This window comes from Sorex fumeus, unplaced genomic scaffold (assembly GCF_029834395.1).
Source record: "Sorex fumeus unplaced genomic scaffold, SorFum_2.1 ptg000086l, whole genome shotgun sequence".
Classification (NCBI taxonomy): Eukaryota; Metazoa; Chordata; class Mammalia; order Eulipotyphla; family Soricidae; genus Sorex; species Sorex fumeus.
In genome coordinates, this window is record NW_026606143.1 from 39,357,329 (window position 1) to 39,501,507 (window position 144,179).

General features: G+C 45.6%; 1 protein-coding gene and 1 pseudogene across 1 annotated transcript; both read right to left on the minus strand.

Moving 5' to 3' along the window:
- Window positions 1-13,786: 13,786 nt before the first annotated feature.
- LOC130039300 (protein ABHD13-like) lies at window positions 13,787-96,050 on the minus strand (annotated as a pseudogene).
- A 3,984-nt stretch (window positions 96,051-100,034) lies between these two features.
- Window positions 100,035-121,589, minus strand: PRPS2 (phosphoribosyl pyrophosphate synthetase 2). The gene is made up of 7 exons (XM_056131245.1): window positions 121,443-121,589; window positions 115,032-115,215; window positions 110,299-110,397; window positions 109,484-109,608; window positions 106,302-106,475; window positions 103,656-103,815; window positions 100,035-102,664 (listed from the first exon to the last, which is right to left on the minus strand). The coding sequence occupies exons 1-7, from the start codon at window positions 121,562-121,564 to the stop codon at window positions 102,572-102,574; spliced, it is 957 nt and encodes a 318-aa protein (XP_055987220.1). The 5' UTR covers window positions 121,565-121,589; the 3' UTR covers window positions 100,035-102,571.
- Between the last annotated feature and the right edge of the window lie 22,590 nt (window positions 121,590-144,179).

The following is a 144,179-nucleotide window of genomic DNA, read 5'->3' on the forward strand; positions in this document are numbered from 1 at the left end:
ACTCATTGGATGGCTAGAGCATTCTTTCTAAACCTGAATCTGATCGAGTGAGACAACTTTCTATTAACTTTGGATGAAATTCAAATATTTAGCATTGCTTGCATGATGAACATTATGACTCAAGTCTACCTCTTTCTGACCTTGAACCCATCTTTCCCCTTCTTAAACCACACAGTAGACATCTGGCCTTTGTTCTATTACGCATTCAAGTCAATCTTGCTCACTTTGCTGTTACTTCTTCTTGAAATTGTCTTTTTTTCCTCTTCACAAATGCAGGCCATTGGCATCATAGTCACAGTCATTGTCATAGATATTTTGGTGCCTTCTTAAGTGACACAATCTTATCCTCAAAGAGGTCTTCTCTGACCAACTTTTCTAAATGCTCTCTAACTTAATGATGGCAAATCCCTGGTCTTGCATAACTTCTTAAGTAATGATGCCTGGCAGTGTTCCATTACACTTGAACAAAAGAGTGAATGTTTTCATACATGAGTAAAATAACCAGTGCATGAAAAAAGAATAAAATAAAGTGTAATCGTTCAAAAGAGCTCTCTCCCTATACTAGGCTTCTTCAAGCTATACCCACAAACTCCCCAAGGATCCTATCTTTGGAATCAGGGTCTGTGCTCAGAAGACCTGAAGATGTGTCATACACAGAAATAACGTCACGGGACGTATTAAGGATATAGAGGGGCTGGAGCAATAGCACAGTGGGTAGAGCGTTTACCTTGCATGCGGCCAACCCAGGTTCGATTCCCAGTATCCCATATGGTTCCCTGAGCACTGCCAGGAGTGATTTCTGAGTGCAGAGCCAGAAGTCAGCCCTGAGCATCACCGGGTGTGACCCAAAAAAAAAGGATATAGAGACCTTTCTGAACCAAGACACTGGGCTAAAGGCAGAAAATTCCCCCAAATTTCCTGATTAGGAATTGTGTCAAGTTGCTGACAAGAGAGGATTTAAAATATACTGGAATTCCATTTATTCATTATTTACTTTGACAAATATTTATTGAATACCTTCTAGAGGCAGCAAACACATGGTGTCTGCCTTCAAGGAGCTAATGGAAGTAAGAAATAATATATATGTTTAAAATCCAATGTGAAAACACCATTGACTTTTTCGGGACAAGATTCAGACAGTGCATATGCGTAGCTTAACTGTGTGTTGTTTTTTTTCCCCCTATGGGGTATTTTCTGATGCTCCCAATACTTTTGACTATCCATAAAGTCTGGAGATTGTTATATATATCTCCCAATATCATTTTTCAATTTGCTCCTCTCATAGAGATAAAATCTCTTTTTGTAGCTGGGCATATGCCACTCTGAGAAAAGATACTTCTCAGTCTTCTTGGTAGCTAAGCCTGGCCGTGCAAATAAGTGTTACATAATGTGATGTGAGAGGAAGTGAGAAGAGCAGTTTCTGGGTCTTGTCCTTAAATGACTGTTTCCCTTCCTCCTATCTACTTCCATCTGGCTTCTAATATGGACGGCATAGTTAGCCATGATGAAAGATACAAATGAGGAGAAATGTTTACTAGGAATGGGGAAGACGCAAGAGTATCCAGGTCCTTGTGTGACCTCAGAGAGCTGAGTGGAAGTAATGGAAATGATAACATTGTCAAGCTAAGTCAGTTTAATTGGATTTTATATTGTACCAATGACAATTTCATCTTGACCAATGTAGAATGCAGAACTTAGGAATAAATTGTTGACCATGAAAGAATCTAAATAACGAGACTGATACTCTCAGGCTACAGGCAAAAAAGACTCAAATGTTGAAGGCGGGAAAGCTTGTGCTCAGGGGACCATATGGGATGCTGGGAATCGAACCTGGGTCAGCTGCATGCAAGGCAAACGCCCTGCCCGCTGTGCTATCGCTCCAGCCCCTGTTCCATTTTTCTTGAAATATTATTGACATATATCATTGAATTCATGTCAGGTGTACAACATTATGATTTGATATTTCTATGCATTGGAAAATAAATTGATCATCATAGAAATCAGCACATAGCTCCAAATTTCCTTCTTGAGATAAGCACTTTTTTTGTTATCAAATACCCATAAGAGCATTTTGTTGGGGCTGGAGTGATAGCACAGCGGGTAGGGCATTTGTCTTGCACGCGGCTGACCCGGGTTCAATTTCCAGCATCCCATATGGTCCCCCGAGCACCGCCAGAAGTTATTCCTGAGTGGATTAGCCAGGAGTAACCCCTGTGCATCACCGGGTGTGACTCAAAAGGCAAAAAAAGAGAATTTTGTTTTTAAAAAATTTATGTACATTAGTTTATAACATTATATTGACCTTAGGTGTAAACATGACACACCATCTGTATATACTGCATCCTGTCAACCACTAAAGTTTAATTTCATCCTTTACCATACAAGTCACTACTTTTACCCAACTCAGCCTCCCCTTTCCCTCTTGCTTTCTGGTAGCCATCACTTTAGTCTTAGTAATGAAAAAATTTGGGGTTTTTTTTCAAGCTTAAAAAATTGTATTATCATGGTTGAGAATATTACGGTGTTCTAAGAGTTTAGCTTCACGCTTCTATGCGTGTAATGATTGTTCTACTGCCCAAAGGGCTCTGTCCTCATTTCTCCCACACCCTTTCCCTCTCATGCAAGAACCACTGTAGTTTTCACTGGCATAGGAATTACTTTTGGTCTTGTTGTTTTTAACCAGTTTATTAACTTTAATTATTTATGGTTCATACATGAGTGAAACTCTCCAATTTCATTATTAAGCCTTTTACTTAATAATGAGAACTTGTAAGATCTTCTCTTAGCAACTTTCAAGTCTGTACAAGAGAGTGTTGTAAACTATATTACATTCCCTGCATGCCAGCCAGCTGTGACTTTACGCTGAAGAGAAATGGTTTGGCAGCGTTTATAATGATGATGGGTGTTGACGGCTTCATACTGTTTTTAGCAGTCTTCTGAGTCAAATGAGCCAGTCGGCAAGCAGGATGGAAGGAAATGTAGCTATGCTAAGTGAGGTTTTTCCTGCCTGTAGCCTGCACTTTAAAGTATATTAAGACTTCTTTCATTTTTGGCCTGTCAGGTTTGACAAGTCAACGGCTGTACCCCAAAGTGAAACAGCTATAATGGAGTCCAAGTAGCAGTCTTCAGAGAAAATAAGCCTATGCTCTCATGTATTCCTCAAGCCTTTTTCTCATGGAAAGAGTCTTTTCTCATAGACGCATTAAGCTGGTCCACTCTTGAAATCAGATCCATAGTGCTGCTTTCCCTTTGACTCATTCAGTTTCTGGGGAGTTGATTAAAACGAGAAAGAACATTGAGAGAATACAGACTCTTTAGACTATCTCATGCAAGTCTAATGTGATAGTCACATGTGGTTATTCAAATTTAAATTAAGTAAAATTAAAAACGATATTTTCATTTCTTAGTCACACTGATCATATTTCAAACACGCAAATACCAGGTGAATTCCCAGCTAATGAACTGTACTGATAGGAGAATTTTCATCTATGTAGAAAATTCTATTAGATATATTGTTCTAGACTAGATTTTGGCAAACTGGTTCTATAAAGGGTCAGATACTGAAGATATTATGTAGGTACTTAAATAAACATTAAGCATAGAAGCATGCTTAATTAGACATTTCAAATGTAACTAAAATGGGATGAACTGTTTTTAGCTGGCATGCCCTACAAAAACAAATGACAAGATAGATTGCCCCACAGGTGAGAGTTTGCAGACCCATGGTCGAGACAGAACCGTGGCTATATTCAACAGATGCATGGAATTAATGCTAAGCAAATTCAGTCCAGCTACCAAACATTACACCATAAACGACCTGCAAAAACTGCGAATCCACTCGCATGGTTCAAATTTCAGTCCAGGCCATTTAACAAGTTCTGTCATCCTCATTTCAGTTCTAAGAATGGAGATTATTGACAAGGAGAAAAGTGAAGATCAGAAGTTTTAGAACTTGCCTACCTACTGTGAGACCTACTACCTACTGTGAGAAATGTTGATGCAGAGCTGGAACTTAGCCTCTATGCTATCCTACATCTTCCGAAGTCTCTATGTCAACTCATCCCTCTCTCCCTTGAGAGAGTGAGCACACTTAGATCCACAACCTTGTCTTTATATGTACTCTATCACTTCCTTTGTTTCTTTGCCACACCCAGAAGCTATTAGGAGTTATTCATGGCTCTGCACTCAGGACCACTTCTGACAGTACTTACTCAGGGGACCATATGTGATGCTGTGGCTTCAGATTGGGGTTTTGCCACAAGCAAGGGAAGTAAGTATCTTACCTCCTTTACTAACCCTTTAGCTCAGCCACATTCTTTTTTAAATTTTATTTATTTTTATTATCAGTGAAACACCATGAGGTACAGTTGTAGACTTACAAGTTCTTGTGCTTGTTTTTTTTTTTTGTTTTTGCTTTTTGGGTCACACCTGGTGATGCACAGGGGTTACTCCTGATTCTGCACTCAGGAGTTACTCCTGGCGGTGCTCAGGGGACCATATGGGATGCTGGGAATCGAACCCGGGTGGGCCGCGTGCAAGGCAAACGCCCTACCCGCTGTGCTATCTCTCCAGCCCCACAAGTTCTTGTGCTTGGGGTTTCAGTTATACAATGATCGAGTACCCATCCCAGCACCAGTGCCCATTCTCCACCCCCACCAATACCAGTATCCCTTTCCCCCTCATCCCCCATCCCACCCTGCCTCTGTGGCAGGGCACTCCCTTTTGTTCTCTCTCTCCTTTTGGGTGCTGTGGTCTGCAGAAAAGACATCGGCAATCATGTTCGGTCTATAGTCTGCTTTCAGCACGCATCTCCCATCCTGGGCGGATCTTCCCAGCATCCTTTGTTTGGTGCTCCCTTCTCTATCTGAGCTGCCTTTACCCCTAGAGTGTGTGGCTGGCCTATAAGCCATGGAGTGAACAACCTGGTATTTATCAAAGCTGTTCTTGGGTGTTAGTCTCTTATTTTGTTACTTTACGTTCCCCAGATGAATGCAATCTTTCTATGTCTGTCCCTCTCTTTCTGACTCATTTCGCTTAGCATGATATTTTCCATGTAGTACCACTTGTATGTAAATTTCATGACTTCATTTTTTTCTAACAGCTACATAGCACTCCATTGTGCAGATGTACCAAAGTTTCTTTAACCAGTCATCTGTTCTCAGGCACTCAGGTTTTTTCCATATTCTAGCTATTGTAAGCAGTTCAGCCACATTCTTTTTAAGGGCACATATGATATTCCACTATTGGTCCTTTCCTGTTTTTAACTATTTCCTCCAAACTGTCATCAACTTCTTCCCATCTTATTACCTCAGAGGGTTAATAAAAGGAATAGTTATCTGGAGACATAGAATGTCTATTATTGTGTGGCAATTGGGCTTTTCCTCCTCTGTGGAATCCTTTAGCAGTTGATGGTTGTTTGCAACTTTGCTTAGGCATTTCTGAAACAACAGCAGCCCAGAAACCAAAAATCAAGGGAAAAACAACCAAACAATAAAGTAAAACCCTGATTTGATGTTTATATATTATTCTATATAATGGATGCCCCATATTCCATGATTAATTACTCCTTCCCTAGCATAGGACATGAGATCTTCTCTGTGCCGTATTGTATGATTATCTTCAATAGTTTTGTACATCCCTGATAATTTCTTGAAGTGTTTCTAGAAATGAAACTTCTAGATTTCCATATGAAAATACCTGACAGAGTTTTTGATGGGGTTAGATTTTTTTCTTGTAGAGTTCTACCAGTGGCTTTAGTATCTTTGATTATTAACCTCTTGCAAATGGGTATTGGGCTAATAATTGAACAGAAACTCCCTCTAAGAAATACAAATGGCCAAAAGGCACATAAAATGCTCTACATCTGTAATTATCAGAAAGATGCAAATCAAAACAACAATGATATATCACCTCACATCACAGAGACTGGCACACATCTTTTAAGAACAAGAACAACAAGTGCTGGTGCAGATGCAGGGAGAAATGCTCACTCATTGTTTTGTTGGGAATGTAGACTGATCCAGCCATTTTGGGAAACAATATGGGCATTTATCCAAAAGCTAGAAATTGAGCTTCTGTACAGCCCAGCAATATCACTTTTGGAAATATATCCTTGTGGCCCAAAAACACACAGCATAAATTCCATCTGCACTTCTATGTTCTATTATAAGTTCTATAAGTTCTATATATAAATAGTGCTCTCTATATATAGTTCTATATATAGTTCTATATATAGTGTTCTATATATATGGTTCTATATATGGTATTATATATATAAATAGTGCTACATCTATTGTAGCACTATTCACAATAGCCAGAATCTGGAAGCATCCCGAGCACCTGAGAACAGACAATTGGATAAAGAACCTATGGTACTTCTATACAACAGAATACTACACAGCCGCCAGGGAAAATGAAGTCATGAAATTCACTTATAAATGAATGGACATAGAGAGTATTATGCTGAGTGAAATGAGTCAGAAGAACAGTGACAAACATGGAATGATTACACTCACTTGTGGGATATGAAAAAAACACAGTATGAGGCCAAAACCCAAGGAAAGTAGAAACAAGGGCTGGAAGGACTGGTCCACTGTTGGAAACTTCCCACAAGTGGGAATGGTGGGGTGGAGAGGGCAGTTAGGATACAGAAGGGATCACTATGACAGTAATAATTGGAAATAATCACTCTGGACAAGAACTGAGTGATGACAGTAGGTAAAGGGATATACATGATAACTTTTCAGTACCTGTAGTACAAACTATAATGCCCGGAAGGAAAGAGAGAGTGAGAGCGAGAGCAAGAGAGAGAATGCGAACGAGTGAGTGAGAAAGAGAGAGAGAAGTGCCCGTCTGCCATGGAGGCAGGATACTGGGGACATTGGTGGTGGGAAATGTGCACTGGTGAAGGGACGGCTGTTGGAACACTGTATGACTGAAACCCAATCATGAAGAACTTTGTAACTGTATCTCAAGGTTTATTTAAGTAAACACCTGACATATCAATAAGCTACCAATAAGATTGCACTATCTCCTTGCACTTTTTTGCCTTTTGTATTTCTTCTTTTGAAATTTATTTTCCTGTCTTATAAAATTCACACCAATGTTCCCCCTTTTCACTAATTAGTGAGATTAGCCTAAGCAAAGCCATGTTCATTGTCTGCCTCTTGGGTAATAGTGTATGCTGGACTAGATCTAGAAAGACCAGAGAGGTCTATAGTATTAAAGGGTTCTATTACTTCTGGTGCCGGGCTGTCCAGCAAGGTAAGATCACTCCAGATCTTTAATCTCTCAAAGTTTCAGCTCCTTATCTGTCCCTCAGTAAACTGTTTTAAAGTTGGAGGACTTATAGACATCAAGCCCTTAGTGTACTACCTGACTTAGGTGTTCAATAGAATTGCACTGTCTTTATTACTCTGAGATCCATTACGCTAACTTTCAAGAGCAAACGCAGGTGTGAAATGGGTTTGCATAAAAATAGACATCTGCATTTCTAGGAAATGAAACTAAAAGCAGGGTGCTCTTTGTGATACAGTGCCCACTCACCCACCCCCATCATGGTTAACTCTTCACTAGAACTTTGACAGTCACATTCAGATCTAGAAATCAGAGTTCATTCATGCTGAATACACTCCATGTGGTATTTAATCTGGCCAACAAAATAATTTCAGGAAAAGACCACTGGTGTCTTCCTCTGATTAGTTTTTGGGCATGCCTAATAACTCATACCACCAACAAAGGACCGGATATGTGAGTTTCACAATATCCCTGCAAGGCAACAGGAGGGGTATTAGAATGCTCAGTTCGGAGTCAGAAGAATTGAGTTTCAGATGGCTTGGGGGTAGACCCCAGATCCACCATCTAGTGACTGGCATAGCTGATGCTGGAAAAGACTCTTCCTGTAATCAAACTTTAGCCAAAGGCCTCTAAGCCACTAGGCTCTGACCTTTGGGCTGGGATGTTCATCTGTCCAGTTTAAGCAAAAGTCCCAAAGATCCAGTTTATTGAATAGCTGATCCAAGAACTCATCTCCAGCATCCCCTAGGTGATAGCTGCTTTCCCTGGCCAGCTTCCAGCCAGCATCCTGTTGAGTCGGTGGGGCCAGAGTCCCCCACACTTCTGTTTCCTCTTAGTAATTTTCCACCCACTGCCACTGCCACTTGGCTCCTTGGCTACAAAGCCCGGCTTAACCATGCTCTGTTTGGAACGGAGCCCAGTTTCACACTGAGGTCTCCTTCTTACTATCCTAACAGTTCTGGAAAAAGATGTTCTTACTGTGCTGACCATTGTCCGGTTCTGCTTTCCTCTGACAGCATGCAAGCCTGAGTTTCCGACAGCCCCGGCTTGATGTGAGCCTCGATAGTCCACACCATGTATGGGACAAAGTACAAAGGAACTTCAATGGTTTACATGGCTTGAAAGCCAGAAATAGAGGATGATAAAGTTAAATCCATAGAAGCTATTTCCCAAGTTCAAACATCCACTCTCGGGTGCTACCACATGCAGAACCTCGGATATGAAATCTGAAATCTGATTTGAATTTGAAATGAATCTGAAATCTGAAATGAATCTGAAATACCCGATGAGTAATTTTGGGTATGAAATACTGTGAAGTCGCCTTTCCCTTTGAATATTAGCAAAGTATTGATTCTTAAACATCTCTATTAGCTGGTTTTGGTTCTTCCCCTAAAGCTTAGAGATTATACTTTTTAAGAGTCCCCCCAAAAAAGTAAAATTTATATAAGTATGCTTAAAATTTATATAAGTATAAAGTAAAATTTATACTTTTTAATTGTTCTTACCATGTTTAGTTTTCTTCCGGAAGGAAACACGAAAGTTTGGTTGAAGAGTCTAAAGTATGAGAAGCATCAAGCTCAGTCTGAGATGAACCCAATAGCATCAACTAAGATAAGAAAAAAGATCTAACTTTACATTTCAAAGATGATAAAGTACTATAGCTTAAAACATATTGGAAACACGGCCTCAAAAGGTACTCTTTAAAAACCCCCATGAGTAAATAGTTAAGTACTATTTACTTCCTCAAAGCAATAAAGACTAGAAGCAGAAAATCATTTCTAGCTAATATTATTACAGCCGGTCTTATTCTTCAAAGAACTGACACCTTAGACTGACATAATTCTTCTTTAGATTCCTAGAAAAAAAAATTTTGCATAACATTTGTATTCTTTATTCTCTCCTCCCCCTTCATTGAGAACTAGTTAATTCCCTTAAATGTTCCCAATTTGACCCAATGTTTGAAATACCTTTCTGGGTTGCATGAACTTATTCAATGTCTGGAGTCTTCTACAATGAAGAGAGGGGTCGGAGGAAGCTGCCTGTCCTGGAGTTTCCAAGTAGAAAGATAAGACTGGGGGTGGGAGTGAGGTATGAGGAGGAGCAAAACTATTTTTCTGCCTAGACATGTGATTTGCAGAGAAGTTCAGGTTCCTCTTATTTCTGTCTTGTCTAAATTCAAACTACGCGGTAGATGCTTTTTTTTTTTTTTTTTTTTTTTTTTTTTTTTTTTGCTTTTTGGGTCACACTCGGCGATGCACAGGGTTTCCTCCTGGCTCTGCACTCAGGAATCACTCCTGGCGGTGCTCAGGGGACCATATGGGATGCTGGGAATCAAACTCGAACCCAGGTCGGCCATGTGCAAGGCAAATACCCTACCCGCTGTGCTATTGCTCCAGCCCTGGTAGATGCATTTTTTTATACACACATAATGTGTAGAAGAATTTCTCAACCTCAGCACTATTGACATTTAAGTTCATATAATCCTCTGTCACATTGCAAGATGTATAATTGTATCCCCAACCTGCACCCACTACATACAACCATACTGCCTCTTCCACTTATGAAAATCAGATGTCTCCAGGCATCTCAAAATAGCTCCTGTGCAGTGACATTTCCTCAGGTTGAGAAACCACTGTTGGATAAATAGCTGAGAGGCAATTGTCATTTTGTCTCCTCTACCTGAGGACCAGCTGAAGGGGACAAGCCAATTTTGGTGTCTTGGTGTGGGCTCTGTGTAGATGCCAAACAGTGGAATCACAAAATAGTTTTCGCCAAAGACAACAGCGGTCTTGAGTCTTGAGCAGAATAGTCATCCATTTGGCTTGTATGAAGTGTCTGTTCTTTACTAGACCCTGCCAAGGCAGCTGCTTTTGGCCCAATTCCTGCTCCTTGGGACCTGCCAGTCCCCAAAGAAACACTTGTAAACTGCCATTATCAATATTGTAAAGCATGATGCCTAAAATAGAGTATATAAACCCAAATACGAGTTATGGAAGCTGGACTCCATTGTGGGGAAGACCCCAGTTCCCCGGGGCATATGTGGGAGGGACGCCCTTCTACCCCGGTTCCGAAGGTGGGCATGGAGAGAAGGAACCAGTAAGGAAGGGGAGCAGGAAGGAGATGGGAAGGAAGGGAGAGAGACAGAGAGAGAGGAAGGGAGGTGCTGAGCCTGGGTGCATGAAGGATTCTTGGCTATAAAAAGGTGCTAGTGGAGCTGTGGCATCTACTGGGACTGAACCAGGGGCAGTGGGAAGAACTTTGGGGGAGAGAAGAGGACTAGGAAAAGACCAGAGTGAGCAGCCAGGCTCAGATGTGCCCCTCAAATAAGGGGGCATCATAAACTTTGAGAATATTGGTGACTGGGGCCGGAGTGATAGTACAGTGTAGTACAGGGTAGGGTATTGGCCTTGCATGCAGCCGACCTGGGTTTCATCCCTGGCATCCTATATGAGCCCTTGACAACTGCCAGGAGTAATTCCTGAGTGCAGAGCCAGGAGTCACCCCTGAGCACTGCCAGGTATGACCCCCAAAGCAAATATATATATATATATATATACATATATATATATTTGCCCCAGCAGCTGAGGACCTCCGAAGCCAGCCACAACCATGCTGGGACCACTCTCCACACATCCGGACGGGCCTCATGCATGAAAGAACTGGCAGAGGAACCCAGGCATGCGGGTCCCGGGGCTGAGGTCTCCAAGCCTACTTGGATTGGGACTGGCCTTCTCCACCTAGACCCTCCATCTTCCAGTAGGTAGGCGTCACACCCACCAGTTGCCGCGAGTGCCAGGTTGGTCCCATCAATGGCCAAGATGCAGAGACTATAAAACCCAGCTCCCGGAAGCTCCCGGCCGCATTCGCGGCTGCGTGACATCTTATTATCTTATTTTTCCTTTGGAGAACCTGGCAGGCTACCAAAAGTATCCTGCCCACATGGCAGAGTCTAGCAAACTTCCCGTGTTGTATTCAATGTGCCAAATACCAGTAACAATGATGGGTCTCATTCTCCTAATCCTGAAAGAGCATTGAAATGGCTCTTTTAAAATCTCAGGGCTAGGAAGAAGGAGACATTACTGGCGCCTGCTCGAGGAAATCGACGAACAACAGGATGATCGTGATTGTGATTGCTTCTACATATATATATATGTATATATATATATATATATATATATATATATCAGAGCCTGATAAGCTACCCATGGCATATTAAATATGCCAAAAACAGTAGCAATACTGGGTCTCATTCCCCTGACCCTGAAAGAGCCTCCAATATGGCAGCATTGGGAAAGAGGAGTAAGGAGAGGCTGCTAAAATCTCAGGGCTGGGACAGATGAAGACATTACTGGCGCCCGCTTGAGTAAATCGATGAACAAGGGGATGAACAATGGGATGAACAACAGGATGACAGTGATACAGTGATGCAGTGATATGTGTGTGTGTGTGTGTGTGTGTGTGTGTGATCTATTTACAAGTGAAGACAGAAATCACATTAAGGATGGGACACCTTTCTGTATCTTGTGCAAAAGTGCCACACAGCGCTGGGAGGCCTGGAAGCTTCTGGAGGGGTTATGCTTTCATATGGTGACTTGATAGTGTCTGGAAGGTACTTTGAGGGATTTCAGCTGGTAAGTGTTATAAATAACACTTTAAAAGATCACTTAAAAATTTTTTTAAAAATACCAAAGTAAAAAAATAAATAAAAATAAAAGATCACTTAAAAATGATTGACAATTTCTTTTATTTTAATACTTTTCAGCTTCCCTCCATGCCTCTCTTTTGCTCTTTCTGTTGCAGTAATAAGGCATCTCATACACACCTGGCTACAGTATATGGGTCCCATGTGTATGCAGTGTTGGAGGACCCCAATAGTAGAATCGTTGAGACTTCCCTTATCTCTTCCTCCCCAGCACTGGGGATAGAATTCATGGCTCAACACCTTCAAGGCAGCTGATTGTGCCACCGAGTCATTCTGGGTCCACAGAAAGCCCACTCCTGACTGAGACTAGAGCAGAACTTCTAAAATATTTCCAACTCGTGATTCCTCTTCACCCAAGAAATACCACAGGGACCCGTGCTGACAGAAACACCTCAGACTCATTACGCAGTTGCTTTTGAACTCAGTTTTGATGGTTGCCCATTCAGGTGTTTTGTGACCCACAGTTTTAGAAACTAGTTTATAGAGAAAGGCAAGCTAGGAAGCAGACAACCTTGTTAGCCTCACAAAAATAAGCAAAGCATGAGGTCCCAAAGGAAAGCTCTGAAACTCTGGAGGGGTAGGAGGATTCCAGAAGCTTTCCTAAAGTATCACCACTAGGATCTGATGATAAGGTGTTGGAAGATGAGGATAAGAAGTGAGGGGCCGGGGCTGGAGCGATAGCACAGCGGGTAGGGCATTTGCTTTGCACGCGGCCAACCCGGGTTTGATTCCCAGCATCCCATATGGTCCCCTGAGCACATCCAGGAGTAATTCCTGAGTGCATGAGCCAGGAATAACCCCTGTGCATCGCCGGTGTGACCCAAAAAGCAAAAAAAAAAAAAACATAGTGAGGGGCCTTTGAGCCCTGTATTCCCGGGAGAATTTGCAAGGTTAAGAGCAATAAAAGATTTAAAATTCAACTTCAGAAACAGACATTTTAATGCAAGGTACTGGCCACTGTATTTATAAATTTAGACTTCAATGACAATGTAAAGTTCAAGTCTCTTCTGAGTTTCACAGCTTGATTTAACACCAAGACCGTTCTTTCCAGCATTTTGTTCCTTGCTGTATCCTCGAACCACAAGGTCATAACATTGGGATCAAATAAAGCATGGCAGGCGATGCCCTGCCACCTGGGTCCCAAATAAATGCGCCATTGGACTCATTCAGTGCCCATTTTGTCAAATTAGGCAAATGTTTTATTTACATAAGGGTAAGGTAGAGATTAGCTAAAGATTGAATTGTTATGATTGACCCTATCCCTTTCTTGATTCTTTTGTTAGAATAAAACCAGTTCTAGGCTGGAGAGATAGTACAGGGTTAAGGTGTTTGCTTTGCACGTAGCTGACCTGGGGTTCAATTTCCAGCATGAGAGAGAGAGAGAGAGAAAGAGAGAGAGAGAGAGAGAGAGAGAGAGAGAGAGAGAGAGAGAGAGAAAGAGAGAGATCCCAGTTTCCACAGCTCCATGATTAACTTGTAATGTCAGAGGTGTAAGTTTAGGGAAAGGGGAAAAGAATAGGCCCTCCCGTTGATCGTCGATTTGCTCGAGCGGGCCCAGTAACGTCTCCATTGGAGACTTTGTTGTTACTGTGTCTGGCATATCGAGTACTCTCAGTAGCTTGCCAGGCTCTCCGAGAGGGGCAGAGGAATCGAACTCGGGTCGGCCATGTTGGCCGCTTGTAAGGCGAACGCCCTACCACTGTGCTATCGCTCCAGCCCATAGTTAACTTATAGAATTATTTGCTTAACCCTTGTAGAAAATTCAAAATGCATGAGAGACTTCCTTCCTTAATAAGTAGGTTCAACGCAGATGAAATTTTCTGGAGCTTGGGCCTGATGCAGGTTTAGAGCTAATGTTACCCAGAGAACTGTGGGGAAGCAAGGGACAGGCTGGGATAAGTAATCTGGTTTCTTAAACTGTGTAACTGACTGAATGTGAGGGTTGTGAAAATTTGGCATCAGTGAAAGGTTCTTGAACACACAGTGACCACAAATTAATTCAGTCAGGTTCCGAGGTTTTTCTGGCACTGTCCGCATTTCTTGAGAGAAACAGGGTCATGAGCAGAAACAGTTTCAGGAATTCTGATATGGGACATGCCTTCCACATGGCCTGTCAATCACGGATCTGTTGTACTCTTAGCACAATAGAAAAAAATTGGGTTTTAGAATCAGGCAGACCTGAATTCAAATCTTTTTAAAAACATTTTTTTAATGCTGGGGGTGGAGTGATAGCATAGCGGGTAGGGCGTTTGCCTTGCACGCAGCTGACCCAGGTTCAATTCCCAGCATCCCATATGGTCCCCCGAGCACCGCCAGGAGTAATTCCTGAGTGCATGAGCCAGGAGTAACCTCTGTGCATTGCCAAAAAGAAAAAAGCAAAAAATAAATAAAATTTGTTACAAAAATTTTTTTAATGAATCACCTTGAGATAGTTACAGATTTACAAACTTTCATGATTATGTTTCAGTCATACAACGATCGAGTACCCATCCCTCCACCAGTGCCCATTCTCCACCACCAGTGTTCCCAGTATCCCTCCCGCCACCCCCCACCTCTGTGGCAGGCACATTCCCTCTTACTCTCTCTCCCTTTAGGTGTTATGGTTCACAATACGGGTACTAAGTGGCCATCATGTTCAGTCTATAGTCTACTTTTAGCACACATCTCCCATCCCGAGCGGGTCCTCCAAGCATCATTTACTTGGTGGTCCCTTCTCTATCTCAGCTGCCTTTTCCCCAGCATGTGAGGATGGCTTCCAAGCCATAGAGTGATCCTCCTGGCCATTATCTCTACTATCCTTGGGTGTTAGTCTTCCATTCTGTTACTTTATATTCCATAAATGAGTGCAGTCCTTCTATGTCTGTCCCTCTCTCTGACTCATTTCACTTAGTATGATACTCTCCGTGTTGATCCACTTATTTCATGACTTCATCTTTTCTAACAGCTGCATAGTATTCCATTATGTAGACATGCCAGAGTTTCATTAACCAGTCATCTGTTATGGGGCATTTGGATTTTTTCCAGGTTCTGACTATTGTAAATAGTGTGGCAATAAACATACAGTGCAGATATCATTTCTACTGTACTTTTTTGCATCTCTGGGATATATTTCCAGAAGTGGTATTGCTGGGTCAAATGGGAGCTCACTGAATTCAAACCTTAACTCTGCTCTGCGTGACCATGGGCAAGCTGACCTCTGAGCTTAATTTTCCTTGACTATAAAGGTCTTGCCTGTATCACAAGGCTCTTACTTGCCTATTCGTTATCCATTCCCAATGAAGCTAAGCACAGGATCTGTATTTTTGAGGGATATTTATTTATTGAGAAAGACCATGTGATAGCAGTGGAGATTGTGGGGTGTGTTCTCTCTAAGTTGACAGGCATGGGTGACTCACTCATAAATTGCCAGTTAATAAATCACCCCAAATTCTCAAAACTCAGTGCCTAGACCAGAGAGATAGTACAGCAGGTGAGGTGCTTGCCTTACATGCATCAGGTCCTGGGTCCTGTCCCTGGCACTGAGTGGTCCTCTAAGCATTGCCTGGTGTGACCCTGAGCACAGAGTCAGGAGTAACCATTGAGTTTCACTGGCTGTGGCCTTCAAACCCAAACTAAACAAACACCCCTCAGTGGCTTAAAACATGGATCATTAGTCACAATGGTGCAATTGTGGTCGTCTAACAGACTTGCTGGAGGAACTGTTGCCTTTTCATCATGGATAGACCAGATCAGGTGGCCCCCACAGTGGTCTCTGGGTTCCGAGAAAAGGAAACTGAGACGCTACTTGTGATCTGGGTGCAGAAATGCCACAAAAGCACTTTCACTTTGTTCCATGGCTCAAAACCTGTCACCTGGCCAACAAGTGATATCAACAGGGAAACTGGTAAAGGCCGAAACAGCTGAGCTCTGGAGCCAGATGCTAGCGGGGAGCCTGGGAGACCCAGACAGACAGACCTGCCAGAGTTGACCTGAAGTTAGGAGAGTGAGCACGGGGCAGAGAGCTCAGTGACAGAGAGATGAAGGGCAGAGGGATGGCTGAGCCTACCTGCTGCTTAATCGAGGTGCCAGTCCCGTACATAGCAAGACGGAATTGATCCTTATTTCTTTCCTTTGGAAACAGCAGAAGGTAGAGATAAGTTTGCTTGAAGATTGTCATTAGGTGGAAATCTATTAAACCGAAGTTTTACTGTACATGTCTCAGACTTGCAGGGGGAAAATCTCCCACTGGGTTATATGTTACATGATTATAACATTCTGCAGACTCCATATATATAATGTATAATATAAATTATATAAGGATTTTTCAGAATTTTATAATATATGTATATGTGTGTATATATGTATGTACATGTATGTATATATGCATATATGTATAATCCTCTCTGTTTGTAAGAAAATGCTGGATATCAGCCATCACTACAACAAAATTTAATGACAACTTGTACATAGGCATCAGTTTCACTTTTTGTCGAAAACAAAAGTTGACATAAAAATAAATATAGGGACCCTGCGCCAGCTGTTCCATTTGGGGCACCCCAAAAGAAGGTGGGTGGAGCCCCCCCACCCCAAGGGACCCAACTCGGGCAGCTGAAAACCTCCAGAACTCCACCACCACCGTGCTCATAGCTGCTCTCCATACACTTGGGCTGAGTCTCACCCATGAGTGAACCTATTCCTGGACCACACAGCCATGAATTTCATATAGCACCAGACTTGTATTCTAGGGGCTGGAGTGACAGCACAGCTGGTAGGGCATTTGCTTTGCACATGCTCGACCTGGGTTCGATTCCCAGCATCCCATATGGTTCCCCGAACACCGCCAGGAGTAATGTCTGAGTTCATGAGCCAGGAGTAACCACTGTGCATGGCCAGGTGTGACCCAAAAAGCAAAACAAACAAACAAACAAACAAACAAACAAACCCAAACCAAAAACAACCCCCCCACCAAAAAAAAAAAACAAGCCTGGAGCAACAGCCAGTAGGGCATTTGCCCCAGATTCGATTCCTCTGCCCCTCTTGGAGAGCCCGGTAAGCTACCGAGAGTATCTTGCCCGCACAGCAAAGCCTGGAAAGCTACCCGTGATGAAACAGTAACAAGTCTCACAATTTGTTGTGAGACATTACTGGTGCCCGCTCGAGAAAATCGATGAACAACAGGAGGACAGTGCTACAGTGCTACATATTTCAAGAGTAGCAGCACCCCATACTTGAAGGGGTTTAAAGTAGAAGGCACCAATCTTAGAGGGAAATATGTTTTACAGATATATAAGATATATATGTATACATGTATATATATATATATATATATATATATATATATATATATGCCCACAAGGCTCAACTTTTAACAACATGTTAGTAATCTCTTATAGGAGGGTTTAATGGCCCCTGAGTGAAATACAACAATCTTCACACACTTTCCTTCAAGGAAAGTTTTTTGGAGCATTTTCAGCGGTCTATTCATAACAAACAATACAAAATATATTATTTCGTTTCTGCTTTGGGGCAGGGGTTGGGGTTCTGGATGGAAACATCTGAAATATACTGGTGGGAAGATGTAATGGGATTGTTGTTTGAATATTAAATGTAATCAAATATTGTGAACTACTTAAAAATAAAATTAAATAAAAAATAGATATAAACCAAGGCTATTATATATAGGCAAGTGACCAGTGTTACTTACATTAAAAATACTGCATTGCATACTTTAAGGAATAAAATACCATCATAATTCCACTTTAACTTTAAAGGTGAAAAACGCAGTTATACAACTAAAGCTTGCCAACCCCGATTTTCCCTGTATTTAGTAAAGAAATAATACACAGGGTTTTCTCATTTATGTGTTTTCTTCCATATCCAGCCATTAATCTAAGTGTCACATAGATTAAAACATTTCATTCACAAAAAAACTTTTGGATATAATATGCTCTTATACTGCATATTAAACTAAATATAGGAATAGATTAACATCTAGAAAGGTTTAATGAAAATAACGAAATAATCTCAAGAATGATAGTTCTCATTTTGTTGCTTTATGTTCCCCAGATGAACACAATCTTTCTGTGTCTATCCCGCTCTTTCTGACCCAGGAGTGGCTGAGATTAGTACCAGGAATTTTGCTCCATGACTTGGAGGCCAGCCACACGTGCTAGGGGAAAAGGAAGCTCAGATAGAGAAGAGAGCACCAAATAAAGGGTATTGGGAGGATCCTCCCAGGGTGGGAGAAGCATGCTGAAAGTAGACTATAGACCAAACATGATTGCCACTCAATGCCTCTCTTGCAAAAAACAGGACACAAAAGAAGAGGGAGAGAACAAGGGGAAATGCCCTGCCACAGAGGTAGGGTGGGGTGGGGGGGACGGGGGGTGGGAGGGATGCTGGGACCCGTGGTGGTGGAGGATGGGCACTGGTGGAGGGATGGGTACTTGATCTTTGTATAACTGAAACCCAAGCACAAAAATTTGTAAGTCTATAACTGTACCTCATGGTGTTTCACTAATAAAAAAATTTTTTAAATAAGAATGATAGTTCTTCAAATATAAAAAACTATTGGTGATGGGTCTTTGATCATTGTGTGATTGTAACCCAAACACAAAAGCTTATAACTATCTCATAGTGATTCAATAAAATAAAAAAAATTCAATAAAATAAAATAAAATAACTATTGGTATTATAATAAAGGATGTTACCCAAATGAAGCATCAAGCTGAAAAAATACCTGTCAAGAGGGGTAGGCTGTGGGTTGGTGGAATGAGGGATCCAGGGCACACTGGTGGAAGGAATTCACACTGCTGCTGGAACATGTATGCATAAAATTGAGTCATGAATAATTCTGTAAATCATGGTGCCCTAATAAAAAAATTAAATGTCACTCAACAAGTACAGACACGACACACTTCTAAAAAGGAATACTCTAACATTCCACACCAATTAATTCATAGTACAGTAATCAAAAAGGAAAACCTTATATAAATATTACATTGAATGCTGGATTTGTCATTTCTTTTTTTTATATAATGTAGGAGCATTACTATTTATTCAGCCATTGACTAAGCTGATTGAATTGAGCATGAGCTCCGCATTGCTTTTTTAAATGTTTAAATTTTATAAGTTAGTTCACAGTGTTTTATTACATTCAATATTCAAACTCCAATCCCACCACCATTAGACCTTCCCACCACCAAATTTGGGATGTTTCCATCCAAACCCCAATCCCTGTCCAAAAACACAACTGAAATAATATATTTTGTATTTTCTGTTATGAAGAACTGCTGAACATGCTTACAAAAAAGTGTCCATATAGGAAACAGTGTGAAGATTGTTCTATTTTGGTAGGAACCATTAAGACATTCTATAGGATATCACTAACATGTTGTTAAAGTTTGGGTGATGTGAGCTTTGGTATATATATATCTAAAAATATGTTTATATGCATATATATATACTTACCTCTATGATTTGTTGCCTACTATCTGAACCCCATCAAATGTGGTGTGGTAATTATGGAGAATGGGTGGGGAGTGTTTCATGATGTGTCACGCAGCCACGCGAAAGCCAGGAATATATTTACTCATATGTGAGGCTTGGCCTGAGCGTGTAGGGAGCAGCCTTGAGATAGGTCCCTTGGGGCAGGGAGGACTCTCACCCGCACCCCTCTGGGGTACCCCATGTGAAACAACCTGATGCGGAGTCTGGTAGCATGGTTATTGGGGTCTCATGTTATGCTTCCTTTCGGGAGAAGCAGCTGTGTGATCTGGATGGTGGCCGATGACGAGATTATCTGGCGTGCCAGCAGGAGGTGGCTTATGGATGTGACCCCTGGGTCCCTGGAGACTGGGGAAAGCAGACAGAGGATCTCTGCTCCTGGTTTCATTGAGCCCAGAGTGCAAGATCACAAAGTTCCACATGACTTCACTCATGTGTGAGGCTCGTCCGAGCATGTGGAGAGTGGCCTTTAGCAATGCAGTGGTTGGGTTCTGGAGGTTTTCGGCTGCTGGGGTTCTGCTTGACGTGGGGAGGGAAACTCAACCCGCCCCACTCCAAGGTGCCCCGATGAAGATAGCCATTCTGTGGAGCTCTCTTTTGGGAGTTTTAGTTTATAGTCCCTGGGTCTTGACCATTGATGAGATTACATGGTGCTGGGGGCAATTTGTGGGTGTGACTGCCAAGCTACTGGAAAACTGGGAACATTGGGGGAGGAGTCCCAGCCCTGATCCAAGCGGGCCTGGAGCTCTCTGTCACGGGTTGCCACCTACCTCTGCGCTACAGGCCCTAACTGCGTCTTTTGATCTCTTTTGAGATTTATGGGTCTTTGAAATAAGGCCAATAAATGAGCTTATATAGCTGAGCCGGAGGTGGTTTGTGGGTGTATCTCCCACATACCTAACTTTTGGCTTTTTGATGTCCTGGTAAACTTGGCCCCAAGTTGTTGGGATCTGGCCAAAGGCACAGCAGCAATTTTGGGATATCAGGAAGTCTGAAGGCACCATCAGGCTGCTGATGCACTCGCCTCACAGGTACAGGTTGACTTGCTGGTGGCACTATACCCCCTGGATTTGCTATTTCTTCAAGAGAATGACTTGCTATGAATTCTTTGAGGAAATAATTAGGGGCAGTATAGTAGCCCCAGCACTGCCATGGATCACTGTGATCTCCATGTGGAAAAGTGGCTCATTTTTCAGTTGGAGATGGGAAGAGATCGTGAGTTGCTTCACTATTCCTGCTGAGATTAATTGGTTCATGAGTCCAAAGATGAAAAGAGAAGGCATTTTGTACCAAGAGACTTTCCTGTAGTTGTAGCGCTGAAAGGGAAAGTGATACATTGGAAAGAAGGGAAATAGTGTTGGCCATGTGTGGTATGCTGAGAAATGTGTTCTCCACCATGATGGTTGAAATCCTGTGTGAATTTTTCAGAGGCCAAATGTATAGTCTCTGCTCCACCCAAGGAATGACCAAAAAGAATGATCTTTGTTTCTCCAGGGTCAGGCCTAGTCATCACAGAGTCTAACACAGCTTTGGGATCTAAGTAGAATCCTTCTCCTCTGGATTCCCCTTCACTTCTTCCATATAACCAACAAGCAAAAGGTTAATTTGTTTTAAATTGACTCACTGTGAGATACGGTTACAAGCTTTCATGTTTGAGTTTCAATCATACAATGATCAAACACCCATCCCCCCACCAGTGTACATTTTCCACTGCCAATGTCCCCGGTATACGCCCCCCCCCCCTTTTCAGCCCTCCCCCTGCCTCCATGGCAGACAATTTAGCCCATACTCTCTCTCAACTTTTGGGTGTTATGGTCTGCAATACAGATACTGAGAGGTTATCATGTTTGGTCTACAAAAGGTTAATTTTGAGGTTCACGACATAAGCAAGGCATTTGGCAAACTGCAGCCTATGTTGTCTGCATTCCCATGAAAATGATCATTGAGGAATTGGACCAGTGTTTCCAGTGTATCTTATTAGAATAAGGTTCAGGCTCACACTAACTTTGGTTCTGATAAAAAATATTCTTATGGGGAGCACCTGTGGGAACAGAATGGTAAATCTCAAAGAACATGGCCATTCTGGGAAATACAGCAGCATGTCCGGCAATTTATACAGAATCTCTATGATTGATATGGATACTAAAGAGAGTAAGATGATGGCTCTGTACAAGTCAAGAGTCATCATCAACGGCAAAAGACAGATACAGCAGTTTCCCCCAAGACCGCAAGGCCAAGTCTATTAGCCATCCTGTCACAAACTTCCATAACATCCTGACTTTAATTGTAGATTTCTGTAAGCATCTCTAACCTGCTCACAGGCTACGCAGTTGGCTGTGGACACAGGGGCCTCTCAGCAGCCTCCCTCTCAAACTTCAGTTGCATTGCTTAGCAGTGGCTCCTAAACACTCACTGGTTGCTGCCTTTGCTACCTGCTTCCACTTCCAGCCCCACATGATGTCTCAGGCCAATGGATCCGCTGCTCCCACATTCTGCATTCTCTGCCTTTGTTTTTCAAGCTGATAGTTGCCCCATATCAGTTGTGGTGTGTTTGGGCACACATGGTTGAAATGCACCCCACATCACACAGTTGTGTCAGAGGGGACAGCTCTTGGCCTATGAGGTAGTGATAGGGATCCTTCTCTCCCTCCCTCCTTTCATCCCTCCCTCCCTCCATTCCTCCCTCCCTTTCCTTCCTTCTTTTCCTTCTTCAAATACTTTGTACTTACAAGCCCAGTTTCAGTCAGAAGGCAGTTCCAGAAGCTCTGGGAAGGGGTGAAAATAAATGATTTTCCTCTGTGCCTTGGACCTGGAAAGGAGGTGCTTTGATGTTAGCTGACTTCTATGTTAGTCTTTCCATTTCTACACACACACACACACACACACACACACACACACACACACAGTATCAACACTCCTGTCTCCTGCCCCTGTTTCTCAGCCTTTAACTCTCTGGGGCCTTAAGAACTCAACAGCTACATCCTAGGGATTTTGTCTGCCGGAAAGTTGAAGAGAAAGAGGGATCTCTCCTCTCTCGTCCGCCAGAACGGTTCGCTGGTAGAGCTTGGACTGCTGCCCCAGGCCTTCCCCATAGAATTGTATGGCTTGCGACAGGATTCTGTGCCAGCCTGGCATCATGGTCTGCTGTGCTAACCCATCCTTGTACACGTGTTTTGCTGTGAAGAGTTATCCTAGAGCATGATGTTTTTGGTTTGTTTTTTTATTTGGGGACCACACTCAGTGGTGCTCAGAGTTTACTCCTGGCTCTACACTCAGGGACCACTGTTGGTAGGACTCAGAGGACCATATAGAGTGCTGGGGATCGAAGCTGGGTCAGTTGCATGCCACCCAGTGCCCCACCTGCTGGACTATTGCTTCCACCCCAGCATGATGTGTTTTGAGTCCAAGTCAGCAAAACTTCCATTTGGTTTGAAGCTGGAGTCATCAAGACTCCCAGATCCTGGAATCTCTCTTTATAAATCATCCATTACAAATGGATTATGGGTAAGGATGCTTAAGTTCAAAATGAACAGCTGGAAAGTAGATAAAGGACTAAATGTGATAGCCTCTCAGTATTTGTATCGCAAACCATAATGCCCAAAAGTAGAGAGAGTATGGGGAATGTTGTCTGTCATGGAGGCAGGCAGAAGGTGGAAAAGGGGGTTTATACCGGGGATATTTGCGGTAGGGAATTTGCACTGGTGCAGGGATGGGTGTTTGATCATGGTGTGATTGTAACCCAAATATGAAAGCTTGTAACTATCTCATGGTGATTTAATAAAAAAATTTAAAAAATGAACAGCTGAGTGAAAAGAGACATTATCTCTCTTCATAGAACAGATTTCAAGATACATGTTCTTTGAAAAACGTACAGTTAGTACACAGTCTCAGGAAAATTGCTTATTTTTTTTTCAGTCTCACCTCCATTTCACTTAGAGTACAGGATTCATATGACAGCCCCTTACCAAAAGCAAGCTCCTTAAAAATATGTACATATATTTCATACTCAAAAAGCTTCCAGAGGAGTTGAGGGGAACTTGTTACTGTGTAGCAAAGCACATCGAAATCTACCTACTTGCTTTGCTGGTAAATCATCTCCAACTAATAGTAGGAGAGAGATGGAGGTAGGTCTTTCATTTCAGCCTTGTCCCAATGATAAAGGTTGGAGAGGCCATATGCTGAGAGATAGCAAGTTCCTGAGTGGTGAAGATGAGATATAGTTGTCAAAAGCCCCTACTTACATCTTTTTATTTTTAGTGTTGGCTTGTGAGCCATACCCCGAGGTGCTCGGAGGCTACTCCTGGCATGTCACTAGGGTGGTGTTCCTGGTGGTGATCACAGAACCCCATGCGGTATGAGGGATTAAGCCTGGGGTTTCTTCTATTGCAAACTACAACACCCTAAAGAAAGAGTGAGCAAAAGGGAATGCCCTGCCACAGAGGTGGGGTGGGGTGGGGGGTGGGGGGTGGGGTGGGAGGGATACTAGGACCATTGGTGGTGGAGAATGGGCACTGGTGGAGGGATGGGTACTTGATCATTGTATAACTAAAACCCAAGCATGAAAGTTTGTAAGTCTACAACCGTACCTCATGGTGTTTCACTAATAAAATAATAATAATAATAATAATAATAATAATAATAAATAAACCTGAAGTTTCTGCATGCAGACCATGTGGTCCAATTCTTTGAACCATCCCCCCTAGCTCCATTCCATATGTTGAGGGCATATTCCCCGGACAAGTGTGAACAAGGATTCTGCGTCACTTCTACAGAATCTGTGGACACTCGTTCTGCTTTAGCTGTCATGTGTCTGAAAGTATCTCAAAGGATTTATTTTTCTCTCCTCTCTCAGAGGCACAACCCCAGACTCATTTTGAGAAAGTGAATCAAGAATAGTCACATGCAATTATTCGCTGGGGCCCAGCAGTGCATCTGAGTGTGTCTTTGTATTGATGACTACATAGGTGAAGTTCCATCCATCATTTTAAACATGCTCGCTCCCAGATCTGCTCACTACTAGAGTGAATTCATTTCCAGGCAGGTGGAAAACGTAAGGTGAAATACTGGGAGAAGTTGTAAGGGAGGTGGAAATTCCAGAGCCATGGCATGAGGGGGCAGGAGAACAAGGCTGCAACTGGTCCACACATTAAAAAAATTTTTTTATTAGTGAGTCACTGTGAGGTACAGTTACAGACTTACAAACTTTTGTGCTTACGTTTCAGTCACACAATGATTGAGTACCCATCCCTCCACCAGTGCCCATTCTCTACCACCAATGATCCCAGTATCCTTCCCACCACCCCCACCCCATCCCCCCAACCCCCCACCTCTGTGGCAGGGCATTCCCTTTTACTCTCTCCTTTTGGATATCGTGATTTGCAATACATGTATTAAGTGTCCATCATGCTCAGCCTATAGTCTACTTTTAGTACACGTCTCCCATCCCAAGTGGGCCCTCCAAGCATCCTTTACTTAGTGGTCCCTTATCTTATCTGAGCTGCCTTTCCCCCCAGTATGTGAGGATTGCTTCCAAGCTATGGAGCAATCCTTCTGGTCCTTATGTCTACTATCTTTGGGTGTTTGTCTCCCATTCTGTTACTTTATATTCCACAAATAAGTGGTCCGCGCATTTTTAAAATTAGGTAAAGTTGCTGTAAATTGTCCTTAGAGCATACAGCACGTGATGAAATATATGTTCAAGAAAATCTAAGTCTTAGTACCAATGAGAGTCTGAGATGTGTGCTCTGTTACTTGCCATCCCGACTTTGCTATAGAGTCCCTAGCCCGGGTTCAGACACCAAGAAAACAGAGCTTCCATCTCCTCTGAGATCCAGGTTGGGCTTGTTCCTTTCCTTGCTTGCCGTTCTGCACTGCTTCCAAAGCATTATTCCAGGGAGTCTGGCGGAGAATAACTGACTCCTTCCCCATCCAGGTTGAGTGTACTGGACCCTGACACCTCACCTCTGCTGGCTCATCAACTGGTAGTTCAGTATATGGAGAGGCCAGTTGAAAAGGTCAGGAGCTGCCACCCCCAGGGCCTCCCTGGGACCAAGGGAATCATTCCCATACAGCTGAGTCCTCATGTTCCTCTCCAGTGAAACAGTGCTCCTCATAGAAGCAGTGCTGGTTTGCTGTGCTGTCACTAGGAATTGACCAAGTCCAGGTGCAGGGTCCTTGGCTATCAGAGCATTCAGAAAATCATGCAGTTCCAAAGAGCAGAAAGGAGGTGGCTGCCACAATACCCGGGGGTGGGGGGCAAGAAGTAACAGCAACAGGAAGCAAGAATTAGTAACCTTTCACGGGCCAGAAAATGGCAGGAGAGAGGTGCCTTGCAGAGAGCACCAGGAGGCCCTACATGGCAGGTGGAAATAGAGTCAGACCTTTCCTCTACCTCGCTCCAGCTCTCCCCCTCCTCACAGCTGGTTCAGGGCCAGATGTGCAGTAGAAAGCAGCAGAGCAACCACCTCCACCCCATCAGCACCTCCCCTTCCCACTGGGGACTTTTGACTTAACTCAGGTCTGAGCTGGGGGGAGTGCAGATTTGCCTGTAAACTCCGTTTTGCTATAGTGATTGCTGAAAAGCCTGAGAACTTCCAAGAGATTTTTATCCAGTTGCAGAGGGACAATCACTCACACTAAGTTAACGGCAAATGGACTTCCGGGAAGTGGTACTTGGTGAGTACCCTGGCAGCACTCTATTCAGCCACATGGGCAGGATTTAAATCGCTATTGTTTCCTTAAAAGGACTTCCAGATTTCGACTTGCTTCTGAAAAGTCTGATTTTTTTTTTTTTTTTTGCTTTTTGGATCACACCTGGTGACGCACAGGGGTTACTCCTGGCTCTGCACTCAGGAATCAGCCCTGGCAGTGCTCAGGGGACCATATGGGATGCTGGGAATCGAACCTGGGTTGGCTGCGTGCAAGGCAAACGCCCTACCTGCTGTGCTATTGCTCCAGCCCCAAGTCTGATTATTTTTTTTTAAAAAAGATATATTTTTAGCTTTTGGACCACAATTGGCATGCTCAGGGCTTACTCCTGGCTCTGTGCTCAGGAATCACTCTTGGAGGTACTCAGAGACCATATGTGGTGTTGAGGATTAAATCTAGGTTGGATGCATGCAAGGCCAATGTCTTGCCCACTGTAATATCTCTCTACCCCTTATTTTTTTATTAGAGTTTAGGTAACATGGTTATAATGTTATTAACATTACTATTTACAATGATGTTTACATTTATGTATACAGTTACTACAACTCTCTATCACCAAAATGCCCAAGATCCTGTACCACTGTCACTGTTGTTGCCTCTAGCTCACCTTTTCTCTCACCCACCCCAACTGCTCCAATCAATGCTTGGTAACAAGAGTTCACTGCAGTCTACTTCCTTATTTTTTCTCTCTCTAAACCACAGATGAGTGAGATCATCCTATATTTGTCATTCTTTTGATTCATTTTGCTTAACATGATATGTTCTAGTTCCTTCCACACTGCAGCAAAATGTATGATTCAATATTTCTTTATATCTTTACACTATTCCATTGTTTTATACCACAACTTATTTATCCAATCATCAGTCATTGGACATTCCATTCTTTCATACCCTGCCCATTGCACTAAGCATTGTAATGGACACAGGTATCACTACATCTTTTTGAAGGAATGTTTTTGTGTTTGAGGATAGAAAACCAAGAAGTGGAATCACCAGGTCATATAGAAGTTCTAGTCTTACTGTTAGTCTTAGTGTCTTACTGAGGCATCTCTATACGTTTTCATAAAGGATGAACAAGATGGCATTCCCATCAGGAGTGAATGAGGGTTACTTTGTCACTACATTCTTGCCAACATTGATGATATGATTTCTAGTGTTTTTGATATATGCCTTTCTTGCTGGTGTGAGATGATATCTCATTGTCGTTTAAATTTATATTTCTCTGATAATATGTGATGAGGGGCACTTTTTCATATATCTACTGCTTATCTGTATGTCTTCTTTGGGAAAGTGTCTGTTCATCTCTTTCCCCAATATTTCATAGGTTTATTGTTTTGTTGTTGTACTTTGTGAGTGTTTTATATATCTTGGTTATTATGCCCGTATTTAGTGTATGATATGCAAATATTTTCCCCCATGTGGTAGGGTGTCCTTTGATTTTATTCTGAGTATTTAAAAAATAAATATTAAAATATTTTTAGTCCGAGATTTTTTTTGTCATTCAGAAACATTTAATGTGATGTAGTCTTATTTGTTTATTTTTGTTATCTTCCCAGTGGAACCAAATTATTGCAGACATCACTGAAATCCATATTATGAAGACTTCTTTTCTTCATGAATTTTATGGATACTGGTCTAATCTCCAAGTCTATTAATCCACTTTGAATTTACTTTTGTGACTGGTTTGAGATAAGAATCTAGTTTCATATTTTTATATGACTCTCCTAACTCTAATCATTTCAAATGCTTTGCCTTTGTAAACTCCAAACTCGAAGCATTTTCTTCAGGAGTAAGCACTGAGCACCTTTGAGTATGGTTCAAAATTCAAAAATAAAGAATTAAAATAATTGTAGTACATAGTAGAGATGGTAAAGGGACTAAGGGTATTTATTTTGTATACAGTGTAACACAATTTGATCCCCGGCATCACACTACCAGAGGTGATCCTTGAGTACAAAGCCAGGAGTATGTATGCTAGTTCTTCCAGGTGTTGTTCAAAAATCCCAAAAGATTGCTTGGAAATGTCCATTATATTTGATAAACTGTAGAAGAGTATTATTACATCTAGCTGGGATTTGATTATCTGGGTCGTGAATCCAGAAGTGAGAACCTCACAGGAAGATCCCCCATCCTTCCTTGCCTCTGTGAAGTTAAAAGGCTCAGCCAAAAGATGTGTGCCCGGATCCATGCAGTTCACTGGGAAAAGAATCCTTTGGGCCTTTTCTCAACCTATTCCTCCTTTTACAGAAATTGCAATTGTATTAAACGTCATGTATTTTTGTGGTGGTTGTTGTTTTCAAGCGAAACTGTGACAAGTTGTTAGAAACATAAAATTAGAGGTGAGGGCAATATGATAAAGCAGCACACAGTGAGGGGGGAAACAGAAAAGCAGATGTGAAACTGAAGAAGTCAGGCAGCCGGCGGCCATGTGACAATGGGCAAATAATTTTACCGACTCAGGAACCACCAGTGGCGGTCACAGCCAGAGCAAGTGAATGGATCTAAACTCGATATAATGATGCCACTGGGTTGTAATGACTCGGTTAACTTATGTCTGGATACTTGTTTGAGAAGGAAGGGAGATATATAATACATTTTCTTAAGAGTTTTGTTTTTAAATAGAAGTGCTTTTAAAATGAGAGCATTTTGGTGATAAAAGAATCAGCATCAACATGGAGAGAGCTTCAGATAGAGAAGGGAGCACCAAATAAAGGGTGTTGGGAGGATCCTCCCAGGATGGGAGAAGCATGCTGAAAGTAGACTCTAGACCGAACATGATTGCCACTCAATGCCTCTTATGCAAACCACAGCACCCAAAAGGAGAGAGAGAACAAAAGGGAATGCCCTGCCATAGAGGCAGGGTGGGATGGGGAGGATGGGGGGTGGGAGGGATACTGGGATCCATGGTGGTGGAAAATGGGCACTGGTGGAGGGATGGGTACTTGATCGTTGTATACTTGAAACCTAAGCACAAAAATTAGTAAGTCTACAACTGTACCTCATGGTGTTTCATTAATAAAAATTTAAAAAATAACATGGAGAGAGCTTGAGGTGATTCTGTTGTGAGGAATCAGTAACGATGTAAAAGACAATTGCAGGGTGGAATATAAATAACCCAAACCATAAGAACTGACAAAATACAACAAAGATAGCTCTTAGATGGAAAAATACGGTGGTTGCCAGAGGAGGCGGGAGAGTGGATCATTTGACAGTGGGATGGCATTAGAATTTGGTTGTGGGTGTACTGAGATTTGAAGGTGTACTTCTCAAATGGTGTTGTAAACTAATGATACAGCAATAAAGTGAATTTTTATATGAAGAATCAGTTTTGGCTCCTCTATAGTTTTATGTGACAGAAAAATTGCCCTGAAACTTATTTAAGACAAAGAGAAGTTTTTTAGGTAAAATTAAACAGTCCAGGCATAATTTCTTTCAAGAATAGATTGATCCAGGGGCTCTAGGATATTGATAAGGTCTGGTTTACTTTGTCTTTTGAATATATAGGCTATTGAATATATAGGCTTCATTCTTAAGACTCAGGTATAGATAAGATGACAGTCAAGAGCTCATAGACATAGTTATAGACCAAATCAAGCACCTTTCATGTGTATTTGGAGTAAGGAAATAATAAAGGTTAAATGAAGTCAAAGTCAGATAGGATGAGTATCCTGGTGAGAAGAGACTCCAGAGAGATCAAACTCTTTCTCTGCCATGTGAGAACACTGGGAATGTATATACAATATGCAAACAGAAAGAGAGTTCTCACCCTAAATCTGCTCAGTGGGCACTTCACTCAGACTTCTGAAACTTAGGAACTGAGAAAAGAAATGTCTGTTATTTAAGGCTGCCTATCTGTACTTTTTTTGTGGTAGCCAAAGCTAATATATTCATTCTTCCAGCTTACATTCAAGGGCAAAATTGTGTTGTTAACGCTATTTGCCCTAGTTTTACTTTTCAAGATACCAGTTACCCACATTCCAAAAATATCAGGTACAAAACGATACTGAGATAGACAGACAGAAACAGAGAGAGAGAAAGCAAGAGAGAGAACAACCATAGAACCACAGAACTTTGATTACAGTCTACTGTTGCAATAGTTCTATTGCAGTATTATGGTTTTATTCTCTTCCTGTGCCTACCTTATAAAGGATACTTTATCATGGGTATGTATGGACCACAGAAAACATAGTATATGGTCTAAGGTTTGTAACTACCTGCAGTTTAAGGCATCCTCTGTGGGTGTTGGGATGTCTTCCCCATGGATAATGGGGCAACTGCATCGGTTCATTGAGCACAGGTTTGGCTCTAACTGGGTCACTTGCCATTTCCTGATTTAGTCCCTGATGCCTGAAAGTCAGTGATCTCACAGGCTAAGTCCAAGCTTCCACTCATGCTAGGGACCAGATGTGAAATCAGTACTGTGAATGGCAAGAAGCAAGCAAGAGGAAGAATGACACCCCACTAGCAAAATCTGGGTGCAGTAACCAAATAGAAGTGGAAAATCTGTGCCAGTAAAATCTTTAGCAATCATAGAACACAGTTCCTTAGAAAGACCAATCCTTTGAGCTGGTGTTTCTCATATATGGGTCATACAGTGGGCTCCCAGGAGAGTCCAAGTGGTGCAAAGGTGAAAATAGCATCAATGTGTGGAGCATGACATGAGACTAGGGGTGTGTGTAGGGTTGGTTTGATCTCCTCTTCTAAAGACCCATGAAAGCCTCAAACCTCTGGCAGAAAGCTAGAACAAAGACGCACATGAGTGAGTTGTGCTGTGTGGAGAAAACTGTATTCAGGCTCAGCAACTAATGTGGAAAGGCAAATCACCCCAAAACCTGTCTTAGTGGATCTCTAGCCTGGGAAGGTGGCTGTTATCACCTATAAGCTGTCTTCTGAGTCCCACAGGAAAGTGCATGGCCTAATTACTGGCACAGTTTGGAGGCTCACTCTGTAACTTCTTGCCCCAGATTGGTGCTGTTGGGTGCCAGAGGAATTTGGGACCTCCCATGTTCTGCGGTACTTTCCTTGTCTGCCCTTTGACTTTTCCTAACTGCTTACATATTTTAACAACGTTTCCCAGGCAGGGTGTGCATGAAGTTAAGGAGTGAAGTTCAAACTCACTGAGATCATCCTGTTCTGGCATCTTGATCTGACCCTGCATTTTCCTTGGTGATTCTTTTTGATGAAAATTACCGCTGGATAAGCTCACTCTGGACAAGAATTGAATGCTGAAAGTATGTAAAGGTATATACATAATAAGCTTTCTGTACCTGTACTGCAAACCATAATGCCCTAAAGGAAAGAAAGAGTGAGTCAAGAGAGAGGAGAGAGAAGAAAAATGTCTGCCACAGAGGCAGACTGGGGTGGTGGGATGAAGAAGGAGGGAAACCGGGGACACTGGTGGTGGGAAATGTACCCTGGTGAAGGGACAGGTGTTGGAATGTTGTATGAAAAAAATAAACAGAAAATTACTGCTGGGACGGGAGCAATAGTGCAGCAGGTTAGGCAATTGCCATGCATGTGGCAGACCTAGGTTTGGTCTCTGGCACTCCATATGGTCCTCTGAGCCCACCAGGAATGATCTCTGAATGCAAAGCCAGGAGTAAGCCCTGAGCACTTCTGGGTGTGGCCCAAAAACAAAAAAAAAAAAAAGAAAAAGAAAAAATGATCTGCTTGATTTATTAAATTACTGCTTGATCTATTAAATTTCAGAATTGCATCAAGATGACTGGGGCTGTTGTGATAGTAGTGTAGGTACTCCTTACCAAGTGGTCCATAATGTTCCAACAAAACAATGTTTTTATGCCTCCCTGTTGCTTTAAGGATTTTAACAAATCTTCTTACAGAGGAATTTAAAGACTCTAGTAAGTTGGTCTAACTAACAGCAGTTTGCATTAAGTTACTTTACTCCTAATTTACTTCTCTAAGTCCAATATTGTGTTCATCTCATTTTAATTCCAACTCCCTCAAGTGCGCTAGACTTTTCTTTATTAGTGGCGCAAATCCAATCAGGGAAATGAGACTGGATTGGAGAGTTCTATGCTTATGATATGTATTTTAGTTGATTTAGATTCAGAGTTCTATCTTCAGTCATAGAATATAACTGCAAACCTTGATTAAATTGGATATAGGGGGATTTATTCTTCCCTTTTTCACTCCCTGTGAACCTCTTTCTTTACTTCCTCTACTAGGCCTTATTCCTATCCTCCTCCTTCTCCCCTTTCTTCCCTTATCTCTATTTTCTCTTCTTCTTTTCTGCCTTCCAGCCTTTTCTGGTGTGCAAGAGTCAGCACTTGGTGTGGATGCTTGGAGGCAGGGAGTGTGTGAACCAATGATGTTCGTGAGCAGGAACTGAAGCAGAAACCTCACTCACTCTCACCCGGCCCAGGGCCCAGACCTGTCCCCACTGTCTTTGACTTGGAGTGCCAGCTCTTCCCTTAGAGAAGGGCTCCGATATGTTCCTAATCCACAGCCATTTTCTCGTGACTCAGACCAATTAGCCAGAAGAGGACAAACGTTCCTCTGTCTAGAACTGGCTGAATAGCATGAGATACATTTGTTCACAGCTCTTGTATTTAGTTTCTGGGGGTGACTGCACTAATATTTCTCTAGGCCTTCTGGAGTTTGGCCCTCTTGGACTGAGGAACTGCATATTTTTATCTTTGTAGCTGTCTCCACACCAGCACTGGATTGTGGTGCTGTTGGTACAGGAGGTGTTTGATCCAATTCAGCTGGGCCAATGAATAGAACAGAGAACAGTGGAAGAAGCCAGGAAGGTAATACAAGGCCCTGCCCTGCATGTACCTGATGCCATTTCCATCCCTTGTATCACATATGATATGTTCCTTGAGCATTACTAGGAGTGATCTCTGACCACAGAGCCAAGAATAAACTCTGAGCAATTCCAGCTGTGGCACCCAAAACGGGGGAAAAAAAGAAAAGGAGAATGGGAATGTGGTCAGTCCTCTAGGTTTACCACAAACTCCCTCCCTGAACAAGTAAGAGCTAAGGGAGTTTCACATCAGCTGTCAGAGAGCTAAGTTTTCCATCCGTGGGGGTTACTTTGATTCTGGTGACCACTTGGACAAATGCCACCATGATGATTTTCCCAACTCAGCACACATGGGTCATGGAGGAGGAAGATAGAATCCCATCCCTCAGGGTGGGGTGCTGGTCACTGCCAAACAGGTTTTCCCACCCTTCCCATTAGCTGTCTATGGAGTATCCTTCCCCCTGGCTCTCACCAGGCCTTGTTTACAAATTAACATATTCATTAAGAACAAAGGCGTGAATATTTCCATAGATGTGGCTGCAGGGTAATAAGCCATTGGCAAGTACATTTAATACACAGAGTTGACGATCTGGTAACTGGTGAGCCCTAGAAGGATGTTTCCTGCGTGATCCACCATTTGTAGCCCCCTGCCCATTGTCTAAACTAAGTAAAACTTATTTTACCTAGAAACTGTCCCGATCTTGGGGTTTGTTTGTTTGTTTTGCTTTTTGGGTAACACCCAGGGATGCTCAGAGGTTACTCCTGGCTCTGCACTCAGGAATCACGCCTGGCGGTGCTCAGGGGACCATATGGGATGCTGGGGATCGAACCTGGGTTGGCTGCATGCAAGGCAAATGCCCTACCCGCTGTGCTATTGCTCCAGCCCCTTGGACTTTGGGTTTTTATTAGAGTTCCCACAATGGGACTTTGTGCTCCCAGATTTGTCCAAATCACAAGGAGTACTGCAGAGAAATCTCTAGAACTGACACTTCACAGGTCTTCTCTTTCTCAAGGCCTCAACAAGGGTGGGAAAGCTTGCAAACAGACTTGCATTTCTCTGTACTGCGTCCACTGAACAGAAACATGGAAACCAACAATAGGAAGCCATTGCCTCCCATGAACATTGCACAGCTGTGCAGCAAGTACACCCCTGAGCACTGAGGAACCGACTTGAAGACTCACAACTCTGTGTCCCTAGGAGGACTAGCTAGATCTTGCAGTGGGATCTCTTGTGCTCAGCGTTTGTCATGCCTGCTTGTCTAAATGGTAGGTACCAGGTCAGTTCTAATTAACAGAGGAGAAAACTGAGGCTCCGATAGGCTAAGTAGCTTCGCCATGATTGCCTAGCTATGAAGAGCTGCTATTTGAATCCAGGTGAATCTTCCCCAAAGTCCTTTGCAACAGATTAATTCAGTGCCATTGGGAGGGTCAACTTCTGAGCTTCAACCTGGGACAGTGCAGTTCCTGGAGGGAGTCTTTCTTTCCAGTTCCTTCCAGCTCTTAGGGTCATTGCTCACCTTTCCCCCAGGAGCAGGTCCTAGTGTGCACCTAGGAGAGATGCTGCAGCATTTTTCCCTTGAGGAGGTGGTTAGCCACACAGAGACCCATCAGAAGCCACAACAGTGGGAAGGAGCAAAGAGGGACTGGCAAGAATCCAGGCATGGGGCTAGAACAATAGCACAGCGGGTAGGGCGTTTGCCTTGCACAGGGTCGACTCGGGTTCAATTCCCAGCATCCCATATGGTCCCCTGAGCACCACCAGGGGTAATTCCTGAGTGCAGAGCCAGGAGTAACCCCTGTGCATCGCCGGGTGTGACCCAAAAAGCAAAAAAAAAAAAAAAAAAGAATCCAGGCATGTTTATTTCACTAACTGAGGTGGGAGAGAGAAATCTGGGATGCTCTCCTCTTCGATCTCCAGTCCTGCCTGCAGAGCTTTTTCCCGGGTCTTCCAATAGTTTAAGTTGTGGAGGGTTGTAGGGAAAGAGAGGCCAATGGAGGCCATTCTGGACCAGAATGGTTTTCACTTGATCTCCAGAAAGACGTGGAATTCAAGGGAGCCTCCAGATTTTGGTGATCTGTTGGCTGATGTGGTAGAGTAACACTGTATTCTTTTTTAAAAATTTTATTAGTTTTTGTAATTGAATCACAGTGAGGTACAGTTACAAAGTCGTTCTATGACTGGGTTTCACTCAGAGTCTTAGACATCAAATAAAACACTGGTAGGATAAAAGTTTTGCAACCACTTTTATAACTCTAGAAACTCATGTTTTAAACTAAATCATTACACCCTGAGCCTATTTTTATGTACTACAATTATTTCAACTCACAAGATTTTCTAGGTTGGATCTTCTAATAATCCAATGCAGATACAAGCAAATATGTATATTGACATACCAGCATAAGAAAACTGTTGAACCATCAATTTTTATGAAACAGAAGAAAACCTTCTTTGGCTTACCTTCATTAGTTCCTGTACCTTAGTTATTTCAAATCACGAGCCTTTTACAGCAGATACTGTAACAATTCTACACAGAACAAATACAAACATGCTTCTGGACACAGAAAAAGGCCCTTGGTTTTTGCCAAACTTTTTGATATTAGCATATGAAAACACTTGAACTGCCAATGTTTATGAAAGTATGAGAAAACTTTGTTTATTTTTATGGCTTCTTACCTCTGTTATTAGTAAAACAGTCTAAATTCTCATTAGAATTAGCTGAGGCCTAGAAGGCAAAGCTCTGCCCTATCTCACAAAGCTCTTATCTCTCTGCTGCTTTGGGCTCTAGCTCCCTGCCCTTTCTAAACAGTACAGGGCTGGAGTGATAGCACAGCGGGTAGGGCATTTGCCTTGCACGCAGGGGACACAGACCAATCCCAGTTCAATTCCTCCACCCCTCCCGGCAGGCTTACCGAGTGTATCCTGTCTACACGGCAAAAACTGGCAAGCTAAGGATACTGGGATCCATAGTCGTGGGAAATGGGCACTGGTGGAGGAATGGGTATTTGATCATTGTATATAATTGAAACCCAAGCACAAAATTTGTAAGTCTACAACCATAGCTTATGGTATCTCACTAATAAAAAAATAAATATTTATAAATAAATAAATAAATAAAAATGAAGACACATACGTTAAAAAAAAACACTGGCAAGCTACCCGTGATGTATTTGATATGCCAAACACAGTAACAATACTGGGCCCACCCGAGCAAATCAATGAACAACGGGAGGACAGTGACAGTGACAGGCTCTGGGGCAGAGAGAACTTCAGGGATGAGAGAACTTCAGGGAACAGATGTCATTCTGACCTCCCTTGGTGATGCAGCTTGCCCATGTCTAAGGATTTCTATGATAGCAATCTGGCTCCAACATTCAGACTGACAAAAATAAACTACAAACACCACGTATACCAGGTATACAGTTGATCGATCAGTCTGACTCTTCAAAGAAAACTGATGTACTGAGAAAGGGGCAGTTCCCAGGGCAAAGTTAGTCCTGTCAGCTGATTGGGAACCTTGTCCCTGCCCCCGTCATCCTGTTTCCCAGCCTGATCAGCCTGTTTCCTGCTTGTTAAAAATAGGCTAAGAAAGCGCTTTTGTTAATATAAAGCTGGCAAACTAAATCATGGCAAAGTTGCTGTAAGCCTATGGTGGTGAGATGTTACCATTTTTGGTTTTCCTAGTTCTGAGGTACAGAGTTTGCATTTTCTTGTCAGACATGGGGATAGGCTGCTTTAATAACACTTCTTCATCCCTGATATTAAACAGTTAATCACATGTAATCTGGTACTTTTCTGCCTCCTCTGCTTGATAATCCCGCTTATTTTGCTTCCTGTAAAAAGATCTAACTGCAAAATTGTCTGACAATGGAAACTGCCATCCACTGGTCATCTTTACCTGTGTTCTAGTTTATACTCACGTGGTATTACAAAGGTCAACAAGACCCTCCTTATTTAAACTACCTAATTGGAAGCTCTTCCAATGTTTTAATAAGCAGCCCAAAGGAGAATCTTTGGGTATCGATGTAGGATTGCCCATAATTCCTGAGTGTCAGCAATTTTTTTCATTTCATTTCATCATCCTGTTATTCATCGATTGTCTCGAGCAGGCCCCAGTAACGTCTCTTTCATCCTAGCCCTGAGATTATATTCAAGGCTCTTTAGAAGAATGAGACCCATCATTGTTACTGGTATTTGGCATATTTGGTACGCCACGGGGAGTTTGCCAGACTCTGCCCTGTGGGCAGGCTACATTTGATAGCCTGCAAGTTTGTCCAAAGTAGGAATGAGATAATAAGATGTCATAAAAAGATGTCCTGATAAGACGTCGCGCAGCCGCAAATGCGGCCGCGCAGTTCTGGGAGCTGAATTTTATAGTCTCTGAGTCTTGGCCGTTGATGGAATTACACAGCGCCAGGGGGTCAGGTGGTGGGTGTGACCCCCGCCTACTGGGATTTGGAGGATCTGGGTGGAAGATGCTCGACTCCAATCCGAGTAGGCTTGGAGATCTCGGCCCCAGAACCCGCGTGGCTTTGTCCCTCTGCCAGTACCTTCATGTGTGCGGAGAGTGGTCTCAGCATGGTGGTGGCTGGTCCTGGAGGTCTTCGGCTGCCGGAGCCCTGGTCGGGGCAGGGAGGAAAGCTCAACCCGCTCCCCTCCAAGGGGCCTCGGCGAGGAACAGCCAGGTGCGGGGGCAGAAGACTGCACTGTTCTCGTCCAGGAGCTGGATTTTATAGTCTCTGAGTCTTAGCAGTTGATGGGATTACACGGCGCCAGGGGGCCAGGTCAGCAATAACCTATGAAAATGAAGGAAAAACCTAAAACAGGGTGCTTCCTTAGCAAACTTCTTCCTGATCTCTTTAATTTTTCCCAAGGGGCGTTGCCCCCTGCTGCCTAGACTCCAGCATGGGAGTTAAAAGGAAGTTTTGTGTGTGTCTTTTTAAAGGTTCCTTGCATCCCTTATTGGTTGGCAAGGATTTACAAAGGATGCCGAAAACCCCAGGGAGGTTGAGTTAGTCTAAATCTCTCCAGGCATCATTGCCCATTATCTTAGTTTCTCTGTCAGCTTAGGCTCCGGGGCAGAGTTTTATGTTCCTGGGAAACCTTGGGACCGCTGAGATAGGACTTGGGGATGGAAGATGATGGAGGAGAGGTGGAACATCTGGTGAGAGAAAACTGTGGCTTCCTGTATCACTGCCAAGGGGAAACTGAGGCTTCCTCTTTCAGATCTTTCCACGATCATTGTCTTTCATCTTGACAACTTATCAAATAGGTGCCCATATTACTCCCATTCGAGGAAGTAGAAACTGAGGCGCAATGCATTCGAGAGACTCACTTGAGGTTCAAGATCTCCTAAGAAGTGGTGCTGGGACTCATCTGCCCTACCCCGTTTTCCTGCCCAGCCCCTGCTTACCCACACTGCTGTTCTGCATCCTCTGGTGGCCCTACAGGGGTTCTTCAGTCAGCCTTGCAGTGACCAGCTGGCGTAACTGCAGCATAGCAGCAGGTCAGGTGTCTGTCAGGAACCTCTGCTTCCCCCAGTGCCCAGGTTGGGAGCATTAGAATGCCAGGGTGCGGGTTCCTCTCTTGAGTTGTGCAGCCAGCCACCCCCCCCCCCCGAGAAGGCTGCAAATGCCCCTGCAGACTCATCAGTGCTTACCTCCACCACATTTGTCCCTCAACTGTCTGTGTCTTCCTTCCCATTCTCTTCCTTGAAAACACGCCACCAGTACAGCTTCCAAGGGATCCAGAGGTGATTTCTTCTTAACAGATCAGTCTGGGTGGGGGGCCAGGGGCTGGCCCCAAGATCTGGAGGACAGGCTTTGCATGCAAGGACCTCAGGTTCCATTCCCGGCACTACCCAGTCTGATGAGCACTGCTGGGTGTGGCCTCCCAACCTCACTAAATCAAATTTCCACATGCTTTCCATTTACATTTAACTCCTGTATGTGTTCTCCGGGTGCAGCGCTGTGGCCAAGATGGCCTCTTTGCTGGAGTGCTTGCTTTGCTTGTGGGAGACCCAGTTTTGACTCCCATCACCCCATGGTCCCCTGGCATCTCCCAGAGTGACCACTGGGCATAGCCCCTGCATGTGCACCTCCTGGCATGGACCCAAAGCAAAATTTTATTTATTTATTTATTTATTTATTTATGTATTTGCTTGCTCTTTGGGTTACACCCGGCGATGCACAGGAGTTACTCCTAGTTCATGCACTCAGGAATTCCTCCTGGTGGAATTCCTTGCTGGGGACCATATGGGATGCTGGGAATCGAACCTAGATCGGCTGCGTGCAAGGCAAACGCCCTACCCACTGTGCTATTGCTCCAGCCCCCCCAAAGCAAAATTTTAAAGGTGACCCTTTTAGGTGTGCTGAGTGTCCTTGTCCCCCTCCCAAGGCAGACTGGCTTCTCTCTGGTCCCCGACTGGGTGCTGATGTTGGCTGCACTCAACCCCAACCCCAGGATGTTCTAACAGCCACCCCTGCCGCCATGTGGCACACAGAGCAGGGTCATTTCTGGGTTCTATCTCTCACCGCTGGCCTGGTCCTACAGATTGTACCTCACATGCACGCAGGGATGAGGAATCAACAGCAGGTGAGCTGGAGTCTGTTGGGTTTGAAGACAGTGTGCCAAGGCTTGAGCACTGTGTAGCCTCAGCGCCCTCCCATGGTGGCATGGCAGGCTGGGCCACGGGTGCTGATGGAAGATCCCCAAATGCCTTCTGTTCCACTGGTGGGGCGCTTCTGATGGTGTCTGGTGGAAGATTCTCTTTTCAGAAGATGGGCTTGTGAAGGAAGTAGCCATCTGAAAAAATCACAGTATGATCCTGAGAGCACAATGATCCTGATGCTCAGAGCCTTCTGGATTCAGGGAACTGCTCCATAGGGCCTCTCCAGAATCTTCTAGGAATCGTCTAGAGGCCAGGCTTTCTGGTTGGTGATGACAGCCATCCATGAGAGGGGCTGGGCGCTTGCCTGAAGTCTGGCCTGGCCACTCAGCTCACCCCAGGCTCAGGGCTAGATGCAAGTGCTGGGCAGCGGGAACCAGGATGCCTCAGAGCTGGAACTGTGTCAGCCTGGAAAGAGCCAAAGACTGAATCTGGCCAGGACAAGAAATACAAATTGCTAGAAGGCTCTTTGGCTATCATGGAAGAATGAGGGGAATGGGTCGTCAGGGGGGTGGGATGAGGATAGAGAGAAGAGAGAGGTGTATAGTCTGGGAGGGGAGGGGAGGAGAAGAGAGATTGGAGAGAGGAGAGAAAGAAAAAGAAAGGAAGAGAATGGAGAGAGAGGAGAAAATAAGAGAGGAGAAAAGCAGATATAGAGGGAGGGAGAGAGAGAGGGAGAAAGAGGGAGAGAAAGGGAGAGAGAGGAAGAGAGAAGGAGAGGGAGAGGGAGAGGTAGGGACAGAAGGAGAGGGAGAGGGAGAGGTAGGGACACAGGGAGAGACAGAGGGAGAGACAAAGGGAGAGAGAGAAAGAGAGAGGGAGAGAGAGAGAGGGAGAGAGAAAAAAATCACCCAGGCATCGAGTGAGAAGCAGAAACAGACAAATAGGAAACAATAAAGCTGAACTAACAACTTAGAGGAAAAAGACCACTTTATAAATTTACTGAAGTTACTTAAAAAACATGGTCAAGACCAGGTTGACCAAACTTCCCTCTTGGTTTCTAATGCTGTGCAAGTGGAATCCTAAGATTTTGCAAGAAATGGATTCATTGAAGAAAGATTATATTAGGCTTGTAGTATGAGATTAACTAAAGCAGGACAGGAAATTAATATTAGAAATCGCTTCAATACAGGCAGGGCACAAGTATGTTATTAAGAATATGTCTTGGTTAACTAAAAACGTGCTTCCAAATACCAAATCTTCTTTTGCGGGGGAAATAGGGCCATACCTGGCAGTGCTAAAGGGCTACTCCCAGCTTAGTGCTCAGAATCTGGGGCAGTGCTAGGGGACCGCGTGGTGCTAGGGATCAAACCCAGGTCTCCCACATGCATAGCCGTTTGAGCTTAGCTCTCCAGCCCTGTAATTTCTTGTAAATGGACAGTTATATATATTTCTTGGCATGATATTGCCCTCTTCTGGACAATCCTAAAGATCGTCAGAATGTCCAAACTTCCACTCTCCCATCGTCTGCAGCATGACTGAGGCGTGAACTCTTAGCAGTAGGCAGAGACCAGAGTTGTTCACTGGCAAAGGGATTGCTTTGGGGGTCAAGAGCCATAAAAGCTTATTTGAATGCCCTTTTTTGAATTACATGCAATATCTTTACCACTAGGTACCAACAAATATAAATGTGGGTCCAGCGAGGAAGCAATGTAGTTAAGGTGCCTTTTCTTGCATGTGTTCGACCCCAGTTTGATCCCGGACACCTCATGGGTCCCCTGAGCATCACTAGGGATCACTAAAACACAGAACCAGGAGTGGTCCCTGAGGACCTCCAGGTGTGGCCCCCAAACTAAAATAAAATGTAAGTGTGGATTCGCCCATCTATGAGATGTTGGACTTCTTCATCAAGACCCTGAATGAATGGTTTGATTCTCTTCGTGTTCCTGGAGCAAGCAGATGCCATTCGGTTATACTAGCACGCGACAGGGACAAATGGAGACATTACTGGTGCCTGCTGGGGCAAATCGATGAGCAATGGGATGACTAGTGATTGTTATTATTTTTGCATTTTGGGTCACACCCACAGGTGCTCAGGGGTTACTCCTGGCGCTGCACTCAGGAATTATTCCTGGTGGTGCTCGGGGGACCATATGGGATGCCAGGGATCAAACCCAGGTTGGCTGCATGCAAGGCAAATGCCCTACCCCCTGTGCTATCGCTCCAGACCCAAGTATTAGGATTTAGATCCATGTAGGTTACCATGAGGGCATAGGAACCCATGAACCCCGACACACAATTAAAACAAAGAAAAAGGCCAGTACATAATAAATAAAGCTGACTGTTGTAAAATATAATTACAATTTATTTGATATTACTCCAAGCATAATACTATGGTCTTCCTGTTAGTTTTCTAAGCAATGTAGGAATTATTTGCCTTTGAAGATTGGAGCGTGGAGATGCAAGACCTCCAGGCACTGGAGGGGGCGTTCTGTGTCCTGGCTGTGAGCTTTGATCAGCATTAAACTGGTCGCTGACTTGGCAGATACAGTGACAAGCTCACATCCATCATTTCTCACTCATTCTCAACATATTGAATACTCGGATATTTTCCTTTTGAAATTTGGAACCCATTCCATAATGGAGTTGGCAGATAAAGACGAGGTTGTAAATCAGAATAATTGCACATGTTTTCTTTTTTCTATATTTTTCTATTTCTTCTTAGCAAAAAACATGAATTTTGTGTATAATAGAAAAGAAGGTGATTAGCAGACCGTTAAAAATCAACTTTCATTACTCCTGGGCATCTTAACTGACTTTTATTGTTGTCATTATTGTGAACACTGGATTCTGGTTTTCATTATTTTTTTAAAAATTCCCCTTTTCTATTGAGTCACCATGACTTAACTTACTTTTAACAGCCCGAATTTACTTTTCATGGAAACGATGCTTATACGTACATGACAAGCTTCATTTAGAACATATGTTTGTAAACAAGTCTTCATTCCAAGATGTGCAGTGTTTGATCTTCTTTCAAAGAGGCATAACCAATGCAAATTTTGTGTTGACAGTACTGCTCGTAACATTTGCAAACTATTATATTGGAATCCACTGACCAAAGGAAACCCTAGCGGCTGCTCTAGGTAAGGATGTTGCCACACACTAATTCAGTCATATGAAGCTGAGGTGATTCTGCTCAGTGAACTAGGTCAGGAAGTGAAAGATAATAGCCACAACATTTCACGTTTCACATTTCACTCCCATGTGGAACATAAATAACCGAAGCCAATGTGTTGCACACCCAGCTTCCAAGTGGGCTTTGGATGAATACCTACTCTCAGTTTGGGGGTTCCCATGGCAGGCAGGCCACTGGGACAGGCTTGCAGATTTCCACCTCAGAGGAAAGCGCTTGGATGGGCCGATGCTGTGGTTTCCGTTTTTTAGGATATCGGGTGATGTGGATGGAGCCATCACCGCTTGGGTAGGCACCCCTTCCTCCCTCAAAAGGCTGGAGCGATAGCACAGCGGGTAGGGCGTTTGCTTTGCACGCAGCCAACCCAGGTTCGATTCCCAGCATCCCCGAACACCACCAGGAGTAATTCCTTAGTGAAAAGCCAGGAATAATGCCTGTGCATTGCCGGGTGTGACCCAAAAAGGAAAAAAAAAAAAGGCAAGGGGGCATTCTTCCCAGACTGACATGGGAGCAGTCTTAACAATTTCCTTCTGTGCTTGACAGCTCTGGGGAACAGAGACACTGCCCCGAGGCGGCAGAACACATGCAGCTGAACTGTCACTTGATCCCAGGATGCTTGTCCCTGTGCCCAGCTGAGTCCCACCAAACCGGTGTGCCACACACATCACAGAAAGGACTCACGTCACTGTACAGTTTCAGGGATGCTGAGCTGGGGCAGGACTGGCCCAGCCAGGAGAAATCCAGCAGGTACTTTTCCAGGACATTCGGGCTGCTTTTTGTCTCCGCCTGTGAGCAAGAGCCTGGCAGGGTGATGAGGAGGGAACTAGCAAAACCTCCCAGTTGGGAAGGTGTCCCTGGGCTGGTACAGAAGCAAGTGGAAGGAAAGTTTACAGCAAGAGGCGGAGCTGCCTCACAGCCTCATCTGGCGGTGGCCTGGGACCAAGCAGCCTTGCCACTGCACAGGGACCTTCTTGTCAACGGGAGACATCGTGGCTGTCACGGCATGTTCTCGTCCTTACGCTTTTTTTTGGGGGGGTGTTCATGCCCAGACATACACAGGGGTTACTCCCGGCTCTACACTCAGGAGTTACTCCTGGCAGTGCTCAGGGGACCATATGGGATGCTGGGAATCGAACCCGGGTCGGTGTCGTGCAAAGCAAACGCCCTACCCGCTGTGCTATCTCTCCAGCCCCTTTTATGCTTTTCTTAGACCGTTTTCTTCCCCCTCGCTGACTTGATCACAAAAGCAGCCAAGGGCGGATGGAGATGTGGTACTCATTCTCCCTGCAACTGCGACCTGCCTGGCGTAGCTCACACAGTCCAGACACTGCAGGCTGCCACCACCCGGCTGCCAGGCGATGAGCTGTGGGACCCTCGGCTCCCCCCTCCACAAGGGCAGCTGCCAGCAGGATGGAGGGGAGGTGATGCAAGCCCAAGGCCCAGCATTAGGGGACAGGCGCGTGCTGAGCTCCAAGCAGGAGGACCAGCAAGCAGGCACCACGGGCTGACTCCGGAACGTGGGCAGCTGCGCACCTACCATCCCACCTCCCCCCCCCCCCACACACACACGTGGACCTGAAGGGCAACCGGTCAGCGGAAGGGAAGGCCCGTGTCAGCCACAGAGAAGCTCATGTCGGACTGGCACTGAGGAGACAGGGAGGGCGTCCTCGCCCACCCCCACCTGGGGTCTGTTGCACGCGGGGCGCCGCGCTGATGCCTCTAAGGACCCACAGCTGTGAGCACTCTGTGAGCGCCTGCGCCAACGATGCAGGAGGAGGAGGAGGAGGAGGAGGAGAAAGAATAGGAGGAGGAGGAGCAGGAGGAGGAGGAGGAAGAAAAAGAGGAGGAGGAGGAGGATGAAGAGAAGGAGGAAGACCACCTCGGTGAAGGTGACTCGGAAGGTGACGATGAAGGTGCCAGGGAGGCGGGAGGAAGGGACAAGCCCTCTGGTCGCCCGGGCTCAGGTGCGTTCGTGTCTCGGACTGTGTCAGGCCGGCGGTGGCCCGCGACCCACAGGCCACGCTGTCGGGGCTCCAGGCTGTGAGCTCTGTGCCACGCGGCCTTTCCTCGTGCTGAGACTCGGGTGAGTCCGTCAGGGACTTCCGACGGTGGCACAGAGCGTTGCCCGTGTCTCTTCAACCGGGCTCTGCGCGGCGTCAGAGCAGAGGCCACGAGGCCGCGCCGGCTCTGCGGGTCCTGCGGGTGTGGGTCTGTGTCAGCGTCTCGCTCTGCCTGGGCACGCGTGTCCCCAATGGGGTGCCAGCGCGCAGGGCCCATCCCGGCCGCGGGTCCCGGTGGCGGCGGTAGCTGCCCAGCTCGGGGCGCAGAGAGCAGAGGCGCCCTCGGGTTCTCAGGGACCGGCCGTGCGGGAGGGCAGCGCCCACCGCAGTCCTTGGCCCCGGGGCCGCCCGGACCGGTTTCCCAGGTGCCCGGGCAGTGGCACACGCGTGGGCCTGGGCTCAGGAGGGCGCGGGCTGTGTCCCTGCCCTCTGCAAGGCTCGACTCGGGGTCCCGAGAGGCGCTGTCCCCGCACAGAGCGTCTGGAATGCAGGGAGAGGCTGGCAGCGCCCTGGGGTGCGGGGCGCCCTGCTTCTGCCTCCAGGCGCCTGCCCTGGACCAGAGCTTCGTGGGGGCGCAGAGCCGCGTGGGCCGGGCAGGAGGCAGCCGGGCCAGGCGGTGCTGGGGGGCTGCAACCTTCCACACTCGGCGTGAGCACTAGCCCGGGAGTCCTCCCTGTCCCCTATGAGGTCCCTGGCGCTGCTGAAACACGTTGGCCCACGCTGTGGCCGCTCAGCGTTCCTCCCGCCTCTTCGCAGCCTGGACGCTCACAGCCGCCGCCCGGGTTCAGGCTGTTGGTGTCACAGGGTCCCACTCATGGCTGGGCAGGCCTGGGCTGTCACCATCGCCTGTAGCGGGGCGTCCAGTTCAGGCCCAGGAGGACGCATGCAGTCATGTCCCCACTGTGCTTTCTTGAGACCCTTGCAGGCCCCGCCTTGCTCGTGGATTCCCAGGGGCTGACACACTTTGTCCTCAATTTCCCCTTCTGGTCCATGACTATATTCAGTTGAAGAGATGTTACCTCCCAAATGTTCTTTTTGTTCAACATTACCTCTCAAACGTTCGTTTTGTTTGGGGAACTTACCGAGCAGTGCTCAGGGCTCACTCCTGTCTCTACACTCAGAGATCTCTCCTGGGAGTACTCAGGGTACTGTATGGGATGCTGAGGATTGAACCCGGGCTTGCTGCATATAAAGCAACTGCCTTAACCTGCTGTGCTATCGCTCAGACCCCAAAATGTTCTTTTAATTCACTTATTCATTAATTACCAAATGTTCCCAGTAACGACAGAGTATAAGTGCACCAGCACTAAGTTACAGGAAAATATTCCTATCAGAAGTCTTCTATCAATGACACCACTCTTTCTCTATTCTCTGGGCAATGTTCCCTCACCCAGGTTTCTATCTCCGTGGGCAGAATCATTAGGAATTGCTCCAGAACTAGTAGCTCCAGGATTTGTTCCTTAGAACGTATCTTTGGCTTCAGGGCTAGAGCGATAGCACAGCGGTAGGGCGTTTGCCTTGCACGCAGCCAACATGGCCGACCCGAGTTCGATTCCTCTGCCCCTCTCGGAGAGGCCGGCAAGCTACCGAGAGTATTCGATATGCCAAACACAGTAACAACAAAGTCTCCAATGGAGACATTACTGGGCCCGCTCGAGCAAATCGATGATCAACGAGAGGGCCTTTTTTTTTTATTCCTATCAGAACACTTTACTGTTTTTGCATAGTAATCCTTGATTGCAATCGCCCCATCTTATGCTTTATTTCCTGAGTGTTTGCTTTGCAGTGCCGTTGCTGAAATCCAGGGCTCACACATGTACGCCACCCACTTTTCCACCTCCGCAGATTCAAGCCAATTCTATTCTTTATTCCAAACATGAGTGTACTGCATGAGCCCCGCCAATAATTTGACATTTATCTCTTGATTGTGTATACTGTGCTGAAGTGATGCTTGGTTTAAGACCTGTCAATGTGAGCCCATATTAAACCCCCACCCACATGCTCACGAAGAGGGCAGTGATGGACAAGAGAACCCGTGGGCACAGGCACATTTCTCTCTGCTTTCTCTGCCTGCCCCAGCAAACTTTGACTAGCCTTGCAGCTTTGCTTCTGTGGCCCTGAGCTCCTCATAGGAGCTCTCCTCCTCCTGCGCAGCTCAGGTGCCAGGTCATTTGTCATGTTGACTTCTCGACCTAGGTACACATAACTGTTGCATTCGGAGATGGTCATTCCATTGAGAGCGAATGGGGCGTCAGGAATGAGGCTGTTTCTCATAAACATTGTCTTCGTAAGATTCGGCTGTAGCCCGACCTTGCCACACTCACAGTCGAAGTCAGCCAGCATTTGTGCAAACAGGATGAGAACGCTATTGGGGTCTCCCAAAGAGGAATTGAAAGAGCTATGCTTGGAGTATCACGTTTCACTCAAATGAGAGAAAGAATCCGGAGTTCCGACATCCGTCGATGATCAAGAATCAGGGACGCTGTCTCTTTTGCCAAGGTGTCAAAAATCAGATGGGCTGGTCATGTAATGAGATTTAGAGACGACCGCTGGACTAGAGCCGTTACTGACTAGATTCCATGGGACGTCAAAAGACTGCGTGGCCGCCCACCTACCAGATGGTCAGACTTCTTCATCAAGATCCTGAACGATCGGTTTGAGGCTCTTTGTGTTCCTAGAACGAACAGATGCCATTGGGCTACACTAGCACGTGACAGGGACAAATGGAGACGTAACTGGCGCCTACTCGAGCAAATCGACGATTAACGGGAAGTCAAGTGATCAAGTGATCAATTCATTCATTTATTTTGCTTTTTGGGTCACACCCGGCAATGCACAGGAGTTACTCTGGACTCTGCACTCAGGAATTACTCCTGGCGGTGCATGGGGGACCATATGGGATGCTGGGGATTGAACCTGGGTTGGCCACATGCAAGGCAAATGTCCTACCTGCTATGCTATCACTCCAGCCCCTGAAGTAGTGATTTTTTTAAATGTCACATCCCTGCCCTTTCACCCAGCGTGGCAATGACAGTACACCAGGACAGAACAGTCTGTCAGTCACATAGTAGGCAGTGCGGTGTGTTTCTCTCAGAACTTGGGGTCTCAGACTCGACCCTGGAGCCGACAGCATCCCTCCCTCCCATACAAACAAGCAGTGTTTGACTTTTACCTAAGGTCCTGCCTTGGCAACACAATGGACCCCATCAATTTCTGAGTCTGTGAGCATCTGTCTTGGTAAATCATCATGTCAGCAAAAGGACTTTGTTTCCCTTCCCTAAGTCACAGGAAGAGGGACTCATGCCTAGGATAGGTTGAGCCTAGAGAAATGAGCTTGAGACGAGTCCTTCTTCTCCTTCTCCTCCTTCTCCTTCTCCTTCTTCTCCTTCTCCTTCTCCTTCTCCTCCTTCTCCTTCTCCTCCTCCTCCTCCTCCTCCTCCTCCCTCCTCCCTCCTCCCTCCTCCCTCCTCCCCCTCCCTCCTCCTCCTCCTCCCTCCTCCCCCTCCCTCCTCCTCCTCCCTTCTCTTCTTCTCTTTTCTTCTTCTCTTTTCTTCTTCTTCTCCTTCCCCTTCCCCTTCCCCTTCCCCCTCCCCCTCCCCCTCTTCTTCTGTCACACCCAGCGATTCACAGGTGTTACTCCTGGTTTTACATTCAGGAATTACTCCTGGTGGTGCTCAGGTGACCATATGGGATGCTGGGAATTGAATCCGGGTCGGCCACGTGCAAGACAAGTGCCCTACCCACTGTGCTATCACTCCAGCCCCAAGAGACGAGACTTTTTATACCTGTGTCTAATTGCTTCTGATACTTTTCAGTGCTGTGTTCACCCATGAGAGGTCCATTGGAGAGGTTTCAAACAAAAGGGTAGATTGGTTTTTCTCTTTTACTTTTTTGTTTGGGGGACCACACTTATAGTGCTCAGGCCTAACTCCTGGCTCTGTGCTTAGGGATCACTCCTGGTGGGACTCAGGGGGTCATAGGGGGTGCCTGGGATAAAACTTGGTTTGGACATATGCCAGAAAAGAGACCTACACAGTGTACTATCTCTTGGCCCCAGCAAGATCAAAATTTATGATTGGAGGGATGTCATTCAGAAATTGGTAGGCTGAGACCAGAGAGGTCATTTGTCTTGCACACAGTCAGCACAGGTTTGATTCCCGGCACCCCATGGGGTCCCCCTGAGCTTGCCAGGAATGATACCTGAGTGCACAGCCAGGAGTGTCCCTTGACTCCCCCCAGATAGAAATTAACCTGCTCAAACTGCTATATAGAAATTACAGAGATATGTAAATAATTAGTATAAGCTACTTTCATAAAAACTGTTCATGTGCTAGTGACTTTAATGGAACTAATGGAATCACTCATGTCTCCCTAGAAATAATGTGATTGAGAGGCTGTGGCTCAGAGAGAATTCTTTTCCCCTTCCTTGCATTTGGTATGCTTAATGGAGAGGGTAATTAAATCTCTCCAGAAAATATCTTCAGACTGTTGATTAAGATGGGACAATTCTTTCAATAAAACAATGTCATACTTGAGAGATTCATATAGAAGAAAAATTAAGGACTCTAGCATTGTTCAGGATAAAGTGTATAATGTGATGTTTTAATTTTGGAGTCACACCTAACTGTGTTCCTGGCTCTGTGCACAAGGATTGTTCCTGGTGGAGCTTAGGGGGAAACATATGTGGTGATGGGAATTGAACCCAGGTCAGCCACACACACCTTACTTGCTGTAGTATCTCCCTAGTTCCAAAATTATGTTTTGGGATGAGAGCCCACCCAGCATTGCTCAGGATTTACTCCTAGCTCTTGCTCAAAGATTATTCCTGGCAAGTTTCAGGAGACCATATGTAGTGCTGGGGGATCAAACCAGGGTTATTCCTGTGTGTAAGCCCTTACCCCTGTTCTCGCTCTTTCTTTTTTAAATTTTCTTTTATTTTTATAAAGTTGTTCAGAATAATACATTACATTTAATATTCGAACACCAGTTCCACCACCATTGCACTTTCCCACCACCATATTTCGAATGCTTCCATCCCAAATCCCAAACCATGCCCCCCAAAGCAGAAACAAAATAATTAATTTTGTAGTGCTTATTATGAATAATCTGTTAAAAAATGGTCCAACACTTAGCACAGAGAGCCACCCGCTTGGAGCAGAAAAGCAAATGGACTATGTGTTAAACCGTGCCACCAAGCCTGCCCGGAGGGGAAAGGGCGTTGTCCCACTCGCCCACTCCTCTCTGGAAAGAAAGATGGCGGCCGCACGGGAGCCTTGTGGACAGCAGGTTTGAGCAGGGGGCGGGGGGCAGCGGGGGCCTCATGGGAAGGGGGGCGTTCTGGGCCGTCCTTCACGCCCGACCGAGGTCGCCAGCTGCCCCCCACGAGCGGCTCTCTGGCACGGCCACGACTCCAGGGCACAGAAACCAATCTCTTAACTATCTAACTTTTAATAGAAATTCTTCCAGGGTCAATAAGTAAAATAGCAGAAATCCAAAACTGCAATAGCGGCCGCGCGACATCATTTTATTCTTAAACCAAGTTGTAGAAAGCAAATCATTTCACAACGCTGTTTCAGCATGTCTGATTGGGGGGGGGGGGTCGTAAACTCTAAACAATAATTGTGCATCTTCTATAGAAACAATGTATCTAGTCAAAGTAGATAGAGTATTAACTAGAACTCATCTGCCTCACAGGAATTGGGAGGGGTGGGAGGTGGGGTTCTATTGGGGTTCGCGGTTAAAAATAAGTATTGGTAAAGGGAAATGTGTTTGATATTTACATGACTGAGACCTAAACCCGAAAGCTCTGTAACTTTTCCCACAGTGATTCAATAAAGAAATAAATTATAAAAAAAATGGTCCAACAAAGTTTCCTTGGAGGAAACTGTGTGAAGATTGTTGTATTTCATCCTGGAGCCATTAAGCCCTTATATAAGAGATTGTTAACATGCTAATTCATCGATTGCCTCGAGCAGGCCCCAGTAACGTCTCCTTCGTCCTAGCCCTGAGATTATTTTAAAAAGTGCCATATTCAAGGCTCTTTCAGAGTTAGGAGAATGAGACCCATCATTGTTACTGGTATTTGGCATATTGGGTACGCCACGGGGAGTTTGCCAGACTCTGCCGTGTGGGCAGGTTACATTTGGTAGCCTGCCAGTTTGTCCAAAGTAAGAATGAGATAATAAGATGCTTCCGGGAGCTGGGTTTTATAGTCTCTGGGTCTTGGCCGTTGATGGGATTACACAGCGCCAGGGGGCCAGTTGGTGGGTGTGACCCCTGCCTACTGGAATTTGGAGGATCTGGGTGGAGGATGCTCAGCCCCGATCCGAGTAGGCTTGGAGATCTCAGGCCCGGGACCCGCATGCCTTTGTTCCTCTTCCGGTACCTTCATGCGTGTGGAGAGTGGTCTCAGCATGGTGGTGGCTGGTTCTGGAGGTCTTTCTTCGGCTGCTGGAGCCCTGGTCGGGGCGGGGAGGGAAACTCAACCCGCTCCCCTCCAAGGGGCCCCGGCGAGGACAGCCAGGCGTGGGGGCAGGAGACTCTGTGCTGTTCTCTTCCGGGAGCTGGGTTTTATAGTCTCTGAGTCTTGGCCGTTGATGGGATTACACGGCTAATTGACATGCTAATTAACCCCTATCAAATGTTGTGTGCTACTCTTGGTACATCAGTGGTGTAGAGTATGAGAGATCATGTGTTTGCAAATGTGGCGGCGCACTCCAGGAATTCTAAAATTTAGAATGAATTATACAGCAGATTCACTCATGGGTGAGGCTTGCCCGAGCCTGTGGAGAGTGGCCGTGAGCGTGGAGGTGATTGAGTTCTGGAGGTTTTTGGATGCCAGTATTCTTTTGGGGCAGGGGTGGGGGGGAAATTCACCTGCCCCCCCTCTGAATTGCTCTGTTAAAAAAACAGTGTGGCGTGGGATCTGGAGCCCTGTTCTCTCTTTTCGACCTAATGTTATTCTTGCATAATTTTCATGCTTATCCTTGCATTTTTTCATTTATATCTACTCAATAGAAAATAATTTATGCCTCAATACTTTATTTTTATGTGCTGGAATAATAGTATAGGCAGCGGACCTGGGTTCTATCTCTATCATCCTATATGGTCCCCCATGCACCACGAGGAGTTGTCCCTGAGTACAGAGCCAGGAGTAAGTCCTGAGCACTGCTGGGTGTGACCCCCCTCCAGCCCTCCCTAATCCTTTATATTTTTATAGAAGTCTATTTCTCACACTTACCTTGAGTTTTAGAAATATTGACATTTTCAAATTTTCTTTGCTCGAGTGGGCCCAGTAACATCTCCATTGGAGATTTTGTTGTTACTGTATTTGGCATATCGAATACATCACGGGTGGCTTGCCAAGCTCTGCCGTGCGGGCGAGATACTCTTGGTAGCTTGCCGGGCTCTCCGAGAGGGGCGGAGGAATTGAACTCGGGTTGGCCATGTTGGCTGCGTGCAAGGCAAGCGCCCTACTGCTGTGCTATCGCTCCAGCCCATTATTATATGTTCCTTAACGATTAGCATGATTCATAAATATTTTTTGCTGATTCAATTTAATATACTGTAGTTTAGAATCTAAATTGAGGGTAAGGGCTCCTGTGGCCTTTCAGAATTTTTTACAAACTGGTTTAAAAACAAATGTGTGAGTTATTATCAGTGTTTGATTTGGTTCTGGGAACACATCCTGTGTTGCTCGGTGGCTACCTGCTTCTGTGCTTGGTGTCAACCCATGTGATGCCCCGGGATCCATGTAGTGTTGGGGATCAGACCCATACTCCTGTTCTCAGCCCATTAACCTACCTCACTGGCCCCAAATGTTGGATTTGTATACTTTTGTATATTCCTACCTCTAGGGTCACATAAAATATCTCGAATGAAAAAGGGCCCCACGGGGCTGGAGGCACAGCGGGTAGGGCGTTTGCCTTGCATGCAGCCAACCTGGGTTCGATTCCCAGCATCCCATATGGTCCCCTGAGCACTACCAGGGGTAATTCCTCAGTGCAGAGCCAGGAGTAACCCCTGTGCATTGCCAGGTGTGACCCAAAAAGCAAAACCAAAAAAAGAACAAAAAAAAAAAAGAAAGAAAAAAAAAGGGCCCCACATAGAAAAACTTGAAACAGCCCTGGCTTAGAGAAAGAAAGTGTGGCAAGTTATTTTAATGGTGGATACCGTTAGAAGTCAATGATATGACTCAGCTTTTAATCCTAATATGGATTCATATTTAACTCCATTTTGGTCACTGGGGGCTGGAGCGATAGCACAGCGGTAGGGCGTTTGCCTTGCACGCAGCCAACATGGCCGACCCGAGTTCGATTCCTCCGCCCCTCTCGGAGAGCCTGGCAAGCTACCGAGAGTATCTCGCCCGCATGGCAGAGCTTGGCAAGCTACCCGTGATGTATTCGATATGCCAAATACAGTAACAACAAAGTCTCCAATGGAGATGTTACTGGGCCCGCTCGAACAAATCAATGAACAATGGGAGGACAGTGACAGTGACAGGTGGTCACTGGAAATTGATATAGGTAAAAATTATTTAGCGAGTCTATATTTTTTCTTTCTTCACAAGTGATATTGGCCATAGAATAATAATGGAACTTAGCACAATCAAATTCATAAAATAAGTTACAAATAGGACAATGTCTACATGTTTGAGCTACTCAAGATTGCTTCCACGGAATGATGGTAGCATGGTGCCAATGTAAGGACCCAAGACAGGTTCCCTAAGCAGGGCACATGGCTTTAAGCCACTACTATACCACTGTTTAGATGAGAAACTCACTTTATGTTACATTAACTTTGTCAGCAAAGAGAATATATTAAGTCCAGATGTATGAAATTATGACTATTAAATACTAATATACAGAATTGATTTAAATACATTAAAGTATTATTAATAGTAGATTATACATTCAAAGTATTATACCAAGTTAACACAAACTGTTTGGAATCTCTTCTGAAAAGAATATATTAAAGAAATAAATTATCCATCGTAATTTCTTCCTCATGGCAAAGCCTGGCAAGCTACCCGTGACGTATTAGATATGCCAAACACAGTAACAAGTGTCACAATGGAGCTGTTACTGGGCCCACTCAAGCAAATCGATGAACAATGGGAGGGCAGTGACAGTGAAAATTAATAGTAAGTGAAAATTTCAGGTTTTTTTTCATTAAAAAGGTTTACAACCAGTCATGTTTCCATGAAGAATCTTCTATTTACAGCTGTTTAAATTGAAACAGAATAGGGGCAGGAGGCAGTTATTAAAAACAACAAACTGGTATAAGGGGTAAGGCACTTGCCTTGCATGCAGCTGACCCCAGGTCGATCCATAGCACCACTTGGTCCTCTGAGAATTGCCAGAACTGATGTCTGAGCCAAAAATAAGTTCTGAACTTAGCCAGTGTGACCTCAGCCTCTTCCCTCTCATGTGAAGAATGGCCTCTGGACCTCAATCTTGGAATGATCTTCCTGAGTCAGCCTGACTGACCTTCTGGGGCATGTCACTCTTCTTTCTTTCTCTTTCTTTCTTTCTTTCTTTCTTTCTTTCTTTCTTTCTTTCTTTCTCTTTCTCTCTCTCTCTCTCTCTTCTTCTTTCTTCTTCTTTTTTTTTGCTTTTTCAGTCACACCTGGCGGTGCTCAGGGGTTATTCCTGGCTCTGCACTTAGAATCACTCCTGGAAGTGCTCAGGGGACCACATGGGATGCTGGGGATAGAACCCAGGTTGGCCACATGCAAGGCAAACGCCCTACCCATTGTACTATCACTCCGGCCCAACATCCTTCTTTCACAGGGGCCATTCCCAGAACTGCAGCCTGAAAGTTTGGGTGTTGCCTCCACGTGTAAACCGTGGCATGGTTTAGGGGCCCCAGGGCCACACCAGATGGTGTTAAGGGGAGTTATGTCATGCTGGGGATCAAACTTAGGGGCTCACACATGCTAAGCTGGTGTTTTAACACTTGAGCACTCTTGGTGGCTCTGAAGTCTCAATTTTTTTTCTTTTTGGGTCACACCCGGCAGTGCACAGGGTTTCCTCCTGGCTCTGCACTCAGGAATGACTCCTGTCGATGCTTGGGGGACCATATGGGATACTGGGAATCGAACGCAGGTCAGCCACGTGCAAGACAAATGCCCTACCTGCTGTGCTATCGCTCCATCCTGTGAAGTCTCAATTTTATATAATTATATTGCCATGTGTTACAGGGGATGCAGACAAGTTTGACAGACTTCCCCTCCCGCCCTCCTGTCACCTCAATGTGCCAACTCTTTTTTTCTTTTTGGGTCACACCTGGCGATGCACAGGGGTTACTCCTGGCTCTGCACTCAGGAATCACCCCTGGCGGAGCTCAGGGGACCATATGGGATGCTGGGAATCGAACCCGGGTTGGCCGCGTGCAAGGCAAATGCCCTACCTGCTGTGCTATTGCTCCAGCCCCAATGTGCCAACTCTTGAGTCCAGTGATTACTTTTGGTTTGAAACTTTCCCTCCAGATTCTGGATACAAACTTGTTACCCACATGAAGAGTCCCAGCATGTGTCTTCTTCCAGGACCGCCTTTTTACATATGTGTGAATATATTTGGCAGGGTGGGGGTGGGGCATCACTCGGGTAGTACCAAGGTTTGAAGGAATTCAGGGCTTCCACCTGCAAAGCATGTGGCCCAGCCTTTTGAGAGATCTCCCTGGGGATGTTTTAACAATTACTCCCTTCACCCCATTGGCTAGGGATGGAACCCAGGACCTCACACGGGCAAAAACAAGCTTTCTATTGCTGAGGTGTACCCCAACCCCATCAACTATCTCTCGAGTGTCTTTTGGGTCATCACTGACAACCCCAGGAGTTCTGGGTTCTGAAAGCAATAAAGGAAAATCCCCAAAGCTCAGCAATCTCTCCAACATCCTGTGCTGGGCTTGCAGATGTTGTCAAGTATTGGAAATCCTCTGACAACATGAACCACAGTCTCCATGACTACATTTGGATGCGGTTTAGCGGCACATATGGACAGAGATACGATCTGCATGTTATTGATATCATTATATTGTTTTGTATTCAAGACTTAATGCCTGGGCCAGTGGCTCCATTGTTTTTGTGATGTGCACGTGTGAGCATAATTTCCAATACGTCCACACGCATCTAGCCAAGAATCTCCCTTGGGAATAGACCAACTTAGTGCCTACACCCTGGTGAGTGCTTGTGTATCGTGACATACCTCAGCTTCTGTTAATTCTTTCTTTGGATTTTTAAAGTCTTGCTTTATAATATGTCGATTTTAGTTATCCGTCATTATACATTAGCATTTATATTAATCCCATCGATCATCTCACAACCCAGTTTTCTAGATTTCTCAACTTCCTTCCCTTCAGGAGACTGCAAATTTGGCCTTACCATAGAAAAGCTGGTTTGATTTCTAGATTATAGTGTTCATTTTTTTCTGTTTGACTTCTTTCACTAAGTGTAAACATGTTCTTGGTCCATCCCTGTGGCAAATGGCAGGGTTTCATCTTTTTCTAATGGCTCAATAGAAATCTATTTGCGTGTATGTGTGTGTGTGTGTGTGTGTGTGTCCCATCTCTGAGCCACTCATCTGTCTATAGGCATTTCGGTTTTTGTTGTTGTTTTGTTTTTTTGGGTCACACCTGGCGATGCACAGGGGTTACTCCTGGCTCTGCACTCAGGAGTTACTCCTGGAAGTTCTCAGGGGACCATACGGGATGCTGGGAATCAAACCCAGGTCAGCTGCATGCAAGGCAAATGCCCTACCCACTGTGCTCCAACCCCGGCATTTCAGTTTTATCATGTCTTTAGATGAAATGTTTTGTATTCTTGGGTCAATGCCAGCAGCAGGGTAACTGGATCCTGTCACTCTATTTCCATTCTTTATGGAGCGATAGCACAGCGGTAGGGTGTTTGCTTTGCACGCAGCCAATATGGCCAACCCGGGTTGAATTCCTCTGCCCCTCTCGGAGAGCCCGGCAAGCTACCGAGACTGTCTTGCCCGCATGGCAAAGCCTGGAAAGCTCCCCGTGACGTATTCGATATGCCAAACACAGTAACAAGTGTCACAATGGAGATGTTACTGGGCCCTCTCGAGCAAATCGATGAACAATGGGAGGACAGTGACCGTGACCGTGATTTTCTGGAGAATCTTCACTGTTTTTCCAGTGGTTATTCTTGTTTACATTCCCACCAACAGTGCCATTGGGCCCCTTTTCTCTGCACCTTCTGACACTCATTTCTTGGTGTTGTTGCTGTTCTTTTTGATATCACAAATTTCACAGGTTTCATTTGCATCTAATAAGAGATGATTGTCGTCTTTTATGTGCCTGCTGGCCATTTTTATGGCTTCTCAAGAGAATTGTCCCTTCAGATTCTCTGTCCATTTTAAAATTGGGTTTTGCTATTGAGGTTTAGATAATTTAAACCTTTAAAAATAATTGCAGAGAGAGGCCTGAGTGATATTACAGCAGCTAGTGTGTTTGCCTTGCATGCAGCCCACCGGGGTTCAATCCCCAGCATCCCATATGGTCCTCCAAGCACTGCGAGGAGTAATTCCTGAGTGCAGAGCTAGGAGTAAGCCCCAGGAATTGCTGGGTATGAACCAAAAAGCAAAAATAATAATAATAATTGGGATCCACACCTGGCAGTGCTCAACAACTACTCCTGGCTTGGTCCTCAGGGGACTAGGCAATGCTCGAGATAGAACCTGGTCCTTCTGCATATAAAACATGCACTGCAGGGACTGGAGTGATAGAACAATGGGTAGGGCATTTGCCTTGCACGCAACCCAACCCAGGTTCGATTCCTAGCATCCCATATGGTCCCCCAACCACAGCCAGGAGTAATTCCTGAGTGCATGAACCAGGAGTAAGCCCTGTGCATCGCTGGGTGTGACCCAAAAAGCAAAAAAAAAAAAAATTAAAAAAACGTGCACTGCAGCCCTCTAACCCCCTCTCTCTCATAATTTCAATATTAACTGATACAATGCATGATTTATAGGAGCTTTTCCCATTCAGAAGGATGCCTTTTTTTTTTTTTTGCTTTTTGGGTCACACCCAGAGATGCATGCACAGGGGTTACTCCTGGATCTGCACTCAGGAGTTACTCCTGGCATTGCTCAGGGGACCATATGGGATGCTGGGAATCGAACCCGGGTCAGCCGTGTGCAAGGCAAACGCCCTACCCGCTGTGCTATCTCTCCAGCCCCAGAAGGATGCCTTTTATTTGGGTTTCTTTTGCTCTGTGGAAGCTTCTTAATTCAGCTTTGTTTATTTTTCGCCTTAGTTTCCCCAAGAACATCTCTGAAGACTGATATCAAGGAGCCTTTGTCTCTCCTATGCATTTTATAGTTGCAGGTCATTTACCACTTTTGTTTGGGGGTGACACCCTGAAGTGCTCAGGGGTTACTCCTGGCTCTTCACTCAGGGATCACTCCTGGCACTGCTCAGTGGACCCTGTGGGATGCTGGGGATCAAACCTGGGTCAGTGGCATGCAAGGCAAACATCCTTCCTGCTATACTACTGTTCTGGCCCGTTTATATTTTTAGTTATTTTGTGTTTGCAGTATAATGTTTGGTAAGTGTCTAGTTTTCTTTTTTCTTTTCTTTTTTTTGGGGGGGCACTTGGATGTCTAGTTTTCCAAACTCATTTATTTCATTTTTATTTTGTTTTGGGGCCACACCCCACACCCAGTGGTTCTCAGGGCTTATTCTTTGCTCTATACTTAGGGATCACTCTTGGGGGGCTCGGGGGACCCTGCATATGGGATGCTGGGGATGGAAGCCAGCTTGGCCGCGTGCATGGCAACTGTACTGTCTCTCTGGGCTCTCAAATATCATTTATTGAAGAGACTTTCCTTGTCCTGTTGTTTGCTCTTAATACTTTGCCATACTTGGTTTTAGGGCCACACCAGGTAGTGTTCAGGGCTTACTCCTGGCACTGTGCTGAGGGATTACTCCTGTCAGTGCTTGGGTGACCATATGGGGTGCCAGCGAATGAAATCAGGTTGGCTGTGTGCCAGGCCCTACCCCCTATGTTATCACTCTGGCCAGACCATAAATTATTTTAGACATAAGTGACTTTATTTCTGGGTTCTTTATTTTGCTCTATCGATCTGTTTGCCTGTTTCAGTCCCATGCCGTGTATTGTGATTAGTAGAGCTTTTTAGTATAATATGAAGTTGAAGTACGTTGTATCTCCATTTTTGTTCTTTTTTCTCAGAATTGTTTTTGCTATTCAGTGGTTCCCAATGTTGTCACTTGGCTTAAAACTTCTCTGAAAATGGAATGGGAGATTTTGTTAGGTATTGCATTGATTTGCTTTATATGGCCACTTAGATGATACCATTTCATGCTTATGTATTAGAAGAATTTTCTTTTGGCCTTCACTGATTTCTTTCAACATTCTCTAAAGGTTTTCAGTGTACAGATCTTTCATCTCCTTGGTTAAATGTATTCCTACGTATTTAACTTTTTGGCTAATCTGGTTTGGGGGTTGGAGCGATAGCAGCAGGTAGGGCATTTGCCTTGCACATGGCCGACCTGGGTTCGATTCCTCTATCTCTCTTGGAGAGCCCAGCAAGCTACCGAGAGTATCCCGCCTGCATCGCAGAGCCTGGCAAGCTCCCCATGGCCTATTCGATATGCCCAAAACAGTAACAACAAGTCTCACAATGGAGACATTACTAGTGCTTGCTGGAGCAAATTGATGAACAACAGGAGGACAGTGCTACAATGCTGATTTGGGAGTCACACCTGACAATGCTCTGGGCTTACTCCTGGCTCTGTGCTTGGGGTCACTCCTGGCTGTGCTCTAGGGATCAGATGCAGTTCCTTCCAGAAATCAAAATGGGGCTGGCCATGTACAAAGCAAGTGTCTTTAACCCTTTACTATCTCCCTAGTATCATGTATCCAATTCTGTTTTGAGGAGGGCCACGCCTAGCAGTACTCAGGAAAACCATGTGGAGTTGAGAATCAAATAAAAAGCCTCACTTGCATGGCAAGTACGTTACAAGTGAGCTGTACCTGCAGCCGCTCTACTTAATTCTACATGTGATTTTAAAGTCAGATTGTTTTCCTGATTTTGCCTTCTCACACCTCATCATGTTTAGATATCATTTTGATATAGATCTTGTAGACTGTCACTGCATTATGTTCAGTTATTACTTCTAACATCTTTTTTGGTGAAATCTTCGGGATTTTGTTTTGTTTGAGGGCCAGCAGGTGGTGCTCAGGGCTTACTCCTGGCTCTGCTCAGGAATCACACCTGGCATGCTTGGTCAGCAGCATGCAAGGCAAATGCCTGACCCACTGCGCTATAGCTCTGACTCCAATCTTCTGGAATTTCCGTGTATAGTATATCAAATACAAATGGTTATCCTTTCAATTTTCCAATGTAGATTCCTTTTATTTCCTTTTGTCTAGTAGATCTGACTAGAACTTGTAGTACTATGTTGAATGGTATTGATAGTGGACAATCATGTGTTAATACTGATTCTTTTGTTTTGGGATTACATGCTGCAGTACTCAGGAAACCATGTACTGGTGGGGATCAAACCCAGGGCCTCCCACATATACACTAACCCATTGAGCTGTCTACTAGCCCCTAACGGAATGTTTTTCACCATCGAGTATGATCTTGACTGTGGGTTTGTTTTTTGGTATTTATTATGCTGATTTATAAAAATCTAAATAGATGTTGAATATTATTGGCTACTTTATCTGCATCTAATAATATGATGGTCTTTTTGTTGATGTGGTATATTTATTTACTTGTATAAGGATGTATTCTTGCAGCCCTGGAATAAATCACACTTCATCATGGTATATGCTTCTCTTAATGTATTATTTGGTTTTCTAGTATTTTGAGGAGTTCTGAATCTTCATCAGAAATACTGTATGATCTTGAATCAGGGTAATGTTTGTTCATACAGGTATTCAGAAGATCCATATAAACTTTGGCAAAGCTATCTGAATCTGGACTTTTGTTTTTTGCTAAGGGTTTTAAATACGATTTAAATACGATTTCCTTACTCACAATTGGTCTGTTCAGATAGTAGCTTCTTGATTTTCTTGAAATGCTGCAGCATTTACAAGAATTTTTTCCCTTTCTTCTAGATTTTTTTTTGCGTTAGTAAAGTTCATAATATTCTTCCCATCCCCTTTGTATTTCTTTAGTGTTTTGCCTTCTCTCTCATTTCCAATTTACCTTTTTCTCTTAGTCTGGCTAATGGTTTGTCTATTTATCTTTAAGATTAATGGATCTGGAGAGATAGTACAGGGGTGAAGGTGCTTGGCTTGCACACAACTAACCCCATTTCTAGCCCTGGAAATGCATATGGTTTCCTGAGCCCCACCAGGCTTAAGACTTGGGCACAGCTGAGTGTCATCTCTCCAAAAATAGGCACAACGATGTTTTTATAAAGAACAAATTCTTGGTTTTGATCTTTAAACATCAAAACCCAATATCATTTACTTTCACTATAATTAATTTCTATTTCCATCCTGTGATCTTTCATCCTGAGTTAGGTCTGTGTTGTTCTAAATTTCCTTTTTGTACTACTTTTATTGCATTCCATAAGTTCTAATAAGTTGGCTTTTCATTTTAGTTTGTCTTCATGTTTAATTTCTCCTTTGATTTCAGTGTTGACCCAATAGTTGTTAAATAGTGCATTCCTGTCTCTACCTTTTGTGAATTCCCTTCTTTAGAATTTTTAAAATTTCATACCAAACTGATCAGAAAAATGTCTGATCTGATTTCAATCTTAATAAAGTAATTGCGATTTAATTTGTGACCCAACATTTGGTCTTTTATAATATTCCATGTATACTTGACTCTATCTGTTAAGTTCATCTCATCTGTTGTTTAAAGTACTTACATGGAATCGCTGGCCTGGTTGATTGAGAATCATCTGAGCTGCTCCCAGATATCCTGAGCACTACTTGGGAGCACCTTCCCTCTAAAAAGAAACTCAATGACAAAAGTTTGCTTTCTAGTTGTTCTCTTATTGTGATGGCACATTGCTTTGAACTCTTCATGTCATCTGGTGTTATATCCCAAGTCTGCCACCTTTCTTAAAAAGTTTTTTAGTTTTTGTTTTAGGGTCACACCTGGTGGGGCTCAGGGCTTCCTTATTGGGCTCGGAGGACCATATGGGATGTCAGGAATCAAACGTGGGTCGACCATATGCAAGCCCTACCTGCTGTACTGTCTCTCAGTCTACCACCTTGTAAATAATTATTTGCCATTTATTTAAATCTATATCAGAAACATAGAACTTAGTTGCATGTATTTTTCTATCTCAATAGGTGGTGCTATGGCCAGTAGTGTTATTTCTATAGGTATGGTTTGCTCTGTGAGCTCCTGCTATACTTTATGGCTGCTGTAAAGATCTTTCTAGGCTCGAGGAGTGCAGGCGAGAGATCTTTTCTCTGTTATCCTCCTTGGGGTCCTGGCCCATGTAGTCTATATTTCTGCCATGGCCTTCACATGGCAAAGGGTATGAACTTCTACACCAGGCAATTCCCAGGGTCTTTAGCTGGCCCGACAATCCTGTTATCTGTTGCCCCTACCAAAACCACCAGCCCTGCATGTCCCTCTCATATCACCTTCCATCTCAACAATCTCCCTTGGTGAAATACACATTTTTGAACATATATATGTACACACACACAAGGCTCAACCTTTAACATGTTAGTGATTTATTATAAAAGGGCTTAATGGCCCCTGGGTTAAATACAATAGCCTCCATACTCTTTCCTCTAAGGATAGTTTTTGTAGTATTTTCAGAGGTTTTTCATAACAAACATTATTTTGGTTCTGCTTAGGGGCAGGGATTGGGGTCTGGGATGGAAACATCTGAAATATGATGGTGGGAAGGTGTAATGGTGGTAGGATTGGTGTTTGAATATTGAATGTAATGAAATATTGTGAACTACTTTATAAAAGAAAATTTAAAAAAGAACGTCCCTTGGTGACATCACTTCCTCACCTCTGTGATACCACTTGGTGTCTAATGAGCACTTCTTTCACAGTAAATGCTTTTTCCTGCAACCTTTATTTTCAAATTCTTCTGTATATGCATTGGGACAGCTAATAAAATCTTTCATCTCCTCATCTCTTCAGAACATGAATTTTTGTGCTTAGTCATTCATGTACTTACTCAGCCTTTCTAGACTCTTATGCTTAGCTGCCCATCTTATTTTCAAGAGTTAAAGACAGATTCTATGCCTATACTAATAGCAAATGGAATGTGTACACAAGTACTCCTAAACTGTGTTTTATTAATCAATAAACTCAATGATATAATTTCTCATGAAAATTCTGGAAGTGTCACAGAGGTGGAGGGATGACCAGATTGTAATGCAAGTGGGTTGTGAAGAGAGTTTTTATTTTAGTTTGGAGATTCCCTCTCACTACTACAAATTACATATGTAGGGATTTTGATAGCCAACAGAACTTGCATTTCCGAATCTCAACAGACTAGCTAACCAAGCACACTCCTACAGCTATATGCCAAGTCCAGTGTAGATGGAACAGGCCCATCTACCTAGATGGACCCTAACCTCATACTTACCGAGATGTGACTTGGGGTCCAATTTCCAGTAGTCTTCATCAGTCTATGGCCATACCACCCTGAACAAGCCCGATCTCGTCTAATCTTGGAAGCTAAGCAGGGTCGGGCCTGGTTAGTACTTGGATGGGAGTCCAATAGTCTGCAACTGGGTACTGGCTGTATCATCCCCTTTGGGCACTAACAGGTCTTGGCACACCATCAGCTACTTGCACTAAGTCGGAATTAAATTGTTAGCTAAGCAATCACAAAGGTTTCTGAGAAAATTAAGTGCCCAGGCAAGTCTAAATAAGGTACAACTTGTAGGAGTCTCAGAAATAGAAAGGGACAGAAGTGTTTTAAAAAAGAAGTGTTAATTGAAACTTTGATAAACTTGGAAAAATAACGTACAACACCAAAATATGTCTCTTAAGAACTTCTTCTTAATTTGATCAAAATGCAGAAAGAGAAAAGCAATGTGCATATAAGGTAACTCTACTGAGGATAAGCAGACTGTTTGAAAAATCATGCTATTCCTTTCTGGTAGGGAAAGTGCTGAAGAAAAAGACAACCAGGAATCATGTATCTGGTACAGTTCCCCAAAATTGGAGAGAGGTTTGTTATTTATTTGATTTTATTAGAAAAGCAAACACTGAAAGAATTCATCAACACAAGACTGGCCTTAGAAGAAATGTTGAAGGGACTTTTCAGGAAGCCTAATTAGAAATAGGGAAACGTAGCACTGTATGATTCTCATTTGTAAAGATCAATAGTTAAATTCGGTGGGGCTGGAGCAATAGCATAATGGGTAGGGTGTTTGCCTTGCATGCGGCCAACTGGGGTTCAATTCCCAGCATCCCATATGGTCCCTTGAGCACCACCAGGGTTAAATACTGAGTGCAGAGCCAGGAGTAACGTCTGTGCATCGCTGGGTTTGACCCAAAAAGGTAAAAAATAGTTAAATTCAGAATATTGTTATGGTAGTAAATCATTGAACTCTAATACAAAGGTCAACACAAAGGTGTTAAAAATTAAAATAAGTTGTCAATGAGCACATAAGGTAAACCTTGACACAAAGGAAACATGGGTGGGGAAGAGTTAGATGCATAATCTTGGTATGTTGTCAAAGGTAAATTTTTCAGTTAAAAATTGCTTCGGGCCAGAGCGATAGTACAGTGGGTAGGGCGTTTGCCTTGCTGACCCAGGTCATGCCATATGGACCCCTGAGCACCACCAGGAAAAATTCCTGAGTGCAAAGCCAGGAGTAACCCCTGAGCATCGCTGGGTGTGACCCCAAAAAGCAAATAAATAAAATTGCTTGAGAATGTGAAGAAAAGAAAATCTGTATGTACTGTTAGTGTGGATGTAAACTGGTAGAGTCACTATGGAAAAAGCAGTGCAGAACATTCACATGAGTTAAAAACAGAACTACCCTGTGATCCAGCAATCCCACTTCTGGGGTGAGATCCAGAGAAAATAAAATCAGGCTATGGAGGCAATAACTGCGCTCTCCAGCATTATTCAGAACAGCTGAGACAAAGAAATGAAAGGTTACAGGATGAGCAAAATAGATTCATTGAGCTACTGGGGAGATGAAGCCCTGAATCTATTTTGTTCAATATGAAATCATTTTTAGAGTACAAATGAGCAAACTGGATCCTTTAGATAAAAGTGAATATTAACACACAGAAAAGGATGTTGCACCCTGTAGAATTTGGGGGGGATAAATTTTATTTTGACATATAAGTGTTTACCATACCATGTTAGTTTAAACTACTAGACCTCATTCGCAATTGGTAATTTCACAATTACTCATTATATTTTTCTTCCAGGATTCATTTCCAAATGCTACATTATGTTGATTTTTCAAACCATTTTTTTACCACACAGTGCTGGGGACCATATGGTGTGTGTGTGGGGGGGGGGTGGATGGGATTGAGCCCAGGTTGGCTACATGCAAGTCAAGTACTTTACCTGCTGTGCTCTCTCTCCAGCCCTGCTAATGTTGTATTTGGTCACCAAGTTCTCTGGTCTCATGGTTGGCACCACTTTCTCCATCTTTTCCAGTTGTTCATGACCTTGAAATTTGGGAGGCTAACTGGTCAGGTACATTTTCAAATTGACAAGACATAGTTTCTGTGTTTGGGGGAGTATTTTCCAGGTTTCTAAGTAAAAATGACAATTTGTATACTCCTGAAGTCCAGTGCTTCGGCAGGATTTAGGAATTTCTTTCTCAGAGGTGAGAATAGTTCATCTTAATTTCTGGAAAGGAAAGTCTCATCATATTATTTTGTATTTTTCTGTTGGGAAAATAAATATTTTTCTTATTCTATTTTATTATGCAATGGTAAATTCTTTATATTCTATTCTAATCTGATGCTATAAATTCTTTATATTATAGTCTAATCTGATTCTATACAATTTATTTGCTCAAATTTTTAATATATTTCAGGTTGAACAATTAAAGTTTATGGGTGTCCCTTGGAATTTGACCCAATATTTCATATTTTTATTTTGAAGACTTCTGCTCATCTGTATTTTCCTCTTATCAACCTCGGAATCAATCATTTCTCCAAGTCATCTGCTCTGAGAGGATAAGAATGGAAACTGTGGTATGGGTTAGAGTTGAAATTTGTCTGGGAGAGTTTTGGAGCTTATGATTATATTACTGCTCCTGAAATGTGTTTTTATGTCAAGCTCTGTGACGTCTGTTGATACAGAATTAAGTTCGTAGTGTAAAAGAGCAAAGCATTTTAAGCAAATTTTACCTGGTAAAATTTATGAGTACAATGGTCCTCAGGCTGGAGACTCTGGGATGCTCTCAAGACTGGGCAAGCTGAGGACCCGACAGTTACCACCATACCAACAACCCAACTTCACCACTTCTTCTTCTGCAGAGATGCCAAACTCATGAAAATTTCAGGTACTGAAATTTTGGGTAGAGAACTCTGGAGTCTTCTCAGAGTGGGGGTGGGCAGCTTCACCCCAACCCTGTACTGTTGCAAGCTCCAGCAACCACTGCCATATAGACTCCGTGACCCAGTTCTACAGATCCTGAAGTTCCTAGAGTGCTCAGCTGTGTACACAGGTAGAGATACCTCCAAATTCCACAATACTGACTACCCAATTGGAGCACAGCAAATGAGAGCAGGGGGTGGGGGGAGTAATAGAGAAGCTAACCAAGCTCAGTCAACAAAAATAACTCAGAAGGCTCAACTAGCAGCACAGCTTAGTAAACTCACAGACGACTTAATGACCCCATAGATGAGACATAACAAATTTCTTTCACTGACATATCTGTTGAACCTTCCATAGTCATTTATTTGTAACAAGCAATAGAAAAATAATTTTGTGCCTTCAACACAGGCAGGCTGGGGATGGTGCAGTGGGGGAACTGGAGACAGTGGTGGAGGGAAGGTCACACTGATGGTGGGATTAGTGTTGGAACATTGAATGCTCAAAACAATTGTATTATGAACTCTGTAAGCCATAGTGTTTAAATAAAATATAAAAATCAAAGTATTTGACATTCTCTCAATTATATGGAAGAACGGACATCCTGATCTCATTCCTCTACAAAATCACCACTCCAAACAGTACAACCCAAATGCCCTGGGAAGAAAGGGAGAATCCTACATAGAGGTAGACGCCCACGGAGCAAGGAGGAGTAATTTTACTCTATCTGTCTGAGTCCCTCAAGCAAGCTTAACACTGTGCCAAGATGGATCATGCCTTGGCCTGTGATTTCTCCCAGAGGCAAAGGAGGGAATGATACCAGAGCTGGCTCCTAGCCTTTCCACACCACTAGTGTCTCTCATGCAGCTGGCAAAGCTCTGTATGGCTTGCAGAGCCCAGACTCCCAAGAAAGACTAAAGCAGAGCTGTTGTGTGAATCTGAGAACAGGTTCAGAACTGGGGATCTTCCTGTTTAAGGAAAATGAGGAAGCAAAGAAGGCCTTTCCTCAGCATTTCAGAACATTTAGAGAAAGCTGATTCTTCTCACCTGTCATATTGAGTGCCCACAGAGCTCAGCCACAGAACGATAGTAAACACAGTTCCTGCAGCCCAGACTGCATTTAGGAAGGGAAGCAATAGTGAAGAGCTCTCCTAGTTACAACCATCCCTAAAGCCTAGGAGAGGCAGCTTTCTCAGAATGTACAGGAACAACAGAAATCTGGGTAATAAAACTGGGCACGGGATTAGGGAATTTGCAGATTTTTTTAAAAAGCCAGACATAAAGAGAACATCCTTTCTGGTTAACCCGTGGCCCTGGCTCATATAAGCAAAACTCTCCAAAGGAGATTCTGTCATAAATGCAGGATGCTCTATTCATAGACAGGAGCCTCCTTTCAGCAGTAAATCACCTCCTACATCATATGAAAACTGAAATTTTCCAGGAATCATCCCTTGCCTTCTCTGGGAAATATGTATTAGGAAGCAGACTCAAGTTTGGTTCAACACTTCTGGGAATATATCCTGAGAGTGCAAAAAAGCACAGTAGAAATGACATTTGCATCTGTATGTTCATTGTAGTACTGTTCATAATAGCCAGAATCTGGAAACAACCAAGTGTATGAGAACAGATGACTGGTTAAAGAAACTTTGGGTATGGGAGCTGGGAGTGCTCCCCTTTCCTGTACCCCGTGTGCGCCCCCTCTTCCTGCCGGTCTGGACCCCCTCTGCCGGGCAACAAGAGGAGACTTTGGGAAACACCTGCTCGAGTTCGCTGGACTTCCCATCCACCTCTTGGGGCTCTGCCCTTCCAGGTTCCTGGGTGGGAGTGTCCCTGAGACCGGTTTGGGCGTGGTCTCCATGTAGGGGCGTGGTTCCCCAAATGGGCGTGGCCTTCTCTGAAGTGGGCGGCCGCTCACCTGGCCGCAGTTACATTTCCCATTCCCAGCACTCTGGACTCTCATCCCAGCCTTTATCATCCAATTCTGTGGAAAAACTCCTGGCCACCTCAACTACAATACAACAATAATCCATTGGCCTACTCCAATTCTAACAAAAGACCAGTATACAAGAAGCTGTACAAGCCCAATACTAAAGAGCACCTTCTCCAAAGCTTCACTCGATGCCTGTTATAAGCCAAAGAATAATGCATGAGAGGAAGGTCAGACTCTAGAAAGGGAGAAAGGTGACCACCATCAACTGACCTTATTCAGAATCCTTTCCCACGATAAGAGGGAACAGTGCTAGTGAATTTCAGGGTTCTACCTCTAAACAACCAAAACATGAAGTAACAGTGCAAATCTCCACTACAAAAGAGTCCCGAATCCTCAACAGGGGTTATCCCGAGATGAAATGCAGAGGATGTTCAAGGAACTACTCAAAGAATCAATGGAGGAGATATCCAGAAAACTAAAGGAAGAAACGAAAGAAACAGTAGAACAGTAGAGAAAATACAGGAAGAAATGAGAGCAGAAATAAAAAAGCTACAAAAAGAAGTGTCACAGATAAAGGATTCAGTAGACTAATTAAAAACTCAGTAGGTGCCCTCAGCAGTAGGATGAATACAGCTAAAGACAGGATCAGTGAGCTTGAAGATGAGCAACAGAAATCGCATAGGGAACAACAAACAATGGGAAAAGACCTCAAAATAGCTCTAAGGAGAATCAGAGACCTAGGGGATGATGCCAAGAGGAACATTAGAATCATCGGAGTTCCAGAAGGACAGGGATGCAACCCCAATGAAACAGCCACAGTCAAAGAAATCATTGCTGAAAAGTTCCCAGAGTTAAAGAATGCAGTCATCCAGATCCAAGGAGCCAGAAGGGTGCCAGCTAAAAGAGACCCTAATAAAAACACTCCAAGGCATATCATAGTCAGAATGATGGATGATGTGGACAGAAACAAAATACTGCAAGCAGCAAGGTCAAAGAAGGAAATCACATACAAAGGAGTACCCCTTAGATTTACAGCATATCTATCAGAGGAAACCCTCCAAGCCCGAAGACAATGGTGGGATATAGTGAAAAAACTCAATGAACTGAACGCCTCACCAAGAATACTTTATCCAGCTAAACTCTCACTCAAACTTGATGGAACTATACACCATTTTTAGATAAACAACTGCTCAGGAACTTCATAGACTCAAAACCAGATCTAAAAGAAGGATTAAAGGGGGTCCTGTAAGATAAGAAGGAAAACACTTATAAACACAACCAATCCCTACAGAAAGATGGCACAAAACCCCATGACAATAATCTCTCTCAATGTCAATGGTCTAAATGCACCAATCAAGAGACACAGAGTGGCAAAATGGATCCAGAAACTGAAGCCAGCATTCTGCTGTCTACAAGAAACTCATCTGAACAGTCAGAGCAAACACAGACTCAAAGTTAAAGGATGGAAAACAATCCTGCAAGCAAACAGCTCCCTCAAAAAAGCTGGTGTTGCCATACTAGTATCCGACAACATAAATTTCAGGTTGAAAAAGATTAGACGGGATAGCAAAGGCCATTTTCTATTTATCAAGGGATACATACAACAGGAAGAAATCACACTCTTAAATGTATATGCACCTAATGAGGGAACAGTTAAATAATTAAAACAACTACTAACAGATTTTAAGGACATTGCTAGCAACACAATAGTAGTTGGAGACTTCAACATCACCTTATCACCTCTGCATAGATCAACAAGAACAAAACTCAACAAGGAAATATTGGCTTTGAAGGAAGAAATAGAAGAGAGAGGGCTAATAGACCTAAACAGGGCTTTACACCTGTAAAGAAAGAGGGTTATTAATAAACTGAATCAGAAGTGAAAAAGGGGACATCACAACAGAAATCAATGAAATTCAAAAGATCGTCAGAGACTACTTTGAGAGTCTGTATGCCACGAAACAAGAGAACCTAGAAGAAATGAATAAATTCCTGGATTCATATAATCTGCCAAGATTGAACCAAGAAGACTTGGGATACCTGAATAGACCCATTCATACCAAGGAAATTGAGGCAGTAATCAAAAGTATTCCCAAAAACAAAAGCCCAGACGGATTCACTAGTGAATTCTTCCACACATTTAAAGAAGACTTTTTGCCAGTTCTCCTCAAGATTTTCCAGGAAATTGTAAAAACAAGAACTCTCCCAAACAGCTTCTATGAGGCACATATCTCCCTAATACCAAAATCAAACAAAGATACCACCAACAAAGAAAACTATAGGACAATATCCCTGATGAACACAGATGCGAAGATCCTCAACAAAATATTGGCAAATAGAATCCAACAACTCATCAAAAAGATCATACACCACGACCAAGTGGAATTCATTCCAGGGATGCAAGGATGGTTTAACATTCGGAAATCAATCAACATAATCCATCATATCAACAAAAGTAAAGATAAAAACCATATGATCATTTCAATAGACACAGAGAAAGCATTTGACAAGATACAGCACCTGTTTATGATGAAAACTCTCACCAAAATGGGTTTTGAAGGAACTTTCCTCAAGATAGTCAAAGCCATCTACGACAAACCGATGACAAGCATTATCCTCAAAGGAAAAAAAAATAAGGGCCTTCCCTTATAAGATCAGGGACAAGACAAGGATGCCCTCTATCACCACTTCTGTTCAATATAGTACTGGAAGTACTTGCAATAGCGATTAGACAAGAAAAAGACATTAAAGGCATCGAGATAGGAAAGGAAGAAATCAAGCTCTCACTATTCGCAGATGATATGATACTATATCTCGAGAACCCTAAATCCTCTACCAAGAAACTCCTATAAACAATAGACTTGTACAGTAAAGTTGCAGGCTATAAAATTAATGCCCAAAAATCCATGGCCTTCCTATACACAAATAATGAGACAGAAGAAAGTGACAGTAAAAAAAAAAATCCTGTTCACAATCGTACCCCAGAAAATCAAATACCTCAGAATCAGCCTAACTAAAGAGGTAAAGGACCTCTACAATGAAAAATACAAAACCCTACTCCATGAAATAAAAGAGGACATGAGGAAATGGAAACATATCCCCTGCTCATGGATAGGAAGAATTAGCATTGTCACAATGGGAATACTACCCAAAGCATTATACATATTCACTGCGATCTCTATAAGGATACCCTTTGAATAAAATTCTTCAAAGAAATAGATCAAGCACTCCTGAAATTCATACGAAACAACAAACATCCATGAGTAGCTAAAGCAATTCTTGGGGAAAAGAGTGGGGAGGCATTACCCTCCCCAACTTCAAACTCTATTACAAAAGCAGTAATAATTAAAACAGCATGGTATTGGAACAAAGGCAGGTCCATAGACTAATGGAACAGGGTGGAATATCCATACACATGACCCCAAATGTATGAACATCTAATCTTTGATAAAGGAATAAGAAATGTGAAGTGGAGCAAGGAAAGCCTCTTCAACAAATGGTGCTGGCATAACTGGACAACAACATGAAATAATGGGCTTAGACCTTGGCCTAACACCATGCACATAAGTCAGATCAAAATAGATTAAATATATCAACATCAGGCCAAAATTCATAAGATACATCAAAGACAAGGTTGGCAAAACCCTCCACGATATTGAGGCTAAGGTTATCTTCAAAGACGACACTCCACTGAACAACCAAGTGGAAACAGAGATAAACACATAGGACTATCTTAAATTAAGAAGCTTCTGCACCTCAAAAGATATAGTGAACAGAATACAAAGACAATCTACAGAATGGGAAAGGATATTCACCAAATACCCGTCTGATAAAGAGTTGATATCAATGATATACAATGCACTGGTTGAACTCCACGAGAAGAAAACATCCAACCCCATGAAAAAATGGGGTAACGAAATGAACAGAAACTTTCTCAAAGAAGAAATCCGAATGGTTAAAAAGCACATGAGAAAATGCTCTACATCACTAATCATCAGGGAGATGTAGATCAAAACAACAATTAGATATCGCCTCACACCACAGAGACTGGCCCACTTCCAAAAGAACAGGGGAAACCGGTGTTGGTGCAGATGTGGAGAGAAAGGGACTCTCCTTCACTGCTGGTGGGAATGTTCACTGGTCCAGCCATTTTGGAAAACAGTATGGATGATTCTCAAAAAATTAGAAACTGAGCTCCCATTTCATCCAGCAATACCACTCCTGGGAATATATCCTGGAGAAGCAAAAAAGTATAGCCAAAATGACATCTGCACTTAAATGTTCATTGCTGCACTGTTCACAATAGCCAAAATCTGAAAAAAAACCGAGTGCCCAAGAACAGATGACTGGTTAAAGAAACTTTGGTACATCTCTACAATGGAGTACTATGCAGCTGTTAGAAAAGATGAAGTCATGAAATTTACATACAAATGGTACTAAATGGAAAGTATCATGCTAAGTGAAATGAGTCATAAAGAGAGGGACAGACATAGAAAGATTGCATTCATCTGGGGAACATAAAGTAACAAAATAGGAGACTAACATCCAAGAATAGTCGAGGTAGGTTACAGGAAGTTTACACCATGACTTGAAGGCCAGCCACACATGCTAGGGGAAAGGGAAGCTCACACAGAGAAGGGAACACCAAGTAAAGGGTGTTGGGAGGATCCTCCCAGGATGGGAGATGCATGCTGAAAGTAGACTATAGACCGAACATGTTTTCCACTCAATCTTTGAAATCTTTCTTTGAAAACCTCAGCAACCAAAAGCAAAGAGAGAACAAAAGGGAATGCCCTGCCAAGATGCGGGATGGGATGGGGGGGGGGATGGGGAGTTGGGAGGGGTGGGAGGGTTACTGGGATCATTGGTGGTGGAGAATGGGCACTGCTGTAGGGATGGGTACTCGATCATTGTATAACTGAAACCCAAGTACAAAAACTTGTAAGGTCCACAACTTTACCTCATGGTGTTTCACTAATAAAAAAATTAAAAAATAGAAACTTTGGTACATCTATAGAATGGAGTACTATGCAGCTTTTAGGAAAGATGAAGTCAAGAAATTTGCTTATAAGTGGATGGTCATGGCGAGTCTCATGCTAAGTGAAATGAGTCAGAGAGAGAGACATAGAATGACTGTGTTCATTTGTGGAATATAAAATAGTATAATATGAGACTGACACCCAAGAACAGTAGACACAAGGGCCAGGAATATTGCCCCATAGTTGGAAGCATGCCTCATGAGCTGGCGGAGATGGCAGCTGTAATAGAGAAGGGATCACTAAGCCAATGATGGTTGGAGGGATCATTCAGGATGGAAGATGTGTGCTAAAAGTAGATAAAGGACCAAACGTGATAGCCTCTCAGTATCTATATTGCAAAGTATAATGCCCAAAAGTAGAGAGAGAGTATGGGAGAAATTATCTGCCATAGAGGCAGGGGGAGGGTTGGAATAGGGGGGCTAATGGGAACATTGGTGGTGGAAAGTGTGCACTGGTGGAGGGAGGGTGTTAGATCATTGTATGATTGAAACTCAAACATGAAAGCTTTGTAAATCTCAGTGATTCAATAAAAAATTGTTTCAAGTGGATACTTTTTCTTGTATAATAATTATCCTACATATAATTCTAATGGTGTGAGTACACAAGTTACCTCTACAAATGGTATAAATCTACAGCATACAGATTAAACCATCATGAGTTTTTGTTTTAATGAAGACTCGTGGATCAGCCTTAGCCCATCAGCAAAGAATCTCCCAATTTCTAATGAAATGCAGGGTTTTCCTCATATATGTAGGATAAGTATAAGGTTCAGCAACATGAGTGGGTCATGCTTAGCAATGGAATATGGAATATTGCCTCAGGAATGAAACAGTGATAGGAGAAGTGAAAACTGCCTAGGTTTTTCTGAGTCAACCATCGAGAAAAGAGCCCTTCCTTTTTAGGCAGTTTTAAAGCTCTATGGCCCCAAATTCCATATCGTTGCTACTATATGATGAGACCAGGGCCAAATATCTACCGAAAGTCTTATGCTAAATTATATCTCTCAATTTGCATTTTCTCAAACCTAGACTTGTTCCCACCTCAAAGATAAAGATTTCAAAAATATGCATTTTCTTTTTTGCCTAGCATGTTAGGAATTGCCACATAACTGAGATAAATTATTTTACTTGAATATAATTCTCTCCTCTACTGAGAATAACTTGCCTGTTGGGTCTTGTCTTAGAAGAAGGAGATGGGGAAGCAGCTAAAAAAACATTGTTTTTCTGACACTGTTGGCATCTTTCTTTCCTCCTCTTGTAAGTAAACAAGTGTGAGCCACTCCGTCTCATTTCTCACCTGTATACTTCTTCTAAACTTTTTTCTCTTGGATCTTGGCCTGCTCTTGATCTTAAAAGACATGATCTACTCTGTACCAAGACAAGGGCTTAATGGCTCCAGGGTGAGATACAACAATCTTCATACACTTTTCTGTAAGGATACTTTTGGGGATCATTTTTAGCAGATCATTCATAACAAGCAATATAAAATAAATTATTTAGGTCCTGCTTTGGTGGTAGGCTTTGGGGCTTCGGGTGGAAACATTTGAAATATGGTGGTGTGATGGTGGTGGGATTGGTGTTGGAAAATTAAAGATAAATTATTGCAAGCAACTTTATAAAAATAAAACTAAATTTTAAAATGTTTTGAAAAGACATGATCAGGGCCAGAGAGATAATACAGCAGGTGGGTGGGTCACTTGCCTTGCATGCAGCCCACCTGGGTTTAATTTCCAGCATCCCATATGGTCCCCTAAGCCCCACCAAGTGATTCCTGAGCACAGAACTAGGAGTAACCACTGAACATGACTGCTGTGGGCCCAACCTCCCACCAAAAAAAATGTGATCAAAATTTTTGTTTTTGATATTGAACCACCTCCAGTTACCAGTGGAGAGAGGACTAGAATTCTGCAAGAGAATTCCTGAAGTACTTATCAGGCTTCTTTCTCCAGCTGACCCACTTCCCACAATTTTAACTTGATTTCCCTATCATCTCTACATAAACCAACCACTAACCCCCAATTGAGAGCAAGATATTTTTGTACAAATCAGCTTTCTTATATTCTTATATTAATAACATTTGCATAAACACATTTTTCTAACAGCAACTCATGGATATTGGCTTTTCAGCAGTGAGCAATCCAAGTAAATAAATCTCCATTAACTAGCATAAAAGAAATTGCAATCTTTGTCGGGCATGTCACAGATGTCTAAATAATTGTTATAAGTCCTTATATATAAACTGTGGTAAACAAGGAATTTATGATGCAATACAGCTGGGAAATATCTACAAAATGGCAATTATGAATCTTCATCTCTCAATAATTTATCCACTTATACTTTAAGTTCCTCGATTAAAATGAATAGAATGGCTGAATGATTTAAAACAAGATCATAGGCTGTATACAAGACACATATGTTTAAGGACATTTGTGGGATGAAATTAAAAGGTTGGTAAAAAAATTATTCCATGCAAATAAACTAATATCAGGCAAACCCATCAAAGTCATTATATAAAGCTATTGGTTCATAAAGAGACAACAATTACATGTTTGTGCCCAGAATTAGAGCTCTTAAATATATAAAGCAATTATTTAACAAATATAAAGGGAGAAATATACAGAAAAGCTCTCATATTAGGAGATTTAATACCCAGCTTTCAACATTGGCTGTGTCATTGAGTGGTGAACATGGCCATGAAATTATACTTTAGATCAAATGAAACAGACTAACATTTTCTATTCACAGACCAACAGCTGCTACTCCCCAATAGTAACAAAATTCTAACCTTTAAATGTCCATACAGGGGCTGGAGAGAGAGCACAGCAGGTAGGGCGTTTGCCTTGCACGCGGCCGACCTGGGTCCGATTCCCAGCATCCCATATAGTCCCCTGAGCACCGCCAGGAGTAACTCCTGAGTGCAGAGCCAGGAGTAACCCCTGTGCATCGCCAGGTGTGACCCAAAAAGCAAAAAAAAAAAAAAATAAATAAAAATAAAAATAAAAAAAATAAATGTCCATACAACTTTCCCTAGAACATGTTTTAGGGACAGTAGTACTTGGGGACCATGTCAGAGATAGAGCTTCAGGCTCCAAGCTACTATTCTAGCCTTTTGAGCTATTTCTCCTGGCCCAGTATGTGTCCTTGTTGTGTTTTGGAGAACATACATTGCTTTTTGTTGATTTAGAAATGTGTAGCTTAAGTGAAATGAGTCAGAAAGAGAGGGACAGACATAGAATGACTGCACTTATTTGTAAAGGTAAAGGTAAAGGCCCTCCCGTTGATCGTCGATTTGCTCGAGCGGGCCCAGTAACGTCTCCATTGGAGACTTTGTTGTTACTGTGTCTGGCATATCGAATACTCTCGGTAGCTTGCCAGGCTCTCCAAGAGGGGCGGAGGAATCAAACTCGGGTCGGCCATGTTGGCCGCTTGTAAGGCGAATGCCCTACCCACTGTGCTATTGTGGAATGTAAAATAACATAATGTGAGACTGACTTCCAAGGACAGTAGACAAAAGGGCCAGGGATATTGCTCCATAGTTGGAAGCCTGTTTCATGAACTGGGGCCAGGGGAAGGGGGGCGGGGGTGAAGGCAGCTGAAATAGAGAGGGGATCACTAAGTCAATGATGGTTGGAGGAATCATTCGGGATGGGAGATGTGTGCTGAAAGTAGATAAAGGACCAAACGTGATAGCCTCTCAGTACCTATCTTGCAAACTATAATGCCCCAAAGTAGAGAGAGAGAGTATGGGGGAAATTGTCTGCCATGGAGGGAGGAATAGGGTTGGAAAGGGGGGCATATACTGGGAATATTGGTGGTGGAGAATGTGCACTGATGGAGGGATGAGTGTTCAATCATTGTATGACTGAAACTCAAACATGAAAATTTTGTAACTGTATCTCACGGTGATTCAATAAAAAACTAAATAAATAATAAAAATGTGTAGCTTTCTGTCTTGTAATTTGAAGATTGTAAAAATATATCTTATCATTTCCAACAGGTTGGAGCGATAGCACAACGGTAGGGCATTTGCCTTGCATGCGGCCGAGCCAGGGTTGATTCCTCTGCCCCTCTTGGAGAGCCCGGCAAGCTACTGAGAGTATCTCGCCTGCACCGCAAAGCCTGGCAAGCTTCCCGTGACGTATTCAATATGCCAAACACAGTAACAACAAGTCTCACAATGGAGATGTTACTGGGTCCACTCGAGCAAATCGAAAAACAATGGGAGGACAGTGCTACAGTGTTACATTTCCAACAGTAACATTCATATTTTAAGCTTACCATGCTACTCCATCTACCATACCCACCACCTGAGAGCAAATAGCTCTCTCCCACCGTCCTTAGGGCGTTTTTGCCTACCCCATTTGGCAGCTCTGTCCTTTTGGCAGTTTCTCAGGGTTTATTTCCATTGGACATGTCTAGTTCTTTATGCTTATTCTTCTTTCTCCTCCTAACCCACTCATCATGAATCCCTCCAGGTCTATCCAAGTCGTAACAAAATGCCTGGTTCTGTTTCCTCTTATATCTGAGTAGTATTCTATTGTGTATCACTGTCACTGTCACTGTCCTCCTGTTGTTCATCGATTTGCTCGAGCGGGCCCAGTAACACCTCCATTGTGTTTCCCACAATTTCTTTAGCCACTCATATATTCCTTTGGAACACTTGGCTATTGTACCTAAGATTTCTAGTTATGTACTAGAGCGAGAATGAGCTAAAATGCAGTGAACATAGGTGTACATATCTTTGCAAATTATGCCAATGAGTAGTATCACTGGATCCAATGGAAGTTCGAGTTTCAATTTTTGGAGAAATCGCTGTATTGTTTTTCATCGAGGCTGAACTAGTTTCCATTCCCACCAATAGTGAATGACGGGTCCATTTTTACTGTGTCCTCGCTGACACTGGATGTTTCCAGACATTTTGATAAACGCCATTCTCACTCCTGTGAGGTGTCACCTCATTGTTATTTTGAGTTGCATTTTCCTGAGGGTGATGATGAACACTTTTCATATCCCTGTTATGCTACAAGTTTTTCAAAAAATAGAAATAAAGTGGGGCAGAAAAAAAGAAAATTTGAACTCATATCAAGTACATTTAGTGAGATAGTACAATGCCTTGCCTAGACAACCTGGTTTGATTCCCAGCACCCCATATGGTCGCCTGAGCCCCATCAGGATGATCCCTAAAAACAGAGCCAGAAGTAAGTCCTGAGCACTGCTGTGTGTGACCTTAAAACCAAAAGAAAAAATTAAAAAAGAGAAAAACTAGAAATCAATATCAGGAAAACTACTCGGGGAAATGTGGAAATGGAAATAAACTGAAACTTAAACATCAGATAAAATCAAATGGGAAATCAAAACCTACTGTGTGGCTGGCCTGCAAGCCATGGAGTAAAATTCCTGGTACTAATCTCGGCCATTCTTGGGAAAAGATAGATCATTCTCTATAGATCATTCAGATAGAGAAGGGAACACCAAATAAAGGGTGTTGGGAAGATCCTCCCAGGATGGGAGAAGCATGCTGAAAGTAGACTATAGACCAAACATGACTGTCACCCATTGCCTCTTTTGCAAACCACAACACCCAATAAGAGAGAGAGAACAAAATTGAATGCCCTGCCACAGAGGCAGGGTGAGATGGGGGGGATGGGGGGTGGGAGGGATACTGGGATCCGTGGTGGTGGGAAATGGGCACTGGTGGAGGGATGGGTACTTGATCGTTGTATAATTGAAACCCAAGCTCAAAAACTTGTAAGTCTACAATTGTACCTCATGATGTCTCACTAATAAAAATTTTTAAAAAAAGTAAACACAGGAAAAAAACAACAACAAAAAAACCTATTGTGAAACAACTAAAACACAAAGTTAAGGAATGCAGCAAAAAAAAAAAGAAGTTCTAAATCTTTATATTGAAAAGACCCGAGTTGCACAACCTAACTTTACAACTCAAAGGATTAAAAAAGAGTAAACTAGGCCCAAAGTGAAAAGTATTGAAAAATCAGAGATGAAACAAACAAGGGAATAGACAAAATAAATAAAGCAGGCTATTTTATTTTATTTTTTGTCTTTTATTCTGCTCTGTCTGTAGTCCACACTGGGTGGTGCTTGGGGCACCATGCAGTGCCAAGAATTGAACCCACACTTCTTGAATACAAAACATGTGCTCTACCTATTAAGCTCTACCTATTAAGCTCTCTCACTAGCCGTAAAACAGGTTTGTGTTCTGTTTTGTTTCGGAACTACAGTGTTTGTGGGACCATGTGGTAGCAGGGATAAAACCAAGGTCAGACGTTAATAGAGTCTTAATGTCTATTACATATCTCTGGTCCCCATACAGGGTTTGTTTTTGTTTTGAGGCCACACTTGGAAGTGCTCAGGACAGTGCTCAGTCCTGGAAGGCTCCAGAAATGATGTGGAGCGCCAGGAACCAAACCTGAGTTGGCCGAGTGCAAGGCAAGCACCCTACCCAACATACAACTGTACTATCTCTCCAGTCTTAAAACAGTTTTGTTTTTATAATCAAACACACACACACACACACACTGTCCTCCCGTTGTTCATCGATTTGCTCTAGCGGGCCCAGTAACGTCTCCATTTTGAGACTTGTTACTGTGTTTGGCATATTGAATACGTCACTGGTAGCTTGCCAGGCTTTGCCGTGTGGGCGAGATACTCCTCGTAGCTTGCCAGGCTCTCCGAGAGGGGTGGAGGAATTGAACCCGCCTCAGCCGGCTGGCTGCACGCAAGGCAAATGCCCTACTGCTGTGCTATTACAATGCTGTTCATGATTGGGTTCAGTCATACAATAGTCCAGCACTCATCCCTTCACCAGTGCATGTTTCCGACCACCCTTAAAACAGAATTTTTTTAAAAAAAGAAAATATGAGGGGTTGGAGAGATATACAATGGTAGGATGCTTGCCTTGTGCGCGGCTGACCCGTGTTCGATTCCCAGCATCCCATATGGTCCCCTGAGCACCACCAGGAGTAATTCCTGAGTGCAGAGCCAGGAGAAACCCCTGAGAATTGCCAGGTTTGGCCCCCCCAAACAAACAAAAAAAAACAAATAAAAAAACATGATGTACTGTTAGCTAGAACAAGAAAAAGAAGACTCAAAGTTAGAAATTGGGAGAAGTATTAACGTGCTAATTATATGGATTATCGAGGTGATCCATATGACAGAGCGACAAAGTAACAGATTCCTGGACAAATAGAGCCTACCAAGAATAAATGTTAGAAAACATATGTGCATACCTATGTTCATGATAGTGCTATTTATAACATCCAATGTGTACGGACAATTTAAATGGCTGCAACAGATGAGTACATAATGTAGTTGCTGCATGTGTACACAATGGGACACTACTCACTCGGCCATTAGGAAAGATGAATTCTTGCCTTTTTGCTACATCATGGACGGAACTGGAAAGGAGTTGCACTAAGCCAAGGTCAAAGGAGAAAGACAAGAATCCCAGAGGATCTGGTTCGCATGTGGTCTATACGGAAGCCAGGGGAACGCTGACCAGAGAAAGCAAATCCTTAGATTCTGACTACAGAACTGAGGTACCCCAAATGAGGGCTGGGTGTGACTGGGCTCCAAGGGAGCGCGTGGTGGAGGAATATTGGCATTTTGATTTGTGGGCATAAGTGTGGTAAACGACTTAAATCCCACAAACATTTGTGCTCCTGTACACTAATGTTACCTTAAAAAAAGTTACTTAAAAAAGAGAGAGAGAACAAAAGGGAATGCCCTGCCACAGAGGCAGGGTGAGATGGGGGGTATGGGGGATGGGAGGGATGCTGGGACCCATGGTGGTGGAAAACGGGTGCTGGTGGAGGGATGGGTACTCGATCATTGTATAACTGAAACCCAACCACAAAAATTTGTAAGTCTACAATTGTACCTCATGGTGTTTCAATAAAAAAAATTAATAATAATAAAAAGTTACTGAATAGGGGCTGGAGTGCTAGTTTTATCCCCGACATCCCATATGACCTCCTGAACATTGCCAGGAGAAATTCCTGAGTTTAGAACCAGGAGTAACCCCTGAGTATTTTTATTTTCACCAAAAAAAAAACCAAAATATAGAAATGATTGAATAGTAAAGAAATATTTTTTCCATTTTGTTTCTTTAAAAATTAAAAACAAAAGAGGCATTGAATAGCAATCATGTTTGGTCTATAGTCTACTTTCAGCATGCTTCTCCCATCCTGGGAGGATCCTCCCAACACCCTTTATTTGGTGCTCCCTTCTCTATCTGAGCTCCCTTTTCCCCTAACATGTGTGGCTGGCCTCCAAGCCATGGAGCAAACCTCCTGGTACTAATCTCGGCCACTCTTGGGTGTTAGTCTCCTACTTTGTTACTTTATGTTACCCAGATGAATGCAGTCTTTCTATGTCTATCCCTCTCTTTCTGGCTCATTTCGCTTAGCATACTTTACATGTATAATTGACACCCAAGCATAACAATTTGTAAGTCTACAACTGTACTTCATGGTGTTTCACTAATAAAAATTTATTTATTTATTTTGCTTTTTGGGTCACACCTGGCAATGCACAGGGGTTAGTCCTGGCTCTGCCCTCAGGAATTACTCCTGGCGGTGCTCAGGGGACCATATGGGATGCTGGGAATTGAACCCGGGTCGGCCGCGTGCAAGGCAAACGCCCTACCCGCTGTGCTATCACTCCAGCCCCTCACTAATAAAAATTTTAAAAAATTAAAAACAAAATTTACTTTTTGATTTACAAAGTTACTCATATTTGAGTTTCAGGTGTCCAGTGTTCCAACAGCAACAGTGTTGCAGTGTCCGCTTCCTTCCACCAATGTCCCTGGTTACCCTCTTACAACAGCCTGCCTCAACAGCAAGCACCTTATTTTTGTTTTCCTTCAGGCACTGTGATTTATAGTACTGTTTCTGGTAATTTTAATGCACAAGACTTTACTGCCTTTCAGCCCCTCCTCCTCCGAGTGACCGCTTCCTTTCATTCGTGTCCCCTTCCCTGTCCTGTCCCCCGCCCCTCACCAGTGGCAAACATCCGACTGAAGTCCAGTTTTCCTGCTCTTCGTTACTGCCCAACTAAGTTTCTTTATATCCTGCATCTGAGAGAGATCACTGTGTTACTGCCCCTCTCCTTCTGATGAGCTGCACTCAGCATGCTACTCTCCAAATCCATCCATGGAGTGGCACATTTCATCATCTCATATTTTCATCTCAAAAGCTAATTTCATCTGAAAAACTAATTTAAAGACTGAATAGTAGACAAATAAAAAAAAGCCTAGCAGACCCAGAGTATGAGGGTTTTTTTAATCAATATTCAAAAACCTTCAATATATAAAATCCAGATGGCTCTGCTGAATTCTCCCAAACATTCAAGGAAGAATACAGATGCTTTGCAACCCCTGCCAAGATGCCAGTGAGAGTTTTCAGAGGAAATTGAAAAAAAAAAACAACGATTCTAAAATTCATAAGGCATCACAAAAGACCCAAAATATTCCCAGTAATTCTGAGCACAAAAACAATGCTAAATGCATCACATGGAATTCTGTGCCAGCTCTAATATTCAACACAAAGTGTGAGTATTAAAAGACAGAGACCAGGAGAAAAGGCTCAAGAATAATCCCCATCCATAAACATGGTCAACGGATCTCACACAGTGATGCCAGGGGCATGTGATGGGTAAAGGAGTCAATAACCCTCCAAAATGGGAAACAAGATGTACACATACACCACACACACACACACACACACATGAAGGATCACTGTCACTGTCCTCCCGTTGTTCATCGATTTTCTCGAGCGGGCCCAGTAACGTCTCCATTGGAGACTTTGTTGTTACTGTGTTTGGCATATCGAATACATCACAGGTAGCTTGCCAGGCTCTGCCGTCCCGGGCGAGATACTCTCGGTAGCTTTCCAGGCTCTCCGAGAGGAGCGGAGGAATCGAACTCTGTTCAGCCATGTTGGCTGCATGCAAGGCAAACGCCCTACCGCTGTGCTATCGCTCCAGCCCAGATAAAGATTGACAAATTGATGAGAGACCCTGCATGGGGTCCATACTACAATAATTAAACCTGTTAGGCTGGAGCCATAGCACAGTGGTTAGGGTGTTTGCCTTGCACGCGGCCAACCCGGGTTCAATTCCCAGCATCCTATATGGTCCCCCGAGCACCGCCAGGAGTAATTCCTGAGTGCGTGAGCCAGGAGTAATACCTGTGCAATGCCGGGTGTGACCCCCTCCCCCCCCCAAAAAAAAAGCAAAACAAAATTAAACTTCAAAGCTCATCTACTAAGAAGGCAGGAATGGGGTGGGAGGAAAACTGGAGATGCTCTTGATGGGTTTGGAGATGGAACACTGTATAGCTGAAATTCGGTGATTAGCAGCTTTGTAAATGATGGAGCCTAAGTTTACAAAATTTAACTATGAAATTGTAAAATTGCCAGAAGATAGTACAGTATAAAAAAACTCTGTACATTGAGATAGCCAATGTATTTTTAGCTAAAACCCTCAAAGAACAGGAGTATTATTTAAAAAAAGGAACAACACCAAAAGCAAACTATAAAACCCAGCTGCTGGAAGAGAATAGCACAGTCTCCTGCCCCTGCGCATGGCTTTCCTCGCTGGGGCCCCTTGGAGGGGAGCGGGTTGAGTTTCCCTCCCCGCCCCGACCAGGGCTCCGGCAGCCGAAGAAAGACCTCCAGAACCAGCCACCACCATGCTGAGACCACTCTCCACACGCATGAAGGTACCGGCAGAGGAACAAAGGCATGCGGGTCCCGGGGCTGAGATCTCCAAGCCTACTCGGATCGGGGCTGAGCATCCTCCACCCAGACTCTCCAAATACCAGTAGGCAGGGGTCACACCCACCAACTGGCCCCCTGGCGCTGTGTAATCCCATCAACGGCCAAGACCCAAAGACTATAAAACCCAGCTCCCAGAAGCATCTTATCTCATTCTTACTTTGGACAAACTGGCAGGCTACCGAATGTAACCTGCCCACACGGCAGAGTCTGGCAAACTCCCCGTGGCATACCCAATATGCCAAATGCCAGTAACAATGATGGGTCTCATTCTCCTAACCCTGAAAGAGCCTTGAATATGGCACTTTTTAAAAAAAATCTCAGGGCTAGGACGAAGGAGACATTACTGGGGCCTGCTCGAGGCAATAGAAGAATAACAGGATGGTTGTGATCACGATTGTGACCAAAAGCATTGCATTCAGACAGCGATTCACAGACACAACTGCATTCTGTGATGTCTTTCTGATTTGATGATCTCAGAGTCAAGCCCAAGCTCACAATCATTCCTCTTCCATTTAATTGCATAGCCTGCCTTGTGGCTGAAAGAACAGCCTTGCTTACAAGTCTGGCCACTCTGCTTCAAAGCAAGCTGTGTGATTGACAAGCTGACTTATTGCTCTGTTATCTAACTTATTGTCTTCTGCCAAAAAAAAACGAAAGAAAGAAATCAAAGGAGTACCTATATAGCACCCGATTATGAATGTATGAAACATGGCCCCATACATCTGCATTCCTTCTATTAATGTGCACACGTGGTTATTGAGCTGGTACTCTAGTCAAGGATTAGAAGTCTCATGACAAAAGCCGCTTTAGTAAATATGTTAGTTATAGGAACCAGCAGTGAGTGCAGGCTGTAGCATTTTCGTGGACATGATCTACCTTATGTGCCTCCCATTTCCGTGAAAGAGGACGGGCAGAGCCAAGAGTTGGGAAGGGTCAGGCCATAGGGAAGCCGAGCCAGCCAGGTCGGAGGAAGCGCTGGTTTGCGCACCCAGAAGACACTCAGCTGATGACAAGCAGGCTTTGGCGAGAACGATGCTTGCTTTTCAGCTGCTGCTAGTGGCAGTCATCCAGGCTTCTCTCTCCAGAGCGTTCAATTTTCCTTTCTCTTTCGCAGTGGGGATGCATCCAAGCCCACAGCTAGATTCTCCAGCCCCACCTCATCGCCAGCTGCCAGCTTCTTTCTAGCGCATCACAAGGTGAGTGCGGCTTGTGGGACTTCGGCGCGGATTCTTAGGTGCCAACCTGCACTCGAAGCTCACAAAGTAGATAGAGGGGCTATACTGTGGCCATCGCCTCGAGTGTCTTCCGGATGAGCAGGTTTGGTGGCTGCATCCCCTTCATGGGCAGAGCAGAAGAGCTGCTTCCCAGACACCGGAGCCGATGTGTACAGCTCACTCATGCTCAACAGGGTGATCGCTTCAGTGTCCTCTGAAGGTCACAGGCCCACTGAGCAGCAAAAGCACAAGAAAATAATAGCTTGGAGGTCGTTCTGCACACCAGGGACAAATGCCAGCCTCCCGCTTTGGAGCAGTGCGACTACTCCCTGGGGCTTTAGCTCTGGCCAGCATCCCCCTGGCTTTCCTGCCTTCAACCACAAAAGCAGGTGCAACCTCTTCATGAACAGCTGTCACCCTGCGCCTCCTCTGTCACCGGAGTCACCCAGAGCATCCTTGTCCTGCTGAGCACCTCTGGGTGGGTCATCTCATCCTCCACTGTCTTTCAAACAGAGCCAGCAAGCCCATGGAGAGTGGCCCCATATCCCTTGCTGTGGCCTTACATGGCTTCTTGTGACCCGTGATGCCAGACTGCCTGGCTCTGCTGTGATAGGATCAGGACAGCAAATTCCCCGAAAGAATCAGTACCATGCAAATGATTCCATTTCTGGTGCTGGGAATCGAACCCAGGGCCTCACACAGGCAAGGCAAGTATTCTACTACTGACTCAGGTGTGGAGGTCCCTATGCTACTCTATATTTGTTAAGAATTTTGAGTTTATTCAGATTTTCCCTTCAAACTCTTCAGCCAACACCATCAAGTGTATGTGCTTGAATACTGCTAACAGAATGAGCACTGAGCATTGAGTGTCAATGAATACATATTGAGCTTTGTCCCAAACATTTAAACTGTAATAGCAGTTATAAAAGAAATACAGTGTATTTAATATATATCCACTTAATACATACTTCTATAATTAGGTGACTGATGCTTGCCATGCATCCTTCCCCAAAAGAATCAGTACCATGCAAATGATTCCATTTCTGGTGCTGGGAATCGAACCCAGAGCCTCACATATGCAAGGCGAGTATTCTACTCCAGACTCAGCTATAGGGGTCCCTACACTACCCTATATTTGTTCAGAATTTTGAGTTCATTCAGACTTTCCCCTCAGACTCTTCGGCATGATCATCAGTCAACAACACCATCAAGCATATGTGCTTGAATACTGCTAACAGAATGAGCACTGAGCACTGAGCATCGAATAATTCAGATTGTGCTTTGTCCCAATCATTTAGAGTAAATGGAAATAGCAGTTACAAATGAAATACGATGCATTTAATAAATCCACTTAATAGTGAGAACTCTAAAAAAAAAAAAAAAACAAACAAAGTGGGCTTGGCTGCTGTGTGCCAGGCTAGCACCTTACCTGCTATATTATAGCTCAGGCTCGCAAATCCTTAACGGTATTCTTTATTGTTATTTAATGTTTTATTTACTGTTATTTACAGTATGATTTACTGTTATCTGCCCTAATTCTTTACACTAGAGCAGAATATTAGAACACTTAAGTTTTAAAATCCAAGTCCCTGCATTTGAATCTTGTCTCTCCCTCCTAAACATGTTTGCTACCTCAGTTTCCTATTATGTAAAGTGTGGAGCATGAAAATACTTGCTATGCTATGCAGGAACATTTGGAGGATAGCACATGTTTAGAAATATGCCTGAGCCTCATTTAAAATATTGTAACTTGAAAGCTCAGAGCCCCCCCAATAATTGTCATCTGCATAATGCAATTGTGTGTTTATTTATTTATTTTTATAATTTATTTATTTATTGAATCACTGTGGGAAAAGTTACAGAGCTTTCGGGTTTAGGTCTCAGTCATGTAAATATCAAACACATTTCCCTTTACCAATACTTATTTTTAACCCCGAACCCCAATAGACCCCCACCTCCCACCCCTCCCAATTCTTGTGAGGCAGATGAGTTCTAGTTAATACTCTATCTACTTTGACTAGATAGATTGTTTCAATAGAAGATGCACAATTATTGTTTAGAGTTTACGACCCACCCCCCACAATCAGACATGCTGAAACAGCGTTGTGAAATGATTTGCTTTCTACAACTTGGTTTAAGAATAAAATGATGTTTTAAGAATTAAATGGTTTTGGATTTCTGCTATTTTACTTATTGACCCTGGAAGAATTTCTATTAAAAGTTAGATAGTTAAGAGATTGGTTTCTGTGCCCTGGAGTCGTGGCCGTGCTGGAGAGCCGCTCGTGGGGGGCAGCTGGCAACCTCGGTGGGGCGTGGGGGATGGCCCACAAAGCCCCCCTTCCCATGAGGTCCCTGCCGCTCCCGCCGAGCCCGGCTCAAACCTGCTGTCCACAAGGCTCCCGTGCGGCCGCCACCTTTCCTTCCAGAGAGGAGCGGGCGGGCCGGTCAACACCCTTTCCCCTCCGGGCAGGCTTGGTGGCGCGGTTTAACACATAGTCCATTTGCTTTTCTGCTCCAAGCGGCTGGTTCTCTGTGCTAAATCCTTGTGCCTCCGGGGCCGTGGCCGGCAATTGTGTGTTTAAATATCCACCCAATTGTTTTGAATCACATTGTTACTGTCACTGTCCTCCCATTGTTCATCGAGAAAAAAAAATATATATATATACTTCTATAGCTAGGTGACTGATGCTTGCCATGCATTCTTCCCTGAAAGAATCAGTACCATGCAAATGATTGCATTTCTGGTGCTGGGAATCGAACCCAGGGCCCCACACACGCAAGGCAGGTATTCTACTACTGACTCCCCACACTACCATATATTGTCAAACGCTAGGCCCTAAAATAACCTGGAGATTACAGAGATATCTTTCAGTGTATAATATTCAATATAGAAAATTAAAACCTCCCACTTCATCTAGGTATGAGATTTATGACAGGGCTGCCCAGGGTTGTTTATAACTTGCACATCCGTGGGAGTAAGGACAAGGTGGCCTCAGAGAATAATGAGGAGGCCTGAGGCTGGCTGGCAGGTGCGTTCCTGGCACAGTGGAGAGACATCACTCAGTTCAAACAGAAAGCAATGGGACTTGGAAGGTTTAACTCGTTTATGTGAAGATTGAAGATTGTCATAAGAACATGATGGTGGCAAAACAGAGCACAAAAAGCAGCTTTAGAAGGGTATGGAGAGCACGTCACAAGTTAAAAATATAGCGACAAGACCCAGTGGCATGGATTTGGAGGCCCATAACAGTTTTTGTTCTCTTTACTGATTCTGCCAGTTGATCAAGCTGATCAAACGAGTCTGTGGAAGATATTCTTGTGCCTCACAAGTGAGAAAGCAAGACTTGGTAAAGATTGGGTATGGAGGAATAGCTACTATATTAATTTCTATTCTTTTTTTATTTTTGCTTTTTGGGTCACACCCGGCGATACACAGGGGTGACTTCTGGCTATTGCACTCAGGAATTACTCCTGGCGGTGCTTGGGGGACCATATAGGATGCTGGGAATCAAACTCGGGTTGGCCGTGTGCAAGGCAAATGCCCTACTGTTGTGCTATCACTCCAGCCCCTTAATTTTTATTTATTTTTTTTGGCTTTTTGGTTCACACCTGGCGATGCACAGGGGCTACTCCTGGCTCTGCACTCAGGAATTACCCCTGGCATTGCTCAGTGGACTATATGGGATGTTGGGAATCGAACCCGGGTTGGCCGCGTGCAAGGCAAACGCCCAACCCACTGTGCTATCACTCCAGCCCCTTAATTTTTATTCTTAATAAGGAAAAATGTTATATCACTTTTTGAAAAAAGTATTGATTTATGATTGGATTATAATACTATGGAATTTCAGGGTAGTTTAATACCTTTATATGCTTGGGCCTCATGGCACCTGAGACCAAAGCTCCAGGGTCATTTCAGGCCCCCCAAAGCCCTCTATCCCTATTCCTTTTACCTCCACTTTCTCTCCTGGAACCACCAGAGTTTTCCAAAGGGCTAGGAGTTAGTTTGGAGGTTGCTGTTGGCTTTTTGTTTTGCTTTCACCTATAAAAGTGATGCACAGGTGTTACTCCTGGCTCTGCACTCAGGAATTACTCCTGGCGGTGCTCAGGGGACCATATGGGATGCTGGGGATCTCTCCTGGAACCACCAGAGTTTCCCAAAGGGCTAGGAATTAGTTTGGGTGGTTGCTGTTCTTTTTTTTTTTTTTTGCTTTTGCTTTTTGGGTCACACCTGGCGATGCACAGGGGTTACTCCTGGCTCTGTACTCAGGAATTGCTCCTGGCGGTGCTCAGGGGACCATATGGGATGCTGGGAATCGAACCTGGGTCGGCCACGTTCAAGGCAAACGCCCAACCCGCTGTGCTATCGCTCCAGCCCCATTGCTGTTGGCTTTTGCCCCTCTGTTTTAATATGAAGGGCAGCCTGAGGAAAGGAAGGTTTTCATGTTATGAGGAAGTATGTGAGTACTGCATTATTTTTTGTGGATTTTGGCTCAGACCAGGATGTGCTCAGGGTTTACTCCTGGCTCTGTACTCAGAAATCATTCCTGGCAGAGCTTAGGAGACCAACGGTATGTAGTACTGAAGACTGACCCTAGGTCAGCAGTATATAAGGCGACTGTGCTATCTCTCTGGCCCCATGACTTTTGCATTTTTATGGGAGCAGAAGAGACATTCCTTTAATTTTAGGGACTAGCTCAATATAGATAGCTCCATGTTAATGTTAATTACTTTGAACCATTTCTATTGTGGTAAGGGAACTTACAGTTAATTTAAAATTAACTGTAAGGTGGACAGTGGAGAGACATCACTCAGTTCAAACAGGAAGCGATGGGACTTGGTTGGTTTAACTTGTTTATGTGAAGACTGTCATAAGAAAATGATGGTGGTGGGGGGTGGAGCACAGCGGGTAGGGCGTTTGCCTTGCACGCGGCCGACCGGGGTTCGATTCCCAGCATCCCATATGGTCTCCTGAGCACTGCCAGGGGTAATCCTGAGTGCAAAACCAGGAGTAACCCCTGAGCATCACCAGGTGTGACCCAAAAAGGAAAAAAAAGAAAATGATGGTGGCAACGCAGAAAAAATTAAAATAGGACAGACTAATAACCAATGATTTTACCAAAAGAATTATTAAGTTAATTATGCTAAATTAATTTTTTTCCAAATGCTAAAAGAAAAATTTATAGTTAAACATACTTTTCATACATGCATCATTTCAACACCACCCCCATCACGAGAGGGTCCACTTCCCTTCACCAGTGTCCCAAGGCCCCTCCAACCACCCTACCCTCCCATGTAATTTCAGTCCTATAGACAAAATCTCCACTTCTGAGGACCTTGGCCATTCGTTGTTCTCTTAGTATGTTTCTTTTTATCCCTCATATTGGAGAGATCTCTCTTTTTTCAATTCTGGAGGTCGTGACACCCACACATATATAGATGAACAGAAGTAATCTAAAATTCCACAAAATTCTAAATCTATCATAAGTTAACATAGCAAAATTGTTCCCCAAACTCTATCTTTTAAAAGTTTTTTATTTGGGGGAGTTTTGGGCCACACATGATGCTCAGAGCTTATTCCTAGCTCTGAGTTCAGGGATTATTCGGGGCTTAGGGGAACATATGGGGTACCCGGAACTGAACCCAAGTCACGTGCCTGCCCTGCCTGCTGTGCCATTGCTTCAGTCCCACAAAACTCCTTAGGAACATACTTAAATGAAATATTACGAATAATTCTGTGCTGCTACATTTTTAAAATTCATGAAATAGGTACATATGCACGGTCATGGTCACGGTTCTCCCGTTGTTCGTCGATTTGCTCGAGCGGGCCCAGTAACATCTCCATCATGAGACTTGTTGTTACTGTGTTTGGCATATCGAATACATCACGGGGAGCTTGCCAGGCTCTGCCGTGCGGGTGAGATACTCTCGGTAGCTTGCCGGGCTCTCCGAGAGGGGTGGAGGAATCGAACTCGGGTCGGCCATGTTGGCCGCTTGTAAGGCAAACGCCCTACCACTGTGCTATTGCTCCAGCCCGTACATATGCCAAAGATAAAATTTACTAATAAGAGCGAAGAGATTAAAATTTTAAGGAGAAAATCTAAATAGACCTATAAAAGTATACAAGTGTGTTTTATCCTAAGAAAGGGAATACAGGCTTTATATCATAAAACATTACATTATATGGGGCTGGAGTGATAGTACAGCGGGTAGGACATTTGCCTTGCACGCGGCCGACCCGAGTTCGATTCCCAGAATCCCATAGGGTCCCCCGAGCACCGCAAGGAGTAATTCCTGAGTGCATGAGCCAGGAGTAACCCCTGTGCATCGCAGGGTGTGACCCCAAAACAAAATAAAATAAAATATTACATTATAGATACTAAGTGTCTTTATCAAGAAGTAAAAGATTATAATAAATAATTATTAATCTGATACAAAGTATTAAACCTTCCCAGCTCTGACACCTAGAGAGAGCAGATTCTGTCCAGATGGCCTTGCCCCTGGGCCTTACAAGAAGGCCTAAAGTCAGTGCCCTGGAGGGGAGCGGGTGAGACTCCCTCCCCACCCCAAGGGACCCAGCTCTGGCAGCCAAAAACCTCCAGAACTCAGCCGCTGCCATGCTCATGGCCGTTCTTCACATGCTTGGGCAGAGCATCACTCATGAGTGAATCTATTCCTGGACCAATCGGCCACATCTGCACATTTGCAGCAGCACGATACTTCAAACCACACACCCAACCCATACTCCAAGATTAACGCACCACATTTGATAGGGTTCATAGGAGGAGGCAACCAATCTCCCGGGGAAATATACATTTTTTTTTTGCTTTTTTGGATCACACCTGGTGATGCACAGGAGTTACTCCTGGCGGTGCTCAGGGAACCATATGGGATGCTGGGATTCGAATCCGGGTCGGCTGCGTGCAAGGCAAATGCTCCACCCGCTGTGCTATTGCTCCAGCCCCGAAACATACATTTTTTACAGATATATCTATAAAGCACACAAAGCTCAACCTTTAGCAACATGTAAGTGATCTCTAATAGAAGGGCTTACTGGCCCCTGGGTGAAATACAACAATCTCCGCAGTCTTTCCTCTAAGGATACTTTTTGTAGCATTGTCAGAGGTTTTTCATAACAAACAATACAAAATATATTATTTCATGATGGAGAATGGACACTGGTGGAGGGATGGGTACTGGTCATTGTATAACTGAAACCCAAGCACAAAAATTTGTAAGTCTACAACTGTACCTCATGGTGATTCACTGATAAAAATTTAAATATATATATTATTTCAGTTCTGCTTTGGGGCAGGGATTGGGGTTTGGGATGGAAACATCGGAAATACAGTGGTGGGAAGGATGTAATGAAATATTGTGAACTACTTTATAAAATAAAAAATTATATAAAAAAGAAAGCCCAAAGTCCCACCATAGCATGGCTGTGTCTTAGGTCCAAATGTTTTCCCCAGTAGCCAGGGACCCAAAGAACTGCCAATTTCTATTGGGGTGTCAAATGACCGCAGAGAGGCTGTTAGTGCTTAGGAGAAAGTTCCCATCTGCCGGTCACACGGGATGGATGGGGACAGAGCTCACGATGCAGAAGGCATATTGCTGAGGGTTCCCAGCTATCCATGGGGCATCACCTCAGTCAAGGTTCTGAAGACCACTCAGCTCACCATAAACTTATTGATGAGAACACGAAAGGAATCAAAGGTGAGACGAATGTTCAGTGCTCTAACAATTAAAATGATAAAATGGCAGCAATCAGGCTGATTCATAATACTCAGGGACAAGTAGCTCGGGTAGGAAATATGGGCACTGAGTGGAAATAGCGTCTGATGATACCCATCCAAGGCAAGGTGAGATACTACACAGAGCAATGTCCCCAGGAGACAGAGAGGATAATGCAGTGCCGTCCTCGGAAGAGAGACCACTGGGTGGGTCACAGAGCAAACTCAAGAAGCCAAAATGCAGCCCTGCATGTTTTCTGACCTCAACAGTATGCATTTAGAAGCCACCTGCGAGAGCAAGCTGGCAAAGCCAAGTAGGCAAGGAGTGAACATGTTAGCAAACAAAGACCGGAAAAGAAGCCACCTAGGGACCAGAGCGAGAACACAGCGGGTGGGGCATTTGCCTTGTATGCGGCCTACCCAGATTCAATTCCCAGCATCCCATATGGTCCCCCAAGCACTGCCAGGAGTAATTCCTGAGTGTCTGAGCCAGGAGTATCCCCTGTGCAATGCCGGGTGTGACCCAAAAAGGCAGAGGAGGAGGAGGAGGAGAAGAAGAGGAAGAGGAAGAGAAGGAGGAAGAGGAGGAGGAGGAAGAGGAGGAAGAGGAGGAGGAGGAGGCGAAGAAGGCGAAGAAGAAGAAGAAGAAGAAGAAGAAGAAGAAGAAGAAGAAGAAGAAGAAGAAGAAGAAGAAGAAGAAGAAGAGGAGGAGGAGGAGGAGGAGAGGAGAAGAGGAGGAGGGGAGGAGGAGAGGAGGAAATGAGGAGGAGGAGGTGTGGCAAAGAAGAAGGAGAAGAGGGGAGGGGGAGAGGGGAGGGGGGAGGAGGAGAAGAAGGAGGAGAAGGAAGAGGAGGACGAGGGGAAGGAGGAGAAGGAGGAGGAGGGGGAGGAGGAGAAGGAGGAGGAGGGGGAGGAGGAGAAGGAGGAGGAGGGGGAGGAGGAGAAGGAGGAGGAGGGGGAGGGGGAGGAGGAGAAGGAGGAGAAGGAGAAGGAGGAGGAGAACAAAGAGGAGGAGGAGGAGGAGAAGGAGGACGAGGAGGAGGAGGAGGAGAAGGAGGAGAAGGAGGAAAAGGAGGAGAAGGAGGAGAAGGAGGAGGAGAAGGAGGAGGAGAAGGAGGAGGAGATGGAGGAGGAGGTGGAGGAGGAGAAGGAGGAGGAGGAGGAGGAGAAGGAGAAGGGGGAGAAGGAGGAGAAGAAGGAGAAGGGGGAGAAGGAGGAGGAGGAAGAGGAGAAGGAGGAGGAGAAGGAGGAGGAGGAGGAGGAGGACGAGGAGAAGGAGGAAGAGGAGAAGGAGGAGGAGGAGGAGAAGGAGGAGGAGGAGGAGGAGGAGAAGGAGGAGGAGGAGGAGGAGGAGGAGGAGAAGGAGGAGGAGGAAGAGGAGGACGAGGAGGAGGAGGAGGAGGAGGAAGAGGAGGAGAAGGAGGAGAAGGAGGAGAAGGAGGAGGAGAAGGAGGAGAAGGAGGAGGAGGAGGAGGAGGAGGAGGAGAAGGAGGAGAAGGAGGAGGAGGAGGAGGAGGAGGAGGAGGAAAAGGAGGAAAGGAGGAGGAGATTGAGGAGAAGGAGGAGGAGTGGGGAGATGATAGATGCTTCTTAGTGGGCACTGAAGGGCGCAGGCTGGGGAGATTGAGGGCACAACATGACACATCCCTGAGAGGGGACAGAAGGAACCCGGAGTGAGGATGGGAGGTCATTTATTTGTTTTCGTCAACAAACCAGAAGGAAACATCCGGGGCCACTAACCCAGGGGGCCCCAAAGAGACCAGAGACCCTGCAACTTAATACAGCCATGGACCAGAGGGGGAAATTGAGGACAAAGTGTCACACCCCGTTGGGGAGCCACGAGCAAGGCGGGGCCTGCAGGGGTCTCAGGAAAGCACAGTGGGGACAGGATTGTGCGCGTCCTCCTGGGCCTGAACTGGACGCCCCGCTAGGGGCGGTGGTGACAGCCCAGACCTGCCCAGCCTTGAGCCGGGCCCCTTGACACCGACAGCCCGAACCCGGGCGGCGGCTGTGAGCGTCCAGGTTGTGGAGAGGCGGGAGGAACGCGGCGCAGCGTGGGCCAACGTGTTCCACCAGTGCCGGGAACCTCGCAGGGGACCGAGAGGACTCCCAGGCTAGTGCTCACACTGAATGTGGAAGGTCGCAGTCCCCCCAGCACGGCCTGGCTGGCCCGGCTGCCTCCTGCCCGGCCCGCGCGGCTCTGCGCCCCCAGGAAGCCCTAGTCCCGGGCAGGCGCCTGGAGGCAGAAGCGGGGAGCCCCGCACCCCAGGGCGCTGCCAGCCTCTCCCCGCGTTCTGGACGCTCTGTGCGGGGACAGCGCCTCTCGGGACCCCGGGCTGAGCCTCGCAGAGGGCAGGGACACAACCCGCGACCCTCTGAGCCCAGGCCCACGCGTGTGCCGCTGCCCGGGCTCCTGGGAAACGGTCCGGGCGGCCCCGGGGCCAAGGACAGCGGCGGGCGCTGCCCTCCCGCGCGGCCCGTCCCTGAGCACCCGAGGGCGCCTCTGCTCTCTGCTCCCCGACCTAGGCAGCTGCCGCCGCCACCGGGACCCTGAGCCGGGATGGGCCCTGCGCGCTGGAGCCCAACGCCCCACGCTGGCACCCCGTTGGGGACACGCGTGACCACGCAGAGCTGAAGCCGACACACACCCGCACCCGCAGGACCCGCAGAGCCGGCGCGGCCTCGTGGCCTCCGCTCTGACGCCGTGCAGAGCCCGGCTGGAGAGACACGGGCGACGCTCTGCGCCGCTGTCCGAAGGCCCTGATGGACTCACCCGAGTCTCAGCCCGAGGAAAGGCCGCGTGGCACAGAGTTCGCAACCTGAAACCCCAACAGCGTGGCCTGTGGGTCGTGGGCCACGGCCGGCCTGTGGGTTTCAGTCCGAGACACGGGCGCACCTGAGCACGGGCGACCGGAGGGCATGTCCCTTCCTCCCGCCTCCCTGGCACCTTCATCGTCACCTTCCAAGTCACCTTCACCGTGGTGGTCCTCCTCCTCCTCCTCCTCCTCCTCCTCCTGCATCGCTGGCGCAGGCGCTCACGGAGCGCTCACAGCTGTGGGTCCTTAGAGGCATCAGCACGGCGCCCTGCGTGCCGCAGGCCTCGGGTAGGGGCGAGCGAGGATGCCCTCCCTGTCTCGTCAGTGCCAGTCCGACATGAGCTCTCTGCTGCTGACTCAGACCTTCCCTTCCGCTGACCTGCTCACGAGGGTGCCCCGCCCCATCCTACACCCTGTGCTGGGGGTGGTGGGGTGGCGTTGGGCTTCTGGGTGGGCTCCTGTCAGCTGGAGTCTGGGTGATGTATAAATTTTCCCCTGCAATGTGCGTGTAGTTCTTTGGGGGCATCCGGGTCCCAGAGACGGTCCCAGTGATTCCACAAAGGTGCAGGGGCTCAGCTTGGGGGCTCAGCAGGCCCCTATTGGTCTAGGCTGTTCCCCCTGCCTGGGTCTGGAGGGCAGCAAAGCAGGCCTGGTCCCCTGGAGCCCACCCTGGCGTAAACACAGCTGTGGGCCACAAGGAGCTCCTGTTTTGTTTTTTTTTTTAATTTTTATTAGTGAAACACCATGAGGTACAGTTGTAGACTTACAAATTTTTGTGCTTGGGTTTCAATTATACAATGATCAAATACCCATCCCTCCACCAGTGCCCATTTTTCACCACCACGGATCCCAGTATCCCTCCCACCCCCCATTCCCCCATCCCCCATCCCACCCTGCCTCTGTGGCAGGGCACTCTCTTTTGTTCTCTCTCTCCTTTTGGGTGTTGTGGTTTGCAAAAGAGGCATTGAGTGGCAATCATGCTCAGTCTATAGTCTACTTTCAGCATGCGTCTCCCATTCTGGGAGGATCCTCCCAACACTCTTTATTTGGTGCAAGGAGCTCCTGTTTTGCAGAAGGTTCAAAGGGCACACTTGAAAGCCCTGAGCAGTCATTGCCCTCTGGGGGACCAGCACCCTCTGTGAAAGCTTTCAGTGCATCCCGGGGGAGCACTCAGCGTCCCAGTCACCCGGGGCCCCTTATCTTGTTTTCTACCGTTGGCTTTTTTTGCACGCTTGTCTGCTAAGAGAGATAGGGAAAGTGGGGCGGGGGGTCACACGGAACAAGGTCTGGTTAACTGAGCCAAGAGCTGGTGGCAGCTTGAAAGAACCTGTGCTCTGCGCAAGCTGGAGAGCGCTGACGCTGCTTCCCAACGTTCTGCATAACGTTTCTGTACATTCTGAGTAACGGTTGGGGCCAGGCCCATGGCGATGACATCAGAGTGACATCAGAGGGCTGGGAGCCAGGCTCCTGTATTTTCTTTTCCTTTTTGACCATTTTTATTTCATTATTTGTCTTTTGAAGGCTCCTGCATTTAAATCTATTCATGCGATTCCAGAGTGCGATCCACTTTCCAAACTGCTTTAGAGAAAACAAAGGAAAAAGCCTGTGTCCAGCTCGCAGTACTCTGGGGCCAAAGGCGTGCTTCGATCCCAGCTTCTCATTAGGAGCTGGGAGCCCAGGCCAGCATCTTCACCTCTCTGTGCTGTTCCTCCAGCTGTGGAACAGGTTACTCAGCAGGAGCCGGTGTGCAGCACCTAGCTCCTAGCACCAGGTGAGAGGGAACTGCAAATAGGAAGCAAGCGCTTCTCAACACCTGGCTCTCCGGGTGCTGTCCTGGGGACTGAGGCCACAAAGCAAGGAGCCAAGCCCTGGGATTCAGGCTGCTGTCCAGCTGCTGCACACAGAGAAGGCTGGATGAAGGTGTTATTCGGGTCTAGGAAACGTCCCTTTCACGCCGCAACGGTTAAGAACAGCCTTTATGAGTAGTACAAAGGGGCAGGGCTAACCATGCCCATGGCAACAGAACTGGGAACCAAGCCAAAGTGCTTGGACAGATGGATGCAACTGTGATCCATTTAAATGTGGTGAAAGGCTGTACAACAAAATACAGGTGTGAACTGAAGCCAAGGATATGAATTCAGAGAAATCTGTAAACAAGTGAAGCAAAGAAGGCAAGTGAGCCTTTAGATAAAGAGGACCATTATCTAAAAGCATGCAAAGCATGCAAGCTAAGAATATAGATAAATAAATGCATTCCCCGTAGAACTATTAACATATGCATGAACTATCTCTGGGAACCCAGATGATGGGGCGGGGTGGGGGGTTGGTTCTAAAAGGGGAGGGGTTTCAGGCCACACCCTATGGTGGTCAGGGGCTACACTTGGCTCTGAGATCAGGGGTCACTCCTGGAAATGCTCAGGAAACCATATACAGTTGCCGAGGGTTGAACCTGGTTTGAGAACATGCAAACTAAGCACCTTGGACCATATCTCTGGCCCCAGGGTTTCTTGTAAGATATTCGCATGCAATCCCTTTTTTTTAAAAAGTATCAATAAAGTGGGGCTGGAGTGATGGCACAGCAGGTAGGGTGTTTGCCTTGCACACGGCCGACCCAGGTTCGATTCCCAGCGTCTCATATGGTCCCCTGAGCACCGCCAGAAGTAATTCCTGAGTGCAGGGCCAGGAGTAACCCCTGTGCATCGCCAGGTGTGACCCAAAAGGCCAAAAAATATATATATATATCAATAAAGCATTTTTAACTAAAAAAAAAAAAAAACTTGAGGTTCCAGCTCAGTGGTAGGGCGCAGGCTTTCTATGTGAGATCCTGGGTTCCTGTCAGCAAAAAAGGGAAAAAAATACAGATAGGCAGTACAGTGCCTCACATGGACCCACCTGAAATTCAACCCCTATACCACATCCAGTCTCCCAAGCCCAGCCTGGATGGATCCCTAAGCACAAAGTAAGCCCCGAGTATGCTGGATGTGCCCCTCACAAAAAAAAAAAAAACCAACAACAGAAAAGAAACCAAAGTCTGTCTATGGGTAAGGGGAGCTTGGTTGTGGGCATCTTGGAGAAACTCTGGCTCTCACCCTATTAGACAGCCCTCCACCCTATCCTCACACAACGCCTTGCTTAGATATGGTCCTCCACAGATATTTCAATGTTTGCTTGGTAGGTCTTTCTTTAAACTACTAGAGAATGTCTTTTCTGTGTTAGAAGGAAGCTCAGAAATAAGTGGACAATCTTGGTTCCAAGTACCTATCTAGAAGGATAAAATGCATGGTGTTTGGGAACTTTTTAGTCATCGGAATAGACAGCATCCAAGTGTGGGCAGTGTGTCGAGTTCAGTGGTATGTGACGTTTGAAACCCCTTTGAAGCAGTGGGCAGAACTGTGAAGTGGATAGTGCAGGTGAAATGCTAACGGCATGGGCTGGAGCGATAGCAGAGCGGGGAGGGCATTTGCCTTGCAAGCGGCTGACCCAGGTTCGATTCCCAGCATCCCTTATGGTCCTCTGAGCACTGCCAGGAGTAATTCTTGAATGCCTGAATTCAGAGCCAGGAGAAATCCCTGCGCATTGCCAGGTGTAACCCAAAAAGCAAAAAAAGAAAAAAAAAATGTTGAGGGCGGTTTTCAGTCTTTTGGGCCTTACTATCTCTCTTTTTCCTCTGTATTCGAGTATTCTCTCCTGGTTACACTCTGGGACTTTAAACAGACTTTGATATTTCTGAAACCAACGCACCCGACAAACTTCTTTACCACCTACAGTTAACTTTCATCTGCTGGAGCAAGAGCACAGCGGGTAGGGCATTTGCCTTGCATGCGGCCAACCCAGGTTCGATGCCTCCATCCCTCTCAGAGAGCCTAACAAGCTACAAAGAGTATCTCACCCGCATGGCAGAGCCTGGTAAGCTCCCCGTGACGTATCCAATATGCCAAAAACAGTTACAACAAGTCTCACAATAAGAGACGTTACTGGTGCCCACTTGAGCAAATCAATGAACAATGGTAGGACAGTGCTACAGTGCTGCTCTAATCTCTGGTCACTGAACATTATTGACCGGGTTGGAAAATTTTGCGCAAGGTTTAATTTGTTTTCTGTAATTGGCATCTGGGGTTATAACTGTGAAGTAGCAAACAATTTCAGGGACTCCATCAAAACACAGTACTCAGTAACACAATACAAATATTGAAAGTAGTATGATTTTATTAAAACGTCTTAGTACAGTGTTGGAAGATATTAAAATCATGTTTTCAAAACCAAGACAAGCAACGTAAATGAGCTGTTCGTGAATCTAGCTGACGTTCACATCTAACATGCTTATCTCTTAGTTAACTGATAAAATTTAAGTTAGAGGCTGAACTTTGGTATATTAATATCATAATCTTTACTTCAAGATTAATTTACAACTATGTCTATGCCTAGACTGTTAAATCTTAATTGAGTACAAATCAACTGGTTTAGTCATGTTCACATGTCCACATTTGCATGCCAAGCAGTCTACATATGCATATTCTTAACTATACTTGCATTTCTTTAAGCATCAAAATTCCAAGAAATACAGATATCACGTTTCAAAAATAAAATCACAGAGCATCTAAACAGAGTCTTTCTAGATTACAAGTCAACTCTTCCTTGATAGAGTCTATTTGTATTGCAAGGCTGACTTTATCAGACTTACAGCATCATTTTTTCCCTCAAGAGCCTTTTCAAGGTACAGCAAACTGCTAGTTTCTGCAACAATTGACACTTTTTTACTTCACTCCAACCTGTCCCCAGTGAAGCTTGCAACCTTAAAGGTTGTTATTCCAAGTCTGGTAATGCCTTAAATGGATTTGATTTTGCACCTGATCAGCAAAGTTACAGTTGAAGATTCAGCAGAAGAGAGATGGTGGTTTCTTACTCCTGGGCTTTGTGTATGCCACCAGATTTGCTGGGAACCGAAGAATTTACTTGTCCACCAAATATTCATAGAATAAAATCCATAGACTTGATGATGCCTTTGGCCAGATTCAGAGGATGTTGGACAGGGCCATCTAGCGGACACTTATGTGGCCTTACAGAGTATCTCAAGCTTGGTTATTTATACTTATTTTCCATAGATCTTTTGCTGTTTGTTTGTTTTGGGTTTGGGCCAAAACCTCAGCAGTGCTCAGGGCTTACTCTTGGCTCTGCACTCAGGAATCACTGGTGGCGGGCCCAAGGGACCATACAGGGTGCCAGAGATCAAACCCAAGTAGGCCGTGTGCAAGGAAAAGCGCCTTACCCACTGTACTATCGTTCCAGCCCTTCTATACATCTTTTAACCCAGTTTTCATGTAACAGCCTTAGTTAAAATTAGAACTTGTCTTAGGTCAAAGTTTCCCAACTAGGGGTCACACAGTGTCCTATGCATCCCATGAATAGTCCAAGGGGGGTGGGTACAGGTAAAAGCCACATAAATGGCAGGGGTCACAGCATGAGAATAAAGGATCACTTGTGGGGGAACACAGGAAGTACACGAGGTCTGAAGGGGGCCACAGTCAGGAAGAGCTTGAGCAACCCAAGTCTAGATGAGTTACTCTCTCTGATTAAGTCTAGATGAGTTGCCCTTGATTACAAAGAACATTAACCCAAAACTAACAAAATACAGATCCGTGGTCCTTACCAAAACTCACCTTTTTCTTTATGTCAAAAGCCAAATAAAGATCAGACTAGCAAACCTGAGGGGATCTGGGGAATATTGACTTTGGAACAAACCTAAGGAAATGACGTTACTTGGGAAAATGTGGAGTAAAAGCTGGAACCCTGGTGAAGATGACAAGCCAGAATACTTGTCTCCTGAAATGGGTAGGAGACCGGCAATGTGGCCGCGTGTGTGGACGTGCCTTCACAAAATGATTTCATGAAGATCTTTTGCTGAATAATTTGGGAACTTTTTTTTTTTGCTTTTTGGGTCACACCTGGCAATGCTCAGGGGTTACTCCTGGTTCTGCACTCAGGAATTACTCCTGGCGGTGCTCAGGGGACCATATGGGATCCTGGGAATCGAACCTGGGCTGGCTGCGTGCAAGGCAAACGTCCTACCCGCTGTGCTATCGCTCCAGCCCCAATTGGGAACTTTTAAACATGACATTTCAAGCTCAGTTAAAACGTGTTTTCGGAAGTGGTCATAAAATATAATACCAAAATATCAAGGTGTCAGTGGCCATCTGAAGCGACATGAAATTTGGTATGAATGAAGTACAATAACCAAAATGGTTTACTGGAAAGCCAGTTATTAAAATAACACTCCACGCTTCACAATATTAATTTCCTAAGCTTCACTGAGAAGTGCAGGGCTGACTGTATATAGGGTCTCACCCAAATGTCCATAGGCATTATTATTATATTTACACAGAAAGCTCTCATCTGAAGTCACCTTTGGCAACCCCAATTTATAGAATCTATGAATCATATACTTGGGAGGTGTGGCCTCGAAGTACTGACAGAACGAAAAAAAAAAAAAGTTCACCGAATAGAACAACTCAAGATGACAGAAACTTTTCTCATTTAAGACAGTTCCTGAAAGATTAAACCACCAAACCACCGCTGCCCACCCCCAAGCTGGAAAACAATGGTCTTGGGCTTCAGAAAGGGGAAACAATGGATCGCTAAATGATCGCAGTTATCCTACAGTGGCGAGTCCTAAAGCTACAGAATCAGAGCAGCCCAGGGGTTGGCTGGTTCCGCCTCCCGTCCTGGGCCTACAGTGGGACGTGGCTGAACAGGTAAGATACCGATTCTCCATTGTGGGTCCTCCGGATGGCTTCAGCCAAGATCATCGAAATGTCAATGACCTAAACAGAAATGGGGAAAGCCAAAATGGGAAATCTCATCATATCATACTTCAGCCCCCTATGTTCTGCTGGCCCTCTGACTGGACGTAAAGGGTTCCTCGGGGCAGTGGATCAGCAACTGTGTCTTTTGAGTTGACCTGCTTTTCACCTGGGTCCAAACTCTTCTCTTTAGGTGGAATGCTAAAGGATCTGGCTTACCCATTCATCCATCAACAAAAGCTAGTTTGCTGGTTTTTACCTTTCTTTCTTTCTTTTTTTGGGGGGGGTCACACCTGGCGATGCTCAGGGGTTACTCCTGGCTTTACACTCCGGAATCACTCCTGGCGGTGCTCGGGGCACCATATGGGATGCTGGGAATCGAACCTGGGTCGGCTGCGTGCAAGGCAAACGCCCTACCCACTGTGCTACTGCTTCAGCTCCCAGGGTTTCTACCTTTCACCTTTATGAGTAGGTCAACTATGACTATCCCCGTACAACATTTTTACTGGAGATGGTCTCCAATTTGGGGGCTGGCAGATGCTAGATACCTAGGGGTGGGCTTGCTGTACCCTATAATAATTCTCTCTCTCTCTTTCTCTATCTCTTTTGCTTTTTGAATCACATTCGGGCAATGCTCAGGGGTTACTCCAGGCTTTGCACTCAGAAATCACTCCTGGTGGTGCTCAGGGGACCATATGGAATGCTGGGAATCGAACCCAGGTTGGCCATGTGCAACGCAAACACCCTACCTGCTGTGCTATTGCTCCAGCCCCCAAATTCTGTGTCTGTTGAACCAAGCTGCTTTCTATGTCTTGGTGTGGTTTCCTTCACTCGGTATTTCCTAACCTGCACTACTGGCGATGCAGCTATTCTCAGAGCTCAAATGGGAATCCTCCCCTCTCTTAATGAAAAGCTGCAAACGGGCCCCACATCTGCCTTCTCGAGCAGGCCCATTCAGGGGGCCTCGGGAGGAGTCTCCCAGCTTGGTTCTGCCTGCAGTTCTAGACTCTACCTGAATCTTGGTGCAATGTTTCATCTTGTCCTCCTGTGGAATTGTGTTGGTAACCACCACGGCCTCAAAGGCGGCATTGTTGATTCTGGAGATCGCCGGCCCCGAGAAGATCCCGTGGGTAAGGATCGCATAGACTTTGGTGGCTCCGGCCGAGAGCAGCCTGTGAAACAACATGAAAAAGACAACGTGTACATGGAGAGTCTCCAAACAGTCTTCTCTGGTGTGAGTTTAAAAGCAGAGAGTGGGGCTAGAGTGACAGTTCAGCGGGTAGGGCATTTGCCTTGAATGTGGCTGACCCGGGTTCGATTCTAAGCATCCCACATGGTCTCCTAAGCACCACCAGGAGTAATTCCTGAGTGTATGAGCCAGGAGTAACTCCTGAGCATTGCTGGGTATGACCCAAAAAGCAACCAATAAAATAAAATAAAAGCAGAGAATAGGGGCTGGAGAAAGTGACGGCTCAACATGTGAGCACATGCAGGTCTAGGTTTGAGCCCTACCGCTGCTGGGAGTGAGCCTCGAGCACTGAGTTAGGAGTAGACGCTAAGAGTCAGGTTCAGACCCCAGCCAAAAACAAAACAAAGGAGAATGAAAAAAAGGCACATCTGGCACTGAAAAGGAGGGGGAAAAGCAGCAAGAAAAAGGAAAAAAAACAGCAAAAAAAAAAAATAGAAAAACCTTAGAGCAAAAAAAAAAAAAGAATCTTCCAGAAAAGAGCACGGAACCAACTGTGCTAGTCCATGGGACACGAGGATCTTCTCAGGTTCTTTCTCATCCTTTCTCCCACCATGGCCTTTCTTCCTTTCTGTGGCCCCCCAATCCTACCAGTTGACCCATACATGGCCTCCAGTTCTTTGCTTTTTTTTCTGACCACACCCAGTGCTGCTCAGGGATGACTCTTGGCAGGGCTCAGGGGACCATAAGTGGTACAAAGGACTGAACTCAGGTGGGCTACATTCAAGGGAGCTGCCCTACCTGCTTTCCTATCTCTCCAGACCGTGATTTTTGCATTTTCACTTCTAGCCTCCTTGGAATATCCCGGACGGCCAGGTGGCTCCTGGGTGAGGCTAATTCTCTAGTTCTTTGTGGTTGAAGCATCTTTGGATTCTCCCCAATGACCAATGCCTCCAGACAAGGGTCAACCTGCTACCCAGTCACCAGCATTGCTGCTCTTGAGAACTGGCTGAAATGCAGTGCAACCGCAAAACATTTTTTTTTTGCTTTTTTGGATCACACCCGGCGATGCTCAGGGTTTATTCCTGACTCTGCACTCAGGAATTCCTTCTGGCGGTGCTCGGGGGACCATATGGGATGCTGGGAATCGAACCCGGGTCGGCCGCATGCAAGGAGAACACCCTACGCACTGTGCAATCACTCCAGCTGCTGGCAAAGCATCTTGACACAGCACGTTATTTGGTAACATCAGACATCTTGGCCGTACAGTCTTTGCAACTTGCTGTGACCTGCAGATGGGGTCAGTTGGTGGAGAGGCCTCTTGAGAAGCTGCCTGCTGCGGATGGGGTCATGGGGACCTGCCACTGCTCTCTCCGCCTGAGCTTCTTGCAAAGGAAGCCCTTCTCCTGGCCCTTAAAAACACAGAAAGCTCCATGCTGAACGTGAAAGCGGGCCACGAAGGCCCACGAAGTCATCTTTAGATCAAGACAGAGAGGAATGAGCCTAGAATCCTTCCGTCTGAAGTAGCATCAGCCAAGTATTTGGAAACAGGCATTTTTTTACAGTTAAATTGAGTGTGCCGTGGGGGGGTAGGGGGCATCACCCCGACAGTGTTGGGGGTAGCTCTGTGCTCAGAGGACCATGCAGTGCCAGGGTTTTAGCCAGAGTCTGCTGCCTGCAAGGTCAGCACCTGAAGCCCTGTACACACACACACATACACACATTCTCTCTCTCTCTCTCTCTCTCTCTCTCTCTCTCTCTCTCTCTCTCTCTCTCTCTCTCTCTCTCTCTCCCTAAATGAAATAAATGTTCTCTTCTCATTACCAGGCCATGGGCTGGAGCGATAACACAGCAGGTAAGGTGTTTGCCTTGCATGTGGCAGACCCAGGTTCAATTCCTCCATCCTTCTCAGAGAGCCCAGCAAGCTACCGAGAGTATTCCACCCGCACGGCAGAGCCTGGTAAGCTCCCTGTGGCGTATTCGATATGCCAAAAAACAGTAACAAGTCTCACAATGGAGACGTTACTGGTGCCCGCTCGAGCAAATCGATAAACAGGAGGACAGTGCTAAGGTGCAGTGCTACCAGGCCATACTTGTTGGTGTTCAGAGACTACTTACAGCTTAGTGCTCAGGGAGCCATGTGTTGTTGGGGGCCCAACCTGCAGCTTCTGCATGCGAAGCCTGAAATGTAGCCCTTTGGGTCACCTCCCCCACCCTAGGCCCAAGTTTTAATTTCTTTTTTAAAAACCGAGATCACATCCGTGTATACCACCCTGCCACAAGCCAGCACCAACAGCCCTCCACAGCCTGACGCCACCCTTAGGGCAGTGGTCGATGCCCATGGTTCTGTCTTCTTCCTTTGTCCTTCCCGCATCTGGGTATGTTTCATGGTATCTGTGGGTTATACGATGCCAGCCTGCAGGCCTGATTCTCCCCTCCCCACTCCCGGCCATCCCTAAGTTTCCCTCGTACTTGTCAGCAGCGTGACAGATGGTACCACACGTGTCAGCCATGTCATCCACGAGGATGGCCACGCGGTCCTTGACATCGCCCACCAGAACCATCCGGTCCACCTCATTGGCCTTCTTCCTCTCCTTGTGGATCAAGGCAAACTCCACGTTCAGCCTGTCTGCAATTGATGTCACCCTGTACAGAGACAAAGGGACACGGGGCAAGGCGGCCCATTGTCAAATCAGCGCGTTCTTTCAAGCATGCGTGAGGGATGGCGGAACCGACACAAGATGAGGTGTCAGGAGAATGCTAGGCCTGCCTGGTGATCCCCAGCAGTCCTGGGAGAAATGTGGCCAGGCTCTCAGTCCCTGACCCATGCCCTCTCCCCAGGCAGCTGCAACAGCCAGCCAGGCTATGTGTGATAAGAGGTCACAAGTACCACTAAACCAATCAACGCCTCATGCAGAAACCTTTGCTAGAAGGAAGTGGAACAAAAATAACATAAGATGAGGCTGACCTGGGTTCGATTCCCAGCATCCCATATGGTCCCCCCTGAGCACCACTAGGAGGAATTCCTGAGTGCATGAGCCAGGAGTAACCCCTGTGCAATGCCAGGTGTGACCCAAAACCAAACAAACAAACAAACAAACAGAATGAGAGCACTGGTTAGAAAAGAAAAACAAACAAAAAAAAACCAAAAGGGATTTTCTCCTTTGTACTTCCAAGTTTTCTATTTCATTTTCATTTCATCATCCTGTTAATCGTCGATTGCCTGGAGCAGGCCCCAGTAACGTCTCTTTCATCCTAGCCCTGAGATTATATTCACGGCTCTTTAGGAGAATGAGACCCATCATTGTTACTGGTATTTGGCATATTGGGTACGCCATGGGGAGTTTGCCAGACTCTGCCCTGTGGATAGCCTGCAAGTTTGTCCAAAGTAGGAATGAGATAATAAGATGTCATAAAGAAAAGTTCTGATAAGATCTCTGATAAGAGTGGTCTCAGCATGGCGGTGGCTGGTCCTGGAGGTCTTCGGCTGCCAGAGCCCCGGTCAGGGTGGGGAGGAAAGCTCGACCCGCTCCCCTCCAAGGGAGGGGAGACCACTCTCCGCACACATGAAGGTACTGGCAGAGGGACAAAGCCACGCGGGTTCCGGGGCCGAGACCTCCAAGCCTACTCGAATTGGAGTCTGGCATCTTCCACCCAGATCCTCCAAATTCCAGTAGGCGGGGGTCACACCCACCACCTGGCCCCCTGGCGCCGTGTAATCCCATCATTGGCCAAGACTCAGAGACTATAAAATCCAGATCCCGGACGAGAAGTTTTCTATACGGCCCAATTTATGACTGCCTAAGGGGCACGAGGGGAGGGAGAGAGCCCAGCTTCCGCTTTCAAATGCTGAGTGAGTTACTGTGTTTCCTTGGGATTCTCATCAATAAGAACTGTTTCAACCCTGGCCAGACCTTTCCCCCAGGGGTACTTTGTCTGAGCTCAAGTCAACCCACACCAGCTTCAAACACTATCCAAGAGTGGCCTCTTGTGGTGATAATTCTGTTTTACCTGCAAGGCTGTTCTTTCAGGTAACATGTTCCCCTTTGTCTGTAGCTTAGCCTGGGTGGCGTTCTGTCTCCCCAAAGTCACCCCACATGCCCTCCCAATGAGAAGTGGCTTACTCCACTCAGGCTATGATGTGTGGCAGCAACTTTGGGCAAACGGAGGGGCAAAACAAAGAATGTGTATCCTGAAAATCTGACTCTCCTGGCTGAGGGAAAGGTAACTGAATCACTTTCTCAGAGGACTGAGCCACAAAAACAGGCCATTCCCACAGCACTGCGGGTCCCTGGGAGAAGCCAGTCTTCCGTGCCCCACTACACCTAGGCTTCCAAGTTCGATTCTGGAGAACCAACTGAGGGATGGGAGTTTTCTGGAGATGCAACTGAGTCACAGGTGGATGCAGGAACCACCTGAGGGATGGGAGTTCGACTTCAGACATCCGCAAGCTTGATGGGAATCTGTGTCACTCCAAGATAGCTGCTGCAAAGTTCTTTGTGCGGGCTGTTGGAGGGGTTTTGGACCACACCCAGTGATGCTCAGTAGCTATTCCTGGCTCTGTGCTCAGGAGTGATCCCTGGTGATGCTTGGGGGACCATGTGTGATGCCTGGGATCAAGCAAGCGTCCAGCTACACACAAGGCCGTACTGTCTTCCCAAGATGCAGCTACAAAGTTCAACAAGCAGCCTTTGAGTCACCCAGCCTAGTCCACCAAGTCACTTCAGCGATCACTCTGCCCCTTCTCTGTCATCTGCGATCCTCAGCTCTCTGGAATAAATGGGGATGCCTGGCCCCGGGGTCCCAGCCAAACCCTGAGGATGCACAGCTACTTCCTTTCTCCTTCAGCCAGTCAGTGAACAGGCCTGACCTAAGGTACCCTGCCCGTTTCTCTCGAATGTACTTCTTCTGTGGCTCAGCAGCTGTTTCAGGGTCCACGGTGTCGCTGCTGGCTGTGACCGGCAGACCTAGTTGGGGCGACACCATGCCCACTAAAGATCTCTACCCTGGGACCCTCAGGCAGGCTTGTGGGGAGTGTTTGCCCAGCAGCTGCACTTGTGCAAAGTCCCCCTCTGTGCTGCCTGGGATCCCTTTATGTGCAGTTACTCAGCCTGGGGCTTCCCGCGCCACCTGGACACAGCCCCCACCCCACATCTGCCAAGGGCCCAGGCTCTCAGTTTCATTTCTCATTTCTCAGTTTGATTTTCTCTCTGTGTTCCAAGACCCATGGTAGAGAGGCTCACCCAGGGGCTCCTGAAGCAAACGCTGAAGCCCCCTATGGGCCTTAGAACCCCATCCCCCTAGTATGGGGGACGCTCCCGGCACCCATATTTTCCTTTCTTTCTTGGCTTCTCTATATGCTGATTTCTTGGGGGAAGATTTTTGTTCTCTGGGGGCGCTTTCATCCCAGAGTTGAGTAGTGAGGACTCGGGCCACTGCGCTCTTCATTAAGAGCCCTGCTTTCCAATCAGGCTCGGCACTCTCACAATCAGGAAAAATGGGACCCTCTCACATGAGCTCCGGTTGCTGTGGAAACCCAATTTGTTTCTTGCACGAGCGCAGCAAGAGCAGCAAAGCCCAGGCCTGTGCAATCTCCCTGAACTTGCTGCCTTTGGGGGGATTTGGGTTCACAGCAATAGCGAGGACAAACCCACCTTTTGGCTCCCCCGGCATCAGGGGAAACGATGATACAGTTCCTCCACTCAGAGATGTTTTCCCGAATCCACTGTAAGACCGCGGGCTCAGCGTACAGATTGTCCACGGGGATGTCGAAGAAGCCCTAAGTGACAAGACAGGGTGACATGGAGTCACATTCACTCATCCCACAATAACACCGGGGTGGAGGGTTCCAAAGTAGCACTTTGCATGAATTTCCTCAGTTTTAAGAGACTTTACATCTGTCCAGAGTGTCTCAATCCAACGCAGTGTGTTTGAGGAGACACTCTCCCCTGTCACAAGTGCCTATACTCTGAGAACTCACAAGAGCAGGGCAGTGGGGGAGAAGGTTTGCTTGAGCACGTGAGGATGTCACCTTCATTTCCTATCCCAGTATAATTTGGCCTGTTCTACAGACGAAGGCACCAACTTTCAGGTGCGGGACAATTTCCTACCCTTTTCCCAAAATTTGGATGCAACAGAAGTTCCCCACTTCCAAAACAAGGCGACATCAAATTTGAGTTCCAAGTTCAGCATGGACAAGAAGCCATATACGCACTCAAAAACAGAAGTAACTTGCTCTCTCTGGAAAATCATTCAGCCTAACAGAATTAGGATGCATTAAGGTCCTGGTCAAAACCAAAGACAAAGAAGAAGGGGTAGGGATGAGGCCGAATGATAGAACACATGGATGCGTTCTGAGACCCGTGTGTGTGTGCACGCGTGCACGCGCGCGCGCACACACACACACACACACACACACAGAGCACAGAGCACAGAGCACAGCACACATGGTAATGAACGGCTATCACACCTGAATCTGGGAGGCATGCAGGTCCATGGTGATGATATGATCTGCCCCAGCCACGGACAGCATATTGGCCACGAGCTTTGCAGAAATTGGAGCACGGCTCTGAAAAATAGAGACACAGATTTCATAAGAGAATGAAAACATGTATCCAAAGTCTTTCATACATAAACATGTATTTCAGAGTCCCTGAGCCTTACCAGGAGTGATCCCCAAGCACAGAGTCAGGAGTCAACTGCATGCACTGCTGGGGCTCAAAACAAAACCAAAAAGCAACAGGAGCTGGGAAATGCCCCCAAGGGCCAGTGCCCATGCTTAGCTGGAAGAGGTGCAGAGCTCGATGCCCAAGCCCATATGGGCTCCCAAGCACCTCTGGGGGACCAATCCCTGAGCACATAGCTGGGAGCAGCCCCTGAATACCACTCCACTGGGTATCAACCCCCAAGCAAGAACTAATGCAACAATCTCTGAATATGGTGAGAAGGCTCTAGCTTTCGGGGCTTCTTTGTGGGAAACTTAAAGTAGATTGTGTCTGGGCTGTCAGAGGCAACACCATCCTTGAGGAGAAGGAAAAAAAGACAAAGTAAGGCTGAGGTGTTTGCAAGGTTTCCTCCTGGGGTCAAGGCGGATTCTTTGAGCCCAGAGCGTAGCTCGTAGCTTCTTGCTGTGGTCAGATATTCACCTGGACAACCGGCCCCCACTCCTGCATGTTGTGGGCAGAGTGGGGCCACAAGAATCACACCAAGTCCCCCAAGGGTTTCCTTCATCCCCTGCACCCTTGCTGGATGTTTCCATTTGCTCTCAGGAAGGAAGTGAATAGTCAGATCAGGAACAGCCACTGAAAAAGGCATAAGGCCGACCTCACAGGCAGAGCAGGGCCCTGTGACACACTACTGATGCAAACATGTGCTGATGCTTCTGCCGGATGTTCAGCCACCTGCTGGGTGAGTACCAAGGCTGCAGAGCAGAGGGCCCCAAAATGATTCGCCCCACTTACTGCCCTTTCAGGGTAAAAAAAAACCCACCTTCTTTCACAAAGCAACACTAAGAGCCTGCAAGTGCACAGAAGGCTGAAGGCTTCCCCACAGACTGGGGACAGCCACTTTGGGAAAAACTGCTGCAGATGTGTGAATGGATGGCCATAGGGCAGACATGCCGGGAGCAAGAGTGGGTGTCCTGGGGCCTGGCTTACAGTGACAAAATGATGGTCCATAAAGCCTCAATCACTAGTTGATTTTGGAAAGTATCTGCAGATGTGATTAAAACAAGGATTCTGTGAGTCTGTGTATGGCCGAGCAGAGCTGAGCTGCAACGAGTGGTACTGCGGGCGGGGGTGGGGGGTGCAGCGGAAGTGGATGGAAATAGGAGGAGGAGGAGGCCACATGTGACCATATGCAAGACATGTACCTTCCCTACTGTCCTATCTCCCCAGCCCTACAGCAAGGATTCTGAGATTTGGCAGGGGGTGGGGGGGAGGGGTTATATGCAGTCACCCAATCACCCAAGTACTTAAACCTAGGTACTTAAAGAGGGAGCCCAGAAGCAATCAACAGAAACAGGTGAGGATGGAAGCTGAGGTGGGAGTGACAGGGCCCCCCAAATCTGGAAGGGGCTACACTGCTAAAAGTTCAAAAGGAGCCAGCTGGGGCTGGAGCAATAGCACAGCAGATAGGGTGTTTGCCTTGCACACGGCTGACCCGGGTTCGATTCCCAGCATCCCATATGGTCCCCCGAGCATCGCCAGGAGTGATTCATGAGTGCAAAGCCAGGAGTAACCCCTGAGCATCATCGGTTGTGACCCAAAAAGCAAAAAACAAACAAAAAAAACAAACCAAAACAAAAGGAGCCAGCTTATGGCTCTAAGACCCCATCTGATGCTGCAGCACTTTATTATGGCAGCAAGAGGCAAGAAGCCCAGCATGCCTGGATCCCCACCTTTCTCAGTGGTATAGGGGCTTAATCCACCTTCCCCCCCACACAGGAACCCTCTGCTGACACCCATGAGGGATTCAATTCTCCTGCAGCAAGCCAGAGAAGTACTGGCACTGTCTGATCCGATCAAAAACCAGGGAAGCTTCCAGGTTCTTTTCCAGAGACACACAGCAAAGTGGATTAAGGAAAGGGGAGGGCCTGTAGTGATAGTACAGTGGGTAAATAAAGCATTCGCCTTGTATGTGTCTGATCCAGGTTCGATGCACAGCATCCCGTATGGTGCTGAGCTCCACCAGGAGTGATATCTGAGCAGAGAGTCAGGAGTAAGCCCTGAGATTCATCGGGTAGGGCTCGGAAAAGCACAAAAAAGGTGGTGAGGACGGGAAAGGCAGACAAGAGGTGCTCCAAAAGGTCCCCCCAAAAAGCTCAGGCAAATGTGTCACGAAGCAGAGGGATGAATAAGAGTCAGAAGGAAGCTTTTCCACACAGTGCTGATCTCTACAGGCGTCGGAAGGCTGAAGGCTGGCTAGGCAATGGGCATGTGTCAAGGACAAACTCTGAAGTCATGATGAAGCTGACTTATGCCCACTATGAATATAACCAACAAAGGCTGAAAATGCAATCTTGACAAAAGACGCAATCAGCAAATGTAAGGTGCACGAGGGGCCAGCATGTCAGCTCGATTGCTGGAATTAGGGTCACAGATCATCCCGACATGGAAATCAGGCCACGTGGGGAGGGAGATAGCACCAACAGCAAGATATGATGATGTAAATGGCTTGGTGGAAATGCAAAAGTCATGGGAAAGGAAAAGAGAACCTGATTATAAATCAGAGGCCAGCAGGCCCCTCAATAATGGGCTTGTGCTCAATGTCAATTTTAACAATTATCTAAGAGAAAAAAGAAACAACCCCAGGCCAGGTTGAGCAAAATGACATTATTTCAGGACCTGGTTTCATTGTAAATTGCTTTGCCGAAAGTGGCCGTGTCCTCTACAAAAGTCAAGTCGCATCTCCAGTGTGGAATGGACTTCTGCAGATCCTTTTTAGTGGGAAATGAACCGAAAAAGCTATATTCCGCATGGGAGCTGTGTAAACTACGTCGGAAGAGGGTGGCATTCAAATCGAGGGGAGGGGTTGGAGAGAGAGCACAGCAGCTGAAAAGCTCACCTTGAATGTGTCTTACCCGGGTTCGATCCCCCGGACCTCATCTGGCCCCCTTGAGACCTGCCAGGAGTGGTTCCTGAGTGAGTGCAGAACCAAGAGAAAGCCCTGAGCTCCACTGGGTATAGCCTCGAAAAGCAAATAAATAAAAATGTAGAAATAAAGAAGGTCAAGGGGAACCTTGAGATGTACACTCAAAATGTACAACGGGTCCTTTTCTTATGAAGAGGCTCTGATGAACTTGACTGTGAACAGAGACCGGCTCAGCAGTGGAGCCTTACCTTGCGAGTGCCAGAAAGGAAAAAAGAATCTGTGTTGTCTCAGAAAATGAAGGAGATTCACAGAGGTTTATTGGTGAGCTTCTCATAAACACAGCATCAGAAATGGCAGCAGACCTCATAAACTGGAGGGGTTCGTGCAAGGCGTGAAAGAACATCTACTATTCTGGATCATATTCAGTGACTCTGGAGGGGGTTGGGAGGGAGCCCCGCACCCCCTCTAATCCAATGACTGTCCTTTGATGAGGAAAGGTCACAGAGACGGGCAGGGCAAACCAGGTGCAGTCAGAGGTAGAGATAGATGGGAGGGTACTAGAGGAGACTGGAAAAGGCCAAGAAGGACCCCCACATTCACCCCAACCTTCAGAGGCAGGCCATATGGGGACCTGTGAGAGGGGTACCTCGCCACCACCTCAACCTGACCTTGTGTGACCATGAGCTCGGGCAGCCCTAGCCAAGGACACCATCCCCTTGACGGTTCCTCTCCAACTCCAACTTCCTTTATTTTTCTCACAAGCAGAGGACCAATCTTCTTCCATCCCTTCTAGAAACTTTCAGAGCCTCCTAACTGTAGTTTGAAAGGAACAATTCAAGAATATCGAATAATTTCCTTCTTCTGGAAAGTTTAAGAAGGTAATGGGATTGTTTGGGGGTTTCTTTTGGGGCGAGGCTGGGGATAGGACCCAGGACCGCACACACACCAGCTTCTACTGCTGGGCCACATCCTCAGCCCAGTGTTACAGTTAAACTTCCTAGCTGGCGGCTGGAAGACAACATAGATGCTCAGTGCGTGCTTTGGCCAGCTTTTGCCCTGGCATCACTGCCAAGCTAGAGAGGGACTCGACCTAGGGACCCCACCCCGATTCCCCACACTTCCGGTTTCCCACTGTGTGTAGTACTGCTCCGCACCATGAAGATACACAGTAATGCCACCACAAAGACAAGGTTGGCATTCTAATGCCAACAAAAGTAAGGCCATGTCTTAATCAAGAAGTACTAGTAGGGTGGTTGGTTCCAAGACAAACTTTTGCAAAATGCCCCAAGGTGTGAAAGGGTCTGGACCCAATCATTAAAATGGATATCACGGCCAGAGTGAGAGTACAGAGACAAGGGCATTTGCCTTACAAAGACACTTGGGTTTGGTTCAACTCCTCAGCACCCCATAAGGTTCCCCCACCCCGGACCACTAGGAGTGAACCCTGAGCACTGAGCCAGGAGTAATCCCTGAGCACCTCTGGTTATGGCCCCCAAACCAAAATCAAAATAGAAAGCAAGCATGAGACATATATTGAGGTGATGGTGTGAGGGGCAGAGGGTGGCTGTTAGCCGCCAGCAGCCAGTGAAACCCCGGACACGCCTGACCTACCTTATCCTTTTTATCCTGCCTGGCGTATGGGAAACAGGGGATCACGGCGGTCACCCTGGAGGAGGACGCGATCTTGCAGGCATTGATCATGATGAGCAGCTCCATGAGGTTGTCGTTGATCTCCCCACAGCCGCTCTGGATGATGTAGACATCTTCCCCTCTCACGCTTTCCCCGATCTCCACGCTAGGAAAAGGAGAAGGCCAGCCCCGGATTAAGCAGGGCTCAGCGTGCAGTTGTACTCACGGTTGTGATCTAGTACAGGGAAAGGACACAGAGCCGAGTCAGCAGGGGAAAAAGTGGCCCAGGGACCAAGTCTGGGGAAAGCCAGGCGCGCTCTTCTAGAATCTTCCCCCAACAAAGTCCAGGGCATGTGCCTAATCCACCCCCAGCTGGAAGCATAGACAGCTGGTGCGTGCCACCGGCCAGGTGAACTCAATAGACTCGGAGCGCAGGGTCTGTGCATGACTGGGGGCTCCCTTCGCTGGGCTCACAGAGCACCTGCAACCTCAACTCTTGGCCAATCACCCAAATCCCGGCCCTAGCCGAGGCCTTGAACATGGCCTGCGCTGTGCTTGTTTTCCCACGGGGAATCCCTTCACCCCGCCTCTGCACCCCATTTCCCACTTTCTGTACTCTTTCTGTGTGTGCTTCCTGGTTTAGCTGGGGTCTTCCAGTAACTTCTAGAAAAACAATCCACTGGCGCTCCAGTTCTGTGAACAGAGCGTGTTGGGCTGAGCCGCGCTGTTAGAGGCAGTCCTGGGAGTCGACCGGGCAAGGGGGCCTGCCACCACCACCAGTACCACTCAGGGCAGAGATGCCCACAGCACTGCCCCCAGAGCCAAAAACTTGGGGGGCCTGAGTGATAGCACAGCGGGTAGGGTGCTTGCACGGACTGACCTGGGTTCGATCCCCCAGCATCCCATATGGTTCCCCCAATCCCCACCGGGAGTGATCCCTAAGCTCAGAGCCAGGAGTCAGCCCTGAGCATCGCCAGGTGTGGCCAAAAATAGAGAGAGGAAGAAACCAGTGACTCGGCTGTGATGTTTGGTTTGAAAAGGTCAAGTTGTTCCGATGATGAGTTGATTAGGAAGAATTTGAGCCCCACATGAATTTTGCAGTTGCTTTTCCAACTGTTAGCCTTAGGGGATTGCGCAGGGGGCAGAACAGACCAGCTACCAGCGGAAGGAAGTCACACTTCAAATGCCACGTCCACACATGCCTCCAGGACGAGTTGTACCTACCCAGCATCTGGGGAAACCACTTCCCAGATTCCAGACACCCCCTTTGACCTCCTCGAGGACTCGAAAGTCACAGCCCTTCCAAGAAGCAGTACAGAAGCCGAGGCTTCTTAATGGACTTATTTCAACTCGGACAGTACTGTGTACTATTATCCCGATACTACTTATTGTTTACCAATGCCAATACTATTTATTGGAGAATCCATCTAGTTTAAGATGTCATACCTTCATACTTACATACGAAGCATATATTTTATAGCATTTCTATAATACTCCTGTCATTTTAAATATGTCACCAAAGACGTTTGAGTGTTGTGCCCTGCACCGAAGTCACTGTGCCACATGGTGTTTCAGGAGCACATATGTTACAGCAGAACAGACTATGAAACGAAGAGCATAGTGAATCTTATTTACACTGATTTGACTTTGAGCCCTACCCAGTGGTATGCAGGGGCTGTAGAGGACCACGTGGCGCCAGGGAGAATGTTACTTTAAAATGACTAGTGAGTTGCCTAACTTGACCAATTTTCCTGTCAAAAGTCAGTTATAGTCAATAAAAATAACTTAATAAGCAAGGTCATTATTTATGGGAAAATTTAAAAGCAAGACAACCATTTGAGATCCCTTGCGGTAGACTGAGTCAACAGTAGCTTCTATCCTGACTCAAGTGCACTAATAAGAAGACAAAAATGGAGTGTGGTCAGGGCTGGAGAGATAGCACAGCAGGTAAGGCACTCGCAACACCTGGAGTAATTCCTGAGTGCAGAGCCAAGGAGTATCGGGGAGCATCGCCAGGTGTCATCCCAAAACTTAAAATAATAAAAAAAAAACATGAACGGCAAGTTGCTGACACAAGAAAATGAGTTTTGCTACCAGTGGGTCGAAGCAAACTTCCGGTGGAAAGGGCCTGCCTGGTCTCTATGGCCCAGCCCTCTGTAAGTAGAATCTATCAACACAGGGATGAGGTTTGGAAATCACTGGAGGGTACAGTTCAGAGGTGATCAACAAAGCTCACAGGCTAAGAGGTGTGGTGTGCAGAATTGTGCTCCCCAAAGACCCCTAGTTCTAATCCCTAGACTGTCTGGATGTTAGTTTACATAGCAAAGGGGAGTGTGCTGGCAGATGGCTAGAATGAAGGTCAATAATCACCTGATAGGAATTATTTGACTTTCATTACAGATAGGCATTAAGGACCCATCCAAGTGTCCTTAAGAACTGGAGAGAGGAGCGGGAGAAGGAGAGGTGAAGACCGAAGCAGAAAGATGCTCAGTGGCTGGCTGTGAAGAGTGAAGGGACCAGGAGCCAAAGAATGCAGGCAGCCAGGAATAGCTGGAAATTGCAGAGAATGGATTCTCGCTTAGAGCTGCAGAGAGGAAGCCAGCATCTGTCAACAGACTCCTACCTACAGAACTGCAGGATGAAGCAAGAGACACGGGACCACAGAGCTAAAAATAGTTAGTGGCCTGGTGTTAGGGCTAATTCCCAAACATCCAATTGGATTCAGTTTATTTTTTTTCTCTTTTCCCCCCAAAGCACCTCAATCTCCCCCAAAGAACCAATCAAGGTAGGGGCAAAAATATGCCATGGCCTGGGGTGGGAGAGATAATGGGGAGCTCCAGGGGCTGGGAACAGACTTTGTATGCAGGAGGCTTGGGTTGATTCCCCAGCACCACTGGGTGTGGCCCACAACAAAGAAAAACAAAAACACCATCCTCACCTTGAAAAGCAGTTCCTCAAGCATTTCCTGAGGGAACTGACTGAGGATGATTTTGGCTGAAGGGGCTGATGATTGTTATGTTACTTTTTAGGTCTCTTAAAAATGTGGTGGTGGGGGGGGGGTAAGGGATTAAGGTTTAAGTGACAAGGCTGAGTCTAATCCACAGTACCTTAGATCCCCCAGTCCTGCTGGGACCTTATAAAATGAAAATTGTGGTCGGAACATCCATTTGCTGTTCAGATGGAGGATCTCTAACTGATCTCCAAGTAAGGGGGCTTAAGTTTATCTCACCCAACAATAAATGGGTGTGGTAATGACACGTTGGCCATATGCCACACTGTTCTTCAAGAAGCATGTCTGTGGGCTGGGGATAGAGCTCTGAGGCGCAGACCCCTGGAACCCCCCACCCAACACACACACAGTACCATGGAAAGGTCCTGAGCTAACCAAATCCCCAGGCAAAACCTAGTCCTGGCACCTTCTCTGCCCTGAGGGAGGCAGTTCAAGCCTTCTGGTTACCAGGTGAGGCAGTAAAGAGGCTTCCTTGCAGAACCCTGTCCAAACACAAGGTCCAGTAATCAAATAAACTGCTCCTTGGAGCTGTGAGGTGCCCGGATGATTTGTTACCATGGAACTTCGGGTCTTACGATGCCAACGATGGGCTAGAGGGCAGGTAACTGAGCAGGAGAAACTGCTACACAGAATTGAGACATTGAGACATTTCGTGCTCAGAGATGGAGCAGGTGTTGTCCAAAGGGCTTAGAGGGAAGATAAAACCAGGACACTGTATCCAATTAGGTAACGTTTTCAGGGGGAGGGGTAAGCAGGGGGCTAGGGATGTGGCTCGCTAGGGAAAATGTACACGCTTCTCAAATTTGCAGACCTGGTGCTATCCCTGCCTGGCCAAAAAGGTTAAAAGTGGGGGGATGGGGGCTGTAGATATGACTCAGGTAGGAGAGTACATCCTAGGCACCACGTGCCTCCCGGAGCACCCCACAATACAACGGGGGATGGGAGTCGTGATGAGCCAGCAAGTCAGACTTCTGGCTTGGCTCAGTGAACATTCGGGAAGGAGTCCTAATAGGAATTCGATTTTCTCTTCCTTCTGCCTTTCTACCTCTCATCTTCAAGAGCACACTGTAAAAACTGGATCCCTAGGTATCCTGCACAGTACATAGAGGCTTGTAAATCTCAACAACATCTGAAGCTAAACAGTTAGTAAGAAACAAAAAAGTCAATAAGTCAAAATATTTTTATTGCCCAGATACTGAAACATAAAACGCCACAATGTAACTTGTTCCCAGACTTCATGTGGAGCGGCTTCTGAGACCGCATGATTGTGAATTATGAAGCGGCGGTTATAAAACACTCAAAACCAAATAAAACTGCATCTGCTTTGCAGTGAAAATAAACCTATAAACAATCATACATCAACGTCTGCGTGAACTCGCTCAATGGACTATAGGGTATTTTAAGCAAAAACCTAACACCATGTTACGTGGGTCTTCTGGTCTAGATTAGTGGCTCTTTTTCCCTTGTTTAGGACCAAACCCGGCCATGCAAGGGGCAGGGGGATATTACAGGATGGTTTAGGGGGCCACTCTGCTGTGAGGTCAATACACCACGGGGTGTGTGTGTGGGGGGGGAGGGTACCTAAACTGGTGCTCCCTTCCACTCAATCCTTTGAGCTATCTGCCCACCTGATTGCCATTGGGCTGCAGGCAGCTAAGAACAGGGTGATTTATTTGCTTTCTGAATTCACTCCCTTCAGAGCTGTCTCCTTGACTTAATGGACACCACCTCCAGACAGAAACGATTATCCATTTCCATTTTTTGTTTTTGCATTCTCTAAACTACTGCAACTGGAAGACTGACAAAATACTGCACCATTCAACCCCGAGTTACACATGCCATCTCTGGCGCTTACCCACCAACCCAGACATTTGTAACAAACCGCAAAGAGGAATTCTTCTGCCCAACAATTCTGGCAGGCTGGTGTGCCTTCACAAGCGCTGCTTCACATCCTGGGACCTGGAGCATTTGCTCTGCAGAGTCTGATCACTGCCGGTGAAGGGCTCGCCTGGTTGCCCCCCCCACTCCCCCCCCCCCACCGCACTCAGCTAGTAACACATGTTTCACTTCTACAGACACAGGGTCTGGCGCCAACTTCCTATCTAAAAGGGATTCTCATACCCCTCAAAAACAACTGCCATCACCTTCCCTTTTATGCACGCCTCCTCCCTATCTAAGAAACTTGAATTCCCCAGTCCTTGAGAAATTTCTGCCTAATTCAAGGTCATCATGATTTTCTCCACACACCCCCCCGCCCCCACCCGCTTTAAAGAAAATACTTTTTGGGTTTTGTTTTACAGATAGCTCTTAAGACTTTGGAGGCGGGTCTCCCGTTCGTTTCGAGCTCATTTTCGAAACGTGGGATGGTCGGAGATTCTTATTTTGGGGCTGCTTGCCCCAACCCGTTCTGGCACCACGCGGGTGGGGGGGGGGAAACGTTGTCCGAATTGGCCGTTTCTTTGTGAACGCCACCCGAACGCCTCGGGCGTGCACACAGACTCGTTTGAAGGGAGAGGCGGGGGCGCCGGGAGGGCCACGGGAAATCCATCCAAGGGTTTCGCGCACTCGGGCAGGTGCCGAGAGGAGCCGCCGCCGCCGCCGCCGCCGCCGCCGCCGCGGACCGCGGGGAGCCCAGACCACCGGGTGACGCTCCAAGTCGCGGCCACTGCCGAGTGCCACAACTTCCGAGAAGCCGCAAAAAAGCCGAGCCGGGGGGGTTGCGGGGGTGGGGGTGGGATCGGCGGCAGAGGAACTAGCGGCTGCTCTGGGGAGCCCAACACGTGCGTCCCCGGCAGCCGGCGGCGGCGGCCGCTTCCCCGGGAGTGGGGGAACTGCAACAGCGCGTCCCGGGCCAGGAACTGCACGCAGACGCCGGGATCGGCCCGGGTCGGAACCTCGGGCACGGGTGCGGAGGGCTCGGGCGACCTAGGTAAGGGGCAGGGCAGGTCGCAGCCCCGCTGGGGACGTGGACGGAACCTGCTGGCGGGCGGGTGTGTGTGTGTGGGGGGGGGTGCCCGGCAGGCGATCGGGGCGCGGGGACGGGGTTGGGGGGGTTGAAAGAGGCGGGCGTCCCTGCCCACGGGTGCCCCCCTCGGCGCGACTGGGTGACCGCGCGCGCTCGCCCTTCCGGACTCGGGCCGCGCTACCCGGCTGGGGCCGGACGCGGCGGGGCTGCCGGAGGAGGCCGCGTCGGGCCGGCCCTCCCCGGAAGGCGGCGAGGACGGCGGGACACGGCGGAGCTCCGGGATCGCGGGTGACCGTCCCCTTCCCCTCCCCCCCCACGCGCGCGTCCCCACTCAACTCCCCGCCACCGCCACCGCCACCACCCTCCCCACCTCGCTCCCGGTTCCCAGCCGGCCGCGCCGGGGCGGTCCCCCCCCCACCTGGTCTCCTGGTTGCTGAACTTCTTGGTGACCACCTTGCCCAGCTCCAGGCCCAGGCGATCGGCCACGCGCTGGGACAGGTCCTGATGCGAGCTGCCGCTGAACAGCACGATGTTGGGCATGGTGGTGGCGGTGGCGGCGGCGGTGGCGGTGGCGGCGGCGGCGGCGAGAGCGGGAAAGTGCGGCGGCCGGAGGGCGGCGCGGGCCCGGGAGGAACAGGACAGAGGGCGGAGCGCGAGGGGCGGCGGGGGGGCGGGGCGGGGCGGCGCCGGGGGGGTGGGGGGGGGGGGTGCCACCCGGGCCCTGGGACCCGGCCCTCCCCCCCCCCCCGAGGGCGGGGACCCGAGGGCAGGCGGCGCGGCCCCCGGGGGCGGGCCGATCCCGGAGGTGAGAACTGCAGCGGCCGCCGGCGGCGCCCCGGCGCGGGAAAGTGGCGCGGCCGCCGCTGCCGAGGAAGTGCCAGCCGGGGAGGGCAGGGAGGAGGGATGGAGGAGGAGGAAGAGGAAGAGGATGAGGGGGAGCGCGAGCGCTCGGTGCAGGGCCCCCGGAGGAGGGAAACGGGAGGAGTTGAGAAGGGGGAAGGAAGCGGAATGAAGAGCGAGAGCCGCCGCCGGAGAGCCGGGAGCATCCCCAGCCTTGGAGGTGTCCCGCACCTTGCGACAGCTCCCCAACATCCAGAGCTCTTGATGTTTCTATCTGCTCCCCAGGCTAGGACCCGTGTCTCTCGGAGAACCCGGCTGGCGGAGCGACTGGACGAGGGAAGCGAGGCTGAAGCCGCTTCACAGACACGAGTGCCCCGTCACCCTGGGACGCTCCGAGCCCGGAGCTAAAGACAAGGATGTGCAAACGGGGACCCTCGGACCCAGACCCACAGGTGCAAAGCTGCTTTTGTTGTTAGCCGACCTAAGCACCTATTGTAATGTAGGAACAGTGCGATCAAGTGCTAAGAGCTGCACTACCTTGCAGTCTGGATGAAGAGGAACATTCCCCCCCCAACCCCCAGATGCAAAAACCCTGAACGAACCCTCTTTTCTCTTTATAGTAGGTCTGGACTGCAAAAAGAAATGCACAATAATCACTAAGCTTGGGATTTCACCAATAAAAAAGCATTTGTTTTCTCTCCCGTTATGTAATAATGCAACAGAATAATATATTCCTAATATCCTCTCCGTTCTGGTTCTTGGCCCCTGAAACCTGAATTAGCACTTAGTCAAAAGTTGCTGATCCCACAGCTCCAGAATTGCCCTGAGTCCTTGAGAGGCTGCAATGTCGGCTCCCTCCTGGAGTGTGGACTGTGACTTTGGGAGCCGGGGTTGCTCTCCAAACCCCAAAGCCCTCCGGATTCCACATTTTTGAAAATGTAGAGGTGATCCCCAGGTCAGCCTTGCAATTTCCCTGTTGTTCCTTTCTCAAAAAGTCAAACAGCGGGTTCGATTCCCAGCATCCCATATGGTCCCCTGAGCTCCGCCAGGAGTGATTCCTGAGTGCAGAGCCAGGAGTAACCCCTGTGCATCGCGGGGTGTGACCCAAAAAGCAAAAAAAAAAAAAATACAAACCTCAGGAATACTAACAGCCCCCACAGGCTTTCAGCTCCAACTCCCCAAACCTTCTTCTTTAGGTCATGCAGGAGCATGGGCACTGGTGGAGGGATGGGTACTCGACCATTGCATGACTGAAACGCAAGCATGGAAGTCTGTAAGTCTGTAACTGTACCTCACGGTGATTCACTAATAAAAAAAAGTTAAAAACAAAACAAAACCTAAACAAATAAAATCAGCAGGAAATCTAAAAAAAATTTCAAGAAGCAAATGCAGAGTCCGCTATGGCACAAACAAAATTTGGGGAAGGGGAACTGCAGAGGGAAGATCAGTGGCGATTAGACCAAAGGGATTCCATCCAAGGTGCGTGTGACCTGACACTGAGTATTGATTCTGTCACGCAGAGGAGGTCAACAGCAGGTGGGCTCTAGCCAGCTGCTGGCTGATTTCATAATATTGACACTCAGGGGATTATGACTTTGCTCATTTCAGTGGGATTTTTCATGTTGGAGGGGGGTGGGAGGGTCCTTGAATTTTGCCAATTAAGTTTCCTAGCGTAGGTGTTTCTTTTAAACTCCTGATTCTTCCTATTTGCCAAGAAGAACCCAAAGCATCATTTCTAGTAGCATTTCTACCCCTTCACTTTGCATGGATTTTTGTTGCTCCATTGTCTTTAAACTCTACTTTTAATTATTTATTGTCTATGTATTTCATAGTTCACTACCATAGTAATACAATTTGATATTCAACCATATACCTAAAAGTTTGATTGTATGTGTCTTCTAATGTAATTATTTTGAGTTCACTTGATAAAATTTACTGCCAACAATATTGTTGTATGTATTATATTCTTAAAATTTCTCTTATAGACAAAATATAATGTTCTTCTCGGGTTGAGAAAGTGGAATCTTGTTACCCCACAGCATGGTGGGCCTGTGGTTCTTTGATAACAAAGCGGGTGGACTCTAACGCCCTTGATATCTGAATTTCTTGATGGTGGGGCTTTGAAAGATCAAATGAAATCATGACAAACCTTGAACTTCAATAATCCCAGGGAGAGGCAATATCTGGGTTGGCGCATCTAACAGCATGGTAGTTGCCGCAACATTTCGACTAAACTTAAATATTAAGGATAAACAACAGAAAAGTACCACTGGGATCAAAGGGAATCATCTAAACTCATCTGAGTAGAAGACTGCTCAGAAAACTGCCACTGATAAATGTAGGGGTGAAAAGAAGAGCTAGAGAGGATTTTATTTCAATTTAAATGCTTTTTATCCCAAGATCCTATATTCTTGATCTACAGAACTGCAGATGGGCAGAAACCCTGGATGAGTGCTGGTTTCTCAAAGATGGCACTCTAGACGTTCATTCCGGGTACTTCTTCACGCGGGTGGTTGACTGGAAGACATTGAGCAGCACCTATATCTCCACCCACTCTAGAGGAATAGCACTTTCTCTCCAGTGGTAACAACCAAGTATCTCTTGACATTGCCAAATATCCCCCAAAGGGTTCAGTCACCCCAGGTCTAGAACCACTTATCTGAATATACCACCCCCCTCTACTCCTCAGAGTGGACCTTTCCTCCAGGCTAAATGGGAGTCCTCACAGCATGATTGTAAGATGCCAAGAGGATAAGTCTCAATGAATGAGTGCTTGTTGGGTCTCCACTTTGATCATTTTTGCTAACGTCCCATTGGGCAAAGCAAGTCACGTGGGTAAGATGCTGTGGGCCAACATAAAGAAATTAATACCATGTCCACCAATAGTCTATGTCATTGCACTTTCTTAGAGAGAATATGGAAATGAGGGAGCCTCAAGGAAAACACAAGATGTTCAAAGACTGGGAGGATGCAAAGATCACAATCCTGTGTGCTCTGGCGTCTCGAGCATATTGTACAGCATAACAGAAAATATTAGAGAGGATGAAAGCCATGAGATACTGCTGGTGTTGCGTTCAACCTTCAGTGACTTGGCTTTTTTTGCTTTGTTTCATTTTTTTGGGACAAGTTATGGGGTTGTGCATAGAGGGCTGAGGGCAGGCTTCTCCACAGGTGTTCTGTTTGATTTTGGTTTTTAAAATCATATATTTTCCGGGGCTGGAGAGATAGCACAGCAGGTAGGGCGTTTGCCTTGCACACGGCCAACCCGGGTTCGATTCCCAGCATCCCATATGGTCCCGAGCACCGCCAGGAGTAACTCCTGAGCACAGAGCCAGGAGTAACCCCTGTGCATCGCCAGGTGTGACCCCAAAAGCAAAAAAAGAATTATATATTTTTCACAAATATATTGTATTGTACTTGTCTCAGTGGGAGCCTAATGTGACATGTGTCATAGTTTATAGATCAATTTTGTACCCAAAAAATGGGGTGTGGGATGGGTGGTGGTTCTGAGGCCACGCCACTACAAGAGTGGCAAAGCGAGCCTACAGGGTCGGTGGTAATGTCAGCCCACCCATCTCTACACATGGACCAAGGAGTCTACCATAGGCATGAGTCAGGGGCTCCCTGGAAAGCCACTAGGGTGCAATGAAGGGGAAGGTGAAATGGGAAAACACTGATTTGAGTTTGTAACGAGTTTCAGATCTTGTATTGCCCAGATCACGATCAGGTTCTTTGTAAGAAGAACTCTAAATATTTGCTGAATGAATTTATTTCTAAGTAGCCCAGGGCTGAGAAGTTGAAGAAATTGCCCACAGCCTATGGCTCCCAAAAGGTTTCGAGGGAATTAGAATGCAGCTCATCTATCTCATCTAACTCTCTAGAATAGAGCTGTCCACTCTCTGAAGGAAATATGACACACACCATGTATGTAACTTACATGTTTCAGTAGCTCTATTTAAAAAGAATATAAGCAGGGGCTGGAGCAATAGCATAGCAGGTAGGGCATTTGCCTTGCACGTCGCTGACCCAGGTTTGATTCCCAGCATCCCATATGGTCCACCGAGCACCGCCAGGAGTGATTCCTGAGTGCAAAGCCAGGAGTAACCCCTGAGCATCGCCGGGTGTGACCCAAAAAGCAAAAATAATAATAATAATAATAATATAAGGAAAGTGTCAAAAGCACTTAAATACTTTCTTTAATCTAACATGTCCCCAAGTATTGTTACTCTAACATGGGAACAATATAAAAATATAAACGAGAGTTTATACTCTTTTATGCCAAGTTTATGAAATCTGATATTTATTGTATACCTTTACCTATCAATTTGGACTCACCATGTTTCAAGTGCTCAGTAACCACATGTGGCTAATAGCTGACATATTACAGTGAGAAGTTCTAGAACATTGCTTCTTGAAAGCAATACCAAGGAACCCGAATACATTCATCCTTTTTTTTTGTTTTTTAAGAGTATCATAAACAACTTGCAACTGATTATAAAATGCTGAACTTTACAAGCAGTTTAGTTTTAAAATCAGTCAGCATGGATGCAAGCTTATCTATTAGTGACAATTGTCATCAGTAATTATTTTTCTTGAGTTTTATTTCTATATCCTATAAAGTAAAATCTTCATAGTGCTGTTTGAAAGAAAATATGCTTTAAAACAGGGAAATATATATAAACATGATGAACTTGGCACTGGATCAATAGTAAAGCAGGTAGGGCATTTGCCTTGCATGTTGCTGACCTGGGTTTGATCCCCTGCATCTCATATGATCCATCCCCTGAGCACTATTAGGAGTGATCCCTGAATGCAGAGCCAGGACTAAGCCCTGAGCATTGTGGGTGTGGTCCAAAAATCCATTAAAAAAGGGGGTGGGGGAGAACAAAACAGGCAAAAGATCAGAATAGATATTGATCTGGTGAAGATATACAAATGGTTTAGTAAACACAAAAAAAGATCAGCCTCCTTATCCTTCAGGGAAGTATACTTAAAAATCCCAATGAGGTAACTTGACAACCACTGGGTTGGTTTTCACAAAAAAAAAAAAAGACAGAGGAAAACAAATGTTGGTGAGAATTCAAGAACTTGGAGCTCTCACACACTTCTGAAAGGAATGTCACTCACACACTTCTGAAAGGAATGTCAAATGAAGCAGTGGCTTTGGAAAAGCCTTTAAGACCCTTAGACTCTTAAACACAGAGCTACCAGATTGGGGAGATGGCTTAAAGGGTGAGAGTGTGTGCCTTGTCTGTGGGAGTCCTGAGTTGGATCCCCAGCACTGCATGTTACCCTGACTTCCACCAGCAATAGTGTTGGACACAGTTCCCATACCACCCAGTAATTCTACTCTCTCTATATGACCAAAGGCCCTCCCGTTGATCATCAATTTGCTCGAGCGGGCCCAGTAACGTCTCCATTGGAGACTTTGTTGTTACTGTGTCTGGCATATCGAATACTCTCGGTAGCTTGCCGGGCTCTCCGAGAGGGGCGGAGGAATCGAACTCGGGTTGGCCATGTTGGCTGCGTGCAAGGCAGACGCCCTACCCGCTGTGCTATCACTCCAGCCCCCTATATGACCAAATGAGTTGAAAATAGCTACTCCGTTAACATGAAAATAAGCAGCCTTATTCATATTAGCCAAAAGGTAAAAATCAGAGTAGAGAAACCAAATTTGATATAGCAGTACAAGGAATTTTGTTTGTTGTTAGGTCATAACTGTTGATGGTTCGGGGCCATTCCCAATTCTTTGCTCAACAGTCACTCTGGCTGGAGCTGGAGAACCATGCACTGCCAGGAATCAATCCTCAACCTCCTGATTGCGATGCATGTGCTCAGCCCATTGAGGTCTATTTCCGGCTCCATGCAGGATATTATTCAGCCATGAGAACAGAAGTTATGACACTTGCTCTGACGTGGATGAAGTCTACAAACAGCATACTCACGGAAATATGGCAGGCACCAATGGTTACATATTGTGCGAGATTATGTCAAAAATAGGCCAACAGGAAGTAGGTAGAAAGGAAAGGAGGGATTCCTCAGAGGAAAAGCGCCTATGGGTATAAGTTCATTTTCAGGGCAGTGAAAATATTCTAAAATTGGTTGTGGAAATGGATGCACAGTCTTAGAAGTCTTAGAACTATACTAACAAGCTCAGACTTTTATTATTATGGAGTGATAGCACAGCAGGTAGGGCATTTACCTTGCACGCAGCCGACCTGGGTTTGATTCCTCAAATCCTCTTAGAGAGCCCGGCAAGCTATTGAGAGTATCTCACCCGCACAGCAGAACCTGGCAAGTTCCCCGTGACGTATTCAATATGCCGAAAACAGTAACAACAAGTCTCACAATTTGTTGTGAGACATTACTGGTGCTCGCTTGAGCAAATCAATGAACAATGGGAGGACGGGACTGGACAGGACAGGACAGGACAGGACGATGATGATGATGATGATGATGATGATTTTGATTGGGAAGCCACACCCAGGAGTGCTCAGGGCTTGTTCCTGGCTCTCTGTTCAGGGATAACTTCTGGCAGGCTTAAGGGACCATTGAGGTGCTAGGGTCTGAACTGGGGTTGAGTGTGTGCAAGGCACCCTACCTGCTATATTGCTCCAGCTCAGAATTTCATATTTCACGGGTGAATTGAATGCTATGGAAACTAGGTCTCAGCAAAAACTGCTAAAGAAAAGACAGGGCATCTTCTCCTTTTTCCCTTTCTTTCACTTCTCTTTCTTTTCTCTTGTTTCTTCCGTGTCATATTGAACCCCAAGTCCCCATAGGTGAAGACCCTGAGGCATGCATGTACCACTGAACTACATCCCTGACCCTAAAGATATCTTTGTGGCTTCAACAGCGAGATCACAATCTCACATATTAACATGTAAGGTGATCATGAGTTAGTGCTCAGAAGCTTGAGCCCCAATTTCCCCTTTACAAAGCTTTTGACTTTTGCAAAAGGCAGTTTCCAGGTTCTATTGTCCTATCCTGTTTACCTAGTTCTTCCGTTAAAAAAAAAAAAACTTCCCTTCCTCTTTTGGACATACTTGGCTACCCTAAACTATAGCACTAGGAAGAACAGAAGAGCTGTTTTCTCTTTCTATTGCCAAAGTTCTGAGGCAGGAGTTCAAATATAAACACTATCTCCTAACCAACAGAGGCAGAAATCCTTGGAGACATCGTTATTCCAAGGTCAGAGGAAAGGAAGCCAAGCCAGACAACCTGAACTACTCTAAAATAAAGAGATATTTAATGGTGTCCTCCATTGCAACTTTTGCACAACAGGTTTATTAAACCATCAATCTATAAGCAAGATAGTCAGTCGTACGCTTGACCCCTGACCCCCACATGGCACCTGGAAGGAGTGACATGCCATGTGATGTGTCCCTCTTGAGGCGACAGCAAGCAAAGAAGACCAAGGTTTCCCCAAAAGGAGGATCTGGGAGACCCTGTAGTATTAAAGATTTAGCCAGCTAGCTAGACCTCTGCTTAAGTGCAAATCACGACAATCACAACCATCCTGTTGTTCGTCGATTGCCTCGAGCAGGCCTCAGTAACGTCTCCTTCGTCCTAGCCCTGAGATGTTTTAAAAAGTGCCATATTAAAAGCTCTTCCATTGTTAGGAGAATGAGACCCATCATTGTTATTGGTATTTGGCATATTGGGTACACCACGGGGAGTTTGCCAGACTCTGCCGTGTGGGCAGGTTACATCGGTAGCCTGCCATTTTGTCCAAAGTAAGTGCAAATATTTGTTGGAATTTTTTTAAAAAGACAAAAATCTAGGAGACAGATAGATAGTAACGTGGGGAAGTCGCTTGCCTTGCAGGCATCTTACTGGGATTTGATTCTTGGCACCACATAAAGTCCCCTGTGCCCCGCCAAGAGAGATCCCTGAGCACAGAGCCAGGAGGAACCCCCTAGCACCACCGGGCATGATCCCTTCAAATAACAAAACAAAAAGACAACAGTAAAACCCCAGTTTGTAAAAATATCAGAAACTAAATGGGCACTGGTGGAGGGATGGGTATCTGATCATTGTATAATTGAAACCAAAGCACAAAAAATTGTAAATCTACAACTGTAAAAAAAATAAAATAAAATAAAGGGAAAAAAAATATCAGAAACTGTAAGTTCAAGGAACTGAGGGCAATGGGACTATGTGAAGGCCTGAGGGGAAAACAGACTAGCCTTCCGTCCATGCTTGGTCAGCCAGGACACTGGCTGCCTTGCACTGAAGCAGCCTAAACTTTAGGGCCATAACGCCTGATCAAAGGTAGGACACTGTGATCATCGACAGACCATGCAATGATAATAGCCTGAAGTGTTATATGCAAAGATAACTTCCTAACAATAATACTCAAGAACATGAAAACCAGAGTTAAATGCCAAAAAATCTTCTTGGGATCCAATGAAGATGAATATTAAACTAACTTCTGTCCAAGAGAAATGGCTGTCTAAAAGGAAGCTTTCTGGAGAGACAAGATGATGTGGATTTCTTGGGAAATTAGCATATAATCATATAATATTATATGATTATATAATCATATAATATTATATAGTCATACAATATTATATGATTATATAATCATATAATATTGTATGACTATATAATCATATAATCGGGGGGGTCCTGCACCTTTATGTGTTTTGGGGAGGGAGTTGGCTACACTTGGCAGTGCTCAGGTACTACTCTTGTCTGGGGGAGGGGGTCCACTTCTGGGGGTTTTGGAGGACCGTATGTGATGCAGGGGATTTCAACAGCTATTACATGCAAGGTTAGAACTTTAATTCCTGGACTATCTCTCTGGTCCCAGGAATGTCCTTTTCTTTAGGCATTCTTGGTCCTATCAGCCCAATGATTGGTTATTCCTGGGTATTATCAGTCACTACTGGAAAAGAGATAAAAGAAAAGGACTCAAGTGCCTTCAGTGAGCTTAAGAGAACTGGACAGCATATATAACCCACAGAGGAGGCAAGGCAAGATAAGTGAATTCACCACCCAGCAGTAGGTATGAGTCTGAAGAAGTTTTATAGTGATGGAGCTAGAAGGTTCTATCTCTCTATTTCTGATTATTAAGGCACAGTGATTTACAGAGTTATTCATAGTAGAGTATCAGCCATCCAATGTTCCAACACCAATCCCATCACCGGTGTCAACTTCCCTCCTCCCATCCTTCAGCCCGCCTCGTTCGTTGACAGGCACATTTAAAAATTTTGGTTATTGTAGTTTGGGTTTCATGCTTACAGTGTGGTCGGACCTGTGGCTTATATATAAACATATACCACACGACTATGCCACCAATGCCCTCAAGACTTTGTTACTCCTCTTCTCCTCTTTTCACTCCCCTCCTAATTTCTTCCCTTCCAGGCCTCCTCATTTTTACAATCTGGGACCCAAGGTAATCCAGAAGCCTTCCTTTGTATCCCTTTGTCCTGTTACTCTGTATACCACAGCCTCAAGTGCCTTCGGTGATCTTAAGAGAATTTGGCCTTCCAGGATTTGGCCTTCTCTTTTTGGATCTTGTCAAAATTTTCTCTGCATATGATCAAAGGGCTTTAATCTTTTATTTTACAGATGTGGCACATTATGTTAATTGATTTTGTGTATACTGAATTATCCTTGCAACCCTGCAATGAGTCCCACTTGATTGTGGTGTATGATTTTTTTGCGTATGTTGTCAAATTAGGATTGCTGAGATTTGGTTGATTTTTGTGTTGCTGTTTATTAGAGAAATTGGTCTGAAGGTTTTTAGTAGTATATCTATTTACTATGGTATTAGTTTAATGTTGACTTCGTTGAAGCTGTTTCGAAGGGTTCCTGTTTCTTTGCTATTTTGGGAGAGCTTCAGGAGAAAAGGTAGTAAGTCTTCTTTGAAGGTCTGGTAGGACTCACCAGTGAGCCAATCTGAACCAAACCAGGGCTTTTGTGTTTGGAGAGAGTTTTAGTTACGGTGCTTGGCCTCAATTATAGAAACATCAGAGGAAAATGCAAAGACAAAAGGGAAGAATGAGTGATGGAAGTGATGATAGCTTACAACTTCCCCAGACTCTAGAGGGAAGATTCTTTAGTTTCAAAAGGTCCAAAGAGTGTCAAACAAAACAGATTCAAACAAAAGAACTGAGACATATGGTAATCAAACTGACAGTCTCGTTAGAGTTTTATATCAACCGTTAAAAAATGCAAAAACCTTCGGGGCTGGAGTGATAGCACAGCGGGTAAGGCGGTTTCCTTGCACGTGGCTGACCTGGGTTTCATTCCCAGCATCCCATATGGTCCCCTGAGCACCGCCAGGAGTAACTCCTGAGTGCAGAGCCAGGAGTAACCCCTGTGCAACGCCGGGTGTGACCCAAAAAGAAAAAAAATGCAAAAACCATTCTTAGACTGTACAGAAAGAGAGTACAGGCAAGAGCTGACCCGAAGTCTAGACACAGTTTGCCAATCCCTTATCTATCATTGCTTGGCAGATTCTCACAATATTTCCTTTTTGGGGGGGGGGTGAAATATTGTGCTAAATCTGATGATACACAGGGGTCATTCCTGACTTTGTGCTTAGGAGTCAATTCCAGTGATACTCAGGGAATCGTGTGGTACTAGGAATTGAGCCCAGGAATATTTCCTGTAGGCAAAACATACACCCAGTCCATTAAGTATCTCTTCCAAAGAGGAATTTCATGAAGTCATAAGCTTTTTAAAATCTTCTTTCTTTGGACTTATATTTGTTTGTTTGGGAACGTCAGGCAGCAGTGCTTGAGGGCTACTCCTAGCTCTGTGCTCAGAAATCACTCCAGTGCTATGTGGGGGATCAGATGGTGCCGAGATTGAACCCAGCCAGGCTTCCCGCCTGCAAAGCATGTATTCCAGCCTTTCGGCTATATTCTTTATTTTACTTTTCTACCTTTTCTTTCTGCTTCTCTTTCTCTTCCTTTTCCTTTGTTCCCCCCCCCCCCCGACAAATAAAGAAGCCATGCAGAGAAGAAAAATGAGAAATGTTCTCGAACCAGTACGCCTAGACTTGTATTCACTCCGAATGGCTACAGTTTAATGAAAGCGTGATTGTCTTGCAATTGACATAATCAATTCAGACAGCAACCTGAAGTCCCTTCAGTATTTGACATTTCCCAACAGATCTCCAGACACAGACACTCATAAATACTGCATGATAAAAAAAAAAAGGAATTGGTGCCGAAGGACCCCTAGAAACACCTGAGAGTGATGACGAAAAACTCCAAGAAAATCTACCTTTCAGAGCTGGTGGTGGAGAATGGGCACTGGTGGAGGGATGGGTATTTGATCATTGTAAAATTGAAAGGCAAGCACAAAAATTTGTAAGTCGACAACTGTACCTCATGGCGTTTCACTAATAAAAATTTAATAAATAAATAAATCACCTACAGCAAAAAAAAGGCTTTTAAAAAATTCTTTCCATATATTTAAAATGCTGTAGTGGAATAACCTAGATATTGACCAGTGGTTTTCAAAGTTGGCAATACTGCACCTCTGGGGTGACTGGGATGATCCAGGGTGGTGATTTTTATCTCTAAAAATGGTGGGTCAAATAGGTCTAGGAACCTTGCTCTAGACTGTGTCTAAAGACCTGTTTTATAAGAACTAAGTCAAAGCTAAACACGAGTGAGACATCGTATTACTGAATCATTGCTTCTTAATTTCATTTGACCACACTGTGAACTTGTGACTCAGAGTCCTTCCATTTTCACAGAGAACTGAAAATAAAAAAGTCCTCCTGTCAAACACACTTTCTTGTCTTCTCTTTGAAAAGTAAAATGTCAGTGCAAACCAAGAATAGATCTCAGAGATTCATAAAAAATTAAGGCCGTGTTTTAAACACAGGCTTCATATTTTGAGTTTGCATTCAAGGGATTGGAATTTTCTTTTGAGTGCCAGTTAAGGTACAGTTGGAATCTCAGCCTTCATTAGACAAAATGTGGTTGATATATTCTTTCAGTATTGATTACAAAAATTTTTAAAAGCCTATCATTCTGATCATTGCTTAAGTGAATGTGTATGAGTGTGTGTGAGCATGTGTGTACACACACACACACACACACACAAGCAAACATTAACACACACAACCAAATCTTTCTACATTTATCATTGGATTTACTCCTCACAATCCTGAATTGGGTCATCCTTCTCTCCATTCCAGAAGTATCCCATTATTGCAAGTGCCAGCCCAACTAGTCACCGCCCCTCACCAACAGGTCTGTTCCTGCTTGGCACCCCCTCCCCACCCAAACGCGCAACCCCGAAAGCCAGCCACCACAGAGACCCCACCTGAGGCACCTGCCTCCACTTCCACAGCGAGCGCCAGCCCAACTCCTCACCACCCCTCATCAACAGCAGAAGTATCCCATTCTTTCCTTGAATGAACTAGTGGAGCTCACGAGAGTAGGACACAATTTATGGGTACATGTGTTTTCAGTTTGATCATTTGGTTCCTAATTTAGTTCTTTCAATACTGTAGATTTCCTCACCATCATTCAAGTCATTAGAGTTGTAATGGTGCCAGAATGGCTCTTTTTCTCTCAGGTTCTAGCTGTTTTTGTCCTCAAGTTTAGATGTGTCAGTCCAAAAGACACAGTTGATCCACCAAATGAAAGGTAGTGAGGAAACAAATGTTTTCTTACTTCTTAAAAGCTGTTTACTTTTTTTTTTGCTTTTTGGGCCACACACAGCAATGTTCAGGGGTTACTCCTGGCTCATGCACTCAGGAATTACTCCTGGCGGTGCTCGGGGGACCATATGGGATGCTGGGAATCGAACCTGGGTCAGCCATGTTGGCTGCGTGCAAGGCAAACGCCCTACCCGCTGTGCTATCGCTCCAGCCCCTAAAAGCTGTTTACTTTTTTTAAAAAGCAGTACAAAGAATAATTTTGGAACTTTGGCTGTGGCTCAGTGGAAGAAGATATGCCTGGCCATGCATTGAGGCCTTGAGTTCCCTCCTCAGCACCAAAACCAAACACCAAACCATAAAAAGAAACCCAAATGAATAATTTCTGAAAACATCCTTTGTTTTTACAAAATAAAATGTTCAAATATAAAAGGGCTCATCATGTACTTCCCAAAGGTTTATTAAATATAAAAATCTGGTTTACGTGTACAGCTTTAAATAACAAAAACATTTGTTTCCTTCGATGAATATAAACATATCAGTTCTAAAAAAGTACAATGTGATTTTCTTGCTCTTCTAACAAGAATAATGTGACCTTATTCAGGCTTGGAAAAGTCTCAGCTCAAGTGTCTTGGGGGGAAAAGCCACGCCCAGTCAATTATTAACCACCCTGGCACTCCTTCAAGGTTACAGTATCATAGGGAAGGGAAGGACGGTAGCAAGCTACAATCAGGAATCTTAGTTCAAACACTGAAGAATAGTGAGACCCTTCAAAGCCACAATTTCCAGTTTTTAAGTAAAGTCAGTAAAATATGTTTCACCAACACCCACCTTGTGTGAAATACAGGCGCCACGTGTAAGTCAGATGGATTTAATGTGGATAGAGGTTGCTCATCAATTAGTTCCCGAATGGGAAACCAGAAGGAAACATAAGCCCTGTGTGTTCTCTTCCTCTCTCAAAGAGACACACTGCCTTCTCACAGCAACCCTTGGTTCTTGTTCCACAAACACAAGTCTGTAAACTGGATCAGGGTGTCAGGTATCCGAGTGTACCTAGCAGTAAGAGCTCAACAAGGACTTTAATGCTCTCCTCTGCTTTCTGTCCACATTTGACTTGGTCTCATGTTAAAAAGAGATCATCCATCTGTGCTCTGTAGTATAAGATGCCCTTGGAAAATCCACAGGGTTCCAGCTAGCTGATGATAAGCCATGGGTGAAATCCGTGTGTTTTACAATTGCAGTGGAGAGCAAAGTCACACAAAAATCATCCATATATACACAAAATTACGAAAGTATTCTCCCAATAAATGAAGCACAGTGCAGTGAATAGAAGGCATTGCAGTGAGGGTCAGTGGGAAGACAACAAGCTTAAGTCCAAAACTGCCTGTCGAGTCACCTGAAGTGGTAGTGTATTTCTTGTTGACTAGTCTAATACTTTCCAAATTATCCTTGGTGGGACTGGAGCGATAGCACAGCAGGTAGGGCGTTTGCCTTACATGCGGCCAACATGGCCAACCCAGGTTTGATTCCCAGCATCCCATATGGTCCCCCAACCACCGCCAGGAGCAATTCCTGAGTGCATGAGACAGGAGTAACCCCTGAGCTTCACCGGGTGTGACCCAAAAAGCAAAAAAAAAACCAAATTATCCTTGGTGTTTAGAGACCCTTGATATGATCTTTTGTTGGAAGTAGCCACAAATAACTAAGGTTGGTTGCTATTTGAGTTATGAATGACATAAGGACTCACATTCTACTCATCTAGCGATACCTGCCCCCCCTGCAATGGATGGCATCAGGGCTCCCAGACCAGTTCTTGGATTTCTAATAGCCCAAGAACCATCAGGCAGGAAGCCCCAGATCCCAGCTGATGAGCCTTTGGCTGTCTTAGTTGTCTCTGTGGAGTGGGCATGAGAATTACGGTTCTGTCACCAGCGTCTACCATCATCTCTCTCTCTGGTTGAGCACTCGCTCTCCCCAATGCCATCTCTAGGCACCCTGTCCTGGCATAGCCTCATGTCCCATTTCCCTCCTTTGAAGCTGCGGAGAGCCACATTGTCTGGTGACTTCTTATCTAATCAGCAGAGAATACATGTTACCAGTAACGGCATTATTCTTGGCGCTAAGTTCACTTTCAACTACCGGTGAATCAACAGCAAATTAATGAACACACTTTCCGGTCACTTTCTCTAGCAAGGACAGGAATATAGTTAATATCTCTCGAATCCACCGAGGCATGCAGCCACCATGATGACAAATTTGGGGGCGATATAGCAATGTTTTGTCCCTAACATGTGTCTACTAGGGCTCCAGTCATTATTGCTACCATGAATAGCCATCAGTATTCTGCCATCATCAGTCAGAAGTAGGCCCATTTCGGGTTGAAATGGGAAATGGCTGCTATTCAGATATTTTTAACCAATAAAAAGAGCAATTTTGCGCGTCCAACCTAACGATCTCATTTGAATGGCAGGTCTTCAGCAGAACTGGGGACCATGCTCTCTGATTTAGATAGACTTTTGTTGGGGAACCCCCATAGCCGTGCTCAGGAGGCCTTGGAGCCATTCTATATGCTACTTAGCCAACCAGACTGGGTAGTTCAGTACTTAGGCCTGAGATAGTCCAGTGCTGCTCAGGTCCTGTAATGCTGGGACCACCAGGGTTCTCCAGGGCCACACCTGCTGGTTCTTGGAGGGCCATGTGGTGCCAGGGATGAAAGGGGAGCATACCTCTGAACCCAGAGCCATCTCCCCTGAGTTAGATAAAGACACTTTGCTCTTAACCAGTGACTGTCAAACACAGGTCATTGTAGTTCACTCCTCTCTTACACAGGGAGCATGTACCAGGTCAGAAAACATTTCTGGGGGCTTACTTGGGGGCTGTTACTGGTATCTATCTGGTGAGAAGAGATCAGGGATGTAGCTAAACGGCTGGCATAGGCCAGTGCCCCCATAAGAAACTCTCCAGTCCAATACCAATGAGGCCAGAAACTCTGCAGAGAAGGTTCTGGCTCCATTTTACAATCCACTGCCAGCGATGCCGGGCACCATGCAGTGCTGGGCATAGAACCTGGGCCTCCAACATGCAAAGGGCCTTTGAGGCCTTTGAGCGAGTTCCAGACCTTTGAGGCCTTTGAACTCCTTCTTCTAGCCCATTGGGTGAGCTCCTCAGCTCCAAAGTGAAAATGTTTTTCATCTACAAAGAGTGTTAGGACTTTGTCAGATGCTTTTACTCCACTCTGAAAATAATCATGATTTCTGTATTCTAGTCTAGTGATGAATTAATTGGAATTGTTCAGCCAACTTTTATATCCTAGGCATATATCTTATTTGCTCATGATGGATAATTTTATGTCCTTTTGTTTTAGTTTGACAATTTTGGGGGCCTCGCCCCAATTCAAAGCTTGGGGATCACTCCCAGAAGTGCTTGGTGGCGGGTGGGCCGTGTGGTAGCAGGGGATCGTCATGTAAAGCATGCATTCAGTTCTTGGGACCATCTCCATGGCTCCAGCAGAAGAGAAGAGAATTTACAAACAAAATGGCCTGGGATGGAATTTTGCTCCATGGCTTGGAGGCCAACCACACATGCTAGGGGAAAAGGCAGCTCAGTTAGAGAAGGGAGCACCAAATAAAGGGTGTTGGGAGGATCCTCCCAGGATGGGAGAAGCATGCTGAAAGTAGACTATAGACCAAACATGATTGCCACTCAATGCCTCTTTTGCAAACCACAGCACCCAAAAGGAGAGAGAGAGAAGAAAAAGAATACATTGCCCAGAGGCAGGGTAGGATGGGGGGATGGGGGTGGGAGGGATACTGGGACCCGTGGTGGTGGATAATGGGCACTGATGGAGGGATAGGTGTTTGATCATTGTACAATTGAAACCCAAGCACAAAAATTTGTAAATCTACAACTGTACCTCATGGTATTTCACTAACAAAAATTTATTTATTTATTTTTGCTTTTTGGGTCACACCCGGTGATGCACAGGAGTTACTCCTGGTTCATGCACTCAGGAATTACTCCTTGCGGTGCTCGGGGGAGTATATGGGATGCTGGGAATCGAACCTAAGTTGGCTGCGTGCAAGGCAAATGCCCTACCCGCCGTGCTATTGCTCCAGCCCCACTAACAAAAATTTTAAAAAAACGTAAATGATGGAGAATGGGCACTGGTGGAGGGATGGGTACTGGATCATTGTATAACTGAAACCCAAGCACAAAATGTGTAAGTCTACAACTGTACCTCATGGTGTTTCACTAATAAAAATTTAAAGAAAATAAAAAAGAAAAGAAAACTGAACAGTCAATAAAAAAAAATAGCCTGGGATGTGGGTATGTTCATGTGGCTTGGATTTGCATCGTTTTTTCTGTGTCCACAGAGTTGGGGATTGGAACCCACTCGTGTGAGGTGTCTGCTGTGCTACTAGGCTCTGTCACTGAGCGCCTTGACATTTTAGTTTGGCCATTTGTGAATATCTAGCAGATGAATGAAACATGAATCACTTCATTAACCTGGCAAAAAGAAAGAAAACTGAGAAGCCAGGACATCGGTGGAAGATCACTGTTCTCATAAAAGAATATTTGAGTGGGGGACAAGTGGGGCTCTCCGTCCTGTGATAGTTTGCGCTGATTCTCTCTCAGAATTTTCACCTCCCTGTCCCTGCACATGCTCATGCTGTTTTAATCAGTTCTGTGAAGATACTTACCTTTGGCCTCTCCCTCAACTGAACCAAGCAGTGCGTGGCCCTTACGCCTAATATGACAAAGGTACATGGACAAACGGCTTGTTCCAAATGTCTTGTGTGATTGATGAAAGGGACATTTGTCATACATGCTGCTGTTTCACGGTTTATCTTTCTCGGCGAAGTAAATTGCTTTATTTAGGAAATAAGAGGGAGGAGAGCGAGAAAGGGAGGGAGAGAAAGGAACTGAGAGGGAGAGGGAGAGCTCCAGAGATCAGAGGAAGAGAGATTTCTCTTCCTTGGCGGGGATGCCGGATTGCCTAGATGGGGCGCCTTTTAGAGAGCTTATTTTAAAGAACTTTGTGCTGTGGAGTGATCTGAATTTCAATTCAGTCATTTGAAGACAGAAAGGTGGCAGAGCTCAATCTCTCCTCACATTCGTGTCTCAGAGAACCAGGCTACATTTGCTAAAATTAAGACATGAATATGGCTTCTGTCACCAAAACTTCAGGCTACTTGAGCTTTGCTACCATTATGTGCTGAGTGTTTTTACCGTTCTAGTCCTGGGATGCTGTGTAGGATGTGACTGCATCAAAGGTCTAGGGGATTTTCTTCCACGTATGCTTTATTATTTTTTTTTGCTTTTTTTGGGGGGGTGGGGTCACACCCGGCAATGCACAGGAATTACTCCTGGCTCTGCACTCAGGAATCACTCCTGGCGGTGCTCAGGGGACCATCTGGGATGCTGGGAATCAAATCTGGGGTGGCCGCGTGCAAGGCAAACACCCTACCTGCTGTGCTATCACTCCATCCCCTTCCATGTATGCTTTAAAGAACGTTTTTAGGCAAGGATGCGTTTATCTTTCCATACATACATTTCAAAATCCGCACCCCTGAAGAAAGGGTCACGTTAGGAGTCCAAGTTTTGCACTTCTTTATTCCTTGCTCTATGGAGGGATATTGCTGTGCAGTTGTGTGACACAAACATCTGTTAAATGCTTTTGAGGGATTGGGGTTGGGGTTTGGGGCCACACCCAGAGGGATTCCAGGGCTACTCCTGACTCTGTTATGGGAGTCACTTCCAGCATTGCTCAGGGAACCATTTGGTGCTGGGAATTGAACTGGGGTCAGTGGCATGCAAAATGAACCCCTTAGCCCCCTATTCTCAGCTTAGCAACAATTTCTCTTTTTTAAATTTTTTTCTTTTTAAATAAAACATTGTGAGATAGACCCTTACAAGCTGTTCATGATCAGGTTTCAGTCATACAGTGTTCCAACACCCATCCCTCCATCAGTGTCCATTTCCCACCACCAATGTCCCCAGTTTCTCTCCCATCACCCCCACTGCCCCAGCCTGCCTCTATGGCAAGCACTTTTCTTCTCTGTCTCTGTCACTGTCTCTGTCTCTTTTTCTGTCTCTGTGCCTGTCTCTTTCCTCTCTCACTTCTTTTACTGGCAACAATTTCTAACTTTTTGTTTGTTCGTTTTGGGGTCACACCCAGCAGTGCTCAGGACTCACTCCTGCTTCTAGTGCGCCGAGATTGTTCCTGATGGTGCTTGGGGGGGCATATGGGGTGCTGGGAATTGAATCCAGGTCCAACCCTGCAATTGCTACCTGGTAAGACACAGGAGAGAGGCTGGGGATGTGTCAGTGGTAGAGCCTGTGGCTCACATATTGAGAGCTTGGCTTCCAGCCCGGCATCACAAAAATAAAACAAAACAAAACTTGCCGAATTTGGCGCTGGAACAATAGTACAGTGGATAGGGTGTTTGCCATGCATGCGGGCCAACCTGGAGCCCCTCGGGAATAAACCCTGAGTGCAGAACCACGGCTGAGCCCTGAGCACTGCCGGCTGTGGTCCTTAAACAAATAAAAACCTCCTGGATGAATTAAAATGTGTAATTTCATGAAAAGGCCAGATCTTTGACTTCTCTTGAAAAACCAGAAGATTGGACAATTTTGGGTCTGCGTTGCCTGGAGGAATAAGAGTTGCCTGTGGGGGAGCCCTGGCCTTTCTGGGGGAGCTTCCAGCTTCTGCTGCTGTCATTCTATACGTCTCCCACCAGGCCTGCGTACAGGGTCCCTTTGTTGTCTTGGCTCTCGCAGGCAACTGGTTTTGCTAGTGGACCTTTAAGCCTGAGGATCCATTTAAATTAGAGGGCAGATAGCTGTCTGCCTCCAATTATCCTAGGCCTGCAACTGAGGACTCGCCGGCATCTGGAGCAATCTCATTATCCACCCAGACAGGGAGTGTGCTTCTACTGGTGAGGCAGGAAAAAAAAGAGCTGAATCTGTCTGTGTAAATATTGCCTTGACGTGCAGACCACCTCGACCCAGAGGAGCCAGGGGTGGGTTGGGGTTCCACCCTGGGCTTTCAGAGCATGACATCAAATCCTAATTAAAAAATGAATAATGCATCCCTGAGAAAACAGGTAACAGTGCAACTGTCTAAATTTAGATGAGGGCAATTTGATTCCCATTTAAATTCTCTGCATACGTAGCTAGAGGCTTGCAGGTTTAGCCGAATTCCCCAAATAGTGCTTGTTTTAGAAATAAGTGTATACTTTAAGTTTCTTCCCGGGATAGGCTTTTATTGTATCATCATTGTTTTTGTAATACTCTACATTTTTTATTATGCATTTTCGGTGCACTTTGGAAGCATCAAAGTAAGGAAAGAATCAAGGTGCAGAGAGGAGGGAACAAGAACTTATTACTTTAGCTTTGGAAGCAGGGACTTCCTGTGAGCTTGTTTTTCAAAAAGAAAAGGTCACTGAAGAATATATTATCTCTTACTTAATTTATTGATATGTGTGCTGAGGTCAGATATTGTCAGCTTTTTAAAAAAAATTTGGTGAAAAAAAAGATCTCCAAAGGACAAGCTTTTTGAATGAAATATTATGCTATGTAAGTCAAATCTTTAGCTGTCTTTTCTGTTTGGCTTGGGGGTCTTACCTGACCACACCCAGGGTCCACTCCTGGCTTTTTGCTCCCGTGTCACTTTGGGCAGTGCTGAGGGGAACCCTTGGGTACCAGGAATCAAACCCAGACCTTTTTGTGTACAAAATTTGCTCTCCAAGCTGTGGAGCTGTCTCAATAGGGTAAAATTTGAGAACAATTACATTACAGTGGTTTAAAAATGCAGAAAGAAGATTGTGGAGATCTCTGGAGACATAAGATCTGTCTTAACTTTTGATATAGCTTTTTATAAAAGAGACCAGCTTGCATTGTGCCTGTTCTTTTGAATGATGAATAATAAGAGAGTCACATTTTTGTTATCCCGCTTTCTTCTGGGAAAAGAAAAATGATAAAATCACCATATCTGGGAGGCCAATGACGTGGCTCAGTGGCCTGAAACGCCATCCCAGTACAGCCCCCCCTCCCCCATAAAAATAAACAAGGATCCTATCACCAGAACATCATATTCGGGCCCATTATGTATATTATGTATACTACAAGCATTGTGCTAAGCGTTAGCGTTTCTTATTTCAATAAACCCACACTGGAGTCAGAATTATTGCCACTGTTTGATATGTGGGTGGAGGAGAGAAGGGTATAGCTGGGTAGCTGGCAGGTGCCAGGGTGGAAATGTGAACACAGGGCCTCTCTATTCTGCCCCCGGTTGGCCCTGGTCAGGGTGCCTTCCGGTCTCCTCACCCACCTCCCAAGCACCCACCTCCTGAACCCCATCTCACATGATCCCCAGCCGGAAGTGCCCACTTCCAATCTGTCCGCTGGCTCACTCCATTCTTCTTCTGAAAGGGATGTGTTGAAGCTTGAAGGGAAAGAGCAGAGAAAGGAGAAAACCAAGTTTACGACTGGAGCCATAGCACAGCGGGTAGGGCTTTTGCCTTGCATGCTGCTGACCCAGGTTTGATTCCTCCTCTCCTCTCAGAGAGCCTGGCAAGCTACCGAGAGTTTCCCGCTGCATGTCAGAGCCTGGCAAGCTCCCCGTGGTGTATTCGATATGCCAAAAACAGTAACAAGTCTCACAATGGAGACGTTACTGGTGCCCATCTGAGCAAATTGATGAATGACAGGACAGTGCTGCAGTGCTATGTAAAAACCTGAAGGGCCCAGGAGATCCGGAAGAACTTTGCACAAAAGCCAAGAGAAAAGAGAACAGTTGCAGCCCATTTGGGGAGCTTCCAGAAAGCCCCGCAAGGCAAGGCAAGGGCGACAGGAAGACCAGATAGGAAGACCAGTCCGGGGTTCCCAGGGGCAAAGCTGAAGGGTGAAGGGGTGGGGTGGGGGCAATCCTCAGACTCAGGATTTGGTAAGAGCTTTTGATATTTACAGAAGATGGGGATTCAGGAAGAGTTGAAAGCCAGAAACTCAGCTGCTTTGTTGTTATTTATGTATTGTCTTCTGGGTTTTGGCCTACGGCTGGCTCCGTGCTGGAGGTTGCCCCAGGCGGTGCTAGCAGGACCCTGTCATGCTGGAGATCAAACCTGGGCCTCCTACGGGGAAAGTCTGTGCTGCAGCCCCCTCAGTCATCTCCCTGGAACAGCAACTCTGCCCTTCCATTAATGTTACTTCTCCATTAGCTACACAGGGAGGCAAGCCAGCCAGCCTGGCCGCCAGGCCAGAAATCACTGACCCCCAGTTGATGAAGGCTCACACACACACTTCAAAAGCCATTGGTTGTGTTAGTTTGTGGTTTTCAGGTTTTTTGGAGGGTAACACCAACTCAGGACTCGGGATTGGTCCCTAGTGGTTCCCAGGGCACCGTGTGGTGCTGGGAAGCAAACCCGGGGCCCCTACAGGCAAAGCATGTGCTCGGCCCACTGAGCTAGTTCCCCAGTCCTTGAAGGTCCTTTGAAACACATAATTGATGATCCATTTGATCAAAGGTCAAACTTGTATGGGAATCCAAGGGGAATGTGTATTTATTTGGTGAGAAGAAGAAGAAAGTCAAGAAGAGCACTGAGGACTGAGATCAGGTGAGGGCAAGCACTGAGGGGAGTCACTGTCACTGTCCTCCCGTTGTTCATGGATTCGCTCAAGTGG

Coding starts and splice junctions, on each gene's coding strand:
- PRPS2 (XM_056131245.1), bottom strand. CDS start 121,564: ATGCCCAACATCGTGCTGTTCAGCGGCAGCTCGCATCAGGACCTGTCC. Junction 106,476..109,483: donor GATGCCGGGGGAGCCAAAAG/GTGGGTTTGTCC, acceptor GTCTCTGTACAG/GGTGACATCAATTGCAGACA. Junction 102,665..103,655: donor AACATTGCACCAAGATTCAG/GTAGAGTCTAGA, acceptor ATTTCTGTTTAG/GTCATTGACATTTCGATGAT.